Raw genomic sequence first — 135,191 nt, 5'->3', positions numbered from 1 at the left:
TTCCTGCATTGCAGGGGGTTAGACTAGATGTCCTTTGGCGTCCTTTCCAACTCTGCAATTCTCGGTGGCACGTGCATACACAGCAGCACATAGCAAAGGCCTTCTGTAGCAGACAAGCACAAGTGTGTTTGTGTGTGTGCATGAAAAGTGTGAACGGAAGTAAACTTCAATGATTTTGATTTTTTTTCTTTTTAAAGAGAAAGTAGTAAAACCAGACTTTCTCCGTCTTTCATGGCATCATTAAACTGTCAAGATAGTGGGCCATTTGATTCTTAATTATTCTTTTTATTATATTTAAGACACTTAAAAAAAAATGATTTATGCTTCTGCATAATGTTCTGTTGTGATTAGGATCTCTTTTCTAGTTCACTGTAGTATCCAGACTGTACATTGGCAACTTGGTTCTTTCTCTCGCATTCTTTCTTTCTTAAAACACGCGCGCGCACACACACACACACACACAGACATTTTAAGGACTAAATTCAAGGCTGACTCTCTGTTGTGAATTCAGTGTGAGGCTCAACCCCCTTTTTTCAAAGGGGGGGGGCACGTGTGGAGGGAGAGAAACAAAAGGGGGGAAATGCAAAAGCCATATGGGACCACTCAGAATTCAAGGGGCAAAAGACATCAGGATATGACATTATCATTTACTTCCTCCTTGAGAGCTTCCTTCCTTTTGTGAAACGAGTCAGGCAGCTGACATTGCTTAAACAGTCTTTTAACGTTTCAAAATTCCACCCTGTAAATGTTCTGCAAAAGGGACTAGGCTGTGTGAATGTTTCAGAGGTGGTGTTATGACAAGAGGAGAGACGTACATACAATAGGACTCGGGGAGAGCAGAGCTACAACAGCTTTCTAGTACTTTAGAGCCGAGAACTCCTCACAGGAGGCGACCATGCACGCGCCGTTCCATTAAAAACATGTGTCAGGTCTCGTATTATCTCCCACTCTGTCCTTATGTGCACAGAAAGACCGATGGATTGCTAGCGTACAGATCAGGAATTAGATGCATGCAACAGCATCCCAATCTGTGTGCAGGCTGTAAAAAGTATTATACCACAAACACGGAACAAACAGCACAATCCTGTACATGATGACTCAGAAGAAACTGCACTGTTTCCAGTGGGGCTTAATGTCCCTGGTAGAGATGAAATGGATGGACATTCTCCCCATGGATGTGCTTCCCCAGGCTAAAATGGCATATTACATTTTGAGGGAAACTGGAGGGGGAAAGTTCTACTGAAGATGTGAGGGTTAACATGTGCTGAAATAATGTTGAGGCTAACTAGGCATGCACCTGGTGAGTGCTTGGTTGGGAGAAGAGTGGGAGACTCATTTAAGCTGAACTTTTTAAGAAAAGGAAAATAATGATGTACATAATTTCTAGGTTACATTTATTTGTTTTAGCTTAAGGTGCTTACAAATTCATTTCTCTGCCCCAAAGCATGGAAATTGTAAGCTAATGCTCCAGCCTTAACTTTTGCATCCCTGAAGCAATAAATACTTTCTACCATCTCAATGTTAAAGCTATGGTTTTCCCAGTAGTGATGTATGGAAGTGAGAGCTGGACCATAAAGAAGGCTGATTGCCAAATAATTGATGCTTTTGAATTATGGTGCTGGAGGAGACTCTTGAGAGTCCCATGGACTGCAAGAAGATCAAACCTCTCCATTCTTAAGGAAATCAGCCCTGAGTGCTCACTGGAAGGACAGATCGTGAAGCTGAGGCTCCAATACTTTGGCCACCTCATGAGAAGAGAAGACTCCCTGGAAAAGACCCTGATGTTGGGAAAGATGGAGGGCACAAGGAGAAGGGGATGACAGAGGACGAGATGGTTGGACAGTGTTCTCAAAGCTACCAGCATGAGATTGACCAAACTGCAAGAGGCAGTGGAAGACAGGAGTGCCTGGCGTGCTCTGGTCCACGGGGTCACGAAGAGTTGGACATGACTGAACGACTAAACAACAACCATCTCTATTGTTGTGGTCACTCGCACCTATATTTTCCCCTGGTCCTTCAGCTGAATTTCTCTCCCCCCCCCCCATTAGTATAAGCAAATACATTTATGCCATGCTATTTAACAGCATAAAAGCTCCATCAACTTCAGCATTCTACTTCCAACAATAGCCAGTCAAGATAGAGGGTTACATACGCTTCAGGTTACATACGCTTCAGGTTACATACGCTTCAGGTTACAGACTCCGCTAACCCAGAAATAGTACCTCGGGTTAAGAACTTTGCTTCAGGATGAGAACAGAAATCATGCTGCGGCGCCGCAGCAGCAGTGGGAGGCCCCATTGGCTAAAGTGGTGCTCCAGGTTAAGAACAGTTTCAGGTTAAGAACAGACCTCCAGAACGAATTAAGTACTTAACCCGAGGTACCACTGTACACAAAATAAATATTGTATTTCCAAAGCAAGACAACAAGCAGCAACTGCTAAATATTCCAGTTTTAATTACATGTGAGTAAAATGGGGGCACATACAATATCTCTTCATACCAGGATAGTGAGCTGCAAAATGTGGGGGGAAGTATTTGGATAGAATGCTTATGCGTTCCATTTTCTGCATTTCTTTGTATAGAATATTCAGGCAAGAATATACAGCCGAACAAGAGAGAGCGCTTTGTGTTTGCTTCCACTTAATGGTTTCTTTGGCCTGTGTTCCGAAAGTCAGCTCGTGTTTCTATTTCAAGATGCATGAACTTCACTATATATTTATCTGAGCAAGTAAAAACACAATCTCCTCCAAGGGCAAGATTACTTGTGGATTATAGAACACTGACAGTTTCTTCATTCTGTGTGTCTAGAATACTTTCCTCTCTCTCTCTCTCTTTTCTCTCTCTCTGGGCCGTCATTCTCCATAAACATCAGAACAACTTGAACTTAATCATAAAAAACATAAAAATCACACAAACTCTTGTTTGGAAGTTTTGATCCTGTTGACTTTATGGTCCCATCAACAGGCATGAAGATGTGTGTGGGGAAAATATATAAATTTATGTAAAGCCCTCCCTATTTGTAGCTTGTGGTACTACACAAAGCACTAAAACACAGTTTTTAGTACCCCTACCTTAAATTCTAGCTTCTGATGTCTGGAAATAAAGATGGTAATACCCATTTCCCATGTTTTGCTGGCACATAGAAATTTGATATTTTCTATTATATTTGGTGGAGTACAACCAGACACAGCCTTACATTCAAATTCATTAGGGCTTTCCAAAATAACCCTAATGATTTGGCTTTTGGAATCCCAAAGCTGAGCATGGAGGCTGTTTCCTAAGAGATGTATGCAGTATGATTGGCACCAAAAAGCCATGTCCATGTGGTGGCCAGATCATTTGCAAGGACCTGATTAGGTGAATCAGTGGTATCTCATAAAACATCTCCATGCCCCAAGGGAGCTGAGACATCAGCAGTGCCAGATTTAGGGGGGTTGGGCAGTTCTCCCTGAGGGGAGTGCAAAATATTAGTAATACTGAGATGAACCATAGAAAAAGTAACTGTGGAAATATTGTGAAAATAAGAAATATGCTCCCTGCTCCCTGTTTCCATATATAGAAGCTGAATCTTCAAAATAGGTGACAGAACAGTTAAGCCCCACCCCTGTACCTGAGAGAACGAGGCTAGCTTAGGGTGTAAAGGACAGGCCACGTGGAAACATCTGCTCTGTCTTCCAACAGAGAGTGGGGGGCTTTAGAGTAAGGTTACCAGACGTCCCCGTTTCCCGGGATTTACAAATCAGTCCCCATACAAAATCCATTGAAGTTGAAAAGTGTCCCCGGATTCATTGAAAAAAATCTGGTAACCTTACTTTAGAGGAGACCCTGCTATCGCTGCTCCCCTGCCAATAGGGATGGGGGACAAATGCCATTCAATTCATATTCAAATGATCTAAGCTGCACTTGCTGAAACCAGTTGTGAACCAAATCACAGCCAGCCTTCCAAAGTTGCTCTTCTCTGAATTTTGCAATGCAGTTCTTCAGCCAAAGAATGTGGGCAAGAATGCATATACTCTGCTAAAGTGTGCAAAAAACCGCACAGTTTGGTGAAAATAACAAACGTGCATTATATTGTGGAGGATTGCTTTGCAAAACTCTGTATATTGGGCAAAACTGCGCACACAAATCTGTATATCACTTTGGCACTAAGACACTGAAAAAAATTCAAGAGGACTTGAAGAAAAGAATTCTCAGACTGATATAGAAATGTGGAAAACTGAATCGGTGATTGGATTAAAAAAAAGGAAACAGAGGAAAATCAGAATTGGGTCCATCCCTATCTGGCACTTGAGATGGCCACCTGCCTCTTGCCAGCCCTGAAAATCACACGTAAGTACCATACAGCGACAGAAAAGGTAACAGAGCACATATTGTGAAGCAGAAGGTCTCTGCTAGTAGTGGTGGCTGGTGTCCATTGGAACTGGTAGGGCAGAGGGCAACAAATTCTGGTTTCGTACCCATCTTTCTGGCTGCTGAGTTCTACAAAGGCAACACTGAGATGGAGCTTGTTGTTTAGTCGTTTAGTCGTGTCCGACTCTTCGTGACCCCATGGACCAGAGCATGCCAGGAGGAGGAGTAAGCTAATAGGCAGGACCACCCTTGGGGCTGATTTTAAGTAAGAAGGCAGGCAGGCAGGTGGGGAGTAGCTCAGGTCAGACTGAGGTTGTTAGCACAGCGCTCCCTTTGCTCTCCTCCACTGGCAAGGGGACTTTGAGGCCTGGTGCAGTTTACGATAGGTCCCCCCCCCCTTTAAAAAGCTGTATTTATGGGGGGGAGGGTCTAAAAAGAACTCCCTCCTGCATAAAGACATCTTTTTGTTGTTGCTTTTAAGCAAGCTAATGGAGTTCCCCGGACCACCCGCTGCTTAGGATGGCACGTCAAAGCGACTAAAAGTTGCCTCTCAGCCTCTTTGTCCTGGAGGTGAGGCTCCTGCTACCGTTCCATCCATGCTGACTCTTATAGTTGCATGGTGGGCGAGAAGCAATAATGTGCGTGCATTTCTCTGACATGTGGCTTTTTAAAAAAGAAAATATACCTGTGAGCCAAAGATGAACAACAACAGTTCATACCGAGTTAGCAACCATTAATTAAGGAGACAACGTATTCCACCCCACCCCCCAGGAAAAAAAGCTCCTTAACCCTTTCAGTGGTTTACAGCTGACTGCAAGGCAGCCGACGAAAATATATATCCCTTGCTTACAATGCAGCATAACTTTGGGAGCATTGGGGTGTCTGTGTTTTGAAATGGCAGCTGAGCTTGGTATTTTAATGTCGAGTGCTCTTGGCAATACTGAAAAGCTATTTATCCTTTGTTGATTCCCCACTAAATTCAGATCTTACATATTTACTACAAACTGCGGCTCAGCTTGAAGTGATTTGACTTGCACTTCTTTAGAGTACATGTCGAATTTCTTGTTCCTACTCTTGACAGGAAAGTGAGCTTTAATAGGTTTCAGGAGGAAAGGGGTCTGTATGGATGTGTGCGCCTGGAAGATTGACTCAACATTACAAAAACACATTCGTTATATTGGTTTTTGCCTCATCTAACTTGGAAACCATTTCCTTCCTTCCTTAATTAATACTGGATGACTACCTTAAACATTTTTTTACGCAAGTATTTTGCTTGAATGAAAGTCGATTTCCTCTCATCCCTTCTCTTCTGTTTGCTTTTCCATAAATATTCTAGCAAATGAGTTTGTTGGCAGCTGAGTGCAGAGAATCGGCATAAATATTCAATCGGAGGAACGCGATTCCAAGCATTATAGTCAACCAATAAGAAAAGGTGATCTATGGAAACGCCTTCAAGTGTACAGGATGCATATTCAGATTTCATTGCTTAAGCAGGCTAAGGATTATTTGCAGAAAATATTTAATGAATTTTAAGTAAGATAGAATTGCCAAGAATGGCTATATTCACCTTCGTGTTCAGAACTTTAATACTTGCGGTGCATTTAGCATTTCTCAGCTATGAACAATTTCACAAGCGTTAAAATCGGTAAAAAGTCTCGCTTCAGCCATAAGGCAAAACCCATCTCCACATTAGCCAACCAGAGCTTCAACAATGCAAGTCAACCCACAAGAAGAGAACAGATGTATAAAATCTTCTGTGATTCGATACAATAAGCACACAGTAAAGGATGCGAAAGAGAAGGAGGAGAATTCAAGGAGCACTGATCCTAAAAACATTAAGACCAATGACAACAAAATATTTAAATATATTGGTATTAGGAGCCGACCTAGGAAGGGAGATGGACCTTTGTGTGACAAGGGAGACAAAGGTGTGCTAAAGGAGGACAAGGAGATTGCAGAGAAGCCAAATTATTTTTTTTTCATATCTTTTCACAGTGGAAGATGTAGCTCAGGGACAAGCTGAAGTTGGGGGTAGGGAGACTGGGGATTTGGAGATATTCATGGGACATCGAAGGACATCAAAGGGGTAGCAGACTGTACACAGGAACCAGGAGAAGGAGACATCTCCAGAACCAGAGGAGCCCCTGGTTCCATGGATATTGCGGGCTCTGAGGCATCAGGAACAGTGGGAAGTGTCTTTCAGGAGACTGAGACAGGCAAGGGAACACAGCCCAGCTCATTAGTGGACCAGGTGAAGATGATGAGACTTGTTAGGTCTGGGAGGAGGTTGTGGTCACTCAGCTGGATTAGGCTCAGGGCAGGTGAGGATCATACACTTTGTCAAGTGGAGAGGCACAGCTGCTCAGCTGGAGCAAACTCAAGTGCATCAAGCAAGATCGAGAAGGATACAAGGGAAACAGAATCTGCTCAACTTTCTCCATTGATGGACCACAGCTTGACTGCTTTGGGAATGCCGCTGGACCGGCGTGATTTCAGGACTGGCCCCAGGTGTTCCAACCCTGGATCTTCTGCAGAGGTGGGAACCTGACCTTACAGACTGATGTTGAACCTTGCTTATTGTCTTGGACCTGAACTGGTATTTGACCATTTGGACTATCTGACTACTATCTGACTACTCTCTAGTGTTGCCCTTGGGATTGTGTGTCCTATCAGGAATTATTTCAGGGTATGCTGAGGTTTAGGACACAGAGTTGGAAGGGACCACAAGGGTCCTTTAATCCTACTCCCTGTAAGGCAGGAGTCTTTTACACAACAACAAGAAGAATTTATTTATTTATTTATTTATTTAATAAGAGCTCTGCTAGTAAAGAGAGCTCTGCTAAACAGCTGTTTTTTGTGATGGTCTTAACCACTTGACTGAGCTTCCACGGTATGCACACACAACACGCAACACACCTTATGTGCAATGGGGCATATGAAAAAAACAGTTGTCACCTAGTTAATTCTCTGAACTCTCCACTGACAATATCTCAGGGTTCCTTCAAAAAGGAATGTTCTATATTTTTTCAATAATATTTATTTATTTTCATTTATATACCGCTTAACTACTATGGTTTCTAAGCAGTGTACAAGAAATACAACACAGAAAGGTAAAAAGTTTAATTGAAGAACGAGCACACATGTCAAAACCTCAGTACAACTGAGAGCCAAGTTAGATGTTCCATGCAACTAGTAACCTTAGAGCCCAGAAAATGCAGAGAAAACATATCCAAATTTCAGTCAACTTCCCAAATTACCACCACTAACCGTCTGTCTTCTTTTTCTTTTCCTGCTTCTTCTTTTGTCAACAAAACAATAATCAGATCCCAGATATGATGAGCTTCAAAAGGCAAAGGCAAGCTAGCTGCTTAGGGAATAATTTACCACAAAGACAAGCAAAAAAAGAAGAAGGAAAGACTAATTTTCTTTGCTGACAAGTAGAATACAAAATTAAGGTAACTGGTCTTTAGATTCCTAAAAAAAAAATCCCCATACATGCCGTGTTTTGCCGAACTTAGTCTGTAATGGCATTTGAAACCATTTTGGTATGATAAGAAGCCAACTCAACGCTGGCACAACATTCATTTTGTTCTTCCTTCAATGGCCGCGGCTTTCTCAGTCTAACAGTCTAACAGTTTCACTCCTTTCTAAATGAACAAAGCCTTCACTGCTAGTAATCATTTACAGCGATAGTTTGGCTAAGTATTATCTTTATTCAAAAAAGCAATTCATTTCTCTCGTCCCCACCCCCCCCTCTCCTTCCACCGGTTACAATCAACTGTTTGGGGTGTGCATTATCTCTGATGTGGTCTTTTTTAAAGAAAGAATAAAGAAGAGGGTATGAATATTTAGCTTTGTGCATTTCATGGAGAACTCATCAGCACTTCCATATAATAAAAAGTACATTATAGCTGCTTTGTAATATGTTCAATGCCAGGAGCCTGATAAATTTCCACTGAACACACTCATGTGCACGAGTAACAATAGCAAAGCTATAAATTACCATAATTTTTCTGCCCCCTGCAGTTAGTGGTACAACAGACACTTTCCTGAAGGTGCTGCTTAGAAAAGATATTCTTACGAGGACAAAAAAACCACAAAAAAACCTGCATTCCTGGGCACGCTCAGTACTGCCTTCTGGGTGATTTTCATACCACAAACACCTTAGACAGGTAGATGGGGAAAAGAAAAGGCAGGATTTGTGTGCCTTAATAGTTGTTTACATCCTTAAAATATTGTATTGTTTAAAAAGCCATCTAAATGTAAACACTGAGCATTTTCCAATTAGATGAGGACTTTTTTGGGGGGTGTTACCTTGTGTATGCCCACAAATACTTACCTTCATCTCTTCATTTATTTGTGAACTACAGTCCATTTCAGATGCATGGAGTTTTGTCTTGAGTCACAGGTAGATACAGAGGTTTTTGGGGGGAGGGACGGGTGATAAACAGTGAGGTCAGAGGGTGATGCAATGCAGAAAAGTACAGGGAGTGTGAATTATTTAATTAACAGTGGTAGTTCACACACACCTTGCCAACAAAGGTCCGTATAGTTAAAGCCATGGTTTTCCCAGTAGTGATGTATGGAAGTGAGAGCTGGACCATAAAAAAGGCTGATCGCCGAAGAATTGATGCTTCTGAATTATGGTGCTGGAGGAGACTCTTGAGAGTCCCATGGACTGCAAGAAGATCAAACCTCTCCATTCTTAAGGAAATCAGCCCTGAGTGCTCACTGGAAGAACAGATCCTGAAGCTGAGGCTCCAATACTTTGGCCACCTCATGAGAAGAGAAGACTCCCCGGAAAAGACCCTGATGTTGGGAAAGATGGAGGGCACAAGGAGAAGGGGACGACAGAGGACGAGATGTTTGGACAGTGTTCTCAAAGCTACCAGCATGAATTTCACCAAACTGCGGGAGGCAGTGGAAGACAGGAGTGCCTGGCATGCTCTGGTCCATGGGGTCACGAAGAGTCGGACACGACTAAATGACTCAACAACAACAAGTTCACACACACAAAAATGCTGATAACAGCTATCCTGGCATTGGTAAGCTGCTTAACACAACTGATTGGATTGAACCTTTGGGTATATTGCAATTCAGAGATTTCAGATTTCAGTCTCCCTTTCAAGTTCCATTGCTCTGGGACAACCACTGCAAGGTCACTACAGAGTGTCCTGGAAGGTTTAAATGTCCCCCCACTGGCATTTAGATCTGATATTCCTGTTGTCAGATTTGTTTCCATTTATTCTTTTGTATAGAGGCTGCCCCCCCCCTTTCTTGTGCTATGCTAACACAGTAGGGGATTGTTGGCGGATGAATGCATACAGTGGCACCTCGGGTTAAGAACTTAATTTGTTCTGGAGGTCCGCTCTTAACCTGAAACTATTCTTAACCTGAGGTACCACTTTTGCTAATGGGGCCTCCTGCTTCCACTGCACCGCTGCTGCATGATTTCTGTTCTCATCCTGAAGCAAAGTTCTTAACCTGAGGTAATATTTCTGGGTTAGCGGAGTCTGTAACCTGAAGCATATGTAACCTGAAGCATATGTAACCCGAGGTACCACTGTATATCACATTGGAAGACGGCCAAGTGAATGAAGCCTTGATACTGTGAATTGTGAGCACCGGCACAAAATGGCTGCTTCAGGGCATGGAAAAGGAAGAAAGTAAAGGTCAGATAGAAATATGTGGCTGCTCTAGGGTTGGCATGATTTTTGCACAGGATTTTCCCCAAGCCACCCAATTGCAGATCAGGAATGTCTCCATAGGCTGACCTGTGAAATCACAGATCCAGCCACTGTGGATCTTTGGTGCCATAGTGGCTCCTGCAATCAGTGCAGTTCACAGAAACTAATTTTATGGCAGTTTGGGGAGTGAGGCAGGACCATGTAAAACCCTCTGCTTTTGTGCCATAGTGGCACTTGCTCTGGGTCACATGACACCCCCCCCCCAAAGGCTTCCCTGCCCTCCACTACCTCTCTTGAAAACACCTACATTTCATCTTTCCCCAACCATATCAACTGCAGCTGTTTCCTCTTCTCTGGATTGCACTGAGAAAGGAGACAAAGGTGTCCAATTAAAGAGGAAGCTGGCTTGCTTTGAATTAGCGCAGAGGTCTGCAGAGAACTGCTGAGCGTGAACAGTAGGTGGGGAAAGCGGGGGGCTCTGAACACCCACTTCTTGTTGCAATAATTTCTTGTCCTCTCATGGGCAAGCTTTGGTAGGTGCTTCTGTTCCAGCAGCTGCCATGTTGAAAACCCCACATTTACAGAGTGCAGCACACATGTGGTTTTGTTGTTGTTTTTAAGTAAAGGAGTTATAATGGAAGCACCCCTTCGACTATTTTTGCTCTGCAAAACATGCATTTCTTCCAGATTGCTGGTCTGTTTTGGAGCCTTATTTAAAGGTATTAGTGCTTACATATAAAATCCTTGAAACCTAAGTACCTAAAGAAGTGCCTTCTCTTTTACAAAACTGCATGAGTCCTGAGATCATCTCCCAATTCCCTTCTTGGGGTGCCCCCATAATCAGTGAGGTAATTGGTGAACAGGAAGGGTTGATGTTCCATACTACTGCCCAGGGAGGTTCAATTGGTGCCTTCTTTGACATCCTTTAAACTTCTTTTTCCACCTTACTTAGTGCTGTTTTGCTATACTGTTAGTGGCTACATTTTATTGGTTTTCATAGAATCATAGAGTGTGAAGGGACCCTGAGGATCATCTAGTCCAGGGGTCAGCAAACTTTTTCAGCAGGGGGCCGGTCCACTGTCCCTCAGACCTTGTGGGGAGGCCGGACTATATTTTTTTGGGGGGAAATGAATTCCTATGCCCCACAAATAACTCAGAGATGCATTTTAAATAAAAGGACACATTCTACTCATGTAAAAACACGCTGATTTCTGGACTGACCAGAAGGCAATTGGGCTGGATCCAGCCCCCCAGGCCTTAGGTTGCCTACCCATGATCTAGTCCAACCCGAATATGCAACTGAGGGGATTGAACCTGCAACCTTGCCGTTATCAGCACCACGCTCTAGCCAACTGCACTATGCAGGTATTGTGCTTTATGTGATTCTAATCTAAACCAACACAAATCCAACAGATAAGTGGTGGCATACAATATATATTAAATTAAGTAAACGTAACTGGTTTCCCTGAAATGCTGACCTGCCAGGGAGCATTTTGCAAGTTTGCTGTCAATCACCCATCTTTTTAGGAAGGCATATATATCAGTCAAACCGGCTGCCGATTAGGCAAGGAACTTTTAACCTCTTTAAATGTTTGTGGCGCTGTCTACTCTTTGTGCTTAAAAAGCTCTATTGCGTTTTCCAAGGCAGACACCATTGCAAAGCTGTCATGTACAATGTGCGAAAGGAGAACTGGCACAAATGCTGATGGCAGGGAAACCTTCCCTCCTGCAATGCTGATTTGGAGTGAGCAGATCACATTTCTTAACAGTAGAGAATTGCACGCAGTGACACATTTCAAATGAGAGGAGGAAGCCATTAGCTCCATTTGAGAGCGCTCATAGTTGAACCCAAAGGGGCTGAAGGTGCAAATTCACAACCACCTTAGCATCTTTTGAAGTGATAGGATATTGTAACAAGGGTTAGTTTTCTTGAAAGGCTGCAGCTTTTAAATGGCCATTCCTAGGATGCTCAATCTACTGTCAATTAATTTCATTAGATGACCCTGAGTGTAATAGAAGACTTTTTCATTCTTTGTATCATGCATGCATTTTACCAATGGTAGTTTTTTATATTAAATATATATATATATTGAAAGGACTGAAGAGGGGGGTTGCTTGCCCTTCTCTGAATAAGCAGGTCGGGGCTTTGCCATTCTATTTTTTTTGTCTCCTAGAGGTGGTGTGCAGATTCTTGAGTGCTTAAAGTACTGCCTTTTGGCTTCCCAGCATACAAGACTTCTCTTGTGAATTTGCAGTTTAAATGCACTTCAGTTTCTGCAAGACAGTTCCCTGAATGGAATAGAGCTACCAGATGACCTTTAAAAATAAGAGCTGTGGCCTTACAGAAAGGATTTCCAACGTGACAGAGTTCAATTATGGTGCTATTATACTGAAATGTATTTCCCAAGTCGTAGTTTAGGAAATGAGAAATGCCTGTGGTTTCAAAGTGAGATAAAGACTTCGTTGGAGATAGGGCACTCAAGCACAGAGCCAGATTGTGTTGTTTTTTCCTTCAGCCACAAATATATTTGTCTTTAAGTCTACACAAGCACTGAGGGCAAATGGTAAGCAGAGCATTACAAAGCAGTTCTTTTCACTCGGTGCAAGCATATCTCACCACAGAAATAGGGATACCTTGACTAAACCAATTCAACAGGCTGACTTGTGTTCTAACATTGGTGCACCTTGCTTTGAACATCCTATGAAGGGTGGGGAAAGAGCGTAAGAATAGGATACTATTGAGCCTGTCTGTGGCAGAGACAGCCAATGTGGTCCAACTCCAGATGCTGTTGAACTCCCATCTTCCATCAATCCTATCAAGCATAGCCTATGGCCATGGATGGTAGACAACTTTGGGAGGGTACTACATTGGCTGCCCCTGGTGTTATGAGAAGGAATTGTTACGAAAAAGGAGCAATGCAGAAGCGAGCTCCAGCTGGCTGGAATGCCAGACAGGATGTTGTTGCTTGTGGCTGTACCGTGGGAACAAAGGTGCAGTCTATTCACTGTACTGAGCCCCGGATGTTAGCTCAGAGTGTCATCTGACCTGTACTGGAAGTACAGGGGTGGAGTCTGTGAGTCTACTGCTGGAGACTGGAGAGTACAGACACGTTTCTCTGTACTGCTGGAAAGACAGAAATAAAGAGATGTAAATAGTTTTCTGTCTGTCTCCCTGAGGGAAGCAGGGAGGAGGGTGTGTCCCTCTCACACTGAGTGGGATCGCCGATTTGTGACCTTGCCTGTAACCTGCTTGGAGACGCAGACGGGAAGGTCAACAAGGATCTCGAGCCGAATGCCTGGTGTGAGGCCATTTACCTCTGACTGCGGCCGAGAATCCTGACAGGAATTACTTAGCAAGCTAACATTCCAGAGATGGTTTAATCTGATCCTCCCATGGCCAAAAGCCTCCCTTGATTTGAAGGCACCTCCTTCTCTTTCACCCGTGTTGTTAGGGCCGGTCTTTTCCTCAAGCACAGAACTCAGCTTTCTTAGTTCATGGAATATCTATGTCCTGGCATCTGCTCTGAGAATGCAGAGGTAGCGAGAGCAGCTAGACTGGTGACTGGCTGCTGGGACCATATAACACTGGTTCTAAATGAATTATATTGGCTCCCAGTATGTATCCAAGCACAATTCAAAGTGTTGGTGCTGACCTTTAAAGTCCTAAATGACTTTGGCCCTGTATACATCTCCACCCCCATTGTCCAGCCTGAATACTGAGATCCAGCTCTGAGGGCCTTCTGGTGGTTCCCTCATTGCGAGAAGTGGGTTTTACAGGGAACCAGGCAGAGGGGCCTTTTTGGAAGTCACACCTGCCCTGTGGAACGCCCTCTCAGCAGATCTTGAAAAGATATGACAACCATGTGATTTTTAAAAGACATCTGGTAACAGCCCTGTTCAGGGAAGTTTTCAGTGTGTGATTTGTTTTACACAGAGTGTGTGATTTGCTTTTACTATTTTTTGTTGGAAGAGTGGCTGTGGCAACCCCAGATGGATGGCATATTTTTTATTTTTATTATTGCAAGTAAGAACGACTTTCTTTCTTGGATATGGTGGAGTTTAGGGAGGGTAGCTGAAGGTGGACTGGGCAGCAGAATTGACTGGCATGTGAACTGTGCATCTCACAACCAAAAAAGGGAACAAATACACAGCATGGAAATGTGCCTAAAAGATGCGCCTTGCTATGGGGATAGCCAACTTAGTGCCCTTTAGATGTTTCTGGACTTCAGTGTCCCTCAACCCCAGCCAGCAGGGCCTGATGGAAGGGATAGGGCCCACAGATTGGTTACTGCTAGTTTATTACACCAGAGTCGTCTCAGTAGGTTATGTAATGTGTCTTTATACTTTAGCCCTATACTGAGTCACACCACTGGGTCTGTCTAGCAGAGTGCTATCTATATCAGGGGTAGGAAATTACAGGTCTGGGAGCCAAATGCATCCCCCTTGCCCTGGCCACATCCTGTACTAAGCCTTGCTTCATAGGCTTGAGTGCTTTTGCCTGGATGGAGAAGGGAGGGGTGTGTGTAGAAACTAGGCCACTGTACAAAAGTAACATTCATATTCATATTGCTCCGCCCACTTCTGCCCATCACTTGCATATGGCCCCTGGGAGGCTGCCAAAAACAGAATGTGGCCCTCGAGCTGGAAAATGTTTGCCACTCCTTATCTATGCTGCCAGCAACTGTGGTTAAAGCAGCTTCATTAAACTCTTCCAAGTCTAGCTTTGTATTCCACAGCTCTAAACCACACTTTAAAGAGGAGAATGGCTACATTTAGTCACAGATTCATAGTTAGAAAGGACCACAAGGATCAAGGTTTCCCAAACTTGGGTCTCCAGCTGTTTTTGGACTACAACTCCAATCATCCCTAGCTAGCAGGACCACTGGATGATGGGAATTGTAGTCCAAAACCAGCTGGAGACCCAAGTTCGGGAAACCCTGATCTGGTCCAACCCCCTGAAATGCAGGAATCTTTTGCCCAACGTGGGGCTCAAACCTATGACCCTGAGATTGATCTATTCAGCTTACTAAAAAGATTTGAAAGTGCCTGCAACAAAATCAGCCTGCAACCTCTCTGCAGTGCATCTTACCCACAGTGGCTACTGAACACCAAAAGTGCTGGAGAAAGAACTAGAAAGAGGCAGCCAAGTAAAGAAACCTTTAGGATGTTTGCTCCTGAAAGTGTCTTTTTCCTTACTTCTCCATTGTGAAAGGGGAAAAACACGTAGGAAAAAATGAAGTATGTTTTATACACAAAGAAAACTGGAACATTTGCAAGTTTATTTGTTTGCATAAGATGGGTATAATTAACCGCAAACAAACTTAATATCGATCGCTCAAAGATATTGTCTATTGTCCAAAAATCTGACAAAGAGAAGAGCAAATATCAATTGGCTGAAACCAAATTATCCATTATCTCCTGCTATTCCCCCAATTTCTATGCAGTATTTACAAGTAAAATAAAACCTACGCAAAGCTTCGATGTACAGTGGTGCAGTGGCTATGAAGATTATGGGCTTTCTGAAAAGCAATCATATGCTAAGAGACTGATGTTTTCACAGAAAAATATACATCTCAATTAAGGCTTTCTGCAAAGCCTGAAGGCTTTGACTGTCAACACACCCACGTGGTCTGGGGCTGTGTGAATTGTGCACCTCCGTAGGAGCCAAGAGAAGCGTGAAATCTGATTGCTGATGCTGAACTTGGCAGGATATCAGTGTTCATTTCATCCCTAATGGCTGCTGTGAAAAGCTTGGAAAACCTGAACTCCAGAAAACATCCTGGATTTTCCAGGATCAGAACGTTTCTGGGGATATACACACCCTGACCCATGTCTACTGCCGTTTGCCGCTTTGAGGCCCACAGCGATCACTCACACCAAATCTCTGTGCTCTTCATTTCCCTTTTAATCAAGCCCCTCCTTTTGTTCAACAATTTCTGAATTTTCAAAGCAAACAGTGCATACAAATACACTTCACATGAATTTATTCTGCAAAAATCAGGTCACCATACCGCATACCTAGAACTGTTTTGGGGGCTGTATGTGTCGGTATGCAGAGCGCGATGGCAAATGTGTACACTGATCACACAAGGCCCTGCATGAAGCAACAATCTTTTACAGTCATTTTAGCAGGTCCAGCAAACCATATAAAATTGCTTCAGGGGAAAAAAAATGAAACTGATTAATGTCAGATGATTTTATACAATTATACAGTGAAGAATCCGACTTTCAATTTTATTTTCCCCCCTGACAATAATACATTTAAAAACAGTATTTCACAGTCACAATATTACTAGCAGAAACAGAAGCATTAAAAGGTTAATCTTCATCTGATGAAGAATGTCCCTGTCGTTCTGTCCTAAGTTTTTCTGCGTAGAACTGGAAGCTCTCCTACAGCAGATCAGAGGAAGAAAAGAAAGTTAGGAGACAAACTAGCATTTTGGTGTAGATGCTAAGCAATTTGTGCATCAACCCAACCCGCGAATATCTAACTGTTCTACATCTGTTTTCCTAACACTGATCAAGAAAAAGAAAAAGAAAAAGGCAAAGACCAATTTTATGTTATGGCTTAGGAAGAACTTGAGTCCACACAACTTGCGGAAGACTAACTTAAACTTCAACAACAGTGATACATACCTTCCATATAAATTCCCTTGTAAATATGAGCAGCCTTTGCCAACCAGGTGCCCTCTATAAATATTTTGAACTGTAACTCGCATCAGTCCTAGTCAGCGCTGTCATAGACCATAAATGAGCCCCCTTAGGCACAAAAAGTTTATATTTTTTTTCTGCCGCAGAATATTATGAACCTCCCAAACATGTCTTGTAGATAACCTAGCTCTAACCACAAACCACTACAAATTGCAACTTACATGAACTCATTGCTACTTGGCTTTTGTAGATTCTCCTTCTAAAGTAACATACTGAAGAAGTTATTTCCACAGTTTTAATGCATTTGTTCCCCTCAATTAAGCAGATTTACAGAGGGGCCAAGGTTTGTGTTTTTTGTTGGCAAAATTACGAAAGATAAAGTCAACCTGCCTGAGAAAATTAGTTCCTATGTTTTACATTTTCATCCTTACAAATGCTGTTTGGAGGGAGGGGGGAATGTTCATGTTTAAAAACTAGCAATTAGCTTACACCTAAACCCGTTCTGAACTAAAGCATGCGGAAATCATTTAAAGTTTAAATGCCAGAGATAAAACACTCCAAGGATGCTTGATAAACTCACACCTCAACATGAATGCCCAGTAATGATCTTATACTTTAAACACAATAGCCCCAGAAGGCTTCCTTCTCCCACCAGTCAAGTCTAACGCCAGATTAATACAATGCCACAATATATACAGCACTTCATTTGTAGACTCCTCTGAGGGTTTTCTGTGAAGCCTTAATCCCAGAGTAATTAAGCGTGCCACTTGTTTTATTAGCAACACACACACACACACACACACACACACACACACACACACACACTCTTTCAGAGGTATTTCTTTGAAAAATCAGTAAACACTCACAGGAGGTTCAGTGAACGGAACAGGCTCTCCTGCATTCTTAAGGAGAACTGCCAAACGTTTCAGAAATAGCTCATCTGGGTGCAATTTCTCAGCTTTCATTTCATCATACAGAGCTTTTGCTGAAGCCACATCCTCATCTAATGCTAAGGAGGGGAGAAAAAAAAGATATATACAGAAGAAGCCATTACAGGAGATGAAACAGTTTACCAATCAACCAGAATGCATTATGCCAGAAATTTCTAGTTCCACTCAATTCATAAAGACTCAAATGTGTTGCTCTGCAGTAATTTCCAACCAAGTAGACCTGAAGTAGAGAGAGATGCTGGCTTTAATCCATGAATTACTGCGATAAAATGAATAAAAGCTTCACAACTGCAGAGTAAATTTGCCCCTTGATGAATTTCTGGGGATGACAAGCAGTGAAGGCTCCCGCTGCAAAGAAGGACTCAGAGATAAGCCAACTCCCTGTACCAAGTTTGAGGGGGGAAGAAAGTGGTAGTTTCCTCTTCCAATTAACATTCTAAGGTAACAGTTTACTTTTCCGCATGCAGCTTTCTTAGTGTTCATTTGAATAGTAAGAGACTGGTGCAAATGAAACAGGCAAAGCTCATTTGAGATCAGTGCCAATACACCCTTTAAACCCACAGTCCTGAGGGGTCCTGAATTTATTCCTTCATGAAGCCATTCCTAGGTCTGTGGCATTAGTCGACGAGTGAGAGCTCCCCATTCCCTAATTCGGCAAGGGAAAAATGCTAAAGACTGAGTGTCCCTTTGGGTCAGGAGCAGCAGCTTTTGATCATTAAATTTAAATTCTTGCACTTTATTAACTACCTCCGTCTTTGAGGATACCCTCATCACTTTCAGTTATGCTTTGAAGTATGCTCACTACCTTAATGTGTTTAGATAACTAACTGATTACATTAGAAATAGTAATAACAACCTACTGACAGCCTGAGCGGAAGGCCACAGACTTGCAAGCTACTTAAACAAGGAGAAGGAAATAATCCTGAAGGTGACACCTATGCTCTGGGAAGATGGGAAGATCTCAAAATTCTTTTGACTGGCCGTTAAACTGTCGTATGTGGACAAGCTTGACACAGGGGTCCGCAAACTTTTTCAGCAGGGGGCCAGTCCACTGTCCCTCAGACCTTGTGGGGGGCCGGACTATATTTTTGGGAAAAAAATATGAACGAATTCCTATGCCCCACAAATAACCCAGAGATGCATTTTAAATAAAAGCACACATTCTACTCATGTAAAAACACGCTGATTCCCAGACCGTCCGTGGGCCGGATTGAGAAGGCAACTGGGCTGCATCCGGCCCCCAAGCCTTAGTTTGCCCTACCCATGAGCTTGAGTGAAGCATGTGGGTTGCACCTTCCCCAATGCTACCCCCCCCCCCCCAAAGCTGGTAGGACTTTGGCAGAACCTTGTCCACTTTTACAGAATACTAGCATTATACTAATTCAGTGTAACCCAACTTCCTTTGTTAACAGAACTGTGTTCACATGTAACACAAATCATAGCTTAGGAATAACCCATGGACTAGCCTTAGTGAATTGTCCATCTTGCATGCATCTCTTTCCTCCTGTGCAGTTGGGAAGATGGCTTTGGCAGAGTTTTTAATTCTTTTTTTGTAGAATCCAGAGGTGCTATTACATTCAAACCAAAGGTTGATCTCACAAGCCAGCTTTATAACCCAGGGTGTGATGCTGGTTTGTTACAAAACATACCAGCGTTTGTTTTAAACTGCAACTCCTGGTTTTGAATGTAATGGTCAGGATTCTGCAAAAAGGAAACCAAACTCTGCCAATGTCCTCTTCCTAACCACCCAGGAGAGGGGAGAACCCAAGATGGCCACTTCGCTAAAGCTAGTCTATGAATCACTGAGCCAGGATTTGCTTTACATGTGAACTAGGCAGAGGGCCTTCTCGGTGGTGGCACCTTCCCTGTGGAACGCCCTCCCATCAGATGTCAAGGAAATAAACAACTATCTGTCTTTTGGAATACATCTGAAGGCAGCCCAGTTTAAGGAAGTTTTTAATGTTTGACGTTTGATTGTGCTTTTAATATTCTGTCGGGAGTTTCCCAGCCAGATGGTCGAGGTATAAATAAATCATCATCATCATCTGTTAACATGGGAAGTGGAATTACACTGACTCAGACTCTTGTCCATCTAGCTCAATATTCCCCACTCTCACTGCCAGTGGCCCTCCAGGGGTTCAGACAGGAATCTTCCTCAGCCCTACCTGGACATGGAAGGGGACTGAACCTGAGATTCATTCCTAAGCAGAGCATGCAAATTAGGGTGGCCAATTGCTACTCCCCCCCCCCCCCCCAGTAGAGACCTGTGACAGCAAAAAACCCCTGCTCTCCTGCTTGCTTGAGTGACAGAGCCACTAAGCAGGTCTTTTTGCTGTACTGATTTTCATTTCATTTACCTTTCTGGTACCTGCCTTCCTAATAAGAGTTACTTAATGCTATACATGGGGAAAAATAAAAAGCTTATAATCTGTAGAGATGCATGTTTCAGACCCCTCCATTTGTCAAGGAAAAGCTTCCCACTCACAGCTGCAAGTGGATGAGTCGCTTTCCAACTGTGGGAGGCTTCAGAACCTGCGCAAAGTGATGGTTTAATGAAGGTATAATAGAAATTGTTAACTTCCCATTCCTTTAAAATAGAAGTATCTATTGTATGAAAAAACAATAAAAGGAAGATGTAACAGTGAGATTATGTTTAATGGACCGCACAACTGAGACGTTTTCATAGTATTTCTTTATTCTTGGAAGACTAACAATTTGGGTTTTTCTTTCTTTTTTCCCTTACAAGCCTTGGACACAGTCTCAGGGTTTTATATACCTGATGAGAAGGCAGAACAAAAACCCCACAAATTCAACTAGCTTTGGAAAAGAAAGTATGCATCCTTCTGGTTCTAGAGTCTAATACAGTGGTACCTCAGGTTAAGTACTTAATTTGTTCTGGAGGTCCATACTTAACCTGAAGCACCACTTTAGCTAATGGGGCCTCCAGCTGCCGCCGCGCTGCTGGAGCACGATTTCTCGTCTCATCCTGAAGCAAAGTTCTTAACCTGAAGCACTATTTCTGGATTAGCGGAATCTGTAACCTGAAGTGTCTGTAACCTGAAGCATATGTAACCTGAGGTACCACTGCATCTCCATCTTCCATATACCTTAGTAAAATTGCAACAAAAATATCACCTCGTGCACCCCCTCCCTTTAATAATGCTTCTGTTTGGCATATACCTCATTGGCTGGATCCAGACTAAATTATTTCCCATGAAAACCAATGAGAAGTTGCAAATTTGTCTGATTGATTTCAATGGGACCCAAGTTCAAGAAACTCAGCCTGGATCCAATCCAGTGACCCCCCCCCCCGTCTCCTGTACAGAAATCTGAATTAGGGGGGGAAAGAAATGAAATTGTTAAAATGATATAAAGATTTCAACAAGGTTTGCTCTTTGCCTCCTTACCAAGGTGAAATGTCAATTGGGCTCCCATGTGGCTTTCCCCAGAAGGAAACCATGTTGACTCGCTGCAGGACGACGACGACTGAGGAGGAGGCGGAGCTGGAGCCGCAGCATTAAGCTGCTAAACACGCCCCCCGGAGACACCTGGTTGGCTGCCTCCGGTGGGCGTGGGCGCCACCCAGGTGAGGAGGGGCGGGGGCTAAGACCCCCGGCCAGGGGCGGAGCTCGGGCTCCCGCCCACAACCACTCCCCTCTCTTCCAGGGAGGAGAGTCTTTGTTAAAATGATATAAAGATTTCAACAAGGTTTGCTCTTTGCCTCCTTACCAAGGTGAAATGTCAATTGGGCTCCCATGTGGCTTTCCCCAGAAGGAAACCATGTTGCACTGGGTGAATTTGAGCATGTTAGCTTTTTTTTAACCAACTGATAAAAAAGAAGCATTTAAGTATCCCCGCTGTCCAGGACCAATTGGGTTGCCAAGCAGACATGGCATTTATATATACACAGTGCTGAGCTATGAGCTACCATTGAGCTGTGCCTTCCTTACAGGTTTGTTAAAATGTTGTTTTCTTTGTTTGCTCCACATCATCAGCTACTAGGTAAACTTCACCAGTACCACTTTTATGTAGTTTGTCACTGGCTAGGAGTCCTAGCTCTCATAGAACCATTTGTGCCCTGAACAATCCTTAAAACATCTACTTTCTGAAGACCTCCAGCTTTGACTATTAAGTTCCAAATGCTCAAATTTTAAATTCCTCATACCTACGGGACCGCCTCTCCTGGTATGCCCTGTGGAGGACCTCAAGGTCCACAAATAACAACACTTTGGAGGTCCCAAGCCGCAAGGTGGTTAGATTGGTCTCAACTAGGGCCAGGGCCTTTTCAGTACTGGCCCCGACTTGGTGGAACGCTCTGTCACAAGAGACTAGGACCCTGCGGGACTTGACATCTTTCCACAGGGCCTGCAAGACAGAGCTGTTCCACCTGGCCTGTGGTTTGGACTCAGTCTGACCCTTATGTTTCCCTCCCCTTATGATTTTGATTTATGGGCTACTATCAAAATGAGGCTGCATTTTAAATTGTATTGTAAGCCGTATTTTAATAAACTGGGGTTGTTGTCCCCCCCCCCCCATTATGTTTGATTGTAATTTTATTGGTGTTAGCTGCCCTGAGCCCGGCTCTGGCCGGGGTATAAATAAAATATTATTATTATTATTTATACGTGTTGGCAAACGGTCTGAAATAAAACACGTGGCATCTTACCATGGCATTTCATAAGGTAAGAGCAAACCATCTTCCTATCTGTGAAGTCAGGAACTAGTTCCAACAATGTCTTGATTTTCTGAACCTAGAAAAAATGAGAGGCACAGAAGCAGACTTTTGTTATATAATATCAAAGGAGAAAGAGCTTGTTCATAAGAATCAAGGACTAAGGGAAAGGAATATGCTATGGTCACGACCCAGAGGGATGTGTCTGGCAAGATTTTCAGGAGATAAAAGGTTGACTGCTCTCAAGAAGGCAGGAAAGAAAAACTTCCCAGAATCCTTTGTTCCTGCCTTGTCACGGGACAAGGGATGTTACCTAATCCAGTGCCTTCATGACGGCAGAAATAAATCAACAAGAAAATTATTTAAATACTGGCTAGAGAGATGGTTGGATCCTTGGAGGATAAGTAGATTGCAGGGAAGCTGAGCAAATCCTTTACACATGTCTTCACAGTGGAGAATGCAGGGCAAATCTCAGCACCCGAACCAACGTTTTCAAGAGGGGAGTCAGGAATTGAGGAATCAAGAGATAAAACCAACAAATTGCTGGTCCCAAATTGTATCCGCCTAAGAGTTCTCCAAAGAACTGAAATGTGAAATTTCTTATCTTCTAACAAAAAAAATTGTAGCTTGTCCCTAAAACCGGTCTCTGTACCCGAGGGCTGAAAAGTGGCACCAATTTTTAAAAAGGGATCCTGGAAATTACAGGAAAGCATTGTCTGAGATATAATAACCAAGCACACAAGCCTTGCTGAAGCAGAATCAGCATGGCTTTTGCAGGGTAAAGTTCTTTCTCATTAAGAGTTCATTTGGGGACTGTCAACGAACATCTAGAGCTGATCTAGTGCACTTGGACTTGGTACTTCACCAAAGACTCCTGAGTAAGCTTAGCAGTCATGAGATAAGAAGGGAGAGCCTCTTGTGGATCAGGAACTGGTTATGTAACAAGAAGCTGGGAGCAGGAGCAAATGGGAAGTATTTCTGATGGAGGGACATAGCAGGTGGCGTGCCCCAAGGACTGTGCTTTTTAATTTGTTCATAAATGATCTAGAGTTAGGGGTGAACAGGGATGTAGGCAAGTTTGCTGACGATACCAAATTATTCAGGATTGTTAAAACAGAGACTGTGTAGAGGCCCGAAAGGACTTCTCCAAACTGAGTGAATGGGCAGTAAAATTACAACTGCAATTCCAAACCTGTGTAAAGTGATGTACATTGGGGGGTTTTTTTGAGGGGGGGGTCTGAATTAAAAAGTATACACTCATGGGAACTGAATTGGTGGTGATGGACCAAAATGATCAAGGGGAGTGGAGCAACTCCTGTTATGACGAAAGGTACAGCATTTGGGGCACTTTAGAGAAATAGTGAGTAAGAGGTGACCTGAGAGAAGAGTTATAAATTCTGTTTAGTATGGAGAAATTGGATTGAGAAAAGTCTCCCCACCATAACCTCAGAACTCATGGAAATCCAATGAAGCAGAATGTTGAGTTCAGGACAGACAAAAAAACCTACTTCTTCATGCAATGTATACCGGTAAGTTAAACTATGAAATTCATTCGCACAGGAGGCAGTGATGGCCGGCAACTTGGATGGCTTTGAAAGAGGATTAGACAAATTCATGGAAGAAAAAGCCACTAACTAACCCGATGGCTATGCTCTGCCTTCATGGTCAGAGGCATGGTCAGGGGTCCTGATTGCAGGCTTCTCGTGGGCATCTGGTGGCTGATGTGAGAACAAGATGCTGGAGTCGAATGGCTATTAGCCCAAACCAGCAGGCTCTTCTTACGTTCTCATGTCTGTTTTGTGACTGCTATCCTATGATGTGCCATGCGATATTAATGCAGTGGAAGAAAGATATGAAGTTGTCTCACAATGACCTGTTTTTTGTATTCTGTTTTATTGATCTCCTCCTCTGTTGTTTGCTCTATAGCAACAGAACCCACTAGAGAGAAGTACTGTGGTTAGTGTAGCTTCTACTCTTTTAATGGAGCTTACGGAAAGTTAAGTTCTCAGTGGATCGTGTCCTTAGAAGCTTGGCATGCGAATTCTGCTACAGAAGAAGCAAATATGCAGTTTTCAAGTTTCATGCGCATTTTTGGAACAAGGCAATTACTGGCACTTAAGCAGAATACCACTTACCAAGTAAATATTTCATGCACCGTTTTCCAAAATGCGGTTCTTATAAATAACAAAAATGCACTGTTGAAAAGAACTCCCCTCCCTTTCTCATATTAAAGAATTCATTAAAAAAAAAAAAGCTTTTCCTCTTTTCACTCCCTATGAGAATAGTATGGGCCTGATCCAGCTGGCTCTTCTTAGGTTCTGATGAACCCATCATGATAGCCATTATTTGCCCAATGGGAATATGTGGTTTAATTATGTCCTCTTGTTGGAATTTAGAGACCCTTGGCTTTCATTTAAAGATTAAGTGGCAAGGCTGCAGACCTCACAATTAACTGAACAATTTGGGAGTGTCACCATCAACCAATTTCCCTAGATACACAAGAGGAGATCCTGTCCCCCTTTTCAGAGTTGATGACTGTGAAGGCACAGAGTCAGGTTCTATGGCAACATCCTTGACAGAGAGCTTTGACTAGTGAAGATGCTAGAAAAATATGGGGGTGGGGGGAGAGAGAGAGAGCTGACCTACCTGTCCTGCTTGCTGGGTTGTCTTTGCAAGGAAAGCCACCAGAATCTTTTTTTGTTCACCTATCGCACCGCATCTCTTGAAAGGAAGAAGTAGGGGAGGGGGAAAGAGAGACACAGAGAGAATTAAATGAGCAAAAGCAACTGTAGGCTCTTGATAAATAAAACTACTGAAGGTGAAAACTTCCAATTAGAAAGGTTCACAATAACCAGCACTATATTATTATTACCAAAGGCCTTAATAGTCGACCACTTATTAAAAACCTGCAGAAAGGAAAACAAATGGGGTGCCAAGGCAATTCCTCCCTTTCTTTTTCTGTCCTTGGCACAATAAGCATTAGGCTTGCTCAAAAAGGAGGGAGAAAATGAACAAATGCTTTAACATCCCACAGAAAAGAGATTTAGGACTGTGAAAGAAAGAAAGAAAGGGGAAAAAAGGGGGGGTACACACTATTCCTCTCCAATTATTCTGCCAAGCATTCACAAGTGAGCTAGGGATCATAAGGTTAATTATACATTTAATAAGGTGTCAGGGAGATAACTGCTCGTTTCTTTATAAAAATTAAAATGTACAAAGCAAGTTCTCTTTAAAGTATAATTACCTACACTTATGCATACAAAAGGACTGATTTCAATCTCTCTATTTTATAAAAGGCTTTCTCTGCAACAGACAGCCTGTGCTCAAGAGACAAAAGTTAAACTCAAAAAAAGTTTCTGTGACAGACCTGACAAGTCAAGTGTCTATCCCATGTTGGAAACTATAGTTTCTTTAAAAAAATAAAATAAAACCTTGATTAAAAAAAAAATCAAGTATGTCAGACAATATTTTAGTTTATGCTCACAGATGTCATCCTTGCATGTGTGAAAAATGCATACTGTTTCCCACCCCTAAGAAAGAGCTTAAGACACTCTGTCAATGTGAAAACCTCCAAGTATCAGCCTACTCCGCTTTGCAGAGAATGTATACACAGGAACACACTGAATCACTTTATAAGCAGATACTGGAGACATCCGTGAAGAAGAACTAATTCAAATCCCCACTAAGAACACACAAAGCATTTAATGCTTCCTTGTCAAATTCTCATAGATCCAAATAAAGTTTATCACTCTTCCGATGAATGGCAAAAGGAAACCAAGCAGAAATCCCAGAACATCCTTTATTCTATCCTGCTTTTCAAAGAATTGCCAAAACTCAAAATAAACAACTGTTCTATGAGGGACAACTACAACTACACACACACACACACACACACACACACAGAGAGAGAGAGAGAGAGAGAGAGAGAGAGAGAGAGAGAGAGAGAGAGAGAGAGTCTGAAGAAATATGCAGTGTGGTAGCAAAATGTATGTTTTCAAAGGAACAGTTTGTCATACATGGGGCATATGGCAGAGCAAATAGCAATCTATAAAAAGAAGGCAAGAAACACTGACCTTTTTTTTTTTTTTTTGCACTCAAAAGAGTATAAGCCATAACTGTAGATATTATCTGATTTTGGACACAAACAACAGAAATGTGGAACTGGGGATTTGAGTGGTACGTAGTGCAGCCTCTCAGACTTCACTTGTAGCACTCAGGAGAGGTTTTAAAGTGGGCTGAGAACCTTTCTGGCCCAGTGTGGCAGATCTTTATCTCCTCCACCCCCACAGGCCAACGTTGACAGGTGCTGGTGGGACCACCCACCTATCAATCACCTGATGCCATAATGGCAACAGGGGACCGGTATCTGGGTTGTCCCCGTGCATCAGCTGATGTGCAAAGTGTTCCATCGCAGCAATGCACTCTATGCGGAGATTCCCTTGTATTTCATCCAGTAATTGCAGTCTAACCCTCTTCAGACATTCAATGCAGGGAGCGAAGATGCACTATACCCATATCCTCATTTCAGACACTGAAACACCCACAAACCCACCCAACTAAAAGCAAGTACTTTGTCACAGTTTATTTCTGCAGGAACAAATTCACTACTACAAGATGTCGTGGTGGCGAACTGATGGCTTCAGAGGGGTGTTAAGATAATTCATGGATGGTGCTATTAAATGATGTTGGCAGTCTGCTTCTGAATACCAGTTGCTGGGGAACATGAACAGGTGGATGCTTTGGGGTTAATGTCTTGCTTGCAGGATTCCCAACAGTGGCCACCCTTGAAGACCTCCCAGTGTTAAGACCATGAATGTCACTTGGGTAGATTCCATGGAAGTGAAGCCTTTTGGTACACTTCCTATTCACTAAACATTTCTCTTTCCCCCAATCAATGTAAGGTGGTCACTTTAAAGCTAATGGGAATCATCCAAGCTTATGGAGGTTCAGGGCACCAACAGGGTACCATATTTAAACACATTAAGAAATAACTTTTCCTTTACATCCGAAATCTAACAAGATCACCTTTACTTCAAATGCAAAAACCAACCAACCACCCCATGTTGTTTTGTAACAAATGTGTGTTGCAACTTCTGTCTTCAAACCTACAGATAACAGGAATGGATCCTGTGACATTTTATATACACAAGACAAACTGATGCGTGATCATCAACACATGGATCCTTTTGGGCCCAGAAGGTGGCAGGACAGGGGTAAAATGAGCCGGGGAACGCTTCTATGCGCTCCGCCGATGTGCCCAGGGTCTGGGAGTGGAATACCCACACAAAATGGTCACCGCCTGCATTCTTTTAAAAGGAAATCTTATATTTAGAGACACTTCAAAGCTGTTGAAACCCAACAAGATTCTTCACAGGAACAGAAATAAAGTAACACAGTTATTATAAGCATCACTAGTAAGCTAAGTAAACTGGGGTTTACCATGAGATTACAGTGCACGTTTAAAACGGATGCATCTCTTGGATCGCAAAAAAAAAGACACCCCAAGCATTGCATTTATGGTTTGCTTAATTATATAAGCAGTAGGCAAGGATCAAATTTCACCACTACCAATTTCACACACACCCCGCCCCGGATGCTACAAAACCTCCTGATGACTAAAGAGAGGGTTTTTCTTTCCGTTTACCCTTTAAAGTACTTAGCAGCTATGCAAAAACGTAAGTGAATGTAGCAGTATTTACTATCAGAAATTGGTAACAAGCCTCAATTTGACACAGGGAGTCTACACAAAAGCAGCAATCTGCAGGATCATTGTGACTGTTTGACTGCCACCTGCTGGGAAAGACTCCCGGCTGGAGCCTGTTTGTGTACACTGCCAATGGCAGCTCTTATCACCCATGGTTCATTCTGCATATTTCTCTGCTTCCTATTTAGCACTGCTAAAGTGGTACGAACGCTGTCGTCTCGCTCCCCGAAGATTGCCAATTTTTAAAAGAATGAGGCAGACAGACCACGGACCACTAGAGACGTGCATTTGTCAGTTAACATGCCAGTGACACATAACCAAACGGAAAGCAAACACAGCTTCTAAAACATTTAGAGGCTCCCAGAGAGAGATTTGACTGCTTAAAAGAAGATGCTACTACTGGATGTGTGTGTGTAAATAAAAATAAATGCCAACTATCAGTTTGAAAATAGTTGTCAGTGGAGATTATAAGTGTTTACCTTTCTTATTATTTGTGACCTGCTTTTCAGCCAAGCTTTAGCCCCCAAAGTGGTTTACTGCAATTAAAATTTATCACCAAAAAATGCAACTTTGGTTTCTTTGACTGTCTTGGCATTTAAGCTATTCCCCCCCCCCAAAAAAAAGCAAAATGGGGAGCTGCTTCCTTCAGCAGGCAGAAGAGGAAGGGTACACACTTCTACCAGGGCAGCTGCAACATTACAGAGGCATGTTTGTGAAAGAGGAAAGAGAATGTTGCCCTGCAAGGACAGACTGCTAATAAAACCGACACGCTGTTCAGTACAAAACATGGATACAGATTACCATTCGCTTAAATCCTCATTCCCTTGTTTCAAGGCATTTCAGATTAGACAAGAATAAAATTATTGCTTCCAATCCACAGCAAAACAAAACAACAAAACTCTTAATACATGAAATCAGCAATTATGTGACAAATTAAAAAGTATCTTTGCCACATCCTGTGCATGACACCTTTGTGTTTATTTCTTGCTTTTCTTTTGATGCGGCCACAGCACTACTATCCCCTCTCCTGATATGTTATTACCTCTAGAAGATGCCTGGCATCGTCTGCTCTTCCCGCATTTATATACTGAAGGAAAAGGTCTGTCGCAGGCCGATATATTCCAAACTGATGGGCCAACCGTTCAGCCATGGCACTAACTGCAAAAATCAAAAGAAACATGGTAAGTGATTAATTCCGGCTTTAACAAAATATATTGCTACAGGCTGTTTTAAGTAAAACTGAGAGCTATTTAGCGACGTTTTTGCAAAAGCAAGGCAGAAACACACAATGCCATTGACTCAGAGGCTTGGAAATAGCCATTTGTTTGGTCCCTAACCGTCCAAGTGGGGAAGTTCTGGCTCTCTCTAACTTTTAAAAGTTGCATCCGGTCAGTATCTCTGCACTGACAGAAGGCTATTTGACCCAATGGAAACAGCAGAATGGGGAGGGAGGCTATTTTCAGAAATCCCTCCTCTTCCTACAATCTACCTCAGAGGTTTGGCGGATGTTTTGAAGCAGTGGGAGCTGCAGGAAAGAAGAGAGAGACTTCTCCTTTTCCACTGATGGATGTCTCCAATGGATCAAAGAGATTAGTGTCAGCAGATGGAAGCAAACATAAGGAATGTGCAGGCATAGGAATGTGCAGGCAGACAGGCTAGTCAAATTTTTTTTGGCCTAGTGATTCCTATGGACTCCTTTTGCCAGGCTAACTTACGTTTTTCCAAAGCTGGCTCCAGTTTGTCTTCCAACAACTTTCTATATACAAACGAGATGCTTGTACTTGGAGAGTCAGCAAGCAGTGCTCCAGAGGTAAACATGGTCTCAATGTATTCCACAGCAACATCAGGGTTATTGCTGGAAGAGAAGGGGGTAAAAAAAAAAGTTGCATTGGTTTAGTTTCTAATGTAAGAGCTCCTAAACCAATAAAGCAGGTGCATGAATGTTTTATTTTATTACTACATTAATATTACACAGAGTAGCGATGTTAAAAGTACCCATGACTCCATTCATGCAGATATTGTCACAACACAAAGTGAAACAAATTTATGGCTGAATGCGTAAAGTCGGCACTAACTCTGTTTCTTTCGAGAATGAACTCTGACCTGTTCTATGGCTGAATAACTCTGCCATAAATGCTGCTTTTTTTAACGGAACAAAGATGACTGCTGGTTTGTTACTTCTGAAATAATAAAAGGGCAAAAATCAAACATCCAGGGACAACCTCTTAATAATTAATGCCAAAGCAACCAAAGAGTATTTTTAAAAAAATATTAAATTAAATATTTTCCTGAATTTTTCATAGCTGTCTTTTTGGATTCAAACACAACGAAATTAAATGTGATACATTTAACAGCTTTGTCTACACACTTTTCTCTTTGAAGGATAATGCAGCATGAGACAGCGATGTGTAAGAAATAAATAGAACAGTTTATTGTGCTTTTGAGAAAAAAGTTCTAAACACTCTGGAGCCTGGTTGCAAGACAATTTTCATGGAGAGATACATTTGATCAAGGATCTGTGCCTCAGGTACTAGCAGCTGCTACAGGTTTGTAATGAGTTCAGAGCCAATTTCCAGTCTGAAGAAGTACCTGAATGCCTAATAGGGCAGGATTTTCTCCCTAGGAGTTAGCAAAAACATGGCCGAACTTGTTGATAAAAATGGAATCTGAACAAGCAGTTAAGTATGCTGGCAACATTGTGCTTGCTACGCAAAAGAGTAGAGTTCTACAGACATTACCGTATTTTTTGCTCTATAAGACTCACTTTTTCCCTCCTAAAAAGTAAGGGGAAATGTGTGTGCGTCTTATGGAGCGAATGCAGGCTGCACAGCTATCCCAGAAGCCAGAACAGCAAGAGGGATTGCTGCTTTCACTGCGCAGCGATCCCTCTTGCTGTTCTGGCTTCTGAGATTCAGAATAATTTTTTTCTTGTTTTCCTCCTCCAAAAACTAGGGGCGTCTTGTGGTCTTGTGCATCTTATAGAGCGAAAAATACGGTATTTTGTTCTTCCACATGGCAGTTCCCTTGTACTTCATTTCTCATGGAAGACTGATGAGAGAAACCTGTGTTTAAGCTCTTGTAAAAGTCTCCCTAATAAGATACGGTCTGAATCACTCATAATGAAGTTTGAGCACAGTATGTAGCTTTGGGCAGTCTAAGGGCTTGCAGAACTGAATTCTCTCTGGCTGATCAATGTCTGAAAACAGTATGCCTGGATTTGGAAATTGGCCTGTGCAGGTGGCTTGCAATTCTATCTGCTTTTATCACACTATTTAAAATTATCCTGTGGCTCTTTGGCATGGGTATTTTCACCGGACCTACCTGCCTCAGACACGGATACCTGAGACATAATATAACTCTACAGAGCTGCAAAATTGGAGAAAAAACAACCGAGTCTACTGTTTAAGAGGTGCGAAAGGAAAAACCAGAAAACAGGGCAGAATCTCTACAGAGTTTATCGGTAAAAGATATATTTTGAGAGGCATGTTAAAATGTGCTTAGTGAATGTTATGGAAATGCCCTTCCATACATAACAAAACAAAAAATAAACAAAATGCCATCTCACTATTTTAAGCAAAAAGCACACAGAAAAACTGTATTGCTGATGTTTGCGGGCAGTTAAAGGGCAGGGAGAGCTCATAACTGGAATGCACCTTTTAATGTTTCAAAACCTTGCGCATATTCTTTTAAAAGGAGGTTTGAAAAGGTTGTCTAAAACGTTTCTAAAGCCTTCATTAGAAAATTAAGCACCTGAATTTCTTTCAAAGCCAGTAAGAATCTGCATGTACAGCACATACCTTTATAACTCTGAAAAATCACACATGCATTCTGCTCAATTTTAGGGGTGCAAAGCAAATTTAAAAGCACATTTAAAGTTTATTGGTGCAAAGTGAAAACCTTCTATTGGCTTTGTGGAAGTGTGCATCGTGCTGCGAATTAGAACAGTAAGAAGAGACTTCAGACACCAGCCTAAGTCGAGGCTCCGTTTAGGGAGGCAGAATTTGATAAGCGCATATGTTTGACATCATTAGCCTACTCAAAGTTCACTTATCCAGTAATAACCTGCCAGCTTCTGCAATTCATTAAATGGACTCCAGCCTCCATTGTTTCCAGGATAAGAAATTTCAATGGCAGCCAATTCTAGCATCCATTTAACTGTTACGAAGGGAAAGATTATTGATATGCAAGGCAACCAAGGTCACCATATTGCCCCTTTTCTTGGCTTGTAAAACAGAAACAATAATCACTGCAGAGTTACTTACTTCTTGATGTGAGCCAATGCTGTGTTATTGATGTAAAGCATACGCGACAATTTAAGAGAGCCACTGAGGTCTGCCATCATCTTCTCAACTGTGGCTATACTCTCCACATCTCCCTTCTTAGCCAAAGCCTGAACAAGTCGAGTAATTGCCACCGGAATGGGCACCTTGCCACTTTCAATGAGTGCCTTGAGAGTAGATATCGCATCTATTCAGAATATGGAATAGTAAAAAAAGAAAAGTCTTCATTCAGAATGGAAACTTGGGCCTTGGCCTATTATATGCCATATTTATATATTTAATCAACAATAGGGAAAAGAGCATAAAATCTCCCTAATCCTATCCCTTGAATTCAGTTGGGTTATTTTGTGTGACAACTTAAGATAGCAATCACCTTTGCTGTTGTGCATTTGCCATGGAAGCCTCATATTGGTGATGTTCTGCTAAGCAAGATGGAGGCACTGCGGGCAAGTAGTTCCCATGTCTGAAAAATTGGTCAACTGCCTACAAGGGAGGGTTACACTCAATCTGGAGGGGCACAACTCTGTCAGTACAACTGGCTAGGATGCATTGGTAAAGGCATGCATTTTCTGCAGCAATGCCGTAGACACCTTCCTGTTCATTTTCAGCTTTTAAACCCAGCATATAGCCATGGTATAAATCAGGGGTGGGATACCTCTGGGCCCCTGAGCCATATTTCACCTGACTTTCTGGGTCCCCTCCCAACCACCAGCTGTTCGGTGGGAAAGGGCTTTGATATTTTGCAAACAATACAACTGTAGGTACTTCATCTGCAATATCTGCTGAAAGTAGATCAAAGAAGAGGGGAGAAAAATTTCAGCAGAGACGTAATACTTGTATACCTTGCAAACATACCAAAAGTGTTGACACATTTTGAAACTGCACACATGCATTTTGAAATTCTGTAAGGCAGGGCTTGGAGTTCAGCTGTGCATTGGCACTGTTTGCTTTTGGCCTATGGGAGACCTTTTAAAAGATACAAACAAGTGGGGGGAGGCAGAAATCTACAGAGAAAATGGGAAGTGAAACTTTATTCCTAATTAAATACATGTCAGTTTCTAAGAAAAACAGGTTAGTGTGTGCACGTTTGAATTTGTGTGTGTGGTTAAGGTAAAGGTAAAGGTAAAGGTACCCCTGCCCATACGGGCCAGTCTTGCCAGACTCTAGGGTTGTGCGCTCATCTCACTCTATAGGCCGGGAGCCAGCGCTGTCCGCAGACACTTCCGGGTCACGTGGCCAGCGTGACAAAGCTGCAACAGGCGAGCCAGCGCAGCACACGGAACGCCGTTTACCTTCCCGCTGGTAAGCGGTCCCTATTTATCTACTTGCACCCGGGGGTGCTTTCGAACTGCTAGGTAGGCAGGCGCTGGGACCGAACGACGGGAGCGTACCCCGCCGCGGGGATTCGAACCGCCGACCATGCGATCAGCAGGTCCTAGGCACTGAGGTTTTACCCACAGCGCCACCCGCGTCCCTCGTGTGTTTGGTTCAGGGTGTGCAATTATGTTTGGGTCTGGTCTTGCTGACTATTACAACGTGGAGTCTGTCTGACCTTTGTCTCAGGGAAATATCCTTTCCTGTCCAGAACACTTCTGTAGGAGAAACCTAGGACAATCTCCACCTGAATATTACCGTGTCTTTTTAACTGTTGGTGTAGATACCATGAGAACGGTTTGGTTTCCTGCTCTTCGCTTTACTTTTAATACTCTCAAAGAAGAGTTCTATATTTGCAGGTAATAATCAATCTAACCTTTGCACATTTTTTTACATTGCTTGTCATTTGTCGGGGCACACATTTCAGTTTTGGAGGCTAGAGATGATATGGTTGTGGCTGTGCAACATCACAAGCGGCTATCAAAATGCCCAATGAATAGGAATCCCAATTCATGTGTTTTTGCAGCTTAGTAACTTTAAATGGCAGACGTCTTCCTGCTCCTACTGTCTGCTCTTTTGCCTACTGTGTCTTGATGAACAAGTCCTTAATCAAAATCTATTCCCTGAAAATCTTGGCTTGTGCGCTGATGGTTTTAAAGTCATGAGCATCCTTGGTCAGATTCCTCAAATCTGGGTTTACAAGCTGCTTGTAAATAAATGAAAATGAAAACCAAGCTTCCAGCATCCATCCATCCATCCCCCTCCAACTTAACTAAGACCTGGCTAAAAGCCAGCATGCATAAGAGTGCATAATTTGTAAAGCACTGGAAGTGTCCACCATAAAACGCCATGCAACTGAAGTTGACAAATGTATTTTAAAAGCTAGTAAAGAAATACGAATTGGCAAGCATGAACAGGAGGATTTCTTTTAAGAATACATACATGAGACTGCTTTAAGATATTCATATATGAATAAACTCACTTCTTGAAAATGAGCAGCTATATTTACAATCACTAGTTTGTGCATATAGATTATTCTAAAGGATTACATACAGGTAGGTGTTTCAGTTTTCCACTTCGAGATGAAAGTGGGTCGTCTATATTCAAGTAAACTTATTCAAGAGCATGGTCTTCCTTTAGCGTTTTGTTTCAAGCAACAGGCTAGTGTACCCATCTGAAAGTATATTTTTTCACAAACGGGGGCACTTGTAATTTCAAGTGACAAGCTTGAACTGATGCCTACCAAGACACAGTAAGGTGCATTTTGGGAGCTATTTCCTACATGGATGTATACCAGAGAGAAAACCAGCTGCTTCACCATTCAGGATTCTAGGTCAATAAAAGAGAGAAAGGGAATTTTGCATGACCAGTATAGAGGAGGCCTAGAAGATGAACTCAAAGACATGCGGTTATGGCAGGAGCTTCTCATGTTCCACATGGCAGAGGATACTGCCAGGAGCAAACCAGGACATGTGTTTGTGTGTTGCTGGAGCAGTGGGAAAGCCAAGTGCTAATGTACAGGTAGTATGCAGGATTCAGGAGAGAATCGGGACAGATAAAGGCAAAGGAACACAAGATGACTCAGCCAGCAAGTTCAAAGCTTGGTGCAGGAGCTGAAGTCTCTGTGGCATGTCCTTTATAGTGGCTGCTGTTAGGGATGGAGCAAAAATGAAGAAGATACTAAAGAAACCTCAGTTGAGCAGAGATTCTCAGGGAGTGTGGGACTGAGGAGCTGTCCCTGACATCCACCTCCGAAGCTGCTCTGTGATCAGGATAACTTCTCTGGCATGTGAGGTCTTGGTGGTTGCTTTGGGAAAAGGGCATGGAGCCCTGTTTAAAACAAGGAGCTTCTAGCTTTCAAATACATTTTTTAAAAGCAATATATACACATATACAGCAAAAAAATATGATGATGTTCCTAGTTTCTGCTGACTCTAGTGGGCAAAAAGGAAATAAGTCAAATACAATGTAAGGCTACAACGCCTGGGCAAGTGAAAAATGAAGGATGCTGTCAGCAATAAGAGAATGAGGAAGGGAAAGGCATTGAAGTCAGATGGTGTGATGATCAATTCAAAATGAGCTGTCGGGCAGAGAGGGAGAGGCATGAAATGAAAGGGAATTTGCAAACAAATATGACTGTTCAGTGGCATGTGAAAATGCTGAATCTCCAGCACAGTTGTTCGGTTTCTTTTAATTACTGGAATTAAGTCATAAAAGGACAGATTTTAAGTTTAGATAAGAATTTTAGCAGAACTTCCCAATATGAGTTTGATTTACTACTACAGGCCCTCAAAACGAATCTAAATCTGGAAGGCAAAATAGGAAGAAGAGGAAGCAAAGCAAGCAGCTTTAAGACAGAGTCTTGGTACAATTTTGACTCTGTGTGTTTTATATAGAGAACATATTACTATGTACAATGTAATGCGCTCACTAACAAGAGAGGTAATGACGCTGAACTTTTGGTGAATAGTCCTCATGTTAAAATGACATGTTATACTTTTAATAAATATCCACATAAGCAATGAAACACTTAGCAATCAGCAGTTATTCCAAACAGTTCCAAATCTTGCTATGTAAAATTGAATGTTAACTTCCTAAATCTGCATAAGCTTCAGTCTTCTAAACCTGAACTTCAGTGGCTTTGTCCTGGTAAAAACATCACTTTCACTTCTTTGTAGCACCTCCACGTTGAAGAGAAACAACATGTGTGGAAGAGAGGGTTGCAACAATAAAATGGTCCATCATTGAATTTTCAGGCATTTATTTTGCACAGCCAACACTGGTGTTTCCGTACAATCTAGGCTTAAAAGGAGCACAGAAGCACAATGTAGGTTTCTTTACTGTTGGTATTGCAAACTATTAAAAAGTATTAGATTAAGGTTTTTAAAAAATCAATATTATAATCATTTAGTGCACAACCATGCACATTTAACACTCAATTTAACTCACTTGATATCTTGCACTACCAACACAATGTGCAGGAAGAAACTGCTGGGAATTGTTTCAGATGCTCTAAAGTATGTTAATTTCCAAGCAAAATGACTTGTGCTGTGAATTTTAACGCACTTGAAAGCCTGTACTTTCTCTCGTTCTGGAGCACAAATTTTGCATGTCTGAAGAGCTGTGATTCATCTTAAGAAAACCCATCTTGTGTTAAATGGAACGGAAACTGGACTAAGTGGTCAAATGACAAGTACATTCATATTCAAGCTGTATTATAAATGCATGTACAGTAATTTACGTCTCTCAGCTACCACAAAAGGCGCTTGATAAGCAGGTAATTTGCTAAATGGACTCCTTTATCCAAGTATTCGAAGGGCGTTACAAGAAAAATCTGCAGAGGCATTAATGTGACGTAAAGGTCAAGCATTGTGACATACCTTTCAAATAATCCCGCCTAACTTGCGTTATGATGAGGAGGCTGCTGGCAGCATCGTTCAGCACGAAGCCCTTGATGTGGGTCTCTGCGCTAAAAGAAGCAGACATTTAGAAAGGAATTACTGACATGCTTCTGATACGATAATAAATGGTTGAGCACCAAGGTGAAATTATAAAAACTACTGTTCGTATGTTAAAAATATTGCCGCAAAATATCGACCTGGAGACAGCTTTTGTGTTATCCTGTCAATGGTTATAGAAGGATAATTTTTTTGTGCATTCTGACAGATGACAAAGTTGGAAATGAGCAACAAAAGAAACAAAGTACAAGATTTTTTTTAAACAATCGGTTCAGATTCTTGAATGCTGACATATTAGATGACGAAAATAACTGCATGCCCAGCATTGTTCTGCTGTATCCTAAGCGGGATACTTCCCCCCCCCCTCTTCTTTTTAAAACAGTCACCATAATTATAAAATGTAAAACTATTCTTTCTGCAATAAAAAAACGAAACATTTATTTTCAGCGCTGTATATTTTAAATATAAACTAAAGGGATATTATGAACCAACACCGTATCATTTGGTTGATTTAATTTTCAAATTTCTGTCATCTAGATGCATACAGGTTTTTTATAATAATAAAAAACCCTCAACGTATTGCTTTTGCTGCCTTAAAACTAAATTTCATAATTCATCAGTTCTGCATCCTTTAGAAAGCAAGAAGAGGGGAAAGGAGAGGGAAAGCATCCCCGGGTCTGAAACGTCAACAAGAACTTGGCTTTAACAATATTGGTTAAAGCCTTTCGAGAAACATACACTGAGTGACTAACCAGAAAATCCTTTCCTATTTTTCGAGTGCGTGCCTTGAAATGCCCTCAGCATCACTAATGAAATTCAGACTTTCCTTAATATCTCAGGATAACTTTACACGGTTCATTTTCTAGGTTAGAACATCTCCGCTGGCCGGAGTGTATGTAGGGCTGCCATTTGCCATATCAACAATCAGGCTAAACCACCATGATCATCTTGTGGCAAACAACTGAGCAGCCTACCTACTTGAACTTACGAGCTGAGCGGATTGGGAGGTAAGCAGGGTCATTGCTAAATTATTCTCAGCAATCCCAAGAAAATCCTGCATTGAGTTCACAATATAACTATCCTCTCAGTCACTTTCAGCCTCTGGGGCCTTCAGATGCAGTCACTGGGCTCAGGATTTTCTTACTCTCCCAACCAATCCCCTTAATCTCTGGCTAAGCACCTATTGCTCAGTTCCGCTTCTCCCCCACCCTCCCCGCCCCCTCTTTGTCCCATCTGTCAAAGCCCTTAAGTCAACAATTCATGCATGAGACTGTAAATTACATATAACAAAGGATTTACTTTCTCCAATCTTCCAATCTTTAGTGTGATTAAATAGATGTTAGCCACTATTACAGAACTAATCCCTCATTCCAATACTACTAGATTTCTATTTTAGACCCATACCTAAAATTCATCAGAATTCTAAAAGTAGGCCTGGGGACTGACCAAAAGCATCTGAAAATTTTCTTAAAGCACTTTCAGTTAGTTCTTTCCCATTCTGCTGTTAGATATTATGGATTTTTTATTTTTTAAGACAAACCTACCTATTTACTTAAAATGCGTACACAAAAATGAGTTCTGACTTCTTATTCCAGCTCCACTGGAAACAAGGCAAAGCAACTCCAAAATGACCTCAACTTGGATTTCTCCTTTCAATATAAAATATTTTAGCTTCTCTTCTAGACTACCTGTTGCCACAGAATTTATTTAACAACAGCAGTGCTTTATGTATAGCAGGCTTAAGAAAACAGCACCTGGAAGAAGCATTTTGTTTTGATTTATTTGACCACTTTAATTCCCAGGGAAAGTTCCAACCTCTACTGATGAGTTGGGAAGGTGTGAATTTTTATGACGTTTCTATGGGAGAGAGAGATATGCCAATCAATAAATGCTTATTGTATTATCTATTGATATTCAACAACCCTAAAGAATAATCCTTATTAACTAATTAGGCATGTGATCCTGAATATCCTTTGTTCTGATACACACTATGTACTTGGGTCTTAAATGACGCCATGGCAAAGAAAGCTCAGCGTTCCTTTACGTCTGCCTTTTTAATCATTTTTGTTAAGAAAAAAGGCTGAGTGCTTCTTCAAGCATTTATTTCTCAGTTAGTGTCCCTACACTATCCTGGTTCAGTTGTAATGCTATTATGGGTTTGAATTACATGCATGAGCCTTTGGTTTGTACTCTGCCCCCACTCCATTCTCCAGCACACCTGCAACGAGATTTTCCATTTTTGTTCATTGTGCTTTTTACATAATTGCTTTTCTGTTAATGTATACTTTTGCATATGATAGGTTGATGTTGCTGTTGTTTTTGGCCAGCTAGCGCTAATCAATTTGGGTGCTAATTTTTTTAATATATATTTAGCTTTTTTATATTTAACTTATTTAAGATAAAGCTGTTCTATATTTTGTTGCACACCTTAGAGTCTTTTGTGGTTATTTGAAATTAGCCAATCTAATTATCAATAAAGACCCGGGAACTCTTTGAACTCAGTTTTGGCTTTTTAAAAATATAAAAATATTTTTGAACGCATCTTGTTTCCAAAGTTGGCTTACGTTGTTGCTAGGAAAAAAGTCGAGCGCAACTCTCTCAACATGCTCAAAATCTACAACCCACAACTTTTGGCATTCGTGGCCCTATCTGCACATGCAGAAAGAAAAGGCCTTCTGTGATTTCGCAGCCCTGTTGGATTATGACCAAAGTTTTTTGTTTGGCTGCTTTTGACATCTTCCTTTTTGCCCCTAAGATAATACCTAAAGTCAGGGGTTTTTTCTTCTATAGCCTACATATAGTAGGGGTATTTAAAATGAGAGTCGTCATGGCATCCTCTTTTTTTTGCTCTTCAAAATATGGCACCCCTAGATGAAACAGATCTTGGTGGACCACTGACTTGGTATAAGGCAGCTACATATTTTCTTACACAGGGCTTTTTTTTCAGCCGGATCTCAGCGGAACTCAGTTCTGGCACCTCTCAGGTAGGCGCCATCATTGCCATTCTAAGAGAACGGGAGAGGTACTCATAGTGAGTTTCGGCACCTCTTTTTCTAGAAAAACAGCACTGCCTAAAGTTACACTTTCATATGCCTGTTGTTTTTGTCCATGGAGTTTTGTCCCATGGACTGCAAGAAGATCAAACCTATCCATTCTTAAGGAAATCAGCCCTGAGTGCTCACTGGAAGGACAGGTCCTGAAGCTGAGGCTCCAATACTTCGACTAAACGACTAAACAACAACAACAAAGTTACTACAAATTTGAGAAACTTATGAAATATATAGTGATGCTAGGCAGAAGAATGACCACTATGTTTATTTTTTAAAGCTATCTTAAGGTAAGATTTCTGTGGTGAAATGTTGGCTTATCCTAGAATGCATCACAAACAGCTTTTAAATCAAACATTTACATACATTAAAAGTTCACACATAAATATAATTACAAAGCAAGGCCTTTAGGTATGGCCAGTTTTGTCACATATTTCCACCGTGAAAGAACTGTATTCCTATAAGGTGTAATTCAGTTGAATAGTGACTGACTGGCACATGCGACATGGGAGCGAAATTTCATGCAAAAAGCTGAACTGCCCAATTCACTAAATGGCACTTCCTACTCGTGTGATTCTGTCAGTGCATTCAATAAAAAGCGATGCCTGTAGCCTTCCGTGTCTGGTCTTGGGACTTCACCCAGCCATTAAAAGTGAATGGTGCTTGGATAATGTGTGCATTTGTTAAACTGTTAAGTGTACAAAGTGTGTGACTGGGCTGTAATGCATCATTAGCTACAAAATGACCTGATGCCAAAATGCCAAGCTTTCCCCACCCCCCCTTTTTTATAACTTATGACATGCAACATATTGGAAAGACCAATGCATTTTGCTACTTTCAAGTAAGGCCATTTTTCTACTAGGAAAACAGAAATTTCACCTGGAAGCAAAGACTGGACAGGTTTTTATGCAAGGTTACAAGTGCACAGATATACAAGAATATAGAGAAAAAAATCCTTACATGTTTTTTACATTGATGGCTTCTTCAAGATAACCCTTGCTCAGCAATGCTCTTATAAGTAAGGAGTATGCAAAGGCTGGAAGCACACTACCCCGCTCTTGTGCTTCTTGTAAAATTTTGTATGCCACTGCAAAGAAAATTAAAACAAAACAACTGATGTGTCAACTTATACTGAAGTGCCACAGAACAGCATTTACAGTGGTGCCCCGCAAGACGAATGCCTCGCAAGACGGAAAACCCGCTAGACGAAAGGGTTTTCCGTTTCTGAGTTGCTTCGCAAGACGATTTTCCCTATGGGCTTGCTTCGCAAGACGAAACGTCTTGCTAGTCTTGCAATTTTTTCCCCGCCCCCCCCTTTTCTAAGCCGCTAATAGCCTTTTAGCAGCTTAGCCGCTAATCCTTTAATAGCCGCTAATCCGCTTAGCCGCTAATAGGGTTGCTTCGCAAGACGAAAAAACCGCTAGACGAAGAGAATCGCGGAACGGATTCTTTTCGTCTTGCGAGGCACCACTGTATATCTCTCTTTTTGGAAAAGAAAAATATAGCATCTGAAACAAATCTATTCCTTTTTTCTTCATATATATCTTAAGAGTCCAAAGCTTTATTTAAGAAACTGTCTGGTTTCTGGGTTGAAATTCTTTCTGTGTAATTGTTTCTTTAAAATACAAAATCCTTTCTGAACTTTTAGCAACCTAAATTCAAGTAAAAGAAGAAGAAGAAAAACTACTGCCACCAATTGCAAACAAGTTATCCTCAGCCACCTTCAAAATTGTCATTTTCAAGTTCATTGACGAGCTGCTACTAGGCTACCTTGGTTCAAAGACGTAATTCACATTATTTTAACGCATCCCCCAACTCTGTGGAAAGGAGTTGCAATGTTTGATACTGTATCATAGCAGCATTCAGCAAATATTGGCAGTGTTTTCAGTACTGGGAGATCAAATTATTTGGCTACGACAAGATTTACATAAAAACATACAATTTACAAATATACTGATATTTAACAAGTAAACTAAAACTGCATTTATTTGACTGATTAACAGTTTTATTTCACACATTCACAATAACTGTCAAGTTAGTGAAAAGACGTTACCAAAAAAAGGGGGAAAAAGGTAACCACACTTTTCAGTCATTTACTTTTCTGAACAAGATTATGGAGGTGTAAACATCCTGTTGAAACAGTAATTTGTTGCTTAATATAGTCTTTAAAAATTAATGTCATACATTGGGGGGGGGACACAGTGCTTATTTATTTCCCTTAAAAGCAGTGTTGGTTTTTAATATTTTAAATACACTATGGTATGTAAAATCAAATAAACTTTAGTTTTTATATCTAGGGGAGTTCAGCTGGTTATTTGCAAATTTATGTACCAAACAAAGCAAAGAATAAATCAGAATCAACTTAAGACAACAAAGCACATACTGACTGTATATTATATGTGATGCAAGTTCTACTGTATATCTCTAGTACCTGAATAATGGCACACTCAAAGATTAAATAATACTCGCATTCATGAAATCATGCACCTTTTTTCAATAATGCAAGATGCATCGCCAACATTTTGTGTTGAGAAAAGATATCCAAACATTTTTTGAAAAAAGAAACAGGTAAATTTCTAACACTTCCTGTTCAGTTTGCTATTTATACAATTTCTGGTGTGTTGACCAACACAATTATGGTGCTAAAGCTAAAGGCTGTGCTCTTAGGTGCTGATAGTGTATTGGATGACGCCAATGTCATCAGGGCAAGACTTCAGGACCGAAGTCCAGGCACCACTTATCAGAATAGGCAGGAGGGCTCCCAAAACAGTAGCATTGGCTCACCTCCTTATGAAGTAAGAGACGCAATCCATGTCGCTCTCCAAAGGGAGCCCTCCTCCCCCAAGATGAGTGAAGAGGCAAAAATTATGTAACTGCACAACTGGATGTGCTGATACAACCACAGCTCGTGATCTAAACTGAGGATAGACAGTCGTACCTTGGAAGTCAAACCGAATCCATTCCGGAAGTCCGTTCGTCTTCCGAAACGTTCAGAAACCAAAGTACGGCTTCTGATTGGCTGCAGGAAGCTCCTGACAGCCAATCAGAAGCCACGGAAGCCCCGTCGGATATTCAGCTTCCAAAAGAACATTTGAAAACCGGAACATTCCGACTCGCAAGGTGTTCGAGAGCCGAGGTATGACTGTATTAGATTGGTTAGCATTATGTCTTCCAAACCTTCATGTCCTCCACAGGAAAACTATTCAATTCTAACCAGCAACAGCATAGTTAAACCCAGGGCTTTGGTGTAATTTAGTGTCCACTCCACCAAACCTAGAATATCATTTTGTGCTGATTTCAACTAATTCATTGTTCTGAGTGGCTTCCTAAGGAAGAACCCTAAAACCACTGGATTCCATCTTGGCTTAAGGGAAGACAAGATGCACGACGTGGGTTAAGAATATCTGGCAGCTCTGGGCCAATGTTTGACGGTATATATCTATAGTGGTGGTGAGTAGTTCTTGGCTGCTGCAGGTCACTTTGAAGCCATCACTTCAGGGGTAAAAGGATGACGACAGCGCCATGCCCTCGTACCTTTTTATTGGTGGGTCTATGCTGAGGAAAGAGGGAGTTGGAAACCAGAGATTTCCATGTAGAGCTAAACATTCACATGAACTAGCTCTGCCTAAGTCACGGGCCAAATCGAGCTGACCCAAGATTCAGTCTAAGAGGGTTGAAGCAGTCTCAGATCCACCTGGGGCTGTCAAAAGAGATGGTGGCAGCCATAAAGCTGCCCTCGGCTGCGTATTTAATCAGGGTTTCAAATTATAGGCAATGCATGGCCCTCAATTAAAGTTGGGGCCTGGATCTGGGTCAGCCTTGGGTGGCATCAGGGTCCAAACTGGATTGGTGTGGGAGAGGCAAGCACAGCCTTATTTACAACAGCTGTTACAACACTACTTTTCTTTTCAGGCTAATGTAACACAAAAGGGAGACAGTTACTTTCTGTAGTGGGAAAGATGCCTTCTAATCTTGATGAAGTCCAAATTTAATATAACAGAATATGATGATAAATTCTAAATCAGCGATATCCTTCCTACTACAGAGAGTAATAACCTCACATCCAGATGTTAAATTATTCCTTACAACAGTACGAAAGATAGTATCATAAGCAGTTACATACTGGGAGCCTATATATTCAGCACGGAAAGAAATACAAGACCGCTAATATTTTGGCACCAAGATTCTACAGTACAATTTCATGAAGCAGAATGTTAGCTATAGAGCACCATGATTTTGGGAATACAGGCGTGCTTTGTGCCTTGTATTGAACGAGTTAGCACATTCTTTTCAACAATAGTTAAGAAAGAGTCCAAATTAATTTACCTTCAGGTTTGCCCTTTTTGCAGAGTATGAATATTTCTTTTTCATTATCTGTCGCCTGTTCAGCAGTCGTCAAAGAGGGAGAACTGACAGAATCAACAGCCTCATCAGTAGCCCCATCAAACCAAGTCTTTAAAAGAAAACCATTTTTAAAAGTTACTTATCTTCATACATACAATCTCCCTCTGCCATATCATTCACAAACCAACATGAAAGATTTTAAAGCCAGTATTTCACCACATAAAACAATTAACCTAATTTACCTCAGGTACATCAAACGGAACTTCCTGATTATTAGCCTTAAGAATATCTGCTAGCAGCCTCAAAGTTCTTTCACGGGGAATACTGTTTTCTTCTTGCATTTTAGTCCAAACAGCGTCAGCCCTTTGCCAATCGTTGTTTACCTCTGAAGGGGGAAAAGTGAAAGAACAGAGGAAACCTAAATGTGGCACTGTCATTTTCTACTGCAAGCTGTTTCATGCATGTCTTCACATGAAGTTTACTTTCCCATATATAACCAACTTCCTTTGTTACTTAATCTGGAGTGGGTGTTTGAACATTCTTTTTTCAAGTTATTTATAATTAGAGCCAAACAGAATATTACACATCATAGGAATAATTCTCCTGCCAGTGTAGTCCTAATTTCCTTTTAGTTAGAAATCTTCATCGCGGGGAGGAGTTGCGGTGGACCGCGTGGCCACCTACTCTTCCCCAGGGGCGGGGGACGAAGTCCCGCGTTGCCCTGGGGGATCCCGACTGCGTCAGCACTCAGCCAGCCAATCAGCTGGCTGGTGGGGGCATGGCTGGGACCATTTAAGTGGAGGAGCAAGCCGGAGGGCTTCCTCTTGGCTCGCCTCTTCAAGCTCCCGCCCTCCCTCCCTTTTTTTCAGGTTTTCATCGGCCTTGCTATGGACCTCGGTTGGTCGCTGTTGAGGGGCCTGGTAGGAATTTTTCCACTTGGCAAAACTGGCATGGGCCATTTGGTTTTCGCCTACCTCGTAGCAATCGTCACAACTTTGTTAGGGTTGCGGTTAGGCATTGTTTGACCTTTTGATAGGAGAGGGGAGGTGTGGCCATTACCTGCCCCTCCAAGTGTAAGGGTATTCCGTTAAAGGAATCCGGGGGTGTGCATCTTGTCCGAAGCCCAGGGCAGAGCTAGGACCATGACACGACCCCGTCGGGAACACCTGGGGGAGCTCAAGTTGGTCTGCATGGACGGGGCTCCCCCTTCTGGGGGTTTACCCTTACCAGACTCTCTGCACAACGGGCAGGGGTCAGATATAGTCGGGTCCATTCAATGCCTTAGCCAATTACTGGTCACATTCTGTAATCAATAAGCTTCGAACTTGATCCCTTAAGGGGAGTGCAACCCCACTCAGAGCAGGCTGCATATGTACTCCCACACCATCAAAATCCTCAACCAGCAATATTTCTGCCTTGTATGGATTACTGTATTTTCCCGTGTATAAGATGCCCCCATGTATAAGACGCCCCCTATTTTGGGGGACTCCAAATTAAGAAAACAGCCTTCAGCACTACCTGTGCATAAGATGAGCCTGTTTAAACCTAATTTGGAGTATAAGACCTAGTCTTATGCACGGAAAAATACGGTATGTTTCCACTCCCCCATCCCTATCTACTACAATAAGGATGCCAAGCAGTTCAGGACTTTCACAACCTCTCCAGAATTACAAGTTGGAAGAGAGACAGCAATGGGGGTCATCAGGATATAGGCAACATGCTGATCCAAATCCCTGGCTCATCACCATTTCCCACATTCCAAGGTGCCTGAATATGGGAACACACAGTGAACACAGTACATGCCCCAACTCCTTGCAAAAAACCCTTCATATATTAGAGAGTTAAAATAACCTCTGTTCATCACTCGCCTTGCAATCAATGATGGATTACAGGTTTATAATAATTCTTTTTTTTGTGCTGAACTACGTGCCTACATTTGTAAACTGTTGGAAAACTGAATTTAGCTACCGTTGTAATAATATACAGAAATAGCAATGGAACCTCAGGAGCTGTATTGCATGGAACAGTTTTGAAAGATGGTTAGACGTGGGTTAAGACTATGGTTCTGTTTTTGCTCTTACAGCGGACAAAGCTGTTTTCTCTTTATTTAAGTAGATTGAATTGGTTGTGTCTTTTCTTGCTGTCTACAGATTTTGCACAACAGTGTTTGATAAAATTTGTATCTTAGATTTCTCCTCTCCCCATTGAAGAGAGACAGGCTGCTTGTTGGGAAAGGAGGACGACTCCCTCCTACTAAAGGAAGATTATGTTTGGAAACCCAGTTGCTTTATTATGGTGAACCAGTATTTGTAAAACAATAAGGAAGATTTTAAAAAAAAGCTGCTGAGGAAATGAAATGCAAGAATGAAATAAAGCATACAGCAAATATATTGGCCACTTCTCTTCTGAATGTTCTTTTTGCAAGCAAAAGAGGTGAATACTCTGCCAAGGTAGATGGAAAAAACCATGTTTCCTTATCTTATAAAGCGACAAGAAGGTGTCGTAACATCACACTGCTGAGCTGCAGTAAAGCAAAAATCCATCTGCTTCCAAAAAAACACAGTTCCATAGAGGTGGTTATATTGGGCTGCTGCAGCAAAAATAATGGAGTTACAGTTACTGAATTTCATAGCCTGTTTTCCTCTTTCATGGAGCCCTTCCTTCACCTTCCTAACTTTGGCTAACCACAGTTTGCCATTCCTGAACTGGAAAACTATGGTTAGTGCTAACCTTCAAACAACAGCTTGCAAACTCACCTCATATTGAGGTTTGAAAGTCTTTTTTTTAAAAAATGCAAACGATTAAGCAAGCAAGCAGTCAACAGATGCCATAGAAAATTACAGTTATGGTTAAACTAGCCCAACTGACCTGTATTGGTTGCTACTAACATGAAACAAATTCCTAGGCAAATATTACAGATGTCTGAATAGAGGAGAATTGCAGGAACATGTAGTGTATCCAATTCTACTCATACCAGGGCTTGATTGCACAAATTGATGCATAAAGGACCCTGCAACATGATGTTTAGCTATTTTCTTTGAAAAGCAGACAACCACTCCAAAATGTCCTATCAAACTGCTTTTAAATGACTTCTCAGTTTCAGAAACAGTGCACCATATGGTATGTGAGGTTCCAATTCAAGATATATAAAGTCCAAAGCCTTTATCAATGCGCAGCATTACGTAAGCAGTCCTTTGGATCCCAGGCCATATAAAACCTGATCCTATTAAAAGAGGATGAGACAAAATGTTTCAGAGGTATGGCACGCCTGCAAAATTCCCTTTCCGTCAATCGGATCTGCAGTCACCCATTGCTATGTGGCTCTCAATTTTCAATTGTCCTCGAATGCTTAACAAGTTGCCCACGTACTGGTAAGATTTTGAAAGGCTTTCAAGATATTCCTTGGGAGGCTGCGAGTGTATTTGGCTATCTTCTATTGAAAGCAATTATGTATGTAGCAAAGAGGAACATCTTTTCAAATTCTTTTGTAGACAGCAAAACAAGACAGCTCTTCAAAGCAAGGGGAGAAATTACACAGAGGATTCTTGAATTTCTGAGACATGGTTTAGTACTACACAATGATGGGAAATGGCAACTTTCTTTAAAGAACTCCTCAAGAGATAAATACCACCTATGCAGAAGCAAATAGGTGGTTTACAAAAACCTTCAATTATCGTTCAACCAAAGTAAGCCAACTGCAGAATGTTTCCCTATTCGAGTTAACACTCTAAAACTGGAAGAAAGAAACTTAACTGGTAAATTGGAATGCAGCTGAAGTACAATGAACAACATTTCACCCATGGGCAGGGCACTGAACTAAATGGACAAATGCCATACCAAATCTTTCACCCAACGAAAATGGCTGCAGCAGGGAGAAGAAATCTTTAACAAGCTGCAATAAAGCCCAGACAGCTTGGCAGCTAAAAGATAGTACACTTGAAAATGGCGGTGACCAGCCCACCCACTAGGTAAAAAGGAGATCAAGGATGGAATGTGAGACAGGCCATGATTGCACCCTGACCAAATGGTTGTGTCCAAAGGTCTTGTTTCCTCTTAAGCAAGCTCTAATTCTACTTATCTCCACTGGGCATGCTTGCTGCTGCTGAAAGTTGCAATCCAAAACATCTGGAGTGCACCATACTAGCTACCCTGCAGTAAACCCAATAAGCAACCTAGGCTGGTAGCAAATCTGTCATCTGTGATCTAGTTTAGATTCCTGCATTGCAGCCGTTTAGACTAGATGACCTTTAGCTATGTTACTTCCCCACACCTTCGGAGGAAGGGAATCAAGCCTATTGTTTTACTTAGTCTACCTAAGGAGCACAATGTGTGAGGTCTGAACTGGTTGCCCCAAGCTCAGACAGCATGGCTCTTACAAGCCATTCTCATGTTTCTATACCAATTATTCAGGAACTTTCACCACTGTAACTAAGGCAAGTTACAGTTAACTTAGAAAGCCATATTTTAAAGGTTTAACAGCTTATATTTCCATGCTTTACTTTCCTGCGTGTTTCGTGCAGCTGGTTTTTCCTGCCAAAGTATAGAACCATACATATGTCCCTACTGAAATTCCTTTTGTTAGTGTGGGCCCAGTTTGCCAATCTGTTAAGGACATCTTGAATCCCAATTCTGTCTTCTGAGCGACCCCTCCCAGTTTGGTGTCATTTGCCAATTGGTTGACCATCCCCTCAATTCCTTCGTCCAAGTCATTTATAAAGATGTTGAAACACAACAGACCCAGGACAGAACCCTGCGGCACCCCACTTGCCACATTTCCCCAGAATGATGAGGAACCATTAATGAGCACACTTTGTGCCTCACAATTCCAATTCTTTGCTCCTCACACTAAAACTACAGTTGCTGCCCTTTGTAACCCCTCCCACCAATACCACCACATCCTTAGACATACAAGTAAAGTGCATAGTATTAGTTGCTTACAACACTATTAATTTCTCAATAACGTTAATATCTCAATTGGTTGTTTTTTTTGTGGCTGCAAAAACAATTCTATTCTGAACATTGGTAAGTCTAACGTGAAACATACACGAGAATTTTCCTCACTTATAAGAACCAAAATAAAGAAGAGTCTGTCCATTTTACTTACTGCATAATTTTAACAGGTAGTAATACATCTCGTCTCTATCACATTCAAAAAGCTTTTGAGTCAGTTCTACCATGCTTTCCAGGGCTTCAACCTTAAACGAGAAAATATTACAAACACACACCACATTTATAACATCTATACATGACATAAAGAACTGCTTGGTTTATTAGACATTTATTGCATATGTATCAAGTTGTAAAAAAGTTATGATGGGGTAATGAATAGGTAGGGGATGTAGAATGAGCAAATAGGGAAAAGGGGAGTAGAAGAATGTGACTATGTGATGTGTGATAGAATTTTCTGTGCATGAACTAACATTTTAGCAATGATTTTCGCAACGTATAAATTGCGACGACAATGCACACCAACAAAAAGAGAATAAGGCTATCAGTGACTACTAGCCACAATGGCTAAGTTTTACCTCCATTGCAAGAAGCAGCATAGCCCTGAATACCAGTTGTTGAGAATCACAAGTTGGGAGAACACTGTCACACTTAAATCCTGCTTGTGGGCTTCGGATAACCATCCAGTTGGCCTCTGTGAGAACAGGAGGCTAGACTAGATGGGCCTTATGCAGCAGGGCTCTTCTTATTTAAGATCTTATATGTATATATTGCATGTGTTAATCAGTTCCTGACAATTCCCTATAATAGCAGTGTATCTCATATAGTAATCACTCTGCCAACATTAGTTAGCTGCTCTGAGGCCGGCTCTGGCCGAGGTATGAATAAATAATAATTCTTCTTCTTCTTCTTCTTCTTCTTCTTCTTCTTCTTCTTCTTCTTCTTCTCATCAAAAGTATGCCCAATGAAATTAATGAACATTATTGAAATTATGTATGATTTAGTTATGTCCCTGCATCGCAGGGGATTGGACTCGATGACCCTCAGGGTCCCTTCCAACTCTGCAATTCTATGATTCTACGAGTAACTTAAGTTCATTAATGTCAATGGGTGAGTATAATTAACACTGTATACAACCTTCTATATTTTCGACCAGTGTATTTGCCAATACAGCGGTACCTCTGGATGCGAACGGGATCCGTTTCAGAGCCCCGTTCGCATCCCAAAGCGAATGCAACCCGCATCTGCAGGTCATGATTTGCTGCTTCCGAGCATGTGCGTGACATCATTTTGACCATCTGCACATGCAGACGCTCCATTACTTCCGGTATTGTGCTCCATTACTTCCGGGTCGCCGCAGCGCGCAACCCGAAAATATTCATCCCGAAGCTACTTCAACCCAAGGTAAGACTGTAAAAGGGTATCTCACGTGCAAAACGATGTCACGCGCATGCCCATAAGTGGCAAATTGCGACCTGCAGACGTGGGTTGCATTCTGCTCATGTTGCGAACGGGGCTCCGGAACGGATCCCGTTCGCAACCAGAGGTACCACTGTACTTGTTTAGGCTGCCAATACCTTGTAGGAAAAAACAGGTTCATACTGGTTTTTTTCACCGTGTCAACATTCGCTCACTAACCAAGCTATTGTTTGTGATCACCACCAATCCTTTCCTTCTCCCAAGTCTTGTGGCTCATGGAGAAACTGAGGAAAGGAAAAGACATCAGCCCTCCTGTGGGGCTTTTGCAGAAAAGGTAAAACAGCAGAAGCCCAGTGGGATGGGGAAGCCATCTTTCCTCTCTCCTACAAAGATCTTGGAGGAGGAAAGGAGGAGTGATTTCTCTTCTTGCAAAAGCTCATTCTCCCAACTTCTCTGTAGGGAAAAGGAGAATGTTTACTTCTTTTTCTCAATAGGCTTTTACAGGAGAGGGTAGTAGCAGCTGGGCCTGTGCCTGAAGTTCTACAGCGAAGGCCTAACAAGTTGGCAAGTAAAATGATAGAACCCTGAATATAACATACGGAATGGGAAAGACAAGACAGGTGACTATCCTACTCAATAGCTGTAGACTGTTGTTAACTGGAGGCCCTACTGAAAGGTAGTTAGTACATGCAGGTCCTGCTTTGCAAACACAATGAGCTCCCAGTAAATCGCTTGATGGTGAGTGTTTGCACAACAAGCCAATGATTTCCATTATTTCCTATGGGAAATTTCTAATCCATGATTTGTCCATTCTCCCTCCCTTTGCCTGATCTCTCCTGCTCCCTGATTTGTCAGATCTCTCTCCCTTCCTCTATGCCAGTGATGGGCAAACTTGGCCCTCTGGCTGTTTTGGGACTACAACTCCCATCATCCCTAGCTAACAGGACCAGTGGTGAGGGATGATGGGAATTGTAGTCCCAAAAAGAGCTGGAGGGCCAAGTTTGCCCATCAATGCTCTGTGCCTTCTGCCCCAAATGGCTGTTGCTGACCAGCAAAACACAAATATGTAAGGAGGTGGGCTGTTTGGATATCTGAATCAGTCATTTGTGTAGCAAGGTTTGGGTATAACGATATGTGTTTGGATAACAGAAATTTTCAATAAAGAGCATTCTGATAGTGGGAGGTGCATGTACACACAAACTAATTAAGTCTTTTTCTCTTGGATTTGGATGGTTACAATAGAAATGATGCAAAATTATTGCCTTAAATTAGTAATAAAAATAAAATTTTCACCATACACAAACCTGATTATTTGCAATACACTTCTCTGCAAACCACTGCAGTCTGGTTGGTCGAGCTCTTAAACCAGGTGTCTGCAAAACAAGATTTCAGAGTAACTAACCACTTGTTGACTTGGAATAATTCCTTAAATGCGGAGGATTAATATGCAGTTATAACACAAGATTACTCGAGTGGTGAACTTGCCCACTAGATACATTTTCATGCTACAACATTTGAATATGAGGTTTAACACTTTCAAAAACAGTAGTGGTACTAAATATAGCCATGCTGTTTTAACTAAAATATTATAAGAAAAGTTCTGTATTTTTCAATGTGTTTAAAAGCAAAATGACTTCTGGGATATAAATATAAATAAAGCTGAATTGTTTGAGTCTGAATCTTTTTGAGTACTATGTCTTAGTGACTAAATTGATTTGTTATATTTGCTTTGCGTGGGACAAGTTGTGTCTTGGGTTGGTCTATCAGCTGCTAACTGCAACTTAAGTTAATATTTATGTATAATCACGTGCTCTTTGGTTTTATATGCAGTGTTTTTTATTATTCTGATGTTTCTATGATACTTTAGTTTGGCTGCCTTAAATGTCAATTACAGCATAAAGGAGGGACACTATTTTTTTAAAAAAATAAACAAACATAATTCTTTTGCCATTCTATTTACTTATTTCTGAAAAAATCAGGCTCCCAGTAAGTAATTACAGCAATTCAAAGAACTGTGCTATTACCTGTGTTGCTTAACTCAACTCTACAGAGACCAAGGTGGTCTGTTGCTTTTCTATAGCAGATAAACTCTCTATGTTCTGACAACAGCAGTTCAATACCCAGGGTTATTTCTTTTGCTATCTTTGGTAAAATGGTATTTATTCGCAACCTAACTAGAAAAAATGTTTCCTCATCCTGGTCTGTTTAATTCTTCCATCTCCCCCTCCACCAATTCCTACTTCTGGCCTGCAAATGTGGTTGTTAAGAACACTTCCAACAATGCAAGTTAGGCAGCAAAAATTTCCAAAGAAAACACTAAATCAACTTTTGTCTCTGTGGAACAGCCTTCACAATTGTCCGCAACCAAATGGTTTTCAGAGTTTACAAGCAACCTGTTCTCAGCTACAGGGCACTTCAACAAGAACATTTATTTGCTACTCCATTGGCTAATAGCTCCTCTCATGCACTCCGGACTTTTCTTCTGTATATCAAACCCTTTATTGATTCTATCAGCGACGCTAAAGTTGTCTGAGTTTTTTTTAAAAAAAGATTATAGAAACATAGTCAAAAAGCAAAATTCCTGCTTGCCCCTCTCCTGTCCCCAAGCACAGTCCCACATTCTGGCCTTTTACAATGAATAGTGGGAACATTCTGCAGCCAAGTGTAGCTGTTCTCTAACTTCATGTATATTGCAACATTGCAGAGTGGTACATACTGCCAAAAGATCTAATCCAGTATTGATTCTTGGAAAGTCCAAAGCAAGCTCCAACATCATGACTGGGATAGAAATTATCAGAAACTGGCTGAAAGCAATCTGGCAAAGTTTGTGGCAGTAGCAGAAACACCAGTGGCATTTTAGAAACTTGGCGGTTCATATCTCTCTCTCTCTCTCTCTCTCTCTCTCTCTCTCTCTCTCGCACTCTACTTCTCCCAGTACCCAATGCCGTAGCACTATTGATGCTGTGAATCTGATAAATTACTACACAAAGGGTGCCCAATGGCACAGCACTGAACTTCTTAAAGAAAGTTAACAGGGTGACAATGCCGGGTGCTACCTCTGATGTCCTCCCCACAACCGCCAAGACTGAATGTGATCTGGCAACCATAATGTCTGCCTGGAAAAACCCTGTTCTAAGATGCCCCCCCTTCTATCTTTTTAGCATAGGACTATCAAATCATTATTTTATGTCATATGGATAAGTGACCATCAAGCAAATTCAAGCCAACTATAAACAGAAACCACTTGTGTATAATTTCATAGCACACATGATACTGGCAAGTGAATGCATACAGAAGAATTGGTGGTTTTAAATACACCTCTTATGCCTCCCCTCCCATCTGATGATCTCTTAAACAATTTCACAAGACTGGGGGTGGGGTGGGGAATCAGTGAGAACTAAAGAATTAAGATCTTATACAACATGCCCATGGAAATTAAAAGAGAAGAAGTATGTTACTTGAATCTCTAGATAATCCTCTTTGTGACATAGCAAAACTCAAATGCGGCATTCACTTCCAACTTTCAATATCATTGCTGCTCCAAATGCCAATGATCTAAATGGCTTTAAAAGCTGAAAACTTTATATAGCAAATCCTCCTCTGTTAAGAAATGATTGCTGTGCCCATCACTACAAGGACAGCTGAGTTATACAGTGGATATTCTTGTGTTTCATTTTGAAATTGAGAAGTGTTTTCACATATAGTAGGTTCTCAATCATCAAAAGAACATCTAGGTCAGATTAACTAAATCTCTAGGGCTTGCACGATAGTCCATATTTGTGGCTTATCTCTAACCATCTTACTGAATTTTCAGCATTGTGCCTGGTCTGAAATTGAGACAGCTGTAATGCAGTACATTGTAAAAAGAAAAGAAAAAGGGAGAACCTGTGCTGTAACCTACAAAAAAATCTTCAATAACTTGTGGCTTTTATTTTCTTTTACTTACAGTGAAAACATTAGGTTTGCCAGCAACAACACACCACTGATTGTTACTTGCCTTCCTTCTGGAAAAGACAGCTTTTTATCCATTCTCCATTCAGTTTTCTAAAATGTTTTCTTTTCAATACCATATGAGGCTTAAAACAATGTAATCTTTACTGCTCTATTGTTTTGACTTCTCCCTATGGATAATTATGTATTTGGACAGCAGCCCAAATTGCTTTTCTACTGTTGTTTGTTTGCGGCTGTTGGTGCGTGCGCAAAATAACTATTTTAATGTCTTCACGTGAAGCTTAACTAAATATTATTTCACCACCCAAAGGCCTGGAATCTGAGAATGGTGTGGGCACCACAGATTTCCTGCGCCATCTGAAAAACCGCTCCGGAAGCCACCCAGAGGGTGTGCAATGTTGTGCAGCAGAGGTGCAACTAGGGGGTGGGAGCTGGGAGGGCAGGTGAGATGTTCATTGAAATTGGCAAAAAAATTACAACAACCACTGACACCCCACACCACCCCCAAATGAAAGCAGCAGCAAAAAGCAAGTTTGTTTAAATCATGTATTCGGATCCAAGGTAGCATCCTGCCATAAAAGCATTACAGCAAAAAAGCCTTCTGAGAGCCTATTCTGTGGAACCAGCATTCCTGCCGAGATACGGCAGACACCTACTATCAGTATTTTCTGAGAACAATTGAGGTCACTTTTGTTTCAACAAGCCTTGCCAGCTGGATAAAAAAGGTCTCTGCCGTAGGTGTTCGTTTTGTATTGTTTTTAAACCTATTTTCAGCCTTGTTGTTTCTTTAAAACTATTTTATCTGTTTTTATGACACGGCTGTAAACTTCCTTAAGACATTTAAGTAAAAGGAGATTTGTAAATTAATAAATGGTTGTGGTGGTAGTAGCAGCAGCAGTATTAATAAAACACAGTTATGGGAGCTACAGCTCTGGCTCCAATGGGCAATTGTCTCACACATAAGTAAAAAAACAGCCTTGAATATCCTTTTAAAAATAGTAATAATCATTTTTGCATTTTACAATGTTTTAACAACAAAAAATAAATCTAAACAAATTCAACCTACATTTTCTTCGACTTCTCTCCCCCTCTTGCAGTTCCTTATTCTATATCATATTCTTACTACATAACCAATTCAAACCTATTTACAAATTTATGTTCCCTTTTAAATATTTCTTACTGCTCGCGTTTAGGTCAATCCTGCTAACGTTTTTAATTGTTTACAATTTGTCTTCATATATTCAACAAATTTTCCCCATTCTGTTAAAAAAAAAGTCTCATTCTGATCTCTTATCTTCCAGTGAGTTTTGCCATCTCTGCTTATTCCCTCAGTTTTAGTTGTCAATCATCTTTCGTTGGAACGGTTTCTTTTTTCCATCTCGAGGCATATACCATTCGGGCAGCCCAAAGCCTTGATTTCCAGCTATGGCTATGAAGATTGTACTATCATTGAAATATTCCATGCCGTTATGTCTAATTTCTTCCTCTGCTATAACTTTAAAGTAAACAAGGACTTGTTTATGAAAGGCTATGATAGCCAGTTACCAACACACTCTGAACTTTTCTAAGATGAAGATATTGTGTGCCATTAATCTATTCACACACACGCCTTGCACTTTTAATGTCTTATTCTTCATATTCCGATGGGGTTGCTTCTGGTTCCCAGGTGTCACCTTAAGACCTTTTGATGTAGCCAGGCCTATGGAACTTTTCCCATTTTTAAATCTGCCCGTCATTTTATTGGCGTGTTATATTCTATTGCACACACTGTGTACACTAGTGTTTCTCAACCGGGGGCCATATGCCCCCTGAGGACTCCCAGGATATTCCAAGGGGGCCACAGGTGAAAATTGCGTAAATGGGGGACCACGGCATGAGACTAGGGGGCCACCGAGGGAAGAGAGAAGTGAACAGAACAGATAACAGAGAAGTAGAATGAACAGAGAAGTGACCATGCTTCCTGCTGGATGGGATTCCTACTTTGTATATGGTAGAATCAGGTTTCAGTCATGTGAATTATTTACCCAGCCTAATGTGGAACTGCCTTAACATAATGGACAGAGGTGATCTTTGGTTATCGCTCACAGCAACAGAACTGGATAGATATAGAAATAGATATAGGTATAGGTATAGGTATAGGTATAGGTATAGGTATAGGTATAGGTATAGATGGGGGAATCTGCTGGTGCTGCTGCTTGCTCGGTTTTTGTGCTGGCCTCAGAAGAAAGCCACTTCTTCCACAGCCAGCACAGAAGGATGAGACCCTTCCTGCATGTGCATCATAGAAATCAAGGGCATGTCAGAGGAAGCAGACAGAACTCTATTTCCCCATCACCAGCTTGCCTTTTGACAACCACCACCACCATATCAACAAGCCCCTGTTAAGAGTAAAATGCAGGGGAGTTTTTGCAGACCTTAAGCTTTTTGGGGCTCGCTAACAAGGTTGTCCTAAAGCATAGTTCAATGCAATGTGAACAATCAGGAATAAGTTGCAGTGAGCCTTGGGCTCTTGCACCCTCTCTTATCCCTCTTCTTCCCAAGCAGCCTGGAGGAAGAGTTCAGAAAGTATTGCTTACCTGCACCTTGTAGTGCCATCTGGATCAACAAACTGAAGTTAACATTAACTAGTGGCCTGTGACAAAACAAGCCAACTTCAAATCATAGTTACCAAAGTTGGCATTTTAACTACAGTTAAGATTGACCATTGTTCCAGATCCAAAATGGCATGATAAACTGTGGTTTATCAAAAGCGGAACAGAAATTCCTCCTCCCAGCTATGTAGAGGAGGGGAGGGCGAGCGGTATTACAAAAGAACATAAGAAGAGCCTTAATACTAATCTATTCTTATTTACATTACAATACTGTTTTCCCAGCATATGCATTGTGTATCATTAATCTATTCATTAGTCACTTTCTAAACAAAAGTGTCTTAAAGAAACAAACATTAAAAACAAAGGAAAAGAAACCTAAAATTCTCACCGATAACATGTATAAAAGGGCAGATTGAACTCCCTCTACCACACTAAAAAGATGAGCAGAAAATTAAGGTCCAAGAGCCAGGATGAATATAAATGGCATTTCCTGGTTCAGATAGTGGTGTTAGGTGTGCCTCCTTGGGGAGAGCACCCCACAAACAGGGAGCCACCACTGAGAAGGCCTGCTGTCATGTTGCCACCATCTGTACTTCCTTCAGAGGGGGCACAAAGAGAAGTGTCTGGGCCTGGGTTTGTTTACGTGGTGTCCTTGAGGTATCAGAGTCCTGGGTGCATAAGGCTTTATAGGTCAAAGCCAGCACTTTGAATTGATAGCCAACTGGTGCCAGGATTGGTGTTGTATCTGGCCTCTGAACTACCAGCTGTAGCTTCTATATTCAACTATATTCAAAGGCAGCATATACCAACATCTCTCTCGCACACACCATGCAAAATAATTTGTTCCAGCCATCTCCCATGCTCAATAGGTCACATAAATAATCTTGGAAGCTAAATTTCTTTGGAACATCTATATTAAAATGAAATCATACTTTACAAATAAAGGAACATCTTGCTACAATAGTTTTATCTCCACTACAAAATTGAGTTTCATGTTGATTTTATACAGATACGCAGAAAAAGCAATTTGGATGAAAGGGTGCTGTAATCTCTCAATCTCAGGACCCAGAAATATTTTTACAGTAGATTAAAAACATACAAAACCAATGGTATCTTGAAATCGGTTGGTATTGTAATGCATGTCCAATGTTGTGCTGAAATCACTGTACTGCTTTAATTTCACTAAACATTATATGTATATAATCAACCCTAAGTAGCTCCCTTGTCAGGTCTGAGTGCCATCATCTACTTTTACTCTCAAGTATCTCAAGAATCACTTGAACATTTGAGTCCTGTCAATAGTCTTACACTGAACAGATTCTTTGGGGAGCATAATATTGTACCAAGAGTTGGTGCTACAACAACAATAGGAAACATGGCATAAAGGATGTGGAAACATTAAAACATGAGTGAAATATCACATATTGAACTTTTTAACACAAAGCACACTAGTAACAGCTTTCACGTGCAGCTGGGTTATTCAGAAGAATGAGCTGCTGTCAGCAGCACTAAAGATTTTTTCCCACAAACAGGTATCATCTTCACATTGTCAAATTAAACAGTCTTACAGAGACACAGTCTAACAGAGTCACATTTTGAAACAGGGATATTCACTGCATTATATCAGGCTGTGATATTCTGGAATACCCAGTTTCACAAATTAGGAAGCAAATGTAACTCATATGATAATGTCTGTGCTGCTAGACCCAATGCAAGGTGCTTGTTGACTTTCAAAGCCTTGAGCAACTTAATTTGAAGGGATGCTTCTCTCCATATGTGCCAGCCTAGGCCTTGTGATGTGAAGGGGAGGAGATTCTTGTGGTTTCATCAATAGGCATGGCTTACAACATAGCTCTTCAGGAAGGTTTTTTGCAGAAGGGCAGGCTGGATAAGGGAACTTTAAAAACACCTGCCACTGATTTGTACTGTTTGGGGGTTTTATGCTGTGGTTTTAATTTACTTTTAAGATATTTCTGATGCACTTTTAGTGGAGTAGGAGAGCTGGAAAAAAATTCACATCTAGCAACCAATGTGAACCTTTGGTTTCAGATACGAGTCTAAAGAGCCTGGGACACAAATTTTCACGGCCCTCTAGTGGCAATGGTGGCTAGAAGTAATGTATTTAGTGGAACTCTGAAAGTGTATACTCGATTCTGACCAAACTATGTCTCCTAGAGTACAATATTCATAAGGATTGTTTTTAATTTGCATTTATTTACTTAAAGCATTTGTATACGGCTCTCTCAAACTATCAGGGTGGTGCACAGCAGTAATAAAATAAAATAAAATACACCAACAAAAATTTAAAGCAGTTCAGATCATTAAAATGACAGTCTACTCAAGAAAAGTGTGTTTATTAAATAATTTTAATTAATTTATTAAATTACTAAAAATAAGATTCAGAACTTTGTTCTGTGACCCGTCCTAAGGACTCCAGGTATAGGGTGGTATATAAATTCAATATACAATAATAATAACAACTATTTAATAAACCTATTTAAAGGTGTACTTCATATACTTCAAACCACTTCAAGTAGCAGAACATGTATTCTATTCATATACATACAACTTCAGTCCAAATAATAGGAAGTCTATGAGTCTAGCATTAACTTAAGTTTCATATTAAGTACTCAGGTGCAACCCATGTTAACACTAACTATGGTTGCATATCCACTGGCCAATGCTGGGAACAGGTTTGAAAAGCTGGCTCCCAATCTGTGCCGGCTATTGTTTGCAAGGAACTACTACATCTACACCAGGTCTTTGGACCAGGGAATACTATTTCTCTTGGAGGAAACTTGTAAATAAACACTCATACCAAGAGGTAACCTGTGTTTTAAAACACAAATTGTCACTACGCATATACGTAAACCCCCTAACTTGCTGCCTATCTATCCCTTCTGAACAAATTATAGCCCAAGATTCTGTAATTGCTACAGATTGGTCTTTGGCACAGGAGAACAAGCAAAATTAAAGAGCTGAAAAGTGAATGAAGCATATTAAAAAAGCTTAGATGAGGCTCCATCAAGATTATGCAAAACTAAGAAATCTTAATCCAACATAAAAAGGGCAAGCAAGAATGCCAGATGTCTACTTTCTCTTCTGATAGACTAGCAAGAGGGAAAGTTTCTGAAATTAATGTTTTAGGCTGTTGTCGTCTGTTGACATTATATTTGCTAATCCCTAAGTGAAACACAAAGTTAAGTGAGTGGTTATTTAGGAAAAACAAAAATGAAAGGAACTGACAATTTGTTTAAAGTTTTGGGGGTTTTCTAAGACAAAAAGTGCAAATAGACTGCAGGGCCAGAGTCTACTTGTTTAGACACCAACAGGGCAAGCAGCATAGGGGTGATGGAAGATTAAGTATTTAGGGGAGGTTGATGAAAAGTTTGATGTATAAGGCCTTTTTCTCTTACCCTGTACACACGTTTTTGTGCCTTCACATCTCTAATTCCCTCCCTTTATTTTATTGTTTTAACCTTTTCGATAAAGCTGTTGGTGATTCAGAACCAAAATTCACCCAATCAGATCAGGTAGTACACTCAAAATTATCACTGAAACAATAATTCAGGCAAAGCTGTGAATACCATTCAGTATTTTCTTTCACTTTTTTAATTTAAGCAATTATTAATAAGTCACCTTGTGATTTACTAAAAGGACCTTTGGGTTCTTTCCCTTTACATTTGAAAAGCTTAGCCTCATCTTTGCAAAAAGATTAACTTCTCTCTTTTCCTCTCACTAATGTAAACTGGTCAACTAATATGGAGTTTGGGAGGGGCGGGGGGAGAAATGCAACTGTGTTAGAGGAAAATAATCACAATCTGGGAAGGCTCTGAGGCTGCCCTTTTGACTTATCAATTTCAGTAAGCAAAATTTCAATCAAGCCTAGATAAAATATACTAATCCTAAATAGACCAAGTTTGTCACCTACCACTTTCTATAAGCTGCTTACCATAGTGGGAGGGAAAAAAATGCTAAATTAAATGCCAAACAGTGGCAGACAGCACTTGTTTGGCTGATTAACTGGTAGACAAGCATTACAAATAAATCTGAGCATGGTCTGCAGCAAATTAAATTCCAGTGCTTTAAAGAACAAAGAATTTGTTGGGAAAGAGGATTAGCAACTTTACACCCAGGAATGCAGGTTTAATTTAATTGTTCCACAATCCGAGATTTAATATGCAAATATCATTTGGATATTTAATAGTGAATTTGACAAAGTAAGGAAACAATTCCAATATACAGCCAGGCCGCCTCGCTTCTAACTGTAATTATACACAATGGGGGGAAAGGAAGCCTAGTCTTCCCCTGACTCCTCCACCCCCCCCCAATCTTTCATTACTAGGATTGGGTTCTATTAACATTAATCAGAACAAGACTAATTAAAGGTTAAAAACTTTAAATATATAATTCTAATTAAAACTCTAAATAGTTGTATGATTAGAGTACTGTCGTTATAGCCTCACCTCAATGATCTTCTTGGCTTCTTTATATTTGCCAGTATTCAGGAAGGCAAAGAAGAGATCATAGAGCATCATCATTTCACCTCTCTCTTGGCTTATGAAATCCATTGCTATAGGAACATTCATAAAAAGCAGATTAGGTTACCTGTTTAGAGTCAAAAGGAACATGTCACAAGGCAAATGGCTGAGTCATTGGACACCCATGCCATAGCATCACGTGATCACTTATAGCTAGATGATCTAATGACATGTTCACCTCTCCATACATGCACCTGAATACCACTTTCTAGATGAGTTTGATTTTTACCATATCAGAAAGACTGGTCTTTTTCTGAGGAAGATTTATAGGGGGAAATTCATGAATTGTCGAGCTAAATATTCTTCAAAGACAGAACTGAACAGAGTTTGATCATCGTCACTCATTCTTTCTAATTTAAATCATACTGAGGAGACCTATTGGAATCAATGGATTTAAATTTATTTTGTGAGGTCCTTGAGATATTATTGGTATCTCTGGTGCCCCCGAAAACTTTTAAATAATTCTTCTTGATCACAGGACATGGTTTGAACATGTGATTCCAAACATTACTGCTGTGACACTCAGTAATAAATGGCTAAAACTGGTTGGGTTAAGGTGTCCCCCTACCATAATGCAGGGCAAGAACAGAAGAAAATCCCAATTCATAATAGCAGCAACCAACCTTTCTGCAACAGTTCGGTGTTTCCTTTTTGTATTAATCTGCTCAGGACATCGTGAAGTCTAGGAAAGCTGCCATACTTCCTATAGCAGTCAAACACAGCTTCCATGGCTGCTTCTATGTCATCCCTTAAAAGAAAATCCACAACATGTTAATAATAATAATAATAATAATAATAATAATAATAATAATAATATCCCGCCCTCCCCAGCCAAAGCTGGACTCAGAGCGGCTAACAACAGTAAAAATAGCACAGTTTACATAAAATCACAATTAACTAAATACATTCTAAAATCAATTCAGAATCAAATTAATGGCAACCATTGGGCTAGAGTTCTATGAGGATTACAGAAGGAGGGGGTCAGACTGTGCCTTGGCCAAAGGCCTGGTGGAACAGCTCCGTCTTGCAGGCTCTGCGGAAAGATGTCAAATCCCGCAGGGATTTTAGATGGAAGAAAAACAACAACGTATACACCGAACCTCAGAAACAGTCACCTATCGCACTCCAGTCCAGTCCAAAAAAGGATCGAGGAATAAAATGCATCCAATTCATTTCCTAACACTTCACCAGGAACCTCAAAAAGAGACTTATTTTGACTTCTGTACAATACACAAATTATTATAATCTAATTTTTTTCATTAACTGACAGATCAAAAGAATGGTCACATATGAGTTCTCATATCTAGATGGCCCTACTTTATTATACGGGAAGTTCTTTGAATCAAATATGAAGTAAGATCTAATCTGAATGGTAACGGGGTCCACAGAAGCTGGGTTCATTTTTTTTATGAACTCTGCTAACATTGAGTGTGAGCCCCTCTCATTCAACAACAACAACATTGGTCTAGCCTATGTGTTTAAGAAAGCTGTTTATAAAACATTTTGATTATATACTATGCGCAGTGAGTTTTGACGATTCTGAAAATTAAAAAGCATATTAGAAGCACAATTCAGTTTCTTCAGAAAAAGCTTATTTTAGCATTTATATTGTGTTATGCCATCACATAACCAATACAACAAATTATGTGATTTTTTTTAAAAAAAGAAAAGTCCATTCCACAACTATTTTCAGAAGGTATTCTAATTCTGAAAAATATTATGAAATTAAAAACAAATTTAGAAGCGATTTTACTGCATTCCATACGGAACTGTAAAAAAATGAGCGGAGCTTGATGGATCGCTACCTTAACCCCTTTACTGAGCCCTGTTTACAGCGCATCTTCTGGCACCCCACAGAGTCATTTGAATTATTGTCATTTGGGGTGAAGACTAAATTACAGGTTAATTTCAAAACTGCAAGTGGATGATGTCGGCTAGATTACTGTCATACAAAAGAAATACTATGGTAGCTACCACAGATGGGTATAAAGCTTTATATAATCAGTGTTTTCTTCTGCTCTGGTTGCAAGTTCAGTTAACACCCATAGAAACAGCTTGAGAACTCCCAATAATTCCACCTAGGGTGCAATCAAATTTATACATTCAAGTTCTCAATGTTTATGCTCAGCTTCTGACAGTGACTCTGAAAAGAGCAATGGTACTGTTTCAGCTGCATTCCCACAGCCCTAAATTGACTGTTTAGGTCAAAGCTATCAATAAATGAATGAATAAATTAGAATGCCAATCAAACAGACACATTAATAGTATTCATGCTCTAGATATACATTTCTGAAGGTATTTAGCCTGTTTGCGTAAAATAATGAGTCCTGGAAATGAAGAGGGGTTAACGTACAAGTAGCCATGAATGTATGTCTAAGCATTTGTAAATGTTTTGCCAATCGTAAACTCAATGTTTCACCAAGCGTTATGCGAATGCTACAATACAGTGGTACCTCGGGTTAAGTACTTAATTCATTCTGGAGGTCTGTTCTTAACCTGAAACTGTTCTTAACCTGAAGCACCACTTTAGCTAATGGGGCCTCCTGCTGCCGCCGCGCGATTTCTGTTCTCATCCTGAAGCAAAGTTCTTAACCCGAGGTACTATTTCTGGGTTAGCGGAGTCTGTAATCTGAAGCGTATGTAACCTGAAGCGTCTGTAACCCGAGGTACCACTGTACTACCACGGCTTCTGATGTCTGGTTTCAAGAGACTGCAAAAAGCTAGTTCCATATCATCCAAGTATAAGAAGCCAATTATTTTTACATAATGCAAAGTAAATTCAAGGGTGTGGATCAAAACTACCATGTGTGCTTGTGAGGCGTTGATGCCACCCTTCTGACTACAACCGCTCCTGATGAGGGGACCCACCAAAAGGACCTCATGCAACACCAGGGGCTTCAACCAGGGCTGTGGGAAAACTGACAGAATTGGCGGTGCCCCTGTGGACAAGCAAAACTGCATGGGCCAATCACATTTGTTTGCAGCATACCTATAGAATGCAGCTATTACACATAAATTAGACAGGATCTTACAGGTCAGGCAATCTACCAAGAGGTTCCCTTGTTCAAAGCTCCACCCAAATGTGTGATATGCAGGAGATTCCTTCCAGAAGGCTTGCAAAGGAACACTTCCCACTAGACTACCTTTGGCCTATCAAATGAAGATAGCTAAGCTAACGTTTGAAGCACAGAAACAGTGGTACCTCGGTTTTTGAACATCTCTGTTGATGAACGTTTCGGTTTTTGAACGTGTAAACTTGGAAGTAAATGCTTCGGTTTCCGAACAAGCCTTGGAAGTCGAACATGCCACACGGCTTCAGTATTGAGTTTTTGAACGTTTCAGAACTCGAATGGTGTTCCAGAATGGATTACGTTCAAAAACCGAGGTATCACTGTATATCTGATCTAAAAAGCTGTCTTTAAGGTTCTATTTGATGTGAACTATTATCAGATTACATTTACTTTAAAGACACAGAATTAGAGCAAGCAGCTAATAAATTCAAAAACAAAACTGAGCAGTTCACTAGACAATTGAGCTATTTCATCTATACTCATCTTGCTGTTCAATGTGGGCTTTAGAACACATGGCACTTTGCTGTTCTATGTAAATGGAATAGTGAAATCGTATTAAAAAGGAAATACTATCCCATTCCATTCTAACTTGCATGTCAGCTGCAATCACGTGTATTAGTCTCAACACTCACATGATGTCATGACAGTCTTGACACAGCAAAACACAACCTAATTTGGATTTCTGTGACGTAGAAGGAATTTTATCCAGAAGTGCCTGTGGACACAGTGGTCTTTCCCAACATGCACTGCCTTTAACGTAGATAGAGCTGAAGGAGGAAGTTGGAAGAGTGACCGTCTTTCCCATTTCCTCTTTCCCTTTATGAACTTTTCAAGGATCAGGTTAATTCTACTGGATCCTAATTTTACCCGGATCCCTTGACAAAGCAAAGTATGTAACATGTGCTTATTTCCTTCCATCTTGGGGTGGGGTGGGGGAAGAGGGCGAGAAGTAACCAGAGTGGTAGTACCTAAGGCACTCACTCAAAAATAAAAATGTGTCCACAGGCTTAGATAGGTTGATAAACCCTGGTCCAATCCTATGCAGGCATACACAGGAATAAATCTCATACTGCTAAATGGGTCTTATGCCCAGGTATGTGTGCTTAGGATAGCAGACCAAAACATTTTGCTTCAAATAAGAGTAAGGCACAAGGTAACTATTCCAATCTTGCAATGAGCCAATATGTGATTGCTCACAAAACTAGCTCAGATCTCAAACTGAATGAACAATAAATTATGTGTGGCCCTGAAGGGCAAGAAAAGGTAAAAAAAATACAAGAAATCTTCTTGCTTAAAGGGTGCCACTTTCTCAACCTTACCTTCTTTACTTGCTGTAAACAACTTTTCCAAACCTAGAAGCCTGCTTGATAAAAAAAAAATACTCTAAATATTGATTTTAATTGGAATGAAGTGCTTCAGTGTTCTGCATAAAGTGTTAGTGAAGTGGCAATTTACCTAAGGGGTTTACTGATTGAAAAGCTCTCAAACCTGAAATCGCTAGAGAGGAAGAAATAAAAAAGGGGAGGGAGAAAGAGGAAAAAAAGGGACTCTGGGAAAGAAAACCACAGAGAATGCCTCAAAAACAAATCCCTCTGCAAATCTGAAGCATATGTTAGTGTGGAAGGAAATCAATTCAGTAAGGTACAATCAGCTTAAAAAATATTCTGTTAAGAGAACGGGGCTCTTGAAAGAGCTAAATGCCCCCCCCCCTTTCCGTTCATCAGCTATAACGAGGAATTTTCAAGGAGACTGGTGTTGCAATTACAACTAATCCTCCCAAAAAAATTAACTGTGTTGAAGGCTTTGTAATTTCCCTAGGTACAATTTAGCTGTCACTTACTTTAAAATTTACTCAAACATGCGTTCCGAACAGCACTAACTTCACATGTCAAGTGCTTTCCAGCCAATTGAGTCTAAACTGGAAGTCGGTGTTAAACAACTGAATGATTAGACAAGATAGCTCATTTCCCTGCTCTTTTGTTCAGAATAAAATGCCACATTTACATTATCAGGCTCAACAGGATTTTCTGACAGAGGGAGAGAGAGGGGGGGAAAAAACTCTGGTGAACACTGTCCGTACTAAACACATGAAGCCTGTCATTTACCAATCATCCTTCAAAAAGCAATAGCAATGAATGTAACTTAATTACGACCCAATGATCCTTGACAAAAAAAATCATCTTATCACTGTCCTGTTCTCCTAGGGCAAATGAACCATTTCTGTCCTTTGGCACTGATGATGCAAAATTTCTAATTGCAATAATGGAGTAAGAGAGACAAACCTTTGCTTCACTCAAAAAAAAAAAGTGTGTTTTAAAGAGGAAGAAAACAATCTAGAAATGATGTGGACGTTTGAAATAAAGATGCAAAAAAGCTGCTGGGGGAGGGCGTTCAGAAAAAGCAGCGATTTTTAACAGACTGATGGGAGAAATCAACAAATTAATAAAACAACTTGCCATAATTTTTAATGAATTGCTATATTTAAACTTAGACAAGGGCTACAGAGACACAACACGTCTTAGAAAGGGGACTGCTAAAATTTTGCGTCCATGGATTGCAGTGTATATGAATCCATAAGTCTCTTCAATGGACAGCAGGAGTTGTGATTTAATCAGTAACCCATTGAGAACTTAAATTCCATTTCTAGGTCAAACTTCACCTGGTTAAATCAGTTGTTTTCACTTGTCTGAACTACAAGCAAGTTTAACATTTTGTCAGTGAGGAGGCTTTTCTCATTTTGTGCCTCAGAAAAAGATTTCTTAAATGGCTGAACTCAAATTGTTCACTGTGCTTCAGGCCATGTCTTCCAATGACGTTTTGGGCAATGACTGTAAAAAAAATTCACCTATGCATTCACGTTGCTATCTTCTGTTATCTTTCTCAGTTGGTTTCATTTGCCCTCCGAAACATTATCATGTAGCCAAACCCGATGTGCTTTTCAGCATAATCTCATTTTTATATCCAGTGCTTTTTTATATCCAGTGCTTTTTTTCTATAAAAATAGGCGTCGATACTCACCATGAAGTTCTTACAGTAAGTGCCACACTTTTTAACAACAAAAAGAGGTGCCAGTACTGTGTACCCTTCAGTACTCCCTGGAAAAAAAGCACTGTTTTTATCAGTGTTTCCCAAACTTGGGTCTCCAGCTGTTTTGGACTACAACTCCCATCATCCCTAGGTCAGGGATGATGGGAGTCATATTCCAAAAACAGGTGGAGACCCAAGTTTGGGAAACTCTGCTTTATATGATCACCGACTGGCTGGGATCACTCGTGTGACTGATCCAGGAAGCACTGTCCTTGCTCTCAGTGTGTCTTGAGTTTGCCCTCAGTGACACCATCTTGTAGCTAAATCTGATTCTGTTATCTCTCAGCGACATTACCATGTAGTCAAATCTGATTTGCTACTGAGCATACAACTTACTACATGATCCTCAATTAGTTAGGATTTAGGAGGGGCGGGAATTTATACTAGAAACAAAACAAGCAAACCTATAAACTGTGGCCCTCCAGATGTTGTTGAACTTCCATCAGCCAAAGCCAGAAGGGGCAATGGTTGAGGAATGATGGGAGATTTTAGTCCAGCAGCATATTGAGGGCCACAGGTTCTTTCTCTCTCTATCAGAAAAAGAATCACACATTAGAAAGGGGGGGGGAGTGTATTCTTATACAAGGTTTTCATGAAATGTTTCTAATGCAATAATCTCTGAAAACACCATATTTGGCACTTTAAATTAGAAATGGGAATGTTTGACAGTGCCCTGTTTTTCTACCAAATAATGATTTTGTTTCAGTAGGTCTGATCCAACGACGAGAGCTTAAATGCAAGGAAAATGTGCCCATAATAACTCTTTCCACCTTTTATTGTATTCAGCCACATAACACCTTATTATAAATAATAACTGGGTGGTGTTTTTTTAAGTCTGTAACAATTAAAACTCCCATACAACACTTTTTGAAGTCCAAGTATCGAAGGAGAAGTTGTTGCACAAAGGTTTAGATTCCTAATGATGAGATAAAATGGCCTCGAGCCCAACAATGAAAGGCATGCTATTAGCAGTATGCTGAAAGAATAATACTTTAAATGTCTAAAAAGTTAATGTTGAGTAAATAGTACTACTTCCAATCTGAAGAACAACAGCAATTCTATAAAGAGCCATTATGAAAAGACAAGCAAAATGCTTTTCATTATGACAAGTGTGATATTATATTGTGGAGATCCTGGAGGATCCAAAACCACCAGTTGCCCTCCCTGGTCCTGGGTAACTGGGGATAAGCTACCTTTAGATTCCAAAACCCTCAGGGTAACTTACAAAAATAGAAAGAAGAAAAAAAGAATATAATCAAGCAAGCCTGTGTTCTGGGGACACCCAGATTCTCTCTCTCTCTCTTCATCCCTGATTCTCAGCCTATGGGGTTTTGCAGGGTTTCATATTGTCACCCATGCTGTTTTGCATCTATATGAAGCCCCTGAGGAAAGCCATCTATGGATTAGTGACATCAATATGCAGATGACATTTCTCTCTCTCTATGTATATACCCATAATATGGGTGGTCAAGAGTTCTGTAGAGTTTCTAACATTTTCTGCCGTGTATAACGTTTTAGAAATAGTTATAAATGTCATTGTTGCATTTTATGGGCTTGACAGACAAAGCGCATGTAAAAATAAAACCAATAGATATTTTCCTACTTGTAATAAAGCAAAGTTTAGCTGCAAGTGAACCATGATAGCGTGTTTTGTTTGTCCCACAGAAATCTGTGGGAGCCGCTGAGTCTCCCCCTACCTCCACAGCTCTACCCCATTTTGAGAACCAGAAATTGGAACGTGTAATATACATGACTATCAAAATGCCATGTTAAAGAGGAAAAAATTGGGAGAGAATGTATACCACAGGAACCAGGGGTGTGTGAGAGAGACCTTATTTTCACATATGGTTCTTGCTGGTGGGGGTGAGGCCTTCTCGTAACATGACTGCAAGAGAGGCTTACTCCCCACTGCAACTTCATCCTAGTACGGTTTTCATTTTTTCCCCTGGGAGTAAAGGACTGTCATCCATTTCCACCCCCTTGTGGCAAGATCTAAGACTGCAGGCAAGAATGTGACAAATCTGATGCTCTAACCACATTTGGCCATACATTCACCACACAAAGATCGGGAGTAGAATATTTGTGGCAACTTTCTAATATAAAAAAATGACCAGCATAACTGGGAATTGTTAGCTTGTAAAGCAATCTCTGGCACCCTGAGAGTATTTAAAAACGAAATCCTATTTCAGTATGTTAACAGATTGCAATTTATATTTTCCAGTCATAGACTTGCCAGAAGAGCTCTTCAAAATTGTTGTCCATATTATTGCTGAGGAAACTAGTGCCAGCAGAGGACTATCATCCAACCAATTCTCCAAGCAACCCACATAATGCCTGGAGTATTTTATTCTATTGCCTTCAAGGGATCAAATCTCCAAACTCCATATAAATTGTGTTTGCTCTTAGATTCTGTTGGACTACTTTAGGCATCCCATTCAAATTACATTCCACTAAAGGGTCCCACTGACTGACATTGCATTAACTTCCAATCTAGCATTGCTAGGATCATAGACTGAGGCAGACAAAAAGTGTACGCAGAAGTTTTAAAAAACAGTGGCACAATCACACAAAAAATACAGCAAAATTGAAACATTCTGTTTTGGCAAGGGGAGATCACTACTTCTTGCAGAACACTATACAGTGGTACCTCGGGTTAAGTACTTAATTCGTTCCAGAGGTCCGTTCTTAACCTGAAACTGCTCTTAACCTGAAGCACCACTTTAGCTAATGGGGCCTCCTGCTGCCGCCAGAGCACAATTTCTGTTCTCATCCTGAAGCAAAGTTCTTAACCCGAGGTACTATTTCTGGGTTAGCAGAGTCTGTAACCTGAAGCGTCTGTAACCTGAAGCATATGTAACCCGAGGTACCACTGTACCTCTGTTGACACTGTCGACACCTCCACAGAATTGTTTTGGGTGGCGATACCAGGGCCCAAGAGTAATTTTATGCTGGCGACGTGCTACTGTCCACTTGATCAAAATTCTCAAGAGATCTTGAGGAGGAGAATAAAATCAAGGAAGCCTCTACAATAGGAAATGTTGTAATGGGTAACTTAAAGTACCTTCACACAAAACAACCTACATATGTGCTGGTCTGGTCAAACACGTAAAAGGTCAATATACCATTTAGGACTATGTCCTAGAACAGTTGGTCATCGAACCGACCAGAGATCCAGCAAACCTGGATCTAATCTTGAGGAGCACAAAGAACTTGAGTTGAGATGTAAGTGCTGTCAAGCCTATTGGGATAAGTGACCATAGTGCTGATAAACTAAACATACATTTAAATGGACAATTGCCAAGAAAACTGCTCTGACTCTCACTGGATGAAGAACTCAAACTTGGACTTTGGTTTATGCCCAAATCTTTAATGCTGAAATAGGTATTGTTGTGTTTTTGTTTTTATTATGTATTCTGTGCTTTTATCTTGCATTTTTATGCTGTGAACTGCCTTGAGATCTTCGGATGAAGGGTGATATACAAATTTTAATAATCACAATCGTAGGCAAGGCAAGGGTTAAAAGCCACAGAAGGTGAATGATAGTGCTAAATGCAAGCTAAGACATTGATCCAACAAGTTACATGCCCCAACTTTATTTTGATGAGCAAGGTGAGCACAACCTTCAGCATAGCAAATGGCAAGATTTCCAAGACTGGGCAAGCAATCAGGTTGTTGCTGTTGTTGGTTAAAATAATGGAATTGTAAAGTTGGAAGGAACCCTGAGGGTCATCGACTAAAGCATCCATGACAGATGGCCATCCAACCTCTGCTTAAAAACCTCCAATGAAGGAGAGTCCACAATGGCCTGACAGAGTCTGCTCCACAGGGTCAGCAAACTTTTTCAGCAGGGGGCCGGTCCACTGTCCCTGAGGCCTTTATGGGGGACCAGAGTATGTTTTGGGGGATAAAGAAAAAGAACGAATTCTTAAGCCCCACACAAATAACCCAGAGATGCATTTTAAATAAAAGCACACATTCTACTCACATAAAAACACGCTGATTCCCAGACCGTCTGCAGGCTGGATTTAGAAGGCGATTGGGCTGGATCTGGCCCCCGGGCCTTAGTTTGCCTACCCATGGTCTAAGAGGTCTTACTGTTCTTCCAATGTTTAATCGGAATCTCCTTTCTTGGAAATTGAATCGATTTGTTTGAGTCCCACCCTCCAGAGCCGGAGAAATCAAGCTTGCTCCCTCTTCCATATGTCAGCCCTTTAGATATTTGAAGGTGTCTATCATATCTCCTCTCAGTCTCCGGTTTTCCTAGCTTCTTGTATCTTTGTTTTAGATCTTGTGATTTATGTGGAAATTGTTCAGTTTGGTTGTGTATTACTTGATGTTTTATTTCTTGTTTATGACTTTTATTATGTTACACTTATGTATTTTTTCATGTTGTAAGCTGCCTTGAGCATGGTTTGAATGGTTTCTTATCCATTAAACCCATAAAAAGGACAAAATCTTACCCCACCGATATACTTAAGTGTGTCTTATAGCCAAGCCCTCCTTTTCACATTAGACTAGTAACATGGGAGCTGCTGCAACCGAACTGTCTCCCATGCTGCATAAAATATCGCATACAAAGCAGGGCCCTCTGACACCTCGGTTTTTACTGTTAATATGTTATTTGATTCCCTTTTGATCCTTACAGTATATTGGAGAGAAATACCTAGCATGAGAGCAAGTGAAACCAACTCACCGCATTCAGGATTCAATTTACACCATTTAACTCCTGAATTAAATTTAGACAGGGACTAACCATTTCCTGAAATCTGCAAGAATCATAGTTGTACTCCTAATTAAGAATGCTACCAAGTTTAAGCCAAAAGTTTTTGGTGTTGGGTTTTGGTTTTTTGGGAGTGACTTAACAACATTTGTTTTGTGGTCCACCTGATTCTAGACATCACTGGGATCCTAAGGATGCAATTCTACACAAGTTTACGGGGAATAAGTCCAACTCAAGAGCTTGCTGCTGAGTAGACAAGGCGCAGGACTGCACCATAAGGGGCAGGGATACTATAGTGCCCACAAACCTGAAAATAATGTGCATTCAGCAGCTAAGTACAGGCTGAGGCTATACCAGGACAGGCTCTCTGCACTGCACTGCACTGCCACTAGCTCCTGGATTATTCCATAAGAAGATATGTTATGGGCTCAGAGAGCTTCATCCCTAGATGCAGTCTAGAAAGCAACCTGACCAGAGGCGTCTAACACCTGGCAATCACTGCTGATGCCCAACAGATTCTTGAGCAGCTTTCTGCTCTTTGACTCCCAACTCCCATGAGTACCAACCAGCATGACCAACTGTCAGGGATGAGGGAGCTGTAATTAGCAACACCTGGAAAGCAGCGAAATGGAGAAGGCTGATTTAGGAAGGTAACTGATTTAAGTCTGCCTGCTTCTGCTCAATTCTGGAAATGTGTTCCAATTTTGCCGGACTTGTCCCAGAAGAGAACAAATTGCTTTTGCCCATTAAGCTTTTGCCCTACTCCTGAAATACACACACACCAAAGTATAAATACATTTGTTTCTGACAATAAAATAATCAGGTTCAGAACTAAGGAAGGACAGGAAAAGGTGTTACAGAGTACGATAGATTCCGGCGTATTAGGCAACTGGGCGTATAATTAGATCCCCAACTTTTGCTGTTCAATTTTAGAGTTTTAGAGTTATAGAGTTTGAGCGCCGCCAGGGGCAGAGAGCGCACCCCTCTGCTGCCTCTACCACTGCAGCAGCCCGAGGCGAGGCGTTTGGCGGGCGAGCACTGCGCTCGGAAGGACTTTCTGCATCCCCTTCTGTGGGGAGGGAGGAGGAGCAACGGCAGAAGGGGCGCCTCTGCTCACCAGCTCCCCCTCCTCCTTCCCAATGCATATACCCGGTGTATAAGACGACCCCTGATTTTTTGGGTGATTTTCCAGGGATAAAAAGTCGTATTGTACGCCAGAACTGTGCTCCAAATACAGCATATTAGGAGTGTATGACAGGAACCATGGTCCATGATACCATGAAGCAGACAGGTTGTTTGATAACCAACTACACCCCCCCCCAAAAAAAAACCCAGCTGTCTGATACATCCCCATCCAGAGTACAAGAGTGGACCACTTCCAGTGGATCAGAGCAACTTTTAATTGTGAGCATAAAAGCCAAAGTACGATTGTTTCTTTAGTTAGATCCAGACTGCAACCAACTTACTTTTCAAGGTGGACACCAACGAGGGGAGAACACAGGTTTCCAGTAGGCTTTGCTAGACCCAGGGACACAATGGTCTCGAGTAGCCGATTCACCACTTCAACGTCGTGACGCATGGCAGCACCATTAATAATGTGGAAAAAGGATGTGGCTGATATAGATTGAATAGGGACATCCTTCTCTTTCATCTCCTTTAAAATGTTAATAGCATCTACAATGAACCACCACAAAAGACCCTTAGGTAATTTCATGTACAGAGAAAACAAACTGCTATTAAAACAGCATTTCAAAAAACCAGCAGGAATGTAAATTCTGGTGTATAATGCCAATTTCAAGTTAATTACTACTTGCATTTCTAAACGAGACTACAATTATGAATCCACAATAGCATGGTTTTATCATTTTGCTGCAACTTTGACTACAAATTACAGATAGGAACTGTGTGCCCACTCTGCACTACGTAACCCTGTAGAGTCTGCCCTATAGCAACAAGATCCTACTAAATGGATGCTTTTATCGTTCAGTGCTAACATCTGCTAAATCACACCATTGTTTCTTCAGCAGATGGCTTGTCACGAGGCCAGATAATAAAGATGTGTTTACACTGTATATACAGCCAGACTAATGGTCTGATACCGATAGGGCCTGTTTGCTGTGTCGATACTAATTAGCCAAGGAGAGCCAATGAAAGCTTTCTAAGAGAGTGCATGTTAAAACATTAGGTTCATTAAGCTTCATTAAGAAGGCAGAAACAAACATTTTGGTATATGGAATAAGTGCATTTTTTTTTGTAATGTTCTTAATTATTGCACAGGCAAAATGTTTTGACCACTTTACATAAAAGCAGGGCTCATCTTTTGAAACTGCCTGCTGCATGCAGCGCGCTGTGTGCTTCAGAAAATCAACACAATGCCACCTTTTAATTGCACAGGTAGCCACAATCTGGTTTTGGGGTGAAATCTCACTCTAACAAACAATCCAAATCTATTATGACACCCTTTCAATTAAAGGAATTGGAAATAAATTTTCTGTTTAATAGAACAAATGCCAATTATAGTTGGTTAGTCAGAAACAGACTGTTTTTTCCAACCTCTAATTAATGGTGGTGATAGCCTAGTTTATAAACTTCATCGATTACTAAATACATACCGTTTACACCCAAATGCATGAAATACATTTACAATTAAAGATCTGATTAATTTAACAATATTCTTCAGCTGTTGGTTATAAAATGTTACATTAATAATATATAAAAGGCAAATTTAAGATCTTAATATTATAATACATTTATTAAAAAGTTAGAGGGTGGCTTTTTTTTTCCTGAAGTGCTTAGACCCTTTACAAGGAGGTTATGTTTATAGGCTTTATGCTAAGACTTCAGACCTTCTTAAGCAAAAACAAAGCCATTAGTCTAGGCACATACGCAATTTGTGCCATAAGTCATGATCTTCAAACTCAATCCAAACAGCAATGCTAATAAAAACTAGCTGCAGAAATGCAAAAAGCACTGAGCTGTGCAAATGTAAATGACAAGCTTGCCAATCCATTAAAACTAATGGCCTGCACTGTCCAAGTATCTCTGGTTGAATTCACATGCAAATTTGTATGCAAAATGTTCAAGCACTTTGCAGGACATGATATACCATTAATATCAACTCATATTTTTATTCCGGTGGCAAGATACCTTCATTATATAGCAAAAATATACACTGAAAGAAAGAGCACTTACCTTCTACTCTGCCATATTTGCTCAAAACTTTCACCAAGGCTAAGCACTTGCCCGCATCAAGAGCAATAGATGAATCTTTACGAGAACTGGGGTATATATAAAAAAAAACTGCATCAACTCCATTTGTGCCAGAATATAATAATCTCACAGCGCAATCATGTAGATGTTTACTTAGAAATCAACCCCACTGTGTGCAATGGGTCTTACTCCTGAGTAATTCAGTGTGCAATTAGGAAGTAAATTTATTTCTGATATATCATGGAGGCATTGGCGCTATGAAAGGATGCACTGCTTTTTGAAGACCTTGGGTTGGAACCACAGTTACATGAGTGGAAGGCCTGGAATGTGGTGTGGGAGCCTGCAATGGGAAGAGGGTATCTGAGAAAATCAGGAGTTCCCCTTTCATGAGCAGAGCTCCAAAAACATCCAAAGACTTATTTATTCTCTCATTTATTCATTTAAAATGTTTTGCAGGATTTCCGGGTCTCAGTCAAATAGGTAAACAAAAATATGAAGAAAGTAAATCTAGGGGGTGTTACCATCAACAAAAAATAATACGTTCGATTCAGATTAAGCAACTCTTTATTTTATTATATATATAAATTTTCATAAACTTCCATCTCATAAGAAAAAAAATCATGGTGGTGTACAAAATATAATAACAAAATCGTACTTGCATGTTGGTCCCACATGTATGGGATAAGTTAGTCATGAGTGAAGGTAAATCCCATTGATGAAAATGGAAACTAAGGGTACACCATTTAGGCTATAATCCTATGGGCATTTACCCAGAAGTAAGCCTGAAAGGACTGAGCTGATTGTCCAAATCCAAACCAATGTCAACCAGTCTTGAAATTTATTCCAAGGCTACCATTTAATACTGATATCATCATCATCATCAAACAGACCACAACTTCCTCAGTTCACAAGGAATTATGGAAAGGGACCGTTGCTCTTATCTGAAAGATATTTCTACGTGGTGTTGCAATGGATTCAACTGGGTTTGGCTTCCTCTACTGCTCAACCAACTGAATCCATTATACCACCAAGGAAGAAACTATGTTTCTCCAAAGAAAATTACTTATTGGAATTAACTTGCTTTTGGCATAATGCAACATACCTATTAAACTACTCTGTGCATCTTTGTAACTCATTACCTTAGTCATAATTATGGTAACAAAAGGATGAAGGGCTGTTTCTTTAGCAGCAGATGTCTTTTTATAATAAACAGAATGCTAACTACATACGATAGCACATTTTCAAGGGCTGCCAAATAGATCATCTTAAATAAATTGAAGGGCCAGTTCCTTCTTGGTAGGAGATCTGGGCTGGTTCTTGAATGTGAATCCATATGAGAACACTGGACCTGTATGGACTGTCTAAGGCATTCATTTGTAGATAATCCAGTGAGCTGAAGGTAGCCTGAACAAATGCACTCCACAAGATCATCTATGAGCATATTGAATGAATAGAGGATCCCTTATTTTGAAACATGGCCCAGAATTTGTTCAAGAACACAGAGCTATCGAGGAAACACCTGACTTATGCAACTTGGTAATATAAGGAAGTTGTTTCACAGAAGCTAAAAAGTCTTATTTGCATCTGAGGCCTTCCTTCAGATGAGATAAATAAGTAGAGTTAACAAATATAGAGTTACAGAATTACACGCGCGCACACACACAAAATATATCTATATATGTCACCTCTACTCATGGTGCAACATAAGCAGGGTTTTGGAACCTGTTTAAAACTGGGTTTTCAAATAAAGTTTAGGAATGTACGTTCATTTTAGCAACAGGAGAACCCACTGAACCTGCAGAACCCACACGTATACGTATGAAATAGAAATATAGAAGTTGAGAGAGAGAAAAAAAAAAATCACACATGACTGGGCATTGGGAAAATGACTGACTTTCCTGCAGCTCACTGTTGCTAAACTCTCATCAACTGTATATCTACACTGGTCCAACATCATGCCAAAAGAGCAGAAAGAAGCTCCTAAATATGTGATTGTGTGTGTTTTGTTTTCAAATTTACCTTAACAATAAAATTAAAGAAATAAAACTAAAATACAACAGGAGGAAAAAAAATGGGGATCTGCAAAGTACTTTGCTGACAAACCAGGCAATACAGGTCTTAGCTGGGAGCTAATTTTCACAACCAAGATATTATCTCTGGAAACAGAGACTTTAAAAGGAAATGTTTGCAGACAGGTATTAGAAGCATAATGTCACTTACAAGCGCTGTAACCCGCTATACTGCAGCTACATTACCCAGCTCAGAAACCAAATCTGAATGCCAAGGTAGCTGCGAAGACCTTATCATAAACTGATGTATTAAAATACAACATAGAGCACCACTAATAAACATGTGTGTTCAGAGTGATTATATAATCGTGACAACTTGTTACAACCAATCTCGAATTTCAGCAAAATATTTTTATCAGGGGAAAAGCTAATTAAAAATGTATGAGGGTTGGGCTGGGGGTTTTTTTTTGTTTTGTTTTTTTAAATATTCAACCTACTTAATTCAATAAGGTCTGTGTATCAGCATAAATCTCTTTGACATCTTTCAGGGCCGGTGTACTTACAGTTCTTCTTTAAGGTTCATTGCCTCCTCTGCATTATCATGTCGACAGCACAAATGTATTAAGGCTGCATAGCCACCAACAGACATGTCCGCTTCGTATTTGGCTTTCACTTCAAGGGCTTTCTGCATATTCTAGGAGCAGCATTAAGGGAAAGATATGAACTAAAAGAGAAAAGTCCGCATGACATTTTGCATTCCAGGGCTTTGCTGCGAAACTACATTTATCTATGTATGCATAGCCTACGTGCTGCTTGTTAAAAGCTCACATGCCTTACATTTGCAAAAATTACAGTTATTTTAGCAAGTGACCTGAACTTGTCCAATCGAAACCTTTTGTTAGAGGAGCGGTTTATATGCTTTAGTGGACATCTTAGGTAGGCACATAATTACTATTATGATTTCTTCCTTGAATATATGTTAGCATTCGTGTTCGGTTGGAAGTTTTTTTTTTAACCGTGGGCAAAAGCAGGAACGAAGTGTCCAACTTTTAAAACCCAATAAGCATGCCCATATCCTTTTTGAGGCTATTCCTTAATACATCTTATATTCCTATTAATACATCTTGAACATATGCTTATGAACAGAGGTCATGTCAAAAGCTTCCCCTGCCACTCTTCTTATATAGAGTAACAAAATGAAGCGAAACCTCTTCACGGCCTAAATTTCTGCCATTATAGAATACAAGCTATAAGGTTAACCATATTCCAGTTTGCTGTACAATAATGGGCATTATGGCACAGGCACACAAACAAGAAATTGGACCAGTGTCTTGGAATACACAGCAAATTGCAGACCTACACAAAATATGAACTACAGCTGGGTGCCTGCTGATGAAGGCAAGAGCCTCTTTATCTCAGAAAGCTTTTCTCCAGCAGGAAAATGGAATTTCAATCCCCGCATTAACCACCTTGTAATATTTGACTTGCAAATGACTATTGCATGTATCAGTTGCTTGACAATCTAGATGTAAGAGACCAGAGCCATGGCTTGAAAGGACATTTGGCATGTATGATAAACCTATCACAGCTGTTACTATCATTCACTTTGCAGATTACCATTAACAGACCAGAGTAATCCCAAAACATGCCATTCAAGAGGTAACTGAAATGAGTTGACTCTTTATTTTATTTTTTTGCTTTAATTGCTTTTTTGTACTTTGATATGATTTACAAGGGCCAAAACCAGAACCCTTGAAACATTATTCTCCCTTGCTTACCAGCACTATACCCCCACCTGAAATGAAGCCTAAGTACATGCAATTACATTTGCAACCATTCATCTCTGGTTATCTTTACTTGCCTCTCTCTGTCTCCCTCCCACTTTACATCCCACTGCCTTCACTTAAGATTTCAAACTCCTTGGAGCTAGGATTTGTCTTTTACTTAGTAACCATTTCCAGAGGGGTGGTCATCTTAGCAGGAAAGGGTCTTACAACCCCCTTAAAGACAAACCAATGTCAGAAATTGAGGAGGTGGTAGTGAGAGGGCAATCTCTGTGGCATCTCCCAGGTTGTGGCATTTTCTGACCTTAAGACACCTGAGATATGTGTTTTCAGGACCACTGCCCCTATGTTTGTGACTGCAATTTGTATTAACCGTTCTTAATGTTAAATTTAAAATTGCTGAATCCCCACCCTGGGGAATACTGGTGAAAGGTGGGTAATAATTTTAATAAATAACTTCATCATCCTCAATAACAACATGTCTTACGCTTTTGTGGGCTAGATCCACCTTCATCAAATGCATGTCATGAAGTGGGCTCTTGTCTATGAAACATATGTCTTAAATGTTAAGATGCCATAAGGCTCCTCCTTGTTCTTTCACTAGGATTACTCTGTATACTACTACTACTACTTTATTACTTGTACTCCGCACATCTGACCTGGTTGCCCCAGCCATTCTGGTTCACTGCCACATACATTGATGGGTGTTCTATAGATAAGAGTCACTGTTGTTTATTAAAATGTAACACTGAATGCTGCAAATTCAACACACAACTCTTTCAAAAGTTACCTCTTCCGCACACAAAGCAAATATAAGCTGCTTCAAAACATCTCCAACAGGCTGGTTCTCAGCTTTCAGTTGTTCCAGTTTCTCCTCCAATTCAGGCACCCGAAGTGCAGGGAACTATGGCAAGAGAATAAGATGTTTACTAAATAAAACATCCCTGAAAACCACTTGAATTAAGAGAGAAAACATTACGACATGTGCAAGCAAGAACGTAAATTCTCTGCAACTGTTCGAGTCATAGCAAAAATGCATGACAGTTCCTTTATATTTTCAGTCTGCCTACACTAGATAGAGAAGGACAACTTAACACCAAATTTGCTGTGGTGCGCCTTCCCTCACTCAGCATGAACATGTGCAATTGCGTTGAGCTTTAAGTGCTTTTACCACAGAACCGTTAAGGCAAATGTTTGTGATTATTCGTAGGACATACATTGCCCAGAACCTTAAAGAAAAAAGAAAAAGGTTTCACCATCGAGTGCAGATGCCCCATCCATGTGCCCCACCCTGGTGTGCAAGGACTTCACATGCAAGTGAGGCCAGGAAAATTTTTGCAACTTGCCCTTCCCTGCCCAAAGTGGCAAAAACATAGGCTCATAACCGTCCCTGTGAGCTGCTCTCTTTTCTAAATGGGGAAAGTGAGTCACGGCAGCTGCCTCAGGTGTTCAAGCCTGTTTCTGGGAAGGCCAAATACGCAGACGACATAGTCGAACTAACAGACATATTATGCTTCTACTGTTATTAACACTGAAGCTAATTCCAGGAAAAGGCTGAAACGTCAGCTGCGCAAGAGAATAGATACCTTGGAAGAAAAAATCCTTTTTGTATACAAAAATTATTTGATTACTAACAAATAAACCTAGATAGCCAGTCCACTTACTTTTGATAATTCTCCGGGCAACAATGCGTCTTTATCAGTCAAGAGAATTACATCCTAAAAGATAATATATATAGTGTAAGAAAATGTATGAAATATATGGTGAATAGAATTGAACAAGATCCCATTTCAGCAATATCGCGAAGCATGCTGTTAAGCCATAGAAAAGAGCCTATCTGTCCCCATTTATCCTCATAGTTAGAGCTTTAAAATTCTCTGTCCAAAACACAAATGCTTCCAAATTAAATAAAAAGGAGAAGATCAATATGCTATTTTAAAAACCAGAAACGGTTCCTTTTGAATGTTGTTTCTCTCTAAACAGATCCATGGGGAGTACAGACACATGTTTTATATTGAAAGACAACATTTAATTTACCACTACAGACCTTAATTAATTCAGGAACGTGGCAGCTGTCCAGTAGGTTGCGAATACCTCTAAAGATGTTGGGAGGGATGACTATATTCTGTACCGAGAGGTGGAGAAAATTACACGAGTTTTAAAAACACAACCAAACTGAGATAATTTCTGTTAGACAAATTTCAGACATAATTTAAGTCTCCAGCACTCGCATGTCATTGAGAAGTGGTCTGGTTGTACTTAAAAGCTGCAATTTCAAATCTAATAGATACATGTCAGGCAGGACAGGCATTATGTAGCAAAAAATGAAATGGTACCATCTTCTTCAGCTGATGGAAGTATTGTCTCAACCGCTCCTCCTTGGCCTGTACCTCTGAGTCACTCATGCTGTCAATCAAGCTATAAAGAAAATAGCCAACAGCTTCTGCAGGGGGGAGGAACACAAGAGAAAGCATTCCACTAAAATTACTGACACTGTCATGTTATCAAGATTAATTTATAAGAAATCATTTTGGTGTGAGATGTCACCCTGATGAGAGGCTCTGAAATGGCAACAATGATCACTGAGGCATAGAGATTATGTGGTTTGGGAGCACATATCTAACTGGTGAGTGAAAGGAATATTAATTATTTTCAAACCCGGTGACAGCTTTTCAGTACAGAATCTATCTTCAATCTATTTTTTCTCACTGCTGTGTGACAGAAGCAGTACTGCCCAGGGCCTCTCCCCCACTCTCCTGCCCAATACCCCAAAATAGTTGCCATAAATATTTTGTCATTTATTCAAAAGGAAATAAAGAGCTTCCTAAAGCATCGCGTACACAGCACTGTATATTTCACATTATTTACCATGCTTTCTGCAGCCTAGCAAGCGAACATGAATACAATAAGGAGTATTAAATGATTTTTAACAACCAGATCCAATAATCCTGTGGAGAGCTACTTATTAGCCAATGAAAATCAAGATTAACAAAAGATGCTACATAGTGAACAGCACTAATTTTCTTTGGCACTCAAGCATAAAATGTATAGGAGCATCAGGAAGAACTAATGAGCTTTTGATAAGACATCTACTAGTGACATGTACTGCATTCTTTTTATTATTTATTAAGAGTGTTCAGCAGGTCTTAAATCACTTTATTCAAGATACTAAGTGGCATTTTGCTCTTTGATATGACAGAAAGCAATTAAAATGTTATTTTAATAGTTTTATGTTTTGTTTTGTTTTAATAGCTTTCTGAAATACAGAAAAACTTGGTTGTAGTTGTAAAGCGTTTATTTAAGGGATCTGATTATGTTATCAGTGTTGCAAGCCTTTCTGTTTTATTTAACACATGTGCAACTCTATGAATGGAGAACATTTTAATTAAAGAAAGAAAAGGGGGAAACACCCCTCCTTCCAAAAAATCTCACGGATTCCATAAAATATACTGTGATCATCTGGATAAAGATTTTACCCAACATGTTTTCCAAATTTCACTTTCAAAAAGAAGTAATCAGTGTTTATGGTTGTAATCCCTCAAGCCCATCATTACACAGAAGAACGGATTTGTGGATAAGTTACAATCATAGAAATTGAAACTCTACCAGTTGGTCCCGGAGGCGTCTGGCAATAACGTCCATCCTTGTACAAGAGTTCTGTTATCTGGTAAGACAGAATAATCGTACATTGCAGCCGAGAAGAAGAAGCAAGGGCAAATAGTATCTGAAATTGAATTCTACAAATAATAAAGCATCTCTCCACTAAGCTATTATTCTATGCCACATCATAGCAATTCACTCTTTAAAAAGGAAGGCTTTTTGTCTGTGTAAATATGGTATTTAAAATCAACACCAACAGCATGTATGCTGCACACCAAAATGTATATTGGAAGTAGGGGGGGAAAGAAAGTCTTTTTGTGATTCTGTTCCTAGTGTCTTAACCCACAATAGGAAGTACTGCTTAAAGCAGTCATTAAGCACTGTCACTTTCAGGTGTTAAAATTAAGAGTCTTTATAGTTTCTCAACAGTGTAGCGTTACTTCATTTTTACATATTTGTAAATAGTAATAAAAATCTGCATTTTAGATAGTACTTAATGCCGACAACACACCAGCAAAGTAGTCCACTTCTTTAAACAAAGCAAAAAATATATATTAAGGGTTATAGCCAGCTAAGCTTTACTCAAGAGTAAACCCACTGAAATTAAGGGATCTAAGTTGGTCGTGGCCATTCATTCAACTGGGTCTACTCTGAGTAGGGCCAACACTCAATACAACCCTAAGTCTGCAATCTTAAACACATTTACAGGGAAGTAAGCCCAGTTGCAAACAGTAAAACTGACCTCCAAGTAAACAGGACTAGGGCTGCATGACACACTTGGAATGCAAAACCAAAGGTGGTGACTACATTCAAACTTTGATTTGATTTTCCTACGGCTAACTTATTTGACAGTTTGGCATGTGAAGCAACAGAATGAATTGTGCTTCTTCCCCAATATTAATGAGCTCCCTAAAAACACCTCCCACGTTCTCCTGAAGGGTGTCCCCCCCCTGCCCACAGGAGCAGATTTTGGAGGCACATGGGGACAGAGGTTAAATTAGTAAAAGCCCCCCACCCCAATGGAAATCTCCTAGATAAAAGCCTTCTGCCAGCACAAAGGGCACCAGAGAGCACAACGTTCTTTCTCTGACCCACTTCCGAGCTTAGTATAAACTTTGCCTCAGCAAACACCACATCTGGAGCTGTACTAGCAGCCTGATTTGCAAAACTTCAAACGGGCAAGAAAACTCAGGTGGTATTTCCAATTTAAACAGAATATGTAGATTGTCAAGATGCAGAAGACGGAAAGAAAAGGCTCTTTTGGAAAACAAGCCCCTACTTCTACACCCAAGAGGAATAAATAGAAGAAAGGCAACTAAGCTATGCTGTGCCCCATGTAGTGTTTTGCTGAAACATAGTTAAGCATCGATCCAAAAACTCATTTTAGCGCACTTATCCTATCACTTCATTATCTTTCAGGGAGCTTGCGGCCTTCTAGAAGCTGCCAGACCACAATACCTGCTGGCTAGGCTTGATGGGAACTGTAGTCCAGGAACATCAAGGAGCCACTGGTTCCCCACCAACTTTAGACAGGGTGTAGGAAAATGTTATGCAAGAAGGAGCCTTTGTTATTTTGTGAATGACTTCCTCAATTGTTTGGTTCACTTCCATACTGCTTATTCTCTGAATTTTAAACTGGTGACATAAGGCGCTTTGGGTTTACCCCTCAAGCCTATAATAATAATAATAATAATAATAATAATAATAATAATAATAATAATAATAATTTATTATTTATACTCCGCCCATCTGGCTGAGTCCCCCCCAGCCACTCTGGGCGGCTCCCAATCAAGTATTAAAAACAATACAGCATTAAATATTAAAAACTTCCCTGAACAGGGCTGCCTTCAGATGTCTTTTAAAGATAGGATAGGTACTTATTTCCTTTACATCTGAAGGGAGGGTGTTCCACAGGGTGGGCGCCACTACCGAGAAGGCCCTCTGTCTGGTTCCCTGTAACCTCACTTCTCGCAATGAGGGAACCGCCAGAAGGCCCTCAGCGCTGGATCTCAGTGTCCAGGCTGAATGATGGGGATGGAGACGCTCCTTCAGGTATACAGGACCTGATGAGTTCAGTCTTCTTCCCCACCCCAATCCTCATCTCTTTCGCACATAATTATTAAAATCGCAAGAAGTTACTTGGGCAGAGAGCCCAACTGGGGATCTTCGCATGCAACCCTCTTTGAGTAGAAGGTCCCTGCCAAGTTACCACTGTCCAGGTTTCTGTCCACCAAGTATTTTTATCAACAAACTTCATCCAAAGCCAAGCATGTCTTAAATCCAATTAGATATGGGGAAGTGAAGGCGGTTTGGAGTCAAGCACCTGCTTAAATCTCCCCACTGAGTTCAAACAGAATTAGCTTTGGTTGAATCATGCCCTAAATTTAAAATGCACCGGACAAGATACAACACTCTCCAAATGAGTTACTGTCCAGACTGTGAGCATGCAACTTCCTGTTACTTATACTTCCATAATATTCTGTACCCAAAGCATTTTAAAGCACTCTACTTTATTTCAGTTTATTTCTTTCAGTTTCACTGTCTTACCTTGCTCCAGAGATTTACATCAAAGGACCTGTAGAGGGCAGCAGAGGATAATTAATCGAAGGTCAGAAATATTTGTTTAATTTAGCCCTTCCTTTAAGAGAAAATTGTATAGCTAAGCACCTGCAGATTTGTTTGGGTGAAGGGTATTAAAAATAAATTAATGATTTACACACTTTGTCAGGTTTATTTTTGAAAAATGATTTCACGCGGTATATAAATTGCCACAGAAAAGGAGGGCTATGTTTCTTGCTCGTATTTACATGGGGGAGCCTGGAAACAAAAACACCAATGCAAGTGTAAATGTCCATTCAGCAGAAAATTAAGGTTCCTCAGACCTTCTGGTATCTACTTCAGATGATTTTTGAGAGAGTTAACCACAACAGTAATTTGGAGCTTGTAGATGAATAGTTTGCTGGTGACATGAAAAACGTACTTTCCAACACGCTTAGTCCATTTCCTTAAAAGTAATGCTGAAAGCACTTATTAATCTGCATGATTAATCTGTTAATGTGTTATTAACCATTCAACTCATTATCACACATTAAATGTAAATGCATTTATCAGTTTTCAAATGTCCCCACTGTTAAAGGTTCAGGGTTGTAACCTATCTGCATATCTAAATTCAGGCAGCATTTTCAAATTAAATAAGTCATACACATGTATTATTTAATATCAACAATTACTTTCACTTCATACTCTCCAAAATACAGTAGTGAGATACTGTAACATATATCTCCTCTTCAGACTGCCAGGTTGAAAGAGGATTGCATAATTTCATTTTTATCTGCTTTTTTTAAAAAAAAATCTTGGCAGTTTTGTGAAATACTACCTGTCACAGTATCTCATGAAACACAGTCCTTGAGAAGAAAAGAGACAAGACTTCACCATATATGAGATGCTCCTTCACAAGCAGAAAAGAGGTATGCAAGGATACATATTTGATTAGCTAAAGACTGCTGATTTTAAAACCTTAATTGTTTGGCATCCTAAACTTTCTGAACAAGAAATTCCAGCAGGACATACACTGAATCTGAAAAATGGAGGAAGATGTTCCCAGTTTAAATAACCAGAATGACACTGTAATATTTACTGCATAGTGTGAAATTGCTGCTTCACAGCTACAGATTAAACACACTGCCCTGGATTAGGGACAGTGCACTGGAAGCAAATGGAGATGGATTCTAGCTGTTCTTGGAAATGGGTTGGTTAAAATTATGACTTGCATTCACCCGTTGGAATGTCTTTATCAGTGTAAGAATTGCCTTGTTGACCGAACAAAATCTGTGTAGTTGAATGTTCGGTTTCCAACACTGATCAGCCAGACACCTGAAGTTCTCAAACAAGGCATAACAGGAAGAGTCCTGCCTCCACACCTCATTCTGCTGACAATATCCAGCCATTAATATCAAGAGATATACTCAAAACATAAAAATGTTGTATTGGTTTCAGATGGGCTTCCCAAAAGGCATTTGGTTGGCTACTGTGTGAACATAATGCTTGATGAGATAGATCTTTGGTCTGGTTCAGCAGGGCTATTCTTTTTTCCTTTATTTAATACTTTTATTTTTAATTCCAGTTAACAAACACATCAAACAACAGCAGGATTATTCTTATGTTCAGATGCTACTAGACCTGTTCTCCATGAATCTGCCCGACCCTTTAGGACCATCCAACCTAGTGGCCATCAATGAGACTCAACTATGACCAGGAACTTCCCCGTTCAACTCTGGTCTCTGCCATGTAAAGGTAAAGGTACCCCTGCCCGTACGGGCCAGTCGTGTCCGACTCTAGGGTTGTGAGCCCATCTCACTTAAGAGGCCGGGGGCCAGCGCTGTCCGGAGACACTTCCGGGTCACGTGGCCAGCGTGACAAAGCTGCTCTGGCGAGCCGGCACCAGCGCAGCACACGGAAACGCCGTTTACCTTCCCGCTATAAAGCGGTACCTATTTATCTACTTGCACTTAGGGGTGCTTTCGAACTGCTAGGTGGGCAGGAGCTGGGACCGAAAGACGGGAGCTCACCCCGCCGCGGGGATTCAAACCGCCGACCATGCGATTGGCAAGCCCTAGGCACTCAGGTTTTACCCACAGCGCCACCCGCGTCCCTGCCATGTGGCCTTGGGCAAACCCCTCTCTTGCAACTTGAGTTCCCCCATCTGCAATATGGGGATAATAATACTGACAGGGCTGTTGAAGGAATTACAACTATAGAGCATGTGTGACACTCTTCTGGTAATGAACTCTACAAATTACCGTATTTTTCGCTCTATAGGGCGCACCGGACCATAGGACGCACCTAGGGTTTTTTTTTTTGGGGGGGGGGATAAAGAAAAAAAAATTCCTGCTGGGAGAGGCTGCGCGTGGTTTTGGCAGAAGCCAAAACAGCCAGCGGGATGGATCCCGCTCGCTGTCTTGGTTCCTTTTTAGCCGCAGGGCTGGGTCCGGGAGCGGGGGCGAGGCAGCGCTCCCTGGGCTTCGGGATGCAGGCTGCTATCCGCAAGCCTTGGGAGCCGGGCGGGAACTCCCGCCGCGCTCCCAGGGCTTGCGGATAGCTTCCTGAAGCCTGGATTCACTCCATAGGACGCACACACATTTCCCCTTCATTTTCGGAGGGGAAAAAGTGAGTCCTATAGAGCGAAAAATACAGTAACTGTGCTTTGTGCAGAGAAGCACTTTGTTTTTTGTCTACTGATGGGACATACATCCATATCTCACTCTAATTCCTAACTATTAACTGGTACTGAATTGGGTGTTGATTTGGCTGTGGGTAAAACTAATTAACTGATTGGTTCAAAACTGGGAAAGGAGTACGACAAGGCTGTATATTGTCTCCCTGCTTATTTAACTTATATGCAGAATTCTTCATGCAAAAGGCTGGACTGGATGAATCCCAAGCCAGAATTAAGATTGCTGGAAGAAATATCAACAACCTCAGATTTGCAGATGACACAACCATAATGGCAGAAATTGAGGAGGAATTAAAGAACCTTTTAATGAGGGTGGAAGAGGAGAGTGCAAAATATCGTTTGAAGCTCAATATCAAAAAAACGAAGATCATGGCCACTGGGCCCATCACCTCCTGGCAAATAGAAGGGGAGGAAATGGAGGCAGTGGGAGATTTTACTTTCTTGGGTTCCATGATCACTGCAGATGGTGACAGCAGGCATGAAATAAAAAGACGCCTGCTTCTTGGGAGAAAAGCAATGACAAACCTAGACAGCATCTTAAAAAGCAGAGACATCACCTTGCCGACAAAGGTCCATATAGTTAAAGCTATGGTTTTCCCAGTAATGCTGTATGGAAGTGAGAGCTGGACCATAAAGAAGGCTGAACGCCAAAGAATTGATGCTTTTAAATTATGGTGCTGGAGGAGACTCTGGAGAGTCCCATGGACTGCAAGAAGATCAAACCTATCCATTCTTAAGGAAATCAGCCCTGAGTGCTCACTGGAAGGACAGATCCTGAAGCTGAGGCTCCAATACTTTGGCCACCTCATGAGAAGAGAAGACTGCCTGGAAAAGACCCTGGTGTTGGGAAAGATGGAGGGCACAAGGAGAAGGGGACGAGAGAGGACGAGATGGTTGGACAGTGTTCTCGAAGCTACCAACATGAGTTTGACCAAACTGCGGGAGGCAGTGGAAGACAGAAGTGTCTGGTGTGCTCTGGTCCATGAGGTCACGAAGAGTCGGACACGACTAAACGACTAAACAACAAAACTAATCCAGCTTCTCCTTGATTAATTGCAAGCTGGCGGATTCACTGAAATGTGTACCTATCCTGGCTTAATCTGCCAGACCTTTCACCTTGCATTATTTATTGGTAATGGAGTAGAGTAAAGAAGTCTCTATTCTAGGGTGGCATTCCTGTCCATATGACAGGCACCCACAGTCTGCACAGCTGAAGACATTTTTGCTCCGGCAAGTTTTCCCAGCTGGATAAGTGGGTTTTTAGCATGTGTGTGAATGCAGCAGACTCGGAGGGTGAGAGAGTCCCATGAATGAGCTCACCCTACCTTGTCATTAAATGCCTGGCGGGGGGCATATTAGCTGTAGAAAGACATCTTCAAAGCTTCTGTTGTTATAAGCCTCTGGTTTTGCTCACAGGCCTTGGGCTCTTTACTTTTGGACCTTATACTTGTGCTGCTGAGCCTGTACTGCTATTAGAAAATAAATATATTTTCCTTACTTTCAGGAGGGCTCTTGTCCTCTGCTGTATATTGTACAGGCCTTTGGCTATACACAATAAATTGACTGATACTCATTAATGATAGAAGCTCCAAAAACCACCACATACTTTCAAGTAAGAGTTGCTGCCGGTTTGTTTTGAGGCGGGAGTCTGACAACCATGAACTGTCACCAACATTTGTCTTTCAAAGGGTGAGTATGCTCACCAAACCATAATTAACTACACTCGACTCTAAGGTAAAGGTAAAGGTACCCCTGCCCGTACGGGCCAGTCTTGACAGACTCTAGGGTTGTGCACCCATCTCACTTAAGAGGCCGGGGGCCAGCGCTGTCCGGAGACACTTCCGGGTCACGTGGCCAGCGTGACAAAGCTGCATCTGGCGAGCCAGCACAGCACACGGAAACGCCGTTTACCTTCCTGCTAGTAAGCGGTCCCTATTTATCTACTTGCACCCGGGGGTGCTTTCGAACTGCTAGGTTGGCAGGCGCTGGGACCGAGCAACGGGAGCACACCCCGCCGCGGGGATTCGAACCGCCGACCATGCGATCGGCAAGTCCTAGGCGCTGAGGTTTTACCCACAGCGCCACCCGCGTCCCGCCAGACATAATGCCTGAATAGCAAACTGGTCAGCAAACCAGAATGGCAAATTATGGCTTATGCTAACAGAGGTTTTACTAATATTTTACTTTGAAAGTTACAGCCATCCTACCCAAAGTTCCCTTTCCTTGTGGGTTATGCTGCTTTACTTCATGAGCAACTGACCAGAAGACTAGTACTTGCACTGTTTGCCTCTTCACCTCCCACCTCCTTGAAGGGTGAGCAAAACAGGATTTCAGTAGCAGAAATGCCCTGTTGTTCTCCGGGAAACACATAAAGAGGCTAGGATGGAGGTTCTCTTTCAAGAAAAACAAGCATATGGCTTGGGTACTGCACTCTGATGGTGGCCAATGAGCACTGGAATACACTCTGAACTGCCAGAGGTAAAGAGTTATGCAAGCACCAAAGGAAGCAGACACTTTCATATGTGCATGGCTAGCTGTACTTGTCACTTCTCCAATGTTTATCCCTCTGAGTTGTGACGTTCTGAATTTACGAAACATCTCTCAAAACTCTTCCAAGATTATTCTTGGAATGGGGAGGTGTCTCGAAAAAGCCCTATGTCACTGTAACACGTACACAAGGTCTGAAATTTTAATGGACCTATTTTAAAAACCTAAAGCAGTCTATGGTTGCTGTGCTTATTTAACATTTCAAGGCATTGTTCAACAAAACAGCTGATTTCTCTCCATCAGAAAGGGGGTTTCAGGAAATATTGTGCTATGGTGGCTTTTCAGAATTTCCCCCTTTTTCTTCCGGTCCCACCCTAACTCCTTTATTCAATACAGATTCCAAACAGGATTGTTTTATGCATTATGATCTGAAAACATAATAGGTATAGATATGACAGGGGGGGGGTATAACCTAAAGCATTTTGATCTCAAAGAGAGGTAGGGCATTTCAGATGTTGCTGAACTCCAACTTCCATCAGCTACAGCCTGTCCAGCAGTCTGGGATGATTCAAACTATAGTTCAATAATACCTCAAGGACCACAGAAAGGCACAACTGGTCTGATCAGGATTTCAAGTATTGGCCAAATACTTCACCAATCATAGTGAACACATTTTTAGGCCCTGAAAACAGATGGGGTTACCCTATAAAAGGTACCATAATATCTAAATCTGCTAACTTTGGCCAGAGAAAGAAATTTCAGAAATGAACAAACCAAATAGCACAAAATGCATTTCTAATGCTATAGTCAATAATTGCTTCCCATTATTTTCAAAAATCTCCTTTTACATACTGAACTAGCATGATGAGAAGACAATGTAGGGTGTTGCTGTTTAGCATGTGGAATAACTTGCGCTCTGATATTGCAACAGTCCAACAACATAGCCTGACAACACATGACTGTGAATCATGAAGCTGGGCTTTGTCAAAATAACATAACACCTACTTGGAGGATGGATTAAGTAAAAACTGAGCAACAACAATTTATTTATACCATGCCTTGTCGTCAACTACAGCAGCAGCAGCAACATCAACAATTTATTTATACCCCGCCTTTTCCCTGATGGGACTCAAGGCAGCTTATATATTAAAATGAGAGCCACTAAAAACACAGAACAACATATTAAAAAAACAACTGCAATAAGCACAGCAATGACCCCCACTAGGGCAATGGGGCTTCCCCTCCTTTACTCCCTTAAATCCTCCCTGGAGGACCAGGAGAATCCCCTGAACAGCACAGAGGGGGAGAAAAGAGATTATTAGCGCTATACTGAATTCCGCCATTTCATTGGGTACCCTCCCTTAGGCAAGCACAGCCTCGGTGCTTCATCTGAGATTATCATACCCATCTACTTTCAGGGTTGATGTCATTATTATGGCAACAACTTGCACCAAACACTCTGAAAACTGAATGACCTATATAAATGATAATTATTACAATTACATAATCCCTAATTAAGCTTTCGATTCACAGAACCAAAAATAATTATGCTATAGCCAGTGATTGCATAGGTTGAAAGTTTCCCACCCATGTCACTCATAAGAGTGGCAAGTAGGGTTCATTCTGGCTCTTTAAACCTTAAATAGGCCTGCACTGATTCTTACAGCCACATATATACTCCTATCCAGCTCCTAACTGGCTTTTTAGCTTATGGGCAAAAATATGCTTTCATTCCTCACCCCCTTTTTCTTAAAGCAACTGCCCAAAATACCATCCTGGGATTAAGGACCAAGAGCATCTAAGGTACAAAGGTGGCAGTGAAAGCTTCATAAACTCTTACCTTCTGAATCCAAAGACCAGACTGCCTCTGAATTGCACGTGATCTATGGGTGGCATATTTGGAGAAGACACTGCAGAATAAATGAAAATCCTTAGAATGCGTTGACCCTTGCTTCTCCAAAAAGGATTGATTAAGCCATTGGTATCAAAAGACATTTATTTAAAGAGAATCTGTTTAGTAAGATCATCTTGGCACATGAATGCATGATCTTCCAATAATTTCAAGTTTTAAACACAGAGAGGTCTTTCTTTACTGGCTAGAAAGAGAAAGATATACAACACCCTGGAATTACAGTGCTTTTTGGAGTTTTGGTCAATTATTAGGGAATGCAGTTACTGCATGCTCATCTCTGTGCATACTAACTTAGAGCAGCAGTCCCTGTTGAATCATTCCCCACCCAGCGAAATACATTTATCTCATACAATTTACATGTATTTTAAAAAAACATCAAAGCGGTTTACAAAAGATAAAACAGTAATATCAAAAGGAATCCACAACACTCATTAGCTCTCAGTAATGTATCTGGGAAGCTAAATTTCATAAGCCTCGGCTATGTGTGACAATGGAACAGAGACTGCTATGCAGCACTAGGGGTGGGAGGAGTTGGCTTAATTCAAGCCAGGAATGAAACACCCAAGCTGGTATGTGTGGAGGGGAGTTGGGACAGCATACAGCTGACGGAGGAAGAACATGGACATTGAACAGCTCTAAAAATCAACAGCTATGCAGAATTTCTAGTAGTTGAAACATGTGTGCCCATCTGTCTTTCAAATGCATGCACTCCAGCAGAACGCATGACTTCTTCCATGCCAGCTTCCAGACAAGCAGGGCAGGGCAGGAGAGTCCAAATTCAGTCCCCAGACCAGAGCTTTCCAAACTGTGCGTCGCGACATGTTAGTGTGTCGGCTGCAGTGTGTAGGTGTGTCGCGCAAATGCTCCCCATGCTCCTCCCAGAGCTGGAAAGGGGTTACTTTAACCTCTGGTTTGCTGGTAAAACTGAATCACCATGTTGTGAAATGATACATGTCTAAAAACATGAAAAGTTTGGAAAGCTCTGCCCTAGACCAACTGGGCCTTACACTGAAGAGCTTCCCTGCTTCTTTGTTGTGATCACTCATCTTCTTTGTTATTTAAATATAGAAATAAATAAATGAGAACGCAATCTTGTGTTTAAAAAGTTTTTGTTCGTTTCAAAAAACAACAACACGGTGCAGCTCTGTATGCTCAACTGCTGCTGCCGCCGCCGCCGCTGACAGCCGGCAAGCTGGTTTCCTTAGCAACAAACAAGTCTGAGGGGGGGGGAAATGAAAAATAGATGACAATGAAGTGGAATGGGGCAGTTGAGAAAGGGAGAACAGGCACCCTTGTGCACATTGTCTAATGCGCCCAGATTCCTTAACTGATGCTTCATTGTTTTCATCCTGCCAGTTTTGGGAATCTGTGCATTATAGAACTTTGACTCCAATGAAAATCCTGTTTATTTGTATATTTGTGTGTGTGTGTGTGTGTGTGTGTGTTCTATGATGGCCTATATTTGTAATGCCTAATAAAGGTTTGGCGAAGTGAGAAGCATTATAGAAACCTGGAAGCTGCAATCAATAGCCCTTGGTAGCAGTCCGCTTTAACAGGTTGCCTTCCCCTTAACCATCTGCACCACAAAAGGAAGCTTTAATTTGATCTATTAACATTAAACCCTTTCTGGTAAGACTATCAGTATACAGCATGGGTAGGCAAACTAAGGCCCGGGAGCCGGATGCGGCCAAATCACCTTCTCAATCCGGCCCGCAGTCGGTCCGGGAATCAGCATGTTTTTACATGAGTAGAATGTGTGCTTTTATTTAAAATGCATCTCTGGGTTATTTGTGGGGCATAGGAATTTGTTCATTTCCCCCCCCTCCAAAATATAGTCCGCCCTCACAAGGTCTGAGGGACAGTGGACCGCCCCCGATAAAAAGTTTGCTGACCCCGGTATACAGATTCAATGGTTTAATGTACAAAGCAGCATTTCAGGACCATTATGAGTCTTGAAGCTACTAAAGACAAGTATGAACTGATGATTCTTTGGATGTTGTAGCAGTTTAGCAGTTTAAGTGGGGTGGAGGAAGAAAAACATTGATAAACACACATAAGGAAAGTAAAGGAGATGGGCAGTGATCCCAAGATCATCATGCTCCACACTTGGAAGTTGTGCAGCGTATCGGAATCTCACTTATGAGCACTATTGTGAGCTTTGACGTCTCTGGTTACCTAGGACAAGTGCTTAAAACCACCATTCTTTGTTTTCCCATCCCATCAATAGATAGCCACATGAGGGAAGAGGTGAGATCACTGATCATTTGTTGGTGAGCATTGGTGGAGAAATTTGAACCACCTCACCTAGTCTGGCACCTGGCAATGCAAATTGTCTGCTCCAATGCTAATCAGAGCGACTAATGAACAGGGAGGGGAAAATAGCACACCCACACCCAGCTGATCACTGAGGAGGGCTGTGTCTCCACTCTGTCAGCAGCGAACTGTGGGGTCAGGCATACCTGACCTCTGGTTGTCCAGTCACTGCTGCATACCAAGATGGAAGGGGGAGGGGAGCTGCAGGGGCAGAGCCCATCCAGCACTCCTGCCGGCACCAAACACACTGCAGCCTTGCTCTTCCACTGCTCTGTTCTAATACTCAGCAACAATGAGAATGCCACTGCAACCCCAGCCTGTCATCCGCTGCTACTGCACCCTATAGATGGGAGAGTGTGGGGTGGCTACACCACTGCTTGCATGCAACCCCCAGGAGGTTGGCCAAGACTGAACACAACCCTCAGGCTAAAGAAGTTTGGAAACCAATGCCCTACTGCTTGAGATTGTGGATTTCATAGAATAAAGTTAAATGCGAATTTATGGATTTATTTTGTGCCTGTTTTTATCATGAATTCTGTATTTATAAAGAGGCAAGCTACACTAGAACTCCAAGTCTAGGGAACTGGTGAAGTAAATTTTATTTATACTACCAAGGTGACTTTTTTAAAAAAATAAATAATAAGTTTTTCATTCTTATGTCTAGCTTCAACAGACAACGGCTGTACAAATAATAATTACAACATCAAGGATACTTACATAAAGCTAAAACATCCTCCAGTCTCCCAGTGGCTGCTGTGTATCTGATTTCTGCTGCAGAGAGTGATTTACTATCAATAGGACAGTTTGCTTCCTATGGAAAGAATATAATTCAGAGACGAAATGCAGTAACAATTGGGAGAGCACAGTGGTTAAGACCCCCAGCACAAAATTTGAAATTTGGTATGAATTCAGCAATCAGCCTTAGACAAGCCCCGTCCTCTTCTTGGCACTGGCCTTCCTAATAAAAAGGGAAAGGGAAAGGACCCCTGACAGTTAAGTCCAGTCACAAACGACTCTGGGGTTGCGGTGCTCATCTCACTTTACAGGCTGAGGGAGCCGGCGTTTGTCCACAGACAGTTTTTCCAGGTCATGTGGCCAGCATGACTAAGCCGCTTCTGGCACAATGGAACACCGAAACCAGAGTAGCACATGGAAACACCATTTCCCTTCCCACCGGAGCGGTACCTATTAATCTACTTGCACTTTTTTTGGCATGCTTTCGAACTGCTAAGTTGGAAGGAGCTGGGACCGAGCAAAAGAAGCTCACCCCATTGCGGGGATTCGAACCGCCAACCTTCTGATTGGCAAATCCAAGAGGCTCAGAGGTTTAGACCACAGCGCCACCCGCGTCCCCGGCCTTCCTAATAGAAGGTTGCAAATATTTCTGAGATATCTACGTATTACGCTTGCACAACAGAATCTCCTCACTCTGTGTACCCTTAAATCTGTTCTAGGTTTCCCTCAACCTTCTGGAGCAGATCTGGAGAGGGCATGGGGTGCGTACAGGCAGAGGACAGGGAGTTCCACTGTACAAGCATAAATCCTGGTGCTGACAGAGTTAGTTGGATATTGTCTAAGACAATAAAATGTGTATTTAGTTGCAAGCCAATAGCTTTTAGTTATTACAGCAACCATTTGAGATGCATAAAGATTTAAAAATTAGAAATGTGATTTAAATGAATGGCTTAAAATTATACTGGTGTAAAAACGAGCCCTCCCCCCCCTAATGCCTCAAAGCAGCTTTCTGGAAAAATACGGAAAATGCATTAAAGATAAGGTTTAAAAGGTTTATTTAGGAGGCATGCTTCTAGGGCTATTACAGCATTGGATCACCACAAAAGTAAAATGAAACCTGGTAAGTTAACATCACTGGGATATAAAGTAATAAGCCAACTACTTAACTCACCTGCAGCAGATGGCGCACAGAGCTGATATCATCAAAATTTGTCAAAACGTAGTTGGAATATGTTTCTATATCAGGCTCTACCTGCATTTCATGCATTGCTTTGAGGACTTCAATTGTACCTAAAGGGTGGGAGGGAAAACAGATGCTGAACCAGATGCTGAATTTCAGCTACCTAGAAACTTTGGGCCATATTCAATATGTCCATGTGTGAACAGAGCAGAGTTCCGCTTCTCCAGTGGAACCTCTCCACCTACAGCCCCTCACATGCCCCAACATCTGCCCTGGAGGATTGTAGGACTCTCCAGAGCAGATTTGGGGATAGAGAGAGGGAGAGGATGTCCATTTATGCAAGCAGAAGTGTTAACACTGCATTGGATTCAACCCTAAAACGATAAATCTCCATGCATTGTCAGAAAAAAATTAAATGATTGGAAATGGCTCTACAGAAACGAGACTTTGTGTTTTGTTTTGTTCCAGTTGCTGCTCTGTCTTGTCCTCGGGAACCAGGTTCTGCTGTGAAATCAGCTATATTCATATGCATCTTTACCATAAGCACATAAGCCTACAACCAACTCCCAATCTGCTAGTCAAGGTTCGGAAACCAAAAGCTATTAGGGCTAGAGCTGGGAGATATTTCAGTTCATCGTCTGAAACCAGCATGAAGTTCAGATCACAATACTGGTTTCAGACCTTTTGAGCGGGCAAGTACATCCTGGAAGGGTGTTTCAGGGAGAAAAGCAGTAGGAATGGCTTCCCCCCTCACCTTTGCTGCTGCTGGTGGCAGGCACTAACACTGCCCCAATTCAAGGGGCTTTTCTAGGGGTGGGAAGGAGCGGCATCACCCCATTTGCTCAGCTGCTTGACGTCCACTGTTCACAAGGGCTGATAGTGGGCACTTGCTTCACCCCACTGAATGGGTTTTTATCACCCTGTTTACTCAACCACTTGTGGCCCACCTGCAATCAGCAGCTGGCTGTGGCGGCCTGCTTTGACCCATTGAAGGGGTGTTTCTGAATGTCCGCGGGGGTGTGATGGAGCAAGGAGCATTGCCCTGTTAGAATCACAGAACTGTAGGGTTGGAAGAGACCATGGGAATCATCTAAGCCAGGTACATCCAACAAATGTACCGGTAGATCACTGGACGTCTGTGGTAGATCACGGGCTCCCCACAAAGAAGCTTAACAACTTTGGCTCCCCTAAAAAACTATGACCTGAACCCCAAAAAGCAGGGCTTTCCTCCTCCCTAAAAAAAGCTCAACAACCTTGACCTGAACTCCCCAAAATGGGGTAGATCACTCTCAACTTTTAACTCTGTGAGTAGATCACAGTCTCTTGGGAGTTGGCAACCCCTGAATCCAACCCCTGCAGTACAAGAATCTTTTCCCCAATATGGGGCTCAAACCCACAACCCTGAGATTAAGAGTCTCATGCTCTACTGACTGAGCTATACAGGTGTTCACAGGGTTTTTTCTTGTCCACTAGCTATAAGGAGCTGTTGGCTTTCCTGAATACGTATGTTTGTGATGAGAGAAGGTTTGGGTGGGAGTTGTCTGTGAGAGTGATAGAGGAATGCACTTGGGTAGAGAAAGGGAGTGGTGTCTGTCTGTGTGTGTGTGTGTGTGTGTGTGTGTGTGTGTGTGTCTGTGTGTGAAATGATCCTGTTATTAGACACTGTTGCTGGAGGGAAGGGGAACAATATTGTGTGATCACCACGATTAGCTACAAATATGAATGCAGTGCATGTACGTTTGCTTGTGGATTAAGGAATCGGCTAGCTAACCCTGATCGGTCCAGGATCAAGTCAGAAGATAGGAAACCATTGAAGGTAAGAAGGATCACATGCAGCCTGCCTGCCTGAAGTGGAGATTTAAAATCCCAAAACTGCCTTGAACCTTGTTGATTTCAGGACGTGTGAGTCACACAGCTCCAGACTGTTATCTGCCAGAATCTTGGGAGATTCAAAGTGGATTGCTGTATACAAGCACACACTAGGGCAGTTTTCAGTTTTAAAATCTGGGAACTGTCTAGAGGAGAGATTGCTTTATTGCAGGGGCGTCCAACTTCCAAGAGTCTGCGATCTACTCTACTCACAGTATTGAGCTTTTTTTAGGGAGTCAAAGTTTATGAGCTTTTTTTGGGGGGCGGTGCATTTTGCTGGGGGTTCAGAGATCAGCCAGGAACTACCAGGGACACCCCACAATCAACCAGTAGGTCGCAATCGACCTGTTAGGCAGCCCTGCTTTATTGTATTTGTAAACCTACTTATTTTTCACTGCATTTTTGCTCCACTGGTAGCATAGGGAAAGTAACATAAAACCAGCCTAGGTAAAGTCATTTCCCAAAGAACTAACTCTTTTGACTTTTTAGTAAACTTCTGTCTTTGCTTCATTAAAGAAACCTGTGAACTCCATTTATACATCACCTAAGAAGGCATTTTAAGTTGTTCTTGGGGAAACGTGAGGGGGGCGTGTTAAGGCTGTTTGGTGGAAGGCAGTTGGGGGAAATAACTCTTCCACTTGATGGCAGCAGAATGGCCTAAACTGGGAAGGGTGGGCAAACAGAAGGGGACACTGTTCTGGCCATATCTCCCTTCCCAACACACTGTAGCAAGGAAGAAAAAGTTAGCAAATTTAAACTTGGTTACAGTGGGGAACAAGGATTTAGGTGTTAAGACAGGGGTAGGCAACCTAAGGCCCGGGGGCTGGATCCGGCCCAATCGCCTTCTCAATCCAGCCCACGGATGATCCGGGAATCAGTGTGTTTTTACATGAGTAGAATGTGTGCTTTTATTTAAAATGCATCTCTGTGTTATTTGTGGGGCATAGGAATTTGTTCATTTTCCCCCCTTCAAAATATAGTCCGGCCCCCCACAAGGTCTGAGGGACAGTGGACCGGACGAAGGCTGAAAAAGGTTGCTGACCCCTGTGTTAAGACAACCACCTTATGGAAAAGTTGGGTTTTCAAAATGGATCTGAAGAAAGAGAAGTAGTAACAGGAACACATTCAGCAAAAGTTTCACATTTATTGGCATGTATAAGGCACCTGGAAACGATGCCTTATGAGGAACAGCTAAGGGAGCTGGGCCTGTTTAGCCTGGAGAAGAGGAGGTTAAGGGGTGATATGATAGCCATGTTCAAATATATAAAAGGATGTCATATAGAGGAGGGAGAAAGGTTGTTTTCTGCTGCTCCAGAGAAGCGGACACGGAGCAATGGATCCAAACTACAAGAAAGAAGATTCCACCTAAACATTAGGAAGAACTTCCTGACAGTAAGAGCTGTTCGACAGTGGAATTTGCTGCCAAGGAGTGTGGTGGAGTCTCCTTCTTTGGAGGTCTTTAAGCAGAGGCTTGACAACCATATGTCAGGAGTGCTCTGATGGTGTTTCCTGCTTGGCAGGGGGTTGGACTCGATGGCCCTTGTGGTCTCTTCCAACTCTATGATTCTATGATTCTATGTATTTAGAATGCATGGTGGGGTGGTGTTGTTTTTTGTAAAACCAACCCCTGGTTAATCCACTTAACTAATTTAACTATTAAAAAGGAAATGTAAAAGCCTTGCATCTGGCATTTAAAGGTTACCACAAAGACACTATGGCTAAGTTCTTGCCTTTTAAAACATAATGCTGCATTTTATTACATCATGTCTAGCTAACCAACTCCGGAATTCATGTCAAAACCTATACAGGTACTGGAATTTTTGTAAGCATAAAAATGATTTGTCAGATGCTGCAGGATACCAGATTCAAGTAGCATATGCTCCCCCCCCCTCCTTTTTCCAAGTTGCCTCACATATTTGTTACTATAAAAAATTCTAAAGTTTCCTGAAGTCCCTGTCTTTGCCCTGGAGTGCCACCTATGGAAAAGTGACACTTCCATGAATATTTTATGCAGTGCACTACGGTGCAAATAATCAAATGTGAATTCCCTTTGAGCACTTAAAAATACATGCCAACAAGTCACACTAAATTAAAGTCGCATCATTTGCTCAAGTTTGCCTTAAAACAGAAGACGGACTGATTTTGGCCAAGAACCGGCAAATGTATCCAGAAAGAATTAATTACAATATAATTTTGCTCAATACATTTCAAAATCTGACAGCAAGCTTATGCTTTATAAGATGTCAAAAAACGGTAACGAAAACTCAGCTGAAACTGCATTTCATCAGCACTTCTATACTTTGAGAAAAGTGTTTAGATGCACATTATCCGTAACATCTGTTTGCTTTTAAAATAACTGCTACAATAAATTAGGCCCATAACAGCCAGGAGATGCGGGTTCAAATCTCTACGCAATCAAGCAAAAAATGTTTATGGCCTTTCATACCCCAAATTCACATCTGTTACAACCCTATCTTTGCTGGCTTTATTTTTGAGCAGATGCAAGTGTTGTAATGAGGATTAGAATTTAGGATACTATTAATGTTTTATATGGGGAGAGGCGTTTTAAAGGGATATTGGATAAAGTATCCAAGGAAGATGGGAGTGCCTATCAAAATGAGCACACATAGTGGAATTACTTGTTCTAAATATATGCTTGCAGGGATAGTTTTCTCTTTTAACACTTTGGCCATCCATTTGCACTTGCAACAGATTCCTATTTTTATGGCTCAGGGCTTTAAACCAGAGCACACTACTGATTAACCGACGGGGCTGGTTTAAACCAGGAGTCTGAGAGTAAAGGGCATACTACATTTTGCTACCTTATCATTCACTGAGTGGCTGCATTCACACGTAACACTAAACCATAATTTATTGTTGTAAGCACAAGTAGAAAAGAGCTGCTACGGGCCCTTGGGGCTTTTGCTCTCTTCCAGCCGTTCCAGAGAACTTTGGCAGCATTCTGTATGAATCACAGGTTGCAGCTTAAAACAAACCCTAGTTACTTTCCCCACAAACAAACTAACTTATTTATTATTTATTTATTATTTCATAAACTTTATATACCACTTGCTTGTAGAAAGACTACAAAGCGGTTCAAACTATGGGTTATAAATCTGGCTTGTTTAAACTACAATCTCTGGTTTGTATGCAAAGACAGCCTAGCTTTCATGAAGAGTGAAAACGAATTCTGCCAAAGTCCTCCTTCTAACACAAGCCTTATGGTAGCTTGTTACTGTATGCTGCCGTAAATCATGGCTTACCAGCATGTGTGAACTGAATTAATATCACAAAACACACACATATTGAGGCTTTGCTTTATGAAAATGCATTAAAATTTAATAAATGCATTAATCAATTAAAAGGCAGATGGCCAGTGCAAATTTAAATTAGTAAACATACTTGCTGTTTACTGGTTATATCTAGGTTAGTTTATCCAATATAGATAGTACTGCCTCTTTAGCAGCATACTGCAGGTGAAGAAGTCAGGTGACAGTTTTGAATGTTTCCCCAGATAGAAGATGCCTGAATATAATAAACTAGTATATCAGGGGAAATACTACACAAAATTCTTCCTCTCTGATGAGCTCATCTTCTTTGTAGGGGGTAGAGACATTCAAAACACAGTACAACCTGATATTCTATCACTTCATTCTACATAATCTGAGCTTTGTCAACCTAAGCAGCAGAATAAGGTAGCAGTGTGGTCTGCACCCCAAAAAGATACAGGCAAACTATTTCTTTTTTTTTATATTGCTCTCCCATTTACCAAGAGTAACCAACTAGCATATAAAGAGGAAGGTTTTGTCTTAGCCCAAACCCTGCTTTCCTAGTTTTCCAACTGCAGAACACAGGCTAAATGTGTAGAACAGGCAATCCACTTCAAATGCAACAGTGACTGCAATGAACTGTAAATATCTTAAGATTAAAAAGCATTCTTAGCATCATGCATAACCCAGGATAGCTCTAGCACGGTCTTAGTCAAATCTGTGTCAACATTGATCAGAAAACAGAGAGACTGAATGCATCTACTTTTATGCTCACATGTGTTTGAACATGTGTTGATATATAATGAAGGAATGCTGCTGGGGGAGGGGGGATATTTTGGCAGTGGATCTGGAATTTTGCTTTAACCAGTGAATGAGGATGTAGCAGTATCTGTCAGTGGGTCCAAAAAGTTTAGGAATATCCCTTATGCCATTAGTGCCACTAGAGAAAGGGGTGCCACACCTTCAGAGATGTCTGGAATTTATACCACTGGTAGAGATGATTGCTTGGGAACTTCACATCCCTCATGTCTTTAATAAATTTGCAAACGTTTACAAATGATGTCCATAACTGGATTCTGGACTGACTGGAAAGAAAGAAGCTTCTTACCTTGTGGGATGTAGCAATCTGCTATAGAAAGCATGTCCACTACAAACACACCAACCATTTTGCATAACCAGCATGCGCAAACAGACTTTGCACAGATTCTTCCCAAGAAATGCAATGCACAAATGTAACAGACCAAAGAAGCATGCCCGCCAGAAATTTATTCTGCATAAGCTTCCCTGAAATGTGGGAGAAACTCATGGCACAACATGTGACTGATTTTTCTGTGCAATTCTCTTTGAGGAGATGCGATTAACAATAATGTAAATGGTTTAATCACTACCTTAATTTGCATATGCTTATCATCTTTGACCTTTCTGTCCTCACAACAGCTTCATAGAACACTGTCATTATTTATATCAGGTTGACAGCTCAAAATCTAGGAATGAGGTCTAGTAACAGGGCCAAGGAGATGCCATGCACATGGTTTTTGAGCTTCCCCTCCTCCTTCCAATTATGATTCTTCACTTTCCCTGCAAACCGGAATAGGCAACTCACATCAAACTGTGGTTTCCAATTCTAGTACAGAGAAGAAGTTCAAACCACAGCTTGCCAATTCAGATGTAATGACAAACTATAGTTGTCCAGAGAAGGAAGTCAGGGAGGAAGGCAATGTGCACAAGGACAGCTGAACTATGGATTTGATATGGTTACTGAGGACCCGAATGGGTTGGGTTATGACCCTCGTCATGTGATAGAGGCAGGAGAGCAAAGAACTCTGGGAGGCAGGTGCCGTCCCCTTCAGTTTTTTCCCCTCCTGTCTGACGGATCAGGTCATTTTCTCCCAGCTCTCTCTGTCACCTAAGTGATTCTGCCTTCAACAGTACTTCATTTCTATTTCTTTACAGAGAAGATCAGAGAGATAGTTCCCAGAACCTATCAAATCTACACTTCAGGTAAGACCAATCATCCTTTTGCAGTTAATGCAAACTGGTTTATGGCTGAGTAGGTATTTCAGCACAAAGCCTCAAAAGGTGTAAGTCTCTCAATTCATCTGAATCCGTTGGTACAAAGGAAACATTCATGTGCAAGAAATGGATTACCTTGGTAATCAAAGTTCAGGATCTTGCTGAAATTGAAGATGTCTTAGAAGCTGAAAACAAACAGCTAAGAATGGAGAACTTTCCAAACTATTAGCAACTAGTTTCTATCTGCGATAGGGTACAAAGCTATGTGGAGTGTTGTTTTGGCAAGCTCTCTCAACACCACGCTTCTACGGTATTCATGTAAAAACAAAAACGGCAGAAAATTCTAGGGAAGTCTGTAGATTAAACACATGTCACTGCTGTTAAGAGTTTTTAAGGGAGTTCACCACAATATAATATTATCTGCTTCATCCTTGAAATCCAAAATAGAACTGCATACTGAACTACCAAAAACTAGCCTCTCAAATAACATTTTGTTTACATAATACACTGAAAGTCTGCCCACTTACTAGACACCACCAAGTGAAATTTTAATGCAGCATTACTTTTTCCCTCTATCTTTGTGAGATAACATTTATTTATATTGTGCTCTTCTCCCCAGATGCATCAGTTTTCAGTTTGATTCTTCCAATTCCTGTGATCTCTTACAGTTAAAACTGCATCATGAACATAGCAATATGCAAGAAAGAATATGCATTGAACCTGTCTGAAGAAAAGAGCATTCACACTGGTAACTTCATGCTGAAGATAGCACAATGTAAAGGGAGACTGGATGGCTACAAGAACAGAGAATGCTCTTGGTACATGCAGCCAGAACTTCTTGAAGTGCTGAAGTACAAACTTAGAAAAGATTTCCCTTTATGTGGCCAAAGACACCTACACATTTCTCCTTGCTGCTGTTTTTAAACTGATGCTTCTTAAGGCTTTGTCGCATTGCTAGACTTCTGAAGTGAAGATTCAGTATCATTTGATGTCACAAACCTCACTTCCCATTTGCCGTAACCATCAACTGTTACACCTTCTGACCACTGCATAAAATTGTGCAATAAAATTTTACCGGATGAATATGGCCACATGTGTGCATAGCTTTTCACCCATTTATTTGTGGATAGAAGAGAACTTAAGCCTATGCTGAAACTCTGAGTTTTTACAATGTATTTGCAACATGCTGGGATTCAAATGATATGCTGGAGAACAATTTGCCCAGTACTTTTAAGTGCCTTCAGGGACCTAAAGAGTTAACAAGAACAGAATATTGTTTTATAAAGGTTTTTCTAAAAGGCTTGACACACTTTTATAGCCAGAAACAATTAGGGAATACTTGTTACAGCATTTCTTCTAAACTGGGATGCGACTATATTTAAAATAAAATTGCAATACAAACTGTCTGCTAAAAGCACTTTTTTTTTGTTTGTGCATTTTGTTTGTCACCCAATGTCACACTAACAACTCTGCATCTCATTCTAAAGCACATTATACTGTGAGATAAGATGAAAAAGACAGTTTTTAATTTCCCCAAGGGGAAAGTACTTCTGTTAAAAGCATCTTTTTATCAGACCACTCTTTCTGAATTACCAATAATGCAAACCAAAGAATTAGATATTGTGCTTTAAAATTTAATATTTGTTCAATTCTTATTCATATCCTATAGACATCCCCATGTGTAACAGGGGAAAGTGTGTGCTAAATGCTTAAACCTACTTAAGAATCCCAAAGATTGAACATTTCAGTCCTTCAATCAGTGTGCTGTCAGGTCATGATCATTCAACAATGGAGGTTTTTGTGCTTTCATTATTGTAACTAAGCTCACATTTAACTTATCACTGCATAGGAATGAGCAAAGCTTGTCCAAAAAAAATATAAATCATTTTTCTATCTTTAAAACAAGGGTTCCACAATGTAGCCCGACTTTTAAAAGCTTCCTTAGATTTTGGTGAGCAGAAGATATATTAAGAGAGAAACAGCTAAGGAAATAGTAACAAACCAAATACTTTTGCTACAGTCAAGCTAAAACAATCACAACTCCTTGAAGAGTTCTAAATTTAAGAAAGTTACCAGTGGCATAACAAAACAAAAAAAAAAGGTTGGAAAAAGTAATGACAAAGAAACTGTTGCAATGTACATGACCACACCAATAGGACAATAGTGCCTTAGCAGGGCTGCCGGTACTGCAACATTATTCTGTTTCTCGTGCACAAACCCATTTGGGCTACAGGGCTGCGTGTTACAAGTTCACATGCACAGTAAGCTAAGGTTTGATTTTTAAAATGCTAACCTTGAACATTTTTCTCTTTCTGGTGGTGAACCAGCAATGGCCAAAAATAGTGAGGTCTGACGGGTTCGCCTTCTTCTTTGATGGCCTTCATTAGATCAATAGCCAAAGCTGAAAAGATCAAGAAAGTCAAAGAGTCAATAAATGGGGTTGTAACAGGGTTAAGTAGTAAAAAAAATTTAACTGAGGCAAGCAATAAGAAAAAGTACCGGTTTTCTTTAACTCCAACGCACACAACAGAGTCATCTGCAGGGGAGCAGTGTGAATGCCGTGTTCTTTCATGTCACTGCAGAACTGTTTCAGTTTAGCCACTGGCTGTAAGGAAATGGAAGGTTCAAGAATTTCACTGTTCAACTGGCAATATTCAGCACAATTAAGTGAATGAGTACAGTGGACCCTCCGGATACGAATTAAATTCGTTCCAGGGGTCCGTCCGCAACCCGAAAAGTCCATAGGCAGAGGTGCTGCTTCAGCACACGCGGCGAAAACCGGAAGTATACACTTTTGCCGCATTCGTAACCCGAAAGTTACGTATCCAAAGCAGTATGTAACTAAAGGGTCCACTGTACTTCAAATATTCTTGAGAAACAAAGAGAGTGCTGGCTTTGACTGGGAAGGCCTACACACTACTGCGTTCACATACGGTTTGTGGGCTTCCCTTGGGCACCTGGCTGGGCACCATGGGAGACAAGATGCTGGACTAGATAGGCCTTTAGTCTGATCTTCTTAAGTTCTTATGTTTATGAATTAATCCATGCACCCAACACATAGTAACCCAGCAGCGATAAGAGCAGCAGAGTCGCTCATGTAACTGCATGCCAGAAGCGAGGAAGCAAGGCATAATAAGGGTGGCAAAGGAAACACAAGGAAGCCAGTGATCAATAGGGAGGGGCGGGCTTACTTGCAAGGAGGAACTGACCAATTCCAGAGGGGGAACTTGAGTGGAACAAAGGCTATGTATGAAGACAAGGGAAAGCTAAAGATGTGGAGATCAGAGTAGGATTCATAGGGTGGAATGGGGAGAGACATATGAGGAAAAGAATACAGCTTTGAAAAAGGGAGAGGAGCAGACTTTGCGAGTGAACAGTTTGCTTAAGAAAAAAATATTGATTTAAAGCAGGGGTGGTGAAAATGTAAACCCCCAGAAGCTGATGGACTCCAACTCCCATCAGTCCCGAACAGCATGGCCAAAGGTCAGGTGTTACAAGAGCTGGAGTCCAGCAATATGTCAAAGGGTCTCCCTCCCCTGCTTTAAGGGTCCTTTGTAGGACTTCACTTACCATGTTCAAATTTGCACAATGCCGTAAGAAGAAGTTGCCACGGTCTATGCTGCCTTCATTCTGGGCATCTGACAACCCTGAAGGGAATGTCTTCAGTACTTGAAAAGCTGTATCTTCTAAGCCGTGTGTTAGTAAACTCAGACAGAGATTCATTGCATCTAGGTAGTTAAGTACAGCACCGGGGGGGGGGGGGAGAAACCAAATACGATTAGGAAGAGTCGGGGGCAGGACCAATACATTAATGTGCAGAAGTAGTACACCATTTATTTTTAAGCACTCAATTTACACATTATATGGAAAATGATAGCGTAATAAGCAAAGCAAACATTATGGCCCAGTTATAAAGGCATTATGGCCAATAGCTGTGCTTAACAATGTATTGATAAATCACAGCGTACTACTTACCAAGCATTGTGGATATATTTCAATGCAACTCAGAAGAAGCCATGTATAAAAGCCACTGAAATTAACTGAAGTTCCAAAGAATAACTACTCTACAGATCTACAAATTTATCACTCAGTGCTTCTATTGGCTTTCACTGCTCAATGAGTAAGGATGCTTGTAGCCATTTTTTAAGTCAGTAGCTATACCCATGTAATCTTTAACTATTTCTGCTCATGTGCCATACTGAGAACTACCGATTCGTAAAGAAGTACAATGCTCTAATCAACTGAGCTAAGTATAGATTAATATCACCAAGACTGTGTAAAGTCAAGTCAGAATAACCACCAATTAGACATGATTATAAAAATACTATGTATCATTTTACAATTCTATTTGAGAGAGACATTTTATGTATATCTCTCTTCCACAGCTACTACCCTGAGCTACCCAAATGGATGCACTGGTTAACTAAATAAGAAATAACCATGCATTTTCATTAATTTCCTTTTTTGAAGAGTAAAGGCTAGTGCCAATAAGCAAATAAGATTTGTTGGCATCTTTCAAAAATATTACCTGGAATGTATCCCCTATCATGTCTCATCTTCTCCAAAATGTTTTGTACATGCTGAGGATGTCCAGCCTTGGCAAGAGTAAAAATGATGTCCATTAAGTCCTTGTCCAAAAGGTAGGCATCAGTTTTTTCAATGTTGCCCAGGATCTGCAATAGCAAGGAGAAACAATGTAATAGGAAACTAAATATAGATATAAATATTGATCTGTATTGATCTTTTTTATTATCATCAGTTTTATTGCCACAATGTAACACTTCACATCTACGTGGAAAGAACACAGGAAGCTGTCTTGTACTTAGCTCAGTACTGTCTACAATGCCTAGCAGTGGCTCAGTGGAGATGGCGGGCACTGAGTCTGGGACTTTTTGCATGTGAAGCAAATGCTCTGTGCCACTGACCTATGGCGCTTCCACAAAGAGGGCATCTAGATTGACTTCTGTGGATGTGTTGTACGTTAAGGTGTTCAGTCATAACACAATGCCCAAAAGATCAAGGATGGATCTACTTCATGGGATAGTTGAGAATATACAGTCATACCTCGGGATGAATATTCTTCGGGTTAGGCATTTTCGGGTTGCGCTCTGCGGCGACCTGGAAGTAACGGAGCGCGTTACTTCCGCGTTTCGCCTCGCGCGCATGCGCAGACCATCAAAATGATGTCACGCGCATGCGCAGAAGCGCCGAAACGTGACCCGCGCACACGCAGATGTGCAGACATGGGTTACGTTCGCTTCGGGATGCGAACGGGGCTCCGGAACGGATCCCGTTTGCATCCTGAGGTACCACTGTACTATGCCAATATCTGCAAAATGATTCCAAAAAGCATTCAATGGAAGCAAAATATTGTGCTGGAACTGCCTTTTCAATGTGCAAGTATGCTCCAGTAGCATTGCATTCATTCAAAACACAAGACTGGTTTTCCAAATTCAGGAGGTTCCAGGCATTAATCAGCCAAATGAAACTGAGTGCCGTGTTACGCATGACACAATTGTGTCTCTGAATGTTAAGGGACCACTCTAGAGAAAAAGCCATTTCAGAAGTATCAGCGTTAGTGCTGAAATATACGACCTTGTAGTAAAGACTGCAGAGTATTGATTTTTGTGGTTTAAGAAAAACAGCAGAAAGCACAGTTCTGCTAAACTTAAGACCTTTTAGACTGAAAGCATTGTAGTCATCATTAAATCCATTGCAGGTGGAGAGAAAGAGGTTTAAACTGTCAAGGTGTTCAGTTTAACTGCATTGAAGCCCTGGCTAATAAACAACACTTTTTATCCCATGATAACTACAATCCAACTCACATCTTCAGCACAACTGTCTTTTTCCAACACTGATCTCAATAAATGTTTGGATATCTTAGATGATCCGCAGGTGTCAAAAGAAAGACACACCAAAGTATTATGTATAGGCAGATCTCCACAGTTTTTGGGATTCCACTGCCAGTAGAGTGTGGTTACTAAAAGGTGGTGTAATGAAATGCCCAAGTGTGTCAGTTGTGGAACTCTTGTAAAAATATATACCACTAACTCACATAGAAAACAGATGTGGGCAGCAAATGTAAAATCACAAGCACCAGAAAAATACAAAAGCAGAAAAAGTAACAACAAACTGGTCCATCACATAAAATTCGTTCAACTGAAAATGCCTGTTGTCTTCAAAAGATATGCTTCACCAAACATACTATATTCTTGATTTCTTGTAAATACCAAACGGGGCTCATTTACATAGGGGACAATTAACAGCATTACTCAGTGTATGCAAACACACAAATTGAATAGGCAGCTTTGAGTAAGCCACTACCTTCTCTGCTTACCAAAGAATACTAGTTGCTGCACATTTTCAACATACAGTGGTACCTCGGGTTAAATACTTAATTTGTTCCGGAGGTCCATTCTTAACCTGAAACTGTTCTTAACCTGAAGCACCATTTTAGCTAATGGGGCCTCCCGCTGCCGCCGCTGCACAATTTCTGTTCTCATCCTGAAGCAAAGTTCTTAACCCAAGGTACTATTTCTGGGTTAGCGGAGTCTGTAACCTGAAGTGTATGTAACCTGAGGTACCACTGTATTACACTTCCTATAGAATTAGCTACTAGCCATTTGGGAAAAGGCATGAATGAAAAGTGATGGCAATTATAAAATCTTTTCTGGACAGAGCTGCAGCTTTGCAAACGGTGTGTATTACCTCTTCAATTTTGCTCATGTCACCTTTCTCAGCGTATGCATTCAATAGTGCAACGTAAGTGTCTGGACCAGGTTCAATGCCAGCATCTCTCATCACAGAAAGGATATTTTCAGCATTCTCCATATCCCTGTGAAGTGTTTAAAATATATATATATATTTTAATATAGTGGCAAATACAATGTTATAAACTGGTTGTGGTTGGTATTAAGACTTGAGCTTATGGGGGGGTGTCACAATTTATCAACAATGAGCTCTTTATTCAATTAAACAGCTGTGGGAAAAGGAATGAATGAAATATAGGACAGGAACAGACAGAACATCTGCCATCTCTGGCAAGTCCCAATAAGGATCATCAGTGGAAGGGGAAAATTCATCAAGGCTGGCTCACCTGCATGGCTACATCAGCACAATCAAATCTTGGCTTAATAATACAACCCCATTGCTACCGGTTTTCTACTCCCCTTCTTCAAGTGGCAAAACCGGTAATCTGCAGTTAACCAGAGCTTCCTGCTATGTCTAAACTGGGAAGCTATGGCTATTGGTTTCTTAAAAAAGGCAAAATAGGAAGCAATAGTTCATATGGCTTCCAAATCCTGCACAATTTCCCAGTCTGTACAAAACAGGAAACTACAGTTAGTTGTGGCTTCCTGCGTTGTTTCATTGCTTGTATGAAGGAAGGGGGCAAGTGGGACCAAACAGGCTGTACCTGCCACCTCCACCCCCTTTCAGCTGCTATGTGCAAGTCTAAAAATTTTCATGCAATTTAATGAGATACACTTAAGATCGTTTTTTACATGTAGTTTGGCCCTTAAGCATATGCATCAGAAAACCAGTCAAGGTTACAAATTTTGAAACTGTCCCATGCAAACAGTCACCTGGTTGGGGGGCGGCTTTTTATATTCAAGAGATCCCTGAACACATCATTATGCACAACTAAGATCTCTGTCAGGTAACTGGGGCTGATATGAAGGGTGTAACTATTTGTAACAATTTAAAAAATTAGAAAATGCATTCACTTAACTCAGACAAAGTAGCAATTTAAGCTGGAGAAGAGTAAGAACTATAAATTACCCGGATCTCGCATGGCCAGTCACAAGTGCGCTGAATACAGATTCTGTGATTGGGAGCTCCTTGCTTTTCATAAAACCAAGAATCTTGCTGCAAGATGAAGAACTAAGTCAGCTATGTTTTTCTTTGGAAAATGCAAGTAAAACAAATGTACTTTATACTGAAGACTATATGCTGAAGTAAAACAAAATAAGATATCATTTAAGTCTTGTAATACTGAGTTAGCTAAGACCTTGAGATTACCATTTTAAATACAAAGAGACAATTAATCCAATATTTTAAAACATATTCTGGAAAAACAGTGTATGTTCATTGCTCCTAACCTTATCTTATGTTATATATTCCTCTTTTAACCTAAAAAGGAAATTCCTGATTAAATTAGTACTGTGCAGCATAAAAACACATCCATGCTTTCTCCACTGGCTAGGTATTTTTTTCTTGTACCTTGTTCCTTTCAAGTTATACAAATTCCAATTCTTCTCTTGCATACAGTGGCTGCATTCACATGAATAATGTTGCATACTAGCCATTTTTCAGAACCAAAACTGTGGTCATCATTAACTATGGTTAGTTTCAACAAGCCAGTTTCAGAAGTCACAATATTCAGCTGGCTTGTTTGAAAATAACAATAGCCAAGTGTCATTTCTTTGGATAAAGTTATCCCTTTTATATTTTTCAATGGACTTGCATTATTCAATCAGTGAAATTTGTTTCTTTGTTAAATTTTGTTTCATGTTTAAAAATATCAACAGTGAAATCGTATACACCGGGGTGGAGAACTGGATCTAGCCAAATCTTTGCCTTCCTTACTCCCCGTGGCCCAAATCTTACAGGAAAGCAGGACTGCTCACTTCTCAATCACCTAATGTCACTATGACATCAGGTGATATGGGGCTTTGAAGTCCCAAGAGTGAGCTGATCGTCAGCCCTTCAAAAGCCTCTCTAGCCCAGTTGCCTTTTTACTTGTCCACACTGACATCATATCAGGTGTCAGATGATTGGCAGGTGGGCAGAGCTTGGACAAAATGGCCAGGCAGATCAAATGGGGAGACCTTGTGCCCCTCCCTGGTTACTAATGCCTAAAAGCCAGTGGTTCCTTGCCCCTGCTATACATACTTATCTAGAAGTAAATGCACTGAACTCAATGAGACTTCTGGGTAAACATGTAAAGGATTATGCTGTAAGATGCATTTTGGCTGTAAAATATTTAGGTCCATTTATGCAAACCCTTACCTAGCACCATCAATATCACCCTTGCTGCAATAGGCAGCAATCAGCCGCTGGTAAGTGACCTGCAAAAAATATGACGAAAATAAGACTTGCTATTTAATGAGTGGTGGTGAGTTAAAAGTTGGCCAAAAATAAAATGCCTTTATGAAAGAAGTACATACTCGGTTGGGCTGAACATTAGCTTCTTCCATTTTTGTTAAGAATTCAGTTGGAGAGAATGTATGCCCATTCTGAAGGTAGACCTTTAGCAAAGCATTGTAATGGCTTACATCATACACAACACCTTGACAAGAGATTGTAAAGAAAAATTAAAATTCAGTACATTAAGAAGTTCAATACGATAAAATAATTCAATGCAAATACTATCATAGCAACAAATTTAGGCATAGATAAGAACGCACAACTTCTGAAAGTGCGTGAAGGTATATTTCTAAGTCCACTAAACAGTGTACCTTTGTAATGCAACGCCAGAAACAAACATTAAACACATGTTTGCAACACAGCGCATCTTAAGTCTACAGCCTGTTCATTACACTGAGGAAGTATGGATATTATTAAGGTCAGTTCAGACATTATATTCTCAACCCTCCTTCTATACTCCCATTTGTGACTATGGTTTGCAGCTACATGTATTAAGAGAGGAAATCCAAGCCATGGTGGGGGAAGGTCTATGTAAGCCTAAATATTGTTCAGGTAGCATACAACTACTGCTTGACATTATGTTTAAGCCAAGTCTGGTATTAAACACAACCACTATTTCATATCTACTCACAAACCAAAGCTCTAAGAACTATTACCAGCGGGCGCAATTGGGATATTGAACAGAATTCTGGATAATTGTTTAGCAATGCAAAAAGTAGCAATATTAAAACTAAAGTCTCTCTCTCTCTCTCAAAAATGTTAAGCAACAAATTACCTGACTTCATTGCACAAAAACAAAGCTTGGTTTTAATATTAACACCTCTAGATGTCAGTATAGCTCTTGGAATCTAAAAACAGATTTCCAAGAGTTGTATCTGCAAGTATTTAAAGAATGTCAGCTACACATTTAGTATCTAACAGTATTTTAATTCCATTAATTTTTACACCAGAAAAAATAAATAAAGCACATGCTAAAATAACATCCATATGACTTATTTAAGAAAAAGAATACCTAGTCCTTTCAACTGGGTCCATATGGTATGGGCAAGTTCTGTTCTTTCAGCTGGATGATGCTCAGGCAATAATGAACCACAGGTTCTCAACAATAGTAGGGCCTGGTTACTACTTGGGTATCCTAAATTAGAACAAGATACATGAAACACAACATGAACAATCACTACGTAACCTAGAAGGCAATAAAATCTATTAAAAGGGGGGGACTACGCATAGCTTTGAAAAGTTTAGAAAAGCATATCCACACTGTTCTGTGACATCTGACAACAGAAAAGGAGATGCAGGTCAAGATTTGCAACATGGGGGAATTAAGAACTCAATCCTATGTGTATCTACTCAGACATAAGCCCCACAGTGTTCAATGGGGCTCGCTTCCTAGTTTAATTTAGAACTGCTGCTTAGACATACCACCTGGGAAAGTATTTGAACATGCATGCATTTTGTAACATTTTCTAGGATACAGGTAGGTAGCTGTGTTGGTCTGATGCAACCGAAATGTGTGTGTGTGTGTGTGTGTGTGTGTGTGTGTCCAGTAGCACCTTAGAGACCAACTAAGTTTGTTCTTGGTATAAGCTTTCATGTGCATGCACACTTCTTCAGATACCAGCACATGAAAGCTTATACCAAGAACAAACTTAGGGTCTCTAAGGTGCTACTGGACAATTGTTTTATTTATTTAATTTTTGATATATTTTCTAGGATAGTAAAACTAGAGGCATTGGGTTGTATCCAAGTTTTACTCAGAATAGACCCTCCAAAATTAATGGACCTAAGTGTCCATTAATTTCAAAGGGTTATGACTAATGTAGGGTGTTACCCACCATGTTTTCCTGACGTGTCTCAAACTATTGTTGAAGAGTTTGACTTACAGTAAGCGTCCCAGATGGTATACTTTAAATGGAGCAACTATGTCCTGCAGTACAAATATGTAGAGACAGAAAGTCAGCTTAACTTCAAAATTCTGATAGTGTGGCCACTGCATATGTACATAAAATGTGCTCTAGTGCCATATATATGCAGCTGAGCCTGTTTTGCCTATAGTTTGTAGTATGCAAGTGCCAATGTGTATATGCACACACTCGTTCCTGGAACAACTCAATACATTTGTAGCATATTTATGAAGGATTTGGTAACACATGAGTGCACAGTGTCACATTTCTCAGGAATTATTTTCTGAAACAGTTCTTCTAAAAATGCTCAGATAGCACCCCAAATTAAGCCAAATTATGCATCAGATTTGAGAACAGAAGAGAAGGTGACCAAAAAAATGTGTTTTAAGCAACCTAACTGCCAGAATGAAGTGAGGCAATAAGCAGTGCAGACATGACAATAATCACATAAATTAATGATTTAAGTTGATCTCTGTTTATGCAGAATATATATACTGAGCTTCTGCTCTTCACTGGGAGCACAGCGTGGGGTGGGGTGGATCAGTGCTCCTTCCATGTAAGCTGAACAACTTTGCCAAGCTGAAAGAACACTCATGTTCTTTATTTCAGTTTAGAAAGAAACAAGCTACTGATCCCACTTTTACAGGGAACTGCTCAGGAATTTCTAAAAAGTTTCCCCCAATGAAAGCTTTACGTTAGGAAATAATAAACTTTCTATAAAAAGGTAAAGGTACCCCTGCCCGTACGGGCCAGTCTTGACAGACTCTAGGGTTGTGCGCCCATCTCACTCAAGAGGCCGGGGGCCAGCGCTGTCTGGAGACACTTCCGGGTCACGTAGCCAGCGTGACATTGCTGCTCTGGCAAGCCAGAGCCGCACACGGAAACGCTGTTTACCTTCCCGCTAGTAAGCGGTCCCTATTTATCTACTTGCACCCGGGAGTGCTTTCGAACTGCTAGGTTGGCAGGCGCTGGGACCGAACAACAGGAGCGCACCCCGCCGCGGGGATTCGAACCGCCGACCTTTCGATCGGCAAGCCCTAGGCGCTGAGGCTTTTACCCACAGCGCCACCCGCATCCCTAAACTTTCTATACATACTGCCTAATCAGCCTGTAACCTCAAAAGAGTAGCTCACTACTATCTGCTGACTGAATACATGTGCAAGAATAAAATTGGGCTCCATAACATCTGATGCAAAGCAGTATATAACTTTTCGCCTTGCTTAGCTATTAGCCATCATTTCTAGTTGCCACTGGCCACCCAATCCTTGCAAAGAAATTTCTCTCTTGTCTCACACTAGATAGAAGATGGGAAAAGAGAAACAGCAATGAAGACTCTTTTGTTTTCCAAAGCATGAGATAAGAGAAGAGATCTGCCAAACCAAGGAATAAAGTGTGAGAGAAGACTCTTACCCAGGCGTCCTCAAACTCAGCCCTCCAGATGTTTTTGGCCTACAACTCCCATGATCCCTAGCTAGCAGGACCAGTGGTCAGGGACGATGGGAACTGTAGTCTGAAAACATCTGGAGGGCCGAGTTTGAGGAAGCCTGCTCTTACCCAATGCTCTTGCCAATTCCGCTATTAGGAAAAGCCTAGGAAGAGCTTATGTCCCCCCTTCCGAGTTCTCTGCAATTCACAGATAATTTGGGGCAAAAACCAGTCACCAAATGGTCCATCAACATCTGGAGTTGTGGCAACCAAATAAGTAGATGGATGATTACAATTAGGGTTAGCACTACAGGAAAAATGTCTCCAAAATGTAATGGTGGTTTCCTTAAGCTCTGTAACATGCAGATGAAATCTCAACCAAAATAAGGTTTGCCAGATTAAGAAACAAGACTTCTGTGTCACACCTGAACATCTTTAAGCAGCAGTGGCTAGGGCAACAGAAACCAGCACAAGCTGCTCAGTCTGTGGAAACTCATGCTGCACTTAAAATACTGTATATGTCTTTTCCTATGTAGGAATTATTCCCATGTTAAAAAAGTAAAATACAGAGTGATCCTAGAGGCAAGGAGAAAGGAAAGGGTTATTCCCCCTTTCAAAAAGACACTGATATTGCTGCTTCTTAGCAAGATGTGACACTGCAAAACCGCAAGCCAGCCCACCTTTTATGCCCATTATTTCAACTCACACTGTAGAAATGTAATCCCATACAGTTGGCTTTTCAACCTCCAGGAATGGTGAGCTGCAGATGCCCTGATGAACGAGCCACAGCTATGTACACTTTGGGTACAGAAACAGAAATTCTGCTATGGTTTAGAAACTTGGTTGGATCCATGTTGCTAATATCCACTTATATTGACCCTGTTAATTTTTCTTTTTCCACTCTGTTTATGTCTTAAAAGAGCTAAGAAAACGAGCAATGTACACTCCAAGAGTTGCTTGACCTGATCAAGTAAGGGAGATCTATGCACTGAAATGGCCGTCCATTCGTGCAGCTGTCACACGTGCATCAGTACCACCACCACAGGCCACACCGTGACTGGAGACACCTTTTGTTATGCACAGCCTGCGCAGCCCCACTCAGGTCTGCAGGTCTTTACGTGCAAATTGTTGTCTGTGTTTTAAGAGCAGGAAATCTGTTGGGGTGGTGCGACTCTGCCACCCTCCAGCAACTTCACTGCAGCTTATGAAACAGCGAAGTGGCAAGATTGGGGCTGGGCACGTGGATGGGCAGAAACAATCTGGGGCTCCCACCAGAGCAGCCGTGCAGCCTCAACCCCATTGCTGCCCTGCCCCTCCCTCTCATTAAGTGACAGCAATGGGAGTGTGGTGGCACAGCAAACTTCAACCACACCTGCTATGGAATTGGTCTGAGGCCAGTATAAGCAAATTGAGTGATAAGCAATGGTGCAACCCTATATTCATGGAGAGCAGGGTATCTCCGTGCATCATGTGCTATTGCCATTCAGAGGGCACTGCAATTCCATTACAGCTGAGGCTATTCAACTGTAGCCATCTTACTGGCCTGTTACTGGCTCTTCGTTCCTGCTTCTGCAGGGAATATGCTGATCCACTGGATGCTAATGCTTAAAATGCAGGCTGAGCTTGTCGTTAAATGGACCCTGCTAAGGCACAAGAGAAGGATTATAATAGGGCTTCATGAGGGCAGGGAGCGAGCTTGACTTATACCAAACCAGACCCGTGGGTACACCTACCTCATGACTGTCAGTAACAACCAGCAGCAGCTCTCCAAAATTTTAGGGAGGAATCTTTGCTTGCAAAGCATGTGCTCTGCCACTGAGCAATGGAGCCTTTCTCCACGTTTATACAAATGTGCATAAGCCACCTGCTTTTATTTTGGAGAAGAGCAAGCAGAAAGCCAGCGAGGGGCCCCCAATCCAGATCAGGAGCACATTTCAGACTGGAGACCTGGGGCTGCTTTTTTCCAAAATAAAAGCATCCAGGTTAAGCACTCTTATATAAACATGTCACATGAAATTTGGTCCTTACTGCCAATGCTAGTTAAAACAGGAATACTGTTAAAATGTTTGTGCCCTACAACTATTCAATTTTCACAAATTACATCTGCAACCCGAGTAAACGGAGCTCAGTTTATTATTGCAGCCACCAAACTGCTAGAAATAATGTAAATAAAAAATGCTACAACTATTTTCGAAGCATTTTAATTGCCAAGGATTTTAACAAAACGTAAGGCAAAACCATGCTGTTAAGCAAAAACTTGATGTTAGGTAAATATAATGTTAAGCAAAATAGTAACACTTTACCTGTTCTGCACACATCATGAAAGATTCTTAATAGAAGGTTTTTAGTAATGCGCCCAGTTCTTCTGATAGATTCATCCAGTTTATTCAAGGCCCAATCAAAATGTTGTGTCTGCTTGCTTTGAATAGCTGTAGGGGGATGCTCTTGAACTTCTCCCTTCTCTTTAGTTGCAACTGTAAAGAGCCTTGCTTGGTAGATCAGATGCCTACAAAACAAAACAAATCCCGCTTTGAGGGCAGATAACAGCTATACTTGTGTCTTACATTTGCTGAGCATTCAGAGCTGAAGCAAACCTCAAGAGTTTTAGGGGTAGGAAACAGCAAGAGCTAATAGTTCTCTGTTTGGAAAGCACTGAAAGAAGGAAGCTGGCCAGAGAATAATAGAATCGGAAGGGACCCAAGGGTCAACTAGTTCAACCCTTACCACATGGAATTAAAACCTGCAAAGCAGCACTCAACTGCAAAAAACGCTATTGTACTCTGCCTGTACATACATACATATGTATACACACGCACACACACAAGAGCTGCAAAGTAATAAGTGGAAGCTATGACAGCTGGTTCATTTCGAATCCCCGCGGCGGGGTGCGCTCCCGTCGTTAGGTCCCAGCGCCTGCCAACCTAGCAGTTCGAAAGCACCCCCGGGTGCAAGTAGATAAATAGGGACCGCTTACTAGCGGGAAGGTAAACGGCGTTTCTGTGTGCGGCTCTGGCTTGCCAGAGCAGCGATGTCACGCTGGCCACGTGACCCGGAAGTGTCTCCGGACAGCGCTGGCCCCCGGCCTCTTGAGTGAGATGGGCGCACAACCCCAGAGTCTGTCAAGACTGGCCCGTATGGGCAGGGGTACCTTTACCTTTACCTTTACGACAGCTGGTGCTAAAGAGATTGTGGTAAGGAGGACAGAAGAAAAATGGGGGCCTGAAATATAATGTACTGTCACCTTTTCACCAGGACCTACCAACTTGTTTTAAACTATCTAAAGCAGAAACGGGCAACATTTTTTAGTCTGAGGGCCACAGTCCCTTCTTGGCAATCCTCTGAGGGCCACGTGTTAGGGGTGGGTGGGGCCAGAGGTAAAAGTGGATAGAGCAATGAATGTCACTTTTACCCTTGTAGAGTAGGGCTACACACAGACCCTCTGTCTTCCGTTCAGGCAAGCAAGCCATTATCAGAGATCAAGCAAGCATTTCAGCCAGGCACAAAACACTAAAAGGTGTGTAAAAAGGCCGGTGAGGGATGTGGTCTGGGGAGAGTTCCAAGTACCAGACGGAAAGACTTGGATGGGGTATTTAGCCTCCAGGCCTGAGGCTTTCCACCCCTGATCTAAAATCTACCCTAGCCGCTGAAGACAGCTATGGAGAAATGTAAACTGGGGGCTCCCAGTTTGCATTTATACGTAATGCTAAAGCATGGTTCAGTGCTACATAAGACATGCTTGAAAAGAGGGCTGCAGACTCTCCACTAATCCATCCTTCTTCATACCTGGGAGCACAGCTTTAGCAGGTTTTTATTTTTAAGAGTCTGACTAATTTAACAAAGCAAGTCCATAACCAATGGTTCAAATTTGGCTTATTAAACTCAGCAGATTGTTTCAAATTGGAATCTCTTGGCTGAATGTAACTTTAAGCTGAAATTGTGTAAATTTAAAACTAACTCTGCTAAAGACCTCTTCGCAACAGTGCGTGAAGAGTGTGGCGCATGCAACTCTAAACCATGGATAAATACAACACAGGAATGTCTTAATGAGCCTAAGGCATTCCTGTGTTGTATTCATCCATGGTTTAGCATTATGTGAACATGCATCCATTCTATGCTAGAAAATTCTCCAGAGAATATTCGCTAAACTGCAAATTCTAATGTAAGAACCAGTTTTACAACCTACATTTTAAAAATCTAGTAAATAATAAGTCAAGCTGTGATATTACCAGTGTAATGAATAATGATTTTTTTGATCCAGTTACATAACCGGGCATTGTGTCATTCACCAGTGTCAGTTCTGAAATGTGAGCTACAGAAAATGTTTGGGGTTTTTGTTGGGGGGGGGGTTGTTTTAAAAATATGATTCATTTATGATTCATTTATATACATATGATTTGTATGTATTTCAACTATCTGTAATAGCCTTTTCCCCTATTTTGGTGTGACCTTATTCTTAGCAATTCTATACCCTTGGCCATACAGTGTGATTTTTTTTTTTTACAGAAAGTAGCTTTAATGGTTTACACACTTAAAAGTACCTAGGAATAGGCTTACTGCGGACAGAGCAGGAAAGCTTACATGTGTAGCATTTATTTTAAACTTTATCTTGATTTTATTAGTGTTGCACCGAAAATACTGTACCATGTAGATATGCTTATTAAAGAACGTACTCATGTAACAGACCTGAGGGTTTTTTTTTTATATTCCTTTTACTTTAAAAGCTACATTTCATGCATACACAACATAATTAGAATTCAAAGTTGATGGTAAATATACGGTTAGTGGCAGGCTCCGTGATTAAGGTGAGTCATTCACGCTGAATTTTCAATTTCAAGTTTGGTGCAAAAAAAATCAAAGAATGTGAATTCACTGCATTGCCCCATTGAATAAAAGTACCTGTACAGTTTTTGGTTGCCATCTGAACAAGTTTACCCATGAACAAACATGTATATTAACTAATTATATCATTTTCAATGCATTAAAATTATATCTTTTTCAATGCATTAAAATATTCTCTTATTTTAAATGAAATTTCTCTAATACAGTGGTACCTCTGGTTACGTACTTAATTCGTTCTGGAGGTCCGTTCTTAACCTGAAACTGTTCTTAACCTGAAGCATCACTTTAGCTAATGGAGCCCCCCGCTGCTGCCGCACCACCACCGCACAATTTCTGTTCTCATCCTGAAGCAAAGTTCTTAACCCGAGGTACTATTTCTGGGTTAGTAGAGTCTGTAGCCTGAAGCGTATGTAACCCGAGGTACCACTGTATTCTCATTAATCGAGAATCTTCTCGAGAATATTCTCCAAAAGATTATTCTTGAGATTTTAACATCACTAGGTCAGTGTACCTGAAGTATCATCACTTCCTACATGAAGCTATCTGGACCTCGAGTTCCTATTCAGAATGGCTTCTCTAGGTAAGATAGAGAGGGTGGCTACTGGAAACAGAGCGTTTTTGGTAGTGATACATCAACTTTGTAACGCTCTCCAAAGAGAGGCTCAACAGGCAACTTTGTTGTGGTCTTTTCAGCGCTGGGTGGCCTTATTTCACAGGCTTTTTAAACTTTTAAAAATTTAAAGTCTTAAGAGTTAAATCCAATTGTGTCCTTCCATTCACAGAAGAGTCTCTGATCTAATGGAGACCACCACCAGTGGAAGAGAGGAGAAGAGGCAATTTTTGCCGATTCCCCTTTTTGCAATATCTCAGACTGCCTTCCCTTCTGCTCTGGAGGGACCTCCAATGCTCTGGAACAGATTTTGGAAGGTGGGGGACCCAGAGGAAAGGGGCTGCCCCTTCTGTTTTGGGCAGGGTACAATTTTTATTTTTATTCTCTCAGATTTTTCATTTTAAAATTTAGTTACTGTACAGTATTGCTAGTGTAGCTTAACTTACTGATTTTATTATCTGCTTTTGGAGTTACACAGTTTTACATTGTTTCACGGCTCATAGGGGTATTTTAATATATTTATTGTCATTTTAAGTGTATTTTGTGTAAACCACTTTGTTATTCGGCAGTATATAAACACAGTTAATTAATACAAGTTCCAGTAAGATAATGCAAGGAGGCCCTGCTCAAGAGTACTTATAAAGATATGAGAATTTAGATGAGAAGGGACTTCACAGCAGTCAATCCCAATGTTATGAAAAATGCTTCCCAAATAAATATGCAATAGCCCTTTGCAAAAAAAATCAAAAAAAAAAAATCTGGAAAAGATGGTGGTTCAGATACTATCTACATATCTCAGAATTTGGGCCCCATGTACCACAGAGATAATACCTCCTTGTACATATATCTTGGAGATGCCTCACTAACAGACAAATAATACCATCCATGATAGATGGCCATCAGAACTTGTTTTGTGCCATCTCTGTGGGAAGTGAAAACTGCTAAAGCAGTTATATGAAAGCTGCCATCTCTACCAAGGTGCATAGCTTCTCTGCTTTCTGGGCTTTCCCCACAGACAGAAAGGGAAAGGAACTGATAGGGAGGGGCTGCTCTCCCACTCAGTTGGTCACATTCAAATCTGATTGGTCCTGCCCAGTGGAGCAAGTGGGAGGACCAACCATAGAATTGTAGAGTTGGAAGGGACCAGAAGGGTCAGCTAGTCCAACCCCCTGCAATTCAGGACTTATTCATCCATGGATCCCATCCTTCACTATATGAAAAATGCATCTCTTCTATCTAGGCCAGGGGTTGTCAACCTGGTCCCTACCGTCCACTAGTGGGTGTTTCAGGATTCTAGGTGGGCAGTAGGGGGTTCTATGGCACAAGCTGAATCCTCCTTCCATTGAGCACTGGTGGGCAGTAAAGAAATTTTACCATCAAGACAGATGCATTAGTGGGCGGTAGGTATAAAAAGGTTGACTACCCCGATCTAGGCAGATCGCACAGCTCTATTTTTGTTTGTTGTTTATTTTGTGCTGTGCTCCTGAGGTTTTGTATTTTTAGGTTGTGTTTTTTTAAAAAAGAACTTTTAGTGTAAGCTGCTTTAATCCCTGGAATGGCTACTAATAAATAATAATAAATTTAATAATATAACTCTTCAAATGGGCAGGGATCACTGGTAAAACTGATTAGAAAGGGGGGAAAGGAGATAATTATTCAGAATTTACTACTAGGACCGCTCAGGATAAAAATTGATAATTTACAGGATGTAAGTTATCACTTGCTTGGACATTCATTTCATTTTATACGTTTACCCAGCTCTTCCTCCAGTCACTTCAGGGTAGCAGTCTTCCATACCTATCATTGTACAGTGGTGCCTCGCAAGACGAAAAGAATCCGTTCCGCGATTCTCTTCGTCTAGCGGTTTTTTCGTCTTGCGGAGCAACCCTATTAGCAGCTAAGCGGATTAGCGCTATTAGCGGTTTAGCGGCTATTAAAGGATTAGCGGCTAAACTGCTAAAAGGCTATTAGCAGCTTAGCGGCTTAGAAAAAGGGGGGAAAGCGGGGGGGGGTACGCAAGACTAGCAAGACGTTTCGTCTTGCGAAGCAAGCCCATAGGGGAAATCGTCTTGCGAAGCAACTCAGAAACGGAAAACCCTTTCGTCTAGCGGGTTTTCCGTCTTGCGAGGCATTCGTCTTGCAGGGCACCACTGTATTTCAAAATGATTTTAATAAGTATTATTTACTCAGGATCCGGAATAGAGATCTATGTTATGTTCAGTGAATATTATGAATATGCATTAGATTCAGCTGAGTCAAATCAGGCACATTCAGAGGGACTAGAATGAGTTGGGTATGCACAGCTACAGACAGATGCGAGTTGAGTTGCAACGGTCCAGAACGATCCATGGCAACAAGGGGGCAGGGCATGAGGCCGGAAGGGTGGAAAAAATATATGAAAAGGCTGGGACCTACTTGACCGGCGGGTGCATCTTCCGGGGTAAAAGAAGGCCCAACACTGCACCTCTCCTTCCTGATGCATGCCCTGCCTCAAAGGAAAACCACTTGTGAAGCACCACCACACAGGATTGGAGTCTCCCATTTACCAGCTGTTAAGCGGAAAGATCCAATCTTGTGTAGTGCAAGTGCACTCTCCTGAACTTCTTTAACCCGTTATCTGTATGTTAAAATACACTTTTAAAACCCATGTTTGGGGGACAGATCTGGAGTGGGGTGGGTGGACCCAGGGCAGCACAGGGTGCCAAAGAGTAGATTTTGAAGTCCTTGCACAGTCATAATTAAAAGTCCCATCTTTTGTACTTTGTGTCCTTGCTGCTCCCAGGACAGATTTTCTACAGCTTATGCCAGGAGTGAATAACCCAAGCTCTACAGATGTTGCTGAACTACAACTCCCATCATTCCTTGTCACCAGCTATGGGACTTAAGGGGATTGTGGCTCAACATCACCTGGAAATTCAACATCCGTCGCCCCCACCTGACTTAGCCCAACCTTCCCTAACTGGGTGTCCTGCAGATATTTTGGATTATGTCCCACTTAGACCAAGCCAACATGGCTGTGCTGATGGAAGCTGTAGTGCAGAACATATAGAGAGGACTAAGCTGAAGAAGACTGGTTTAGCTGAACAGAGAAATGTGGTGGTAAAAAGTCTGCAGCATGTTGCTTTACACAACAAAAACAAACAAGTTTATATTTAAAGAGAATACTGTTTATATACAACAAAATGTGACGTGTTCCTTTTAAGCTTATTCATATGCCTACAGCAGCATCAAGGTTGGAACTTAAAACTCAGAATGTTAAAAAAAGTTTGATAACTAAACTAAAGTGTGCGCTAAAGACAGAAATCAAAATTCCTCTGTGCCTCCCCAGCAGAAGGCATCCAGCCAGGGTAATTCCTGCTAACTGAAAATAGGTTGAAGCAGTATTAGCTCTAGAGACAACTTGCTCTACTACAAGCTCTTGAGTTTCAAAGGATACCAAAATCTAGAACAATAGCCTAGAGCAGTGTTTCCCAACCTTGTGCCTCCAGCTGTTTTTGAACTACAACTCCCATCATCCCTGACTAGCAAGACCAGTGGCAAGGGATGATGGGAATTGTAGTCCAAAAAAAGCTGGAGGCACAAGGTTGGGAAACACTGGCCTAGAGCACAGGTCTTCAACTGGTGGGTCAGGTTTCAGTACTGGGTTACAACCTTAGCTAAGGAGGGTCTCAACAGCAGCACTACCATCAGACAAAGTGGTCAGCACTTTGGGGCAAAGAATCCTACAAACGTTGGTATCAAAAAGGTACATTATAACCAGAGCTATCTGAAAATGAATTTAAGAAAACACTTAAAGCATTACACTGTTGTATTTTAAATCCTTTGATATGCAACGTCTAACAGATGAAGTGAAAACACAAGTTAATCTAGCATCTTGATCAAAGTTCTGAAAAGGTCAATGCAGAATGATTTCAAACCTAACTCAGTCTACAGAGCCTGCTACATTACCAGCAGTACAGCTTAAGGCCTCTGGAAATGTGACTTTGGTTCAATTGTCATAATGGAACCTTCAATTTCCAAAGAGCAAGTTCTAGCTTTCTTGCTATCAACAAATTACAGTGGTACCTCGGGTTACAGATGCTTCAGGTTACAGACTCCGCAAACCCAGGGTTAAGAACTTTGCTTCAGGATGAGAACAGAAATCGTGCTCCGGCAGCGTGGCAGCAGCAGGAGACCCCATTAGCTAAAGCGGTGCTTCAGGTTAAGAACAGTTTCAGGTTAAGAACGGACCTCCGGAAGGAATTAAATACTTAACCCGAGGTACCACTGTATGCGAAAATTTGATGCTAGTGGTATATCCTAAAGGGGTCTTAATCCAAGCAACAAGAAAGCAGGTGAAAAACCATTCCTCCCCCCAAAAAACTAATTAGTTCTAAACCCATTCACTGAACTGAGAGACTGAAGTGGCTGTTGGAGGATCCAGGGAGCCACATACTCGTAATCTCATTTGTATTTGATCAACTACAATGACTGAATTCAAACTTTTACAAACAGGAGTTTAAAAAGAACATCACTCAAAACTGAGTGCTCTGGGTCCTAGGTGTCTATTGAACTTGAGAGGTGCTGCACCATAGTAACCTTAAAAGGTAGCAGTTTGAGACAACTGTGTAGTGCAATGGAGACACAGCTTGCTGATAAAAATGAGTATGGTGACTTCTGCAAGCAAAATCTTTGCTTTTCAGACAGAAATTATGTAAACACTGCATGCTGCAATTTTTTTAACAGCAGGCAAGTCTAAAAGCCCAAAGTAAATGGAATGCCAGTAGCAAATGCCCATGACCTCATGTCTGTGAACTCCAATCTGAATTGCTAATAGTTTGTGCGCCTCCATAGTTGTGGTAGGGAAAATCTTAACACTACTGAACCACGGCCCTTGTATGCTGCATGCTTGTTTTGTGCAACCAACAGAAATAACTTTTCTTAAAGGCATTTTCCTGGGTTCCTCTTCAGTTAGCTTTAACGCTTGTTGTGAACCTGCTCTTTTCTTTCACTCCGTCTGTTCACAATCTACTACTAGCAAGGCAGAGAATATTGACAGCTGCCACCAACCTTTACCTTTATTTAGGGAAGCCCAACTATTCCTTGCTTATTAATGCAATGTTTTGAGCGCCTTTGCGTAGACAGAATAGTCTAGCTGTAGTCTAACTATTCTGATGCTTAGATCTGCACAGGTGCTTTTTGTTTTCATGACATTTCATTATCATACATTATCTGAACCATAGGACATTTTCCCCCAAGTACTATTACTGAACTTTAATTAAAAAGCCATTCTCCCTAGCACCTATCTCAATAACATTAAGTTTCAGGCAACCAAGTAGTGATTTTTTTAAAATAGAAAAGTTGGCTCTCTTCTTTTGGACCATCAATATGCCTCAAGCAGCTGGGGTCAGTAAAAATGTTAGCAGGTTCATGAGTTCTGGGGACTTATTTGCAAGGATGATATTTATTCTTTTATTATTTATACTGCTGTTTTGAGCTGTTTTAGAAGACAAAGCAGGATCTCTTTTAAAATAATGAATACTTTTTTGGGTGAGGGGAAATTATATAAAGCAGCTTTAAGCAACTCTTTTAAAAAGTCATTGCTCCATAGGAGTAGCATATAATTGCCAGCTGTCACCAGGGCCCCTGTTTTACTAATTTGCAGCCAGGGTGGAAGGGGAGAGCTGGCACAGCGATTGGCCCAATGTGACAGCAGTAGGGTCAGCTCAGGACCCAATAGATCTTGGACTGGCTAATTTCCACCCTTATCCATTTAGCACGTAAAATGGGGAGCTCCATGCTAGCTGAGCGATGCTCATGTCACTCCACAGGCAAAGGCCGGCGGGAGGCTGTGAGGGCTGCAACCTTCCACCTTCTTTCTTCTTCTCTGGCCTAGTAAGATTGTCTTCCATGAAAATGGTCTTAACAGTGAGTCCATAAGTAACTGTGGAGGCAAATTCTGGATCCACATGTCCTTCCACGGTGGGGACATAGGTTTCCGGGTGGGTTTGCATTGCTCTGAGAGTCCTTTTTTATCAGACCAGTATTACAGGTTCCTCACTCAGAAGTTGCAGTACCCCAGTTTAATAGACATAAAAATATATCCGAAAGACATGTCAACTCTGATGGCACATACTTATTGAAATGGCTGTTTGCTGGTGCGCAGGATCACTTTATATTGTGGAAAGGTTTAGTAACGTTCAAATCAATTCTATAGCATTTGAAGAGCAAATTAGTATAGGCAGTGTTTAGTATCACCACCTCACAAGCTACTTTTGTAATGTTTGTAATGGTGTGTTCTCTCAGTAGGAGTCACACTTTTGTTATCCTGAAGCAAGCCTGTCACTGTTTTCTCAACCTGTGTCAGACATGCAGATGACTATGTGAACATCCAGATCACAGGCCAATCTGTTTAAAAAACCCACCTGTCGCAACTTAAACCGTAAGCCAAGTTGTATGTAAGATTATTTACCATAACTATTCCATGTTGATCTCAAGAACAAAACTTAAAGCAAAATGCTGCAGTGCAATCCTAAGTATGTTTCCACAAAGAGGAAGCCTAACTAAGGGCTTACTCTCTAGGAGGTATGCTCAGGATTGCAGCCATTGTTCACAATTCTAGATTAGTGAGGAGTGGGGAACCTGTTATCTTCCACATGTTGGACTCCATCAGCCCCAGCCGGCATGGCCAATGGTCAGGGATGAGGGAAACTGGCCTTGCAGATGTTGTAGGGAAACTGGCCTTGCAGCTGGGCTACACAAATGCCCCATCCTAGGTCTGTATCAAATTTCAGATTATATTACCTGAAAACAGTGTAGAAAGCCCCAAAAGTTATACTAAGGAAGGAAATTATTAACAAGAAAAAGGGGAGAAACACCACAAGCCGCTCAAGAAATTCAGTGGCAGCTTACTGATTTGTTACAGCTTTAACTTATAATACAGTACTAGATTTCAACAACTTTTCTGTGCTTCTGGTGATAACTTGCATGTGGGACTGAACCAGGATAGATGTAACATCACAGAAAGAATTTTCACATCACTTGTAAATACAGTAGGTTTCAAAAGAGTCAGGTAACACACAGCACATCAAGTGCTCAAGAATTGCAAGTGTTCACAAACCAGCCTCTGAACTCTTAGTGATCAAAGTCATGAAGCTATGTGTGCTTCCATACATATTTACTGTGGACTTGCTCCCATGCCTCCCAGCAAATATAGGGCAGTATTCAACTAAATAAGTTCCCTGTATCTACTCCAGAGGCTTGGGGGATTCCATAGAACATTGGGGGAGATCTGAATCTCTTCAGGACTTGCTTATAGATGCAAGCCCTGGAGAGAGATAGACTGACTGATTTTATATGCTACCCTTCATCCAAGGATCACAGGGCTGTGATCTAGACCTAAGAGCTGGTTTAAACATTCAGCAGAATCAAAGTTAGGGCTTTTCAGACATAGACTACATCTGCTTCAGGCTACAGGGCTGTATGTTTGAATGCTCCCATACAACACACCTCCCTAAACTAATTCAAGCAGGGGCTGTACTGGTTACATGTGTTCCCAGGCCCAACCAAAATATAAATAACAATTCTCTCACTATACCAGCTCATATCAGGAAGCCAGTCCCTCTGCAAGCCTTTGCTTCAGCAGTTTAAAACACTGAATACTAGGAACAAGGCCTTTAGATTTGAGGATGCTCTACCCATCAAAGCGAGGGAACTTTTTTGCAAGGCTTGCAATCTCAACTTAAATTCAGGTAAGTGATTTTCTAGTGTACTTGCTGGTATGTTTTGCCAATAATTAAAAAAATGTACCACCGTGTGGTTTTACTTTAATGCTTTAAGCTATTTTAAGAAAGAGCTCATGTGTTGTCTTAAAACAACATGCCAGGAAGGAAAAAAAGCTTGTCTGAACCTTCCTCCCCACCATGCTAATTTTCCACATGCAAGGAGATGTTAATAGAGGCAAGCTTTAATCTCTGCACTTGTAGTCTGAAGGCAAACATCCCAGGGGGATGCCACAGTCTTATACAGACTTACCTGGGAATGAGACTGTGTACAAACTATACCTTTAAAGTACATTTGAAGAACATTCTTTTCCTTAAAGAATTCTGGGCGCTACAGTTTACCCTCACAAAGTTACAATTCCCAACAACTCACAACCGACTACAGGGAGGGAACAGGGTCAGGCCAATGGCCTCTGGCAAGACCCCAGCACAAGAGCCCTCTCCCATCTTGCGCTCTGCAGCAACCTGGCATCCGGAAGCATTACTGCTTCTGACCTTTAGAGGCACAGCATAGCCACTGTGGCTAGTAACGCTACACACGTGCTTTGAGGGGTGGGCATACAAGCCTAAGCCTCGCCGGCCTCAACAGCACTTTGCTTTTCTGAGCAGCCGTGCAAAGGGGTTTGCAGCAAAAGCCTTTTTTAAAAAAAAAACACTTGACACCTTGTGCCCGGAAGTAAACCCCGCCGAGTGCAACTGCGTTCACACGTGCACTCCCGAGGAAAGCTCAATGCGATGGTCACGGAATTCGGGCCCCACTCCCCCACCCCTATTCTGTTCTCGTGAAAGAGGTCAGGCCGGCAGCACTTCGGACGCTCAGCTCTGCAGGGATTTGAACGCCGGTCCCGAGAGCAGCGTAGGAGCCCCCCATTCCCGGCCCTGCCAGCACCCGGCCGGCTCTCCGCGGGATTTACTCCCGAGTAAACGTGCTCACAAGGCGCCTCCCCCGGCGACTGAGAAGCCCAGAGGGACCCCCATGACCTTCCCCGCCGCCCCGACTGACTCTCGCCCGCCAGGCCGGAACCCCCCTCACCTGCTGCCGCGGGAGGCTGCGGCCTGTGCGGAGGGCAGCGGCGCCTGGGAGCAGACCCCCAAGGCGCGGCCCCCTCTCAGGGGCAGGAGGAGCGAACGGAGCCGCGAGGCCGACCTGAGGAGCCCAGCCATGATCTTCTTCCTCACGCACGCACCGGTCAAGGGGGAGCACGTGACGGAGGCCGGGCGGAACCACGGCGCGAGGAGAGGGCGGGGCGCGCGAGGAGGCGGCGCCGCTGCTTCCGGCTCTCCTGAAGGGAGGTATAATCTGTCTCGACGTTACTCAGAAGGCGGAATTTTGTTTCCCCCGCCGCTCTTTAAAAGGGTTTTCCTCCGCTTTGAGGCGTTGTGGGAGATAAAAAGGTATTCTTCCCCCCCCCCCCTTAAAAAAATGGTACGGTCCGTAACTATTTCAACGGGAGCTGGAAGGTGAGCCCGGGAGGCAGCCTCGGGCCAGTCAAAAGTGTAACCCGGAGTTTCAATATATCGAAATCACTTGTTATCGACTATGATTTCTAAGAATGAAGGCCCTGGCTTCTCACACGGGACGGCGGGGCTCCCGGGAGCGGTTTGTCGGTATAGGCGGCAAAAGGGGTTTGAAAGGCGACTCGCAAATCTGAGCGGTAGTTTTCTAACTTCGGGGAAAGCATTGGTTGGCCTCGCTGTTCGCTTCTCCCCTCCCCTTTACGTCAGAGGGGATAAAGTCACGTGAGAGGATCCCTCGACTTCTGCTTGAGCATGCGCCCTTTCTGACTGCGCCTGCGCGGAACGGAGAAAAGTTTTGCTCATAGCAAAAGGTTGTTTGATTTGCCCGCTGGCGGGCGGGTCGTAGGAGGTCCCTGGGATGTTCTTTGGTGGGCAGTGACCGTAGTCCTTTTCCAGTTTTATGTACCGCTGACAATGCAGTCCTTTGCTACTCAGAAGCTAGCGCCACTTAGTTCTATGGGACTTACTCCCAGGTAAGATCAAACATCTCCATTCTTTAGGAAATCAGCCCTGAGTGCTCACTGGAAGGACAGACCCTGAAGCTGAGGCTCCAATATTTTGGCCACCTCATGACAAGAGAAGACTCCCTGGAAAAGACCCTGATGCTGGGAAAGATGGAGGGCACAAGGAGAAGGGGACGACAGAGGACAAGATGGTTGGACAGTGTTCTCAAAGCTTCTAACGTGTAACTGCGGGAGGCAGTGAAAGACAGGAGTGCCTGGCGTGCTCTGGTCCATGGGGTCACGAAGAGTCGGACACGACTAAACAACAACAACAAGGGTGCATTGGATTGCAGTTGAATGCTGCTGTCCTAGATACTCTTACTTTTATTTTATTCCTATTCCTATATTCATCTGAGGATCACAGGGCGGCTTACAATAGGAAAAAAATAAAAAAATATAGTAACGAACATGCACGCACCAGTTTAAAAGGCCATAGATTGTTTAATCAGCCAAAGGCCTGGGAGAAGAGAAATAGTTTTGTCCGGCACCTTAAAGTTATGTAACAAAGGTGCCAGAAGAGCAACCCTGGGGAGAGCATTCCACAAATGGGAAGCCACCACACATTCCTGATGTTGGGAGTAAGTAACATCAAATTTAATGTGGGTCTGCTTCTGAATAAAGAAGTGCATTTATTCCAGATGTTCAGAAACTTGGAGATGCACACAACAAATAATGTTGTTGCACCATTAAAATTAACAGATATCTCATGGCATGACCCGTAGGTTTGGAGTTCCAATATCGTTTAGCACAGTACGTTTGTTAACCTTTAAAGAACATGGCATGCTGCCTTCTACCAGGTCAGATTCTTTGCCCATCTAGGCTAGTATTGTCCACTCTGACTGGCAGCAGATCTCCAGGGTCTTGTGCAAGAAGTGTTTCCGATCCCTAGGAATGGGCGATATCAGCTTTTCAACATTGTGGTATATCATCAGCCAAACATTGCGGTCTGGCTAAATACCGCGATGTTGAAAAAACAAACTGCATTGGCCTCAGCCTGCGAGATGCTGAGTGAAATTGCTGTGGCTCTCACCGTGGGAGCTGAGGCAGTTTTACCCCAGCGCCTAGTAGGCTGGGACAATGCAGCTTGATTGTATGGCTCAGCTGGGGGGCAGGAGGGCTCCTGATCCCCAGCTGAGCCATCCCCAGTGCTTCCCCTGCAGGAGCCGGTACCAGGCTGGGGGATCCTTTAACTGCTTGGCTGAGGGGAACGGCAACCACAAACTCCTCAGCCAAGCAGTTTAAAGATGCAGAAGGAGGAACAAGCTGTATTGGCACCTCACCTATGCAGCTTTTCTCTCCCTCTGCACAGTCTTGGTGAAACTGCCACTGCTCCTGAGCCCTTCTGCTAGCAATGCTTGCTGGAGGAAGTCGCTAGCAGAGAGACTCGGGAGCGGTGGCGGTTTCACCAGCGATATACCGCTGAGTGAAGCTGATACATGGTCTGCTCCTCATACTGGACCTGGGTGATATATTGATGTATCGCCCAGGCCTACCAATCACTCACTAAAAAGGTAAAGGACCCCTGATAATTAAGTCCAGTCACAGACGACTGGGATTGCAGCGCTCATCTCGCTTTACAGGCCGAGGGAGACGGCGTTTGTCCACAGACAGATTTTCCGGGTCATGTGGCCAGCATGACTAAGCCGCTTCTGGTGTAACAGAACACCAAAATCAGAGCAGTGCACAGAAACGCCGTTTACCTTCCCGCTGGAGCCGGAGCTATTTATCTACTTGCACTGGTGTGCTTTCGAACTGCTCAGTTGGCAGGAGCTGGGACAGAGCAACGGGAGTTCACTCCATCGCAGGGATTCGAACCGCCGACCTTCTGATCGGCAAGCCCAAGAGGCTCAGTCTTTAGACCACAGTGCCACCCGCGTCCCTTACTCCCTACCAGATCTTTTAAACTAGAAATGCCAAGGATTGAACCTGGGATCTTCTGTATGCAAAGCGTGACACCAGCCCCTAATCCAGCGGTTCTCAACCTGTGGGTCCCCAGGTGTTGTTGGACTACAACTCCCATCATCCCTGAGCTCTGGCCTTGCTAGCTAGGGATGATGGGAGTTGTAGTTCAACAACATCTGGGGGCCGACAGGTTGAGAAAGGCTGCCTGTGGTGCCTCCCCAACAACACTCGGTAAAAGGTAACAAGTCACCATGTATATTTCATACACGCATTGCATTGCTCTGTGTGTTTTGTAAAGGAAGAGGCTTGCTTTCAAAATCTGCTTCTTGAGAGGATTCTTCAGGAAGCATATTCAGTCTTCAGATACTATATAAGAAGAACCTGCTTATTCATGCTGGTGACCCATCTAGTCCAGCATACTACTCTCACAGTGGCCAACCAGATGCCTATGGGAAGCCCACAAGCCGGGCATGGGCACAACAGTGCTACCCCCCCCTTTTTATTCCCAGCAACTGGTATTAAGAGGCTTACTGCTCCCAACAGTGGAAGCAGAACATAGCAACTGCAGCATGCAGCCGTTGATAGCCTTATCATCCACGAATTTCTCCCATCTTCTTTTAAAACCATCCTAATTGGTGGACGCGGGTGGCGCTGTGGGTTAAAGCCTCAGCACCTATGACTTGCCCATCGAAAGGTCGGCGGTTTGAATCCCCGCGGCGGGGTGCGCTCCCGTTGCTCGGTCCCAGCGCCTGCCAACCTAGCAGTTCGAAAGCACCCTCGGGTGCAAGTAGATAAATAGGGACCGCTTACCAGCTGGAAGGTAAACGGCGTTCCGTATGCTGCGCTATCTCGCCAGATGCAGCTTGTCACGCTGGCCACGTGACCCGGAAGTGTCTCCGGACAGCGCTGGCCCCCGGCCTATAGAGTGAGATGAGCGCACAACCCTAGAGTCTGTCAAGACTGGCCCGTACGGGCAGGGGTACCTTTACCTTTACCTTTACTAATTGGTGGCCGTACATGAAATCATTACTGTAAGGGAATGGCAACTCAAATCCCAACCGTCCATGATGAAGACTGATACGTTTGGTCCTTCAGCTGGTATCTGGGGATCAGAATGGGCCTGAA

The 135,191-nt window shown here is 41.5% G+C and overlaps 1 protein-coding gene across 1 annotated transcript; it reads right to left on the bottom strand.

Moving 5' to 3' along the window:
* Positions 1-15,296: 15,296 nt before the first annotated feature.
* Positions 15,297-131,521, bottom strand: LRPPRC (leucine rich pentatricopeptide repeat containing). The gene is made up of 38 exons (XM_077925527.1): positions 131,177-131,521; positions 119,238-119,440; positions 114,618-114,740; positions 113,626-113,747; positions 113,468-113,526; positions 112,238-112,324; positions 111,167-111,293; positions 108,987-109,131; positions 108,029-108,186; positions 106,958-107,063; positions 106,752-106,859; positions 97,299-97,417; positions 96,110-96,203; positions 93,008-93,077; positions 85,995-86,022; positions 83,454-83,511; positions 82,184-82,290; positions 81,895-81,972; positions 81,512-81,565; positions 80,638-80,751; positions 78,627-78,757; positions 76,037-76,122; positions 74,311-74,518; positions 62,590-62,714; positions 61,892-61,998; positions 52,188-52,256; positions 49,622-49,712; positions 44,760-44,902; positions 44,500-44,626; positions 41,134-41,260; positions 37,049-37,137; positions 32,277-32,481; positions 29,730-29,869; positions 29,057-29,172; positions 24,957-25,031; positions 22,305-22,389; positions 17,555-17,697; positions 15,297-16,427 (listed from the first exon to the last, which is right to left on the bottom strand). The coding sequence occupies exons 1-38, from the start codon at positions 131,305-131,307 to the stop codon at positions 16,356-16,358; spliced, it is 4,230 nt and encodes a 1,409-aa protein (XP_077781653.1). The 5' UTR covers positions 131,308-131,521; the 3' UTR covers positions 15,297-16,355.
* Positions 131,522-135,191: the final 3,670 nt, after the last annotated feature.

The sequence above is a fragment of the Podarcis muralis genome, chromosome 3 (genome assembly GCF_964188315.1).
Source record: "Podarcis muralis chromosome 3, rPodMur119.hap1.1, whole genome shotgun sequence".
Lineage (NCBI taxonomy): Eukaryota > Metazoa > Chordata > Lepidosauria > Squamata > Lacertidae > Podarcis > Podarcis muralis.
The sequence above is the reverse complement of the archived record's forward strand: the minus strand, read 5'-3'. Positions and strand labels throughout refer to the sequence as shown.

Excerpts from the sequence above, each read along its gene's own strand:
- LRPPRC (XM_077925527.1), bottom strand. The coding sequence starts at position 131,307 with ATGGCTGGGCTCCTCAGGTCGGCCTCGCGGCTCCGTTCGCTCCTCCTG. Across the intron at positions 111,294-112,237 it reads ACTGGCCATGCGAGATCCGG|GGATATGGAGAATGCTGAAA; the intron begins GTAATTTATAGT and ends AACACTTCACAG. Across the intron at positions 49,713-52,187 it reads AGTGTATTGCAAATAATCAG|GTTGAAGCCCTGGAAAGCAT; the intron begins GTTTGTGTATGG and ends TTCTCGTTTAAG.